Genomic DNA, 144179 nt, shown 5'->3' with positions numbered 1-144179 from the left:
TATGCATGAAAAAGTACACAATAAAAGACTGCAGAGAAGGAACTTTTCACTCTCATAGAAAGAAACATGGTAAATGACACATGGTGACAGTGTTAACCGTTTTGAAAGTGGTTTGCTACCTTCGACACGAATGCTTCAGGAGTGAGCTGGCTTACAATTTCAGAAGGCAACATATTCCACTCACGGATTACATGCGGGAAGTATGAAAATTTGAATGCATCACTGTGGTATCTATATTCAGATAGATGTTTTTCATGTTTTGTTCTTGTGACACGTGTATTAGGCGTAAGCAGGTATCTAGTTTTATCAAGTTTTGTGTCGTTATTCAAGAGGAGGAACAAGAACTTAAGCCGCAACAGTCTAGCTCGTGTGTGAATTGTAGATAGGCCGGCTTTTTGTAAAAGCAGCATACATACATACATACATACATACATACATACATACATACATACATACATACATACATACATACATACATACATACGTACGTACGTACGTACGTACGTACGTACGTACGTACGTACATACATACATACATACATACATACATACATACATACATACATACATACATACATACATACATACATACATACATACATACATACATACATACATACATGCATGCATGCATGCATGCATGCATACATACATACATACATACATACATACACACACACACACACACACACATACATACATACATACATACATACATACATACATACATACATACATACAGCGACCGACAACGGTAGGGAATTGAGGGACATGTTACAATATACATATGGAGGTGTACCTAGCAGTAATCGAAAGCCAGGCAGGCATAGGTGAATGTTTTCTTTATATTTTTTTATTTTTGCCAACAAAATTATTCTCGTATGACTCTTTTGGTTTTAATGACTGCTGGCCATTGCAGTATCACAGTAGGTTCTGCTGCTGCTTGTGCCGCTATAGTATGGTGGCGCTCGTTAACACTTTCAAGGTAAGGCTACAAGAAACGATACGCATTGGACAGCCACTGCCTTAGCTCATTTGCTAAAACACCGTACGGGAGGTGCTGAAATCGTGTTCGGATCTCATCTGCGGCGTGTGGTTGCCTTTTATTATATTTTCTGATCATTTATCTTTCAGGTAAACAGTTATGACACTTCTGACTTCCCACTGATGAACACCACAAGTTGCGAAAAAAATTGAAGGGGACACTTATGACGCGATAGCTTCACAGGTTAATCCATAAATGCCGAGTTGAACAGTTTATACTCAACATTAGTAGATCCCTGGAAGTCCTCATAGCACTGCTGGAGTAGTGGTGCAGAGCGGTTAAGCGATGCGCCACTACCCTGCTATGGCAGGCGCTGCTACAGGTGGGGCTTTTGCTATCCGACGTCTAGCGACGAATCAGTAATTTAATTTCCCCGTGCCACGGTGGGCAGTTTGCTCACAATACGGTGGGCAGGTAGTGATGACGTCACAAAGTCACATGACCTAGGTAGCCCACCTGTCTCCTAGGCTCCTCTAGAGACTTTTCCCGGAGTTTTCGCTCAAGATCAACGGCATCGACGGCGACGCCAGATTTTCTGCGGTATGAGCTCCTTAACGGTACTGTTTTAAAAGGCGGTCGGTTTAGCATTGTTTAGCGCAAAATACTTTGTGAAAGCGCAGTTTTTTGCAGAAGGACGCCATAACCACGTACAGTCTTTGTAAAAAGTTTAGAGCCCAGTGGGTGTACTTCTTAGGCTTGCAGTGGGACTCCAGAAGCATTCTGGGAAGTCCTACCCATTGAAGGAGGCAGAACCAGAAATCTTCTTACCCAGAGGAAATTTGGAGCGCTGGAGATGCATCACGAACCACACAGTGAGGCTCAGAAGCAAACTCCCTGGGCTGCAGAGTTTTGACAAAGGCTGTACCTCAAACCGCGACTGATATGTCCACTCAGAATTTCCTCAAGTCAACGGAGTTCAAATCCTCCGCTGGTTTTGAGAAAACAAAAAGCGCACAACTGCCTAAATTTGTAGGTGGACGCCACCGCCAACTAACAGCGCGATTCAGGTGTCCACTGAACCAGTGAGCCAGCTACAGTTGCTACTGGAAGGCTTCACACACATACGCAGAGCCCACACCGCTGAAGACCGGGGATTGCCGCTATAAAATTGCTTTCGCATTAAAGGTAAGACACTTCGCTATGCCTTATTTGCTTTCAATGACTGTTGGCTACATTCAAGCAAGGCGCACACACAGACTCGAACGTGACGTGGTAGCTTGAGCCGGGCGCATGAATTACCTGAGCTCGCTTGAATAACGCTGTATATCAGGAAGAGAAGCAGTAGTAGTACGATGATGGCCATGGTGATGACTTTCACGCTAGGGCCTTTCCTGCTCGGAAAAAAAGGGCATCGTGTACAGTATCTACAGCACTTGCTTGGAAAAAACAGCGCTAAGACGAAAGACAAAGAAAAGAGGACTACAGGACCGGTTTAGCGGTTTCAGTTGATAGTCAGCGCCGGTCCTGTAGTCCTCTTTTCTTTGTCCTTCGTCCTAGCGCTGTTATTTTTAAGCAACATGTACCAACTAGCTCAACTCTCCGTTTTATCTACAGCACACAGCGAAGAAAAGTCTACAATGCCAAAGAGACTCCAGTGCAATCTTTCCCGAACAGGTTCCCTTGTCTACACTTCTTAAAGGTTGTCGTTAGCGGCTATTTATTATTAATTAAAATAAAAATTGAAGGAAAAGATGTTGCGAGTCGCGGAATCTGCCATCAAAACCTGAAGCACCTGAGCTGCGGCTAGCGGGAATAAAAGGGCAGGGAGAGGGAAAGAAAGGGGGGAGAGATAGCAAGAAAGGATAGGGGTAGGACGCCAATATACACTATGTACAAATACAGGATATTGAAACAGAATTACTTAGCTTATAGTCTTTAAGGATTTAACGTCCCAATGCGACTCAGGCTATGAGGGACACCGTAGTGAAGGGCTCTGGAAATTTCGACAACCTGGGGTTCTTTAACGTGCACTGACATCGAAAAGTAAAACATTTCGCTATGCCTTGTTTGCTCCAACATAGAAACACATGCGGGTTCATGAAGGTGCACTAAAGTGGATTGTAAGCTCGTCTTTTTACCGCGGAAACTTGATCTACACTCTGCAGGCCGGCTTAGAAACTTCAAATTATTGCTCTGTGCGGCCAATTTCCGTAATTTAAATCGGATTAAACGTCCCGGATCGCCTTTTCTTCTTTAAACTCACCTCCGAAAGAACCAATGCGTGGAGTGCCTTTCAGCAAGTAGCGCGGCGCCTTCAATCAATCAATCAATCAATCAATCAATCAATCAATCAATCAATCAATCAATCAATCAAAAGTGATACGTAAAGCAAGGAGTCTAAGCGTATTTTTATTTCCGTGGCCTAACTGGAGGCTAGGTTAGCTGACACGAACTTTTTATTGATGAAAACTAAAAAAACAACAAAAACAAAGCAAAAGCGAATCCGCAACGCGACTGGCCGGAAGGTTCTCCGCGCATTGGTTGACACCTCCTACTTTTGGAGGTGAGTTCAGTAAAACAGAAGGCGGGAGCCGGGGCGTTTAATTCAATTTAATAGGAAAATCGACCACACGGGACCATAAGTCGAAGTTTCTAACAATGCTTGGGGCACGTAGATCGAGTTCCCGTGGTAAAAATACGAGCTCAGAATCCTCTTTAGTTCACCTTTAAGACAGTTCATTTCACCTATCCGTGCCGGGCCTTGTTAGGCTCTTCGTCTACAGGGCTGCAATTTTAACCATAACCTTCCCAGAGATGGATCACTGTAAACTATTCCAGCCACATTCCTTGCCTTAACATGTACCGCGGGGACTCATTATGACGGCCAACAAACACTAGCTACGGCTGCGGTCGCACATCATTGGCTAAAACAGGCTACTCTTAGTCCCGCCAAATCTCCTAATCAATATTGTGGTAGCTGTTATGAGGAGAACGTATAGCTTTGTCTTTGGAGGCGAGCGTTAATAGGAGAAAATTTATGTCCCGTAATTTGTTGTAGAGTGGCTCCGTTTGGTTTGAAGTTAGCTTGTATTCTTAGCACAGTCGGTTGTCTTGGTGCTAGGTCATTATTTTATCTTTTTAGATATGTGCGCTAAATTTGCATTGACAAGGAAAAGAAGAGACTACAGTACAGAAGCGCAACTTTTAGCTTTAGTACGGGGCAAATAAAGCCAGGCGTGCTTATACAGCCGCTAAAAGCCAGATGAGGGGTTCATGAGAGAGTGTAAACCACACCATCATACAGAGAGATGAAGGGTGCATGTCTAAGCAAAACAAAAACATTCAGATTGGGTGATAGTATGAACACGTGCCGAGATTTGATACAACTTACTAAAATGCACATTCACAGTGGCTAAAATATAGGAATACCATAGCTTATTTTGATGCAAAAGGGTTTATAGCGCAAACAAAGACACGGACAAGAGAGACGAAACACACACACAAGCGCTAACTGTCAACTGGCTTTTTTGGTCGAAGGCCACACCTTTCTTGATTTCGTGATTTGATGGTTCTGTCACAACCCTTGTTTTTTATTGCGAAAGCAATACTACTTTCACTTTCAGCTCCTCGCGTGGCGAGGCCGCGGTAGCTACCATTGACCTTTAGCTTTACCTCTGCTATGACGTCATACCATCTGACGCAAAAACCAGGGGCCCAACTTGTGCCGTCGCGAGGCGAGGCCGCGCTTGGTAGCTGCTGCTTAACTCCTGCGCCCGCCGCGCGCGGCGCGCCTTTGAGCGCTCTTCATCACACGCCGGGATAACGGTAATCTACACACGACCACTTCAGCATTGCTTTGGATTGGATTGGATTGGATCGGATCAGATCGGATTGGATCGGATTGCACTGGATTGGATAACATTGGATTGGATTGGATTTCAATGGATTGGATTGGATTGTATAACCGATGCATCACCACAAGTCTAACCACCAGCTACACTACCAGCTGAACCATGGCGTAGCTACTGATATTGCTTTCACAATTACCGGGCTTAACCAAGCTAAGCCACAGCTATTTTTTGATATTTCCGTCCCGACCGTTCGGCCTATAAACGATGTGGCCTTCGACCAATAAAGCCAGTTGAAGTTAGTGTGCTTCGTCTCTCTTATCCGCGTTTTTGTTTGCGCTATAAACCCTTCTATATGAACTACCAACTCGCCCAACAGGAGGTTTTAATGAACCATAACTTATGCTTGAACCTTTGATCTTTTTGTATGTTGGTATGGTTCGCGCGCTCTCATGCAGCCCTCATCATCATCATCAGCCTGACTAGGCCCACTGCAGGGAAAGGGCCTCTCACATGTCTCTCCAATTAACCCTGCCGTTTGCGGGCTGCGCCCACCGTACCCCCGCAAACTTCTTAATCTCACCCGCCTACCTAACTTTCTGCCGCCCCCTGCTACGCTTTCCTTCTCTTGGAATCCACTCCGTTACCCTGAAGAACCAGCTGTTATCTTGCCTTCGCATTACATGTCCTGCCGAGGCCCATTCTTTTCTTTTGATTTCTACTTGATTGTCATTAACCCATGTTTGATTAACGAAACCCGTGCTTTGTTTGTCTCGTATTAAAGTTTAAATTTGCGTTCCTGTCCTGTCGTCTCCCCATTTCCTTGTGAACGTTAATTCAGCGCACAACGTTTCAAAAAGATAATGTACCAACTTGCCCGTCAGACAGTCCTACTATTTCATTATAGGCTGTGATTAAGGAATGTCTCATCTTTTTCCCAAAGTGAAGTTGCGCGAAATATATAAGAATGTATTGGTCCAGGCGTTGACTGTCAACGACGTGTTTCCCCAAATTATCTCTCACTGATCCCCACTTACCCTTAAGAACCCTTACCCTTAAGAAGCAGCTGTTATCTTGCCCTCGCATTACATGTCCTGCCGAGGCCCATTCTTTCCTTTTGATTTCTACTAGAATGTCATTAACCCATGTTTGATTAACGATTGTGATCGCAAAGGACCATCTACCACACCCTCTCTCTACCATGATCCCCACTTACTAAGCCCAAAACGGTAGAGGGACATGTGAAATATCGATGAATAAAAACAGCTGGTACCAGTGTCTGGCGAAAGATTACCTGCCATATAATCGCACTGATGCTTTCTGTTTTGTTTTTCAGCAAGGAAACAGTCCGTTAAAAGTCAGCGCTCTGTCTGGTCACCCTGCTTATCTAAATTTTTGTGCTGTTTAAATCACGTTCTAAAGCAAATATACACTAGCGGAGTAACGACACTACCTGTTCTTTTAATTTGTGCACCACATGCTATGCTTCCTATGTACTTCATGAACACGTTAACCATTTCCGATATACTCAACACAGGTCCTTCTTCATGCGCTTGGATTTATCTCTTCTATGTCATTCGTGTCTTTATTCATTATCTAGGTACGTTGTAAATTGCAAATCTGCGAAGATATTTCAGCATAGCGGATGTTAAAATAAATAGGTCTCGTACACTGCAGCAAAAACTTACTGTTCACCAGCTAGGAAAGGGAAACGAAAGTGTCAGCATTCATTCCATCCTAAAAAAAAACATACGGTGCTGCGAAATCGCGTTACAATAGTTCAGGGTTAAAGAATGCAGCGCGAAAAGACAAGGACAAACGAAGAAGAGGACAGGACTGGGTCAGCGCCAGTCCTGTCCACTTCTTCGTTTGTCCTTGTCTTTTCGCGCTGCATTCTTTAACCATGACCACTGACCAACAAGCCCAAACAGCCACTTTAGTACAATAGTTCATAGTGTAAACTTCCATGCAAAGCAATCAGAGTTCGTACGTGTGGGGTCAGAGTTGCGGCGAATTCCTGAAGGCAGTAATTCCGATTTACTTATTTAGAATATTATGACGCTGCAAAATCCAAACAGAGGACGTGACGTGCCTTTCCGGGCCTCGCACAGACCTCAACGATCACATAAGTTGCACCGACTCCTCTAGAAACCTTCAGGATTATCCCCTTGGGCCACTTTGCGGGGGTTAGTAGAGGCTTTCCAGCCAGGTGCGCCTACACAAACTATCGCTGCTTGTCGTCTACGGAAGCGCCGGAGGGCATTGCTATTTGTCTTTTACCGGGTGTCCCAAAAATGACTGATGGATTTTGAAAATCAATGAAAAAAAGACGGAATGAGATAGAATTGTATTGTTTGCGGTCTTATGCTTAGGAAATCAGGGAATTTTATTCCTTCAAAATTCAAATTTAGTTTACATTTCCAAAAATAGGTGGCGCTGTATTTTCTTTGGAAACTGCCTCGTTTCAACAAAACTGTGTTCCAGGCGGTAGAACTCTAACACAATAAACACCCGCTGTTCAACGGAATAAACCATTTTATACAGCGGAATTGCAATCTCAATAGCACACGCTATCAGCTCGGCGGCGAACTACGGAATGACGAGCTCAAATATGCACCGTTTTAGCTACACCTGTTCCCGATCGCCGGCAGCGCCACCTGTTGGTGGAAATGTAAACTAAATTTGAATTTTGAAGGGATGAAATTCCCTGATTTCCTAAGCGTAAGGCCGCAAACAACACAATTCTATCTCATTCCATCTTTTCTTTATTGATTTTCAAAATCCATCAGGCATTTTTGGGACACCCGGTATCCGAGATTTTTATGCCGTGCTGCCGAGAATCTTTATAGTGCATGTTTGTTCATTCTTCAAAGCTGCCGACACGCCGCTTTATCGCTTTGTTTGTGATGTAAGACGTGACCACAATTATCTCGATTGATCGCACGAAGGCGGAGCTTAATCTAGGCTCTTCCAGACTGTTTTAGCAACTTTGCAAGATGTTGTATTGTATCGCGGCGTCTGCTCGTGGCTTGTCGCGTTTGCCATGCCTTGTGCGCATGCGCCGGCGTCTCACCAAATGTATTTAACCCCGTGCGGACGCCATGCACGGGGGGCGTTGGTTCGAGGCTTCTAGTGACCACCTCGTAATAAAGCGTCCCGTTCCCTGGCCGGCGTCTGGTTACTCGGCGTGTGGTTACAACACACGCCATATCTCCAAAGTTCCCTGTGAGCTTTAAATTCAGTACGGCCGAGAACGGCGGGCATTTTGTTCGACGACCGCCGGGAACGCTTCTTGCTACGACGCGGCTGAATGATTCAGTCCATTGGGGGGGGGGGGGGGGGGGGCAAGTAAGCCCAAATAAAAGAGTTGTGTTTAGAAGCCATTTTCGCTGTCTTCCTGCTCTCCAGACTCCGCCTGCAACTGCTGCCATGCGTATGCTTCGCCGTTGTGACACTGAGCGATTGCGCCCCATATGGTGTCGCGGCTTTGGCACGATAGCAGAAGGAACCATCGGCTAAACGCATTTTGACGCCTAATCTCAGCTATGATGGTGTCAACACCTTAATTCTAAGTTTGAATGACCTGGGGTGGCATGAGTAACAAAATGAAACACCCTACCAGCCTGTTTTATTGCGGGAGATCCCCGTTACGTGGTTTGTTGCAGTGCCCACAGGTGTCGCAACACTCAACTAGCCTCCCGAGTTTTGGCTCAGTCGGACAGCGGGATTTCAATACACGATCCCTACGGAATACCTAGGTCTCCGCTGATCTCAGTTATCAATTTTCTGGCGCTCTCTTTGGGAGCAAAAAGACTGTTTTGTCCACAGTGGCGCACGCAGGTCTGGATTGGCACACTTAAGCATGTGATCAAAATCCCAGTCACCCCGTGAAACACAACCTTTAGCGCTTTGTCCCATCCGCCCCTGTGTGTCTCGTCTGCCAGCATATCTTAAAAAATCGAGAGAAATTAAATATAGAAGAAGCTGTTAGACCTACTGCTACAAGATTTATTTGCCTAAAATCATGAGAGCATCTAGAGTTAGAAAAGAAGTTGGAATTTTTCTAAGGTTACTTCAACTTCATAGCTATAAAACCGAGCTCATAAACGCTCACACACACTGCTTTCACTCAGGCCTGGATGGAGTAGTTAATTGACAGAGTGAACATGCGAGGGCCAGGAGGAGGAACAGTACGTGGGCGGGCAAAGAGTTACGTTGTCAAGAATTTCATAGCGGAAAAGAGGACAAATGCAGGCAGTATAGCAGATCAGAAAGCATACGCGACGATCGCACCCTTGACAAAATTTCTGTAGACAGTTTACAAAGGGCCCATTGACTTCTGTTTATAGTCTATAGACATTCTAAACACATATCCCACAGACTTGTCTCTAGGCAAGACAAATCCTAAAGACACTCTGCAAACAATCTATAGATTTATGCTCATAGACATGTAGTAATTTTTTTCTATTTACGTACTATGGATTATGAATACACAAAAGGCAATATCTGTAGGAAGGCAATACAGTCTATAACAACTCTATAGGAGAGTTTTAACCGCGGCGACGTCCGCACTGTGGTACTCACGTTCTGCGGGCCCCGGCTCTGAGAAGAGAAGACGGAATATCTTATTAGAACTTTTGGAATGATCAACCCTATCAACCCGGTACATCACGTGTCTGCCTAGAATCAAAAGAGCTCACTGCTGAATACCCGCCGCGGTGGCTCAGTGGTAAGGCACTCGTCTACCGAGCCGGAGTACCGGGGTTCGAACCAGACCACGGCGGCCGCGTTTCGATGGAGGCGAAACGCAAGAGGCGCCCGTGTGCTGTGCGATGTCAGTGCACGTTAAAGATCCCCAGGTGGTCGAAATTATTCCGCAGACCTCCACTACGGCACCTCTTTCTCTCTTTCTTCTTTCACTCCCGAACCTCCCTCCCTTCCCTTACGGCGTGGTTCAGGTGTCCGCCGAGATATGTGAGACAGATACTGCGCCATTTCCTTTCCTCAAAAACCAATTTACTAATTTTATCACTGCTGAAACCGGAAGAAAGGAAAATCTTCCATCCTTCGGGCGTTTCTGGTTGTCTCTAGACGGAGTTCTTGCAGACCGGCTAATTTTAGTCGAACGCATAAAGTAAGCAAAGCAAGCATTGCAAGTACAGCAGACAAAGGTTAAAACTATGGGCCAAACCACTGGACATATGACCTCTCGTAACGCCTAAACTACCAAGTACAAATTTATATTTCTGCTCCTTCAGGTTCTTAAACACATAGGAACGAAAAAAAGTCTGTGCAGGCAGGAGCAATGACATTCAGTCTGTGCAAAAAACGAAGTTAGATGTTATTTCTGTATTGAAGTTGAAAACGACTTAGTCATATAGTACAGATGAACACGATTTAGACAAAATAAAAATGCATAATCATCGAGTACACTTGCTCATCGATCGCTCATTATGTGTTTCCTTTTATAACGCTCCTGCCAGTATATACGCGGCGGCTCTCCGGAAAAAAAATAATTAAACTAGTCAGTTTCGCTGCCCAACGTTTTTCCTATATTTCAGAGAGCAAGGGAAACAACAACAGCAGGATTACTAGGCAGAAACAAGCGTGTCGTGGTTAATATCCCGAACAAAAAATCGACCAATAACAGCGAAACAAACAGTTCAGCATAATACAGAGGCACTCAGGATCTCTCAGACAGTTTTAAAACTGCGCAAACATTTCGGTGGCTCCGTGGTTAGCGCGTTCGGCAATGAGCCGGAGCACCCAGGTTGGAACCTGACCATGGTGGCCGCCTTCCGATGGAGGCCAAACGCGTTTGTTGCGCAATGTGAGTGCACGTGAAAGATCCCCAGGTGGTCTAAATATATCGGCCAGACAGGTCAGTGCTTCAATGAAAGAGTGAGGCAGCACAAGATTGCTGTAAAAAATGGCTATGGCAGCCACATGGCCACTCACTGCAAAAGCTGCAAATGCCATCCCGGTTTTGAGAACACCAAATTCATTGCAAGGTCTAAAGACAGATTAGAGCATGAAATAATAGAAGCCTATTACATCAAGCAGAGGGGCCATATCTGCATAAGCAAGCCACCTGTGTCGTTGTCAGATGAAGAGATTAGTTTTCTTAGTGGGTCTTTGTCAGCGTTATGATCATTGCTTTGGTCCGTTTGGCACGTGTGCCTTTGTTAAATCGCCCCTTGTATCTGGTTTGTCTTTATCTTTTTGCATGCCGTGTGTTAATTAAGTGGTTTTTCCGTGAATAAACTCAGTTGGAAGTTGGCGCCAGTCCTGTCTTGTTGTGTATGTTGTCTCCGTTTTTTAGCGACAGTACGCTTTTTGCGTAAACATGTGATCCTTTATCGTCTGCCACCAACTGTGATGTCAGGCTAGCAGTTCAAAGGGGATTAACCACGATGTCATAAGAATAGGTCGCCGCCATTCCCTGGAGGGCCTCCTTTCGAAGGGCATTTATCGCTTCGCCCTTGAGTTGTATTCGACTATAGTTGTAGGAAAAGGTGGCGGAAATATGAAATCTTCCAGTCCGTGACGCCATTACCGAGCTTCTCCGCACAGCTGTGGTGCTGTGGGGCGAAGCCTGAGGTTTATTCGCCGAATACCTCACTATTTTAAGTGCTAGCGCAAAATAAACTTGGCACGCTTTACGTTCAGCTTGTACAGATTTGCATCCTTGAATATAGTGGACTTCTCAAAACGTTGTGCAGCTGCCCTTTAAAAATACCATTCGCAGTTCGTTTGTGCAGCAACGTACAAACAGTACTAAGGCTCACAGCACTCGGAACTTCATGGGCTTTTTTAACACGTCCGATAAAAGTGACACGGGAACGCCGCCGTCGAGAGACGAAGAGGATCAGCATAGGTGAATTAAAAAAATAAGAATTAGTGATGTTCCAGCGCAAATATAGATAGCGACGTGGACGTGGGATGTGCTATGCGGACAGCAAACAGGTGTTTCATGACGTTAATGGGAACGCGGTGAAATGTTATCTAGGGCTGACAGGGAATTAGGTGAGTGGGTCAGATTAGCGAGTCTCTTGAAATAGGGGACCCCAACAAGCGCAGGCCAGGAGTAATTGGAGAGCGTTTGGAAGACGCCCGTGTCTTGCGGTAAAAGTTGGTTTGGTTTGGTTTGTGGGGTTTAACGTCCCAAAGCGACTAAGGCTATGAGAGATGCCGTTGTGGAGGGCTCCGGAAATTTCGGTAAAAGTATTCCGACTGATAATGATCACGGTAATGGTGATCAAATATACTGCCCAGTATATACCAGGTGTCCCAGCTAAATGTAACCAAGCTTTTAAAAAACCCTGGATGCCCTATCTGTCTGAAACCAACTGAGGGTTCTTTAGAGTCGCGTGACCTAGTATGCAGTATTTTTTCGTTTTTCAAGGTTGACTAATTAGTTAAGCTTAATTAGCTAACTTTTTAATTATTGACTTGATGAACAAAGTGCCAAAGGAAAAGTTGTAGATCGCTTTGAAAAACAGCGGACTGAAACATTTGCAGCAACGTACTGTTTACGTAAAGTAGTTTTTTTACCGGCCTTTAACCGTAACTTGGACAACGCGCAGGTCTCCAGGATTTATGTCTCCGCCGTAAAATTGCACGACTGTCACTTTTTCATAAACTTTATCATCATCCATCACTTCATAACGACTTTTTTTCTTTGCCTACTTCGATTTTTGACCGCCGCGATCATCCCTTTAAAGGGCCACGGACCACCCCAGCTCAGCAGACACTCTCTACCACTCTTTCAGCGAGCCTCCTCTCCTTCCATTCCCTCCTCGAAATTCTTCTCTCCCGCTCCTCGTCGAGTAGGCTCGGCAAGGCAAAATCACCCCTTCCTTCTCCGACGTAAGCCGGAGGCGTGCTGTCTGTGGAGTGCGTCACGGGGCTACGTCATGGCCCCGCCTTCAATAGAATTCTTTTCTTGGTTTTTGCTGCTGGGGCTGTTCGAGGGGAGAGGGGGCGCTGCGGGTTTCCTAACACCCTCTCTGTTTCTCCGCACACTGAACGATCGAGAGGCGCGATCGGCTCGACCACCTAGACTTGTTAGCGAGCGCACCCTCTCATACATCTGTTTGTCATTCCCAGTTAGCGAGCCACCTTTTCATTTTTTTTTTAGGCCTCCCCACCGTTTCACGAGCGGATGGGCGGAAGTCGTTTCTGTTCGAAACACACGGCGAAGTGCGGACCCGGCAACCGCCCGTTTGCTTTTCTTCATGTGTGTTTGTGTTCTGTGTGTTTGTGTCTTTTCTCCGCTCCGAAGCCCATGTCGTTCATTGGAGTCAAGGCGTACGCAAGATGCATGGAGGATAAGCGGTGTCTGTGCGGAGCGCTCAAGTGGACGAGCGAGGGAAAGGCTCTGCTGCACTACTAATTAAAACCTTGTTTTGGGGGGCTCGCATAGAAGAAAAGAAACTGAGAAGGGAGCGCGCACGCAGAGCGTCTCGTGACGTGATCACGGCGGGGGGGGAGGGGGGGGCGAACCAACTCCCTCAGTTTTACTATTTTTTACTTTTTATGGCAAGGGTTCAAGGCTGTCGCCGCACGCTCCCTCCGCAGTTTTTTTTTTTTTTTTGTTCCTTCATGCGGGTTTGGAGGCATGAGCCAGAACAGAAGGCGCTGCGGAAAGCCTTGTGCAGACGACGCGACGCCAAGGCTACGCCCAACCTTCTCCCGTCAGTCAGAACGATGCACCAATGGAGTGCCTTTAGCGAAAGTAGCCCCCCCTGACGTCAGCGGGGTGCAGAGTAGTGGGCCGGGCCCGTTTTTGAAGGAAGGAAAGAACGAACGGGCTTTGATTTGAATTTTCGCAGCTTTTCGGGGCGCGCATGGCTCTAATATTTTGCAGAGGTTATCTTCGATGCCTCATCTATGCAGTGGGCTTGTTTTTCAAAAATGTCCGGACCCTGGTCAGTGGCCCTTTAAAGTTAGACGTTTCACGTGCAGAACATTTATCTATGCGCATTCATTCTTACCACGCACAATATCTGACTGGAACACTCTGCCTTCACATATCGCAACCACCACTGATCCTGATAAATATTTTAAACTTATATCTTCAATAACTACTGCTTAACTCTTCGCATACATTGTTATTTTGTTTGTTCATGGCTTCCTTTTTTTGCAGGGTTTGTGACTAAAAAGATTCATTGTATTAGTGTTCTGTTTGTATAATTTTAATACTGCACTAATCTTCGTTCTTTGCCGCGCTGCCATTCTTTTGATTCTTTTGCTTACTTATATGTCATGCAAAGTGTCTTATTTGTGCTTTTGATTGATTCTTTTGCTTACTTATTCCATCCAGTGTGTCTTATTTGTGCTTTTGTTGTTTGTTTTATATTTGTGGTTTTTCTTTTATTCTGTTCAATTGCCTGTGCCCCCCCCCCTATGTAATACCCTCTCGAGGGCCTTTAGGGGTATTCTGTATAAATAAATATAAATAAATAAAAATAAAAAAACGCTTCCACGTGGCAACCGTGCCACTTCAAAGTCCCAAGATGCGCCTTAGAGAATAAAATCCTCTTTTCCCGAAGTCCTCTCCTCGATGAGACTTTGGGTGCACATTGGGGCAGAGAAGTGAGCGAGCAGCTGGTCACGTGACAACTTTCTTTTAAGGCCAATAAATGAAGCTACGTAAATCGTACCGTGATGGAAACAGCACTACTAGCGGTTTTTTGAGGCGATCCAAAACTTTTATATTGACACTTTTTTCCTAAAGTCAATAATTAAAAAGTTAGCTAATTAAGCTTGACTAATTAATTAACTTTGAAGAATAAAAAAAATACTCGAGACTAGGCCATGCGACTCTGAACAACCTTTAGTTGGTTTCACTGGACTAGGACACTTTTTAAATTTTTAAAAGGTTGGTTACATTTAGCTGGGACACCCGGTATATTATGCAGTCGTGTAATCTGCAATACCTTGCCGCCAGGTTTTATTGTGGCGACTGCCAGAAGTCTCACTGTTTAGCTCTACAGAGAGATGTCTGAGTGGGTTTCGGAGATGAACTACGTAAAGCTTTCTACTGACTCCTATAGAGACTCCGAGCAGCCTTTAGAGACGAGCTGCTCGGAAAAAGACAACGGACGCAAGGCCGTATCCAGAATTGGAAAAAACTGCGCAACGGAAGAGGAGACAACAGAAGGACAAACACCAGCGCTTGTATCGTCTTCCGTTGCGCTGTTTTTTACAATTCTTCGAACGTGTACCAACCAGCCCGTATTAGCCCTCTTCTGGACGATTGTATCTACTTACCAACGACGGACATTTCCGACATTTGCGACATTTCTGAAACCAGGAGAAGACGAAGCCTGTTAGTGTTGGCATTCGTTACACGTGACCAGCACTTCCAACTTGCCTCAGATCCTGGTAAATAAAAACACAGCCATTGCTCTCACATCCCCCGATCATTTGGCCACTGATTTCTTCGCGGTGAGTACTTGCGCAGAAAATTGTTCTAACGAAAACCAAATTATTCAGCAGATTAAAACCATTAACTGCCACCTGCCAGGGTGGCTGGGTGGGTGGCGACTTTAATGTACATATAAAGACAAACAGGAATTTCTTACCACTTATGCGGGAGAGCATTCCGTTCCTCTCGCTCTTAACGCCTCCCATCTTTCGCATGGTGTGGGCATGTACTCAGAATCCTCACCTTCCCCCACCCCCACCCGAGAGACATGGGAGACTGCCCCCCTCAAATGCTCCACACTGGAGTCCCAAAGGGCTGTAGTAAAGCGGGCGTGAGACGGGGCCTCGTCGTGTGGTGTCCCGGACTAAGGATACCGACCATGCAGCGGGATTGTCTGACCCTCAAACTCTCTTTGAGTATTATATTTTTCACTACCACCACCCATGGCTGTGGCAACCTCGCGAAATATTTGCGTAGACCTTGTCTTTGACAACCAGGCATTGGTGCAGCAAGTCGAGCATATATCCATTTCACCGACCACAAAGCTTCCTTTATGGGAGTCAAGAACTGTTAGTGGAGTGTTTCTTGAAGAAGGAAAATGTGTGAAAAATCACAAGTTTTCTGTAATTGTGCACGCATGTCTTGCTCGAATTCTTCGCCTCAATCTATAGAAAAGCGGAAACAGTGGATGAGCTGTGCTCAAATTCCGCATTAAGAAGTAACGTAATCACCGGCAACTTTTTTGTCTCTGCAATGGCTCAGTACAAACCCCTTCTGAATTATTTGTCCTCGCTTGCCTATCACTTATCGCGCATGACTTGCGTCGATAGATCACCTCGAGACGGTCAAAACGCACGCTTCGTTCATTCAGGTAGAATACTGTAGCGCGAGAGTGCAATCAGGTTTTATTTTTTCATATTCCATAGGCTTTCTTTAAAAGCTAGAGAAAAGGACCACGTAGAAGACACATTGCTGCAAAAAACACGATCGGTTGTTTCGTAACCCCATCTACAAGTTAACAAAATGCGCGCGACCCGAAAGTAAATATTAAAAATCCTGCATAATTAATGTCAGCTAATTAACATGCGGAATTTTAAAATATTCTGAGGAGCACCACATGACGGAAAACAATGTTAGCCAGCTCCTATGGGCCACATTTTTTTATTCTTACATTCAAGTTACATGAAATACCCGGTATGCCACGCGTTCGTGGACAGCACAAAAAAGCGGGAATTTCGTTTTCAAGTGAACTACGCCGGAAATAAACGAACCGTTCGCGAAAAGTCGGCTTTCTTCTCTTCTCGCGTGTTCAAAATGAAAGAGACTTCAGGTAAAAGCACTGTAGACGCGTGAAAGTTCTGCAAGGCAAGCTCGAAGCAGCGGAGAAACCTAAAAGGGCCCTGAGACATTTGTCTCAGGAAAATAAGTAAAAGCACGAAACACTCTGACCACGAGCGAAAGGAAAATAAGTAAAAGCACGAAACACTCTGACCACGAGCGAAGAAGCCTATCTCCCCAATGAAGCTTCTCTGAACGTGCAGCTGAAGGCCCACAGAGCCTTTCGAGGCTCTTGTAACGCATAGTGATGCTCCTGAAAGCTTCCGGTTAGATACACTTCCTTTTAAGTCCCCCCCCCCCTTTTTTCCGGTCTGTTATCGCTTTAATCCCACAGCAGTGATATCTTGCAGATGTTACAGGGCGGGATTGGTTAAGCCTCGCGAAACTTTAAGGCCCCCATAGAAGAACTGTAACTCCTGCTGCAGCTCTGGAAAGCTACCGGTTACAGACGCCAGCTGCTTCAGAAGGGAAGGCAACGTATGGAAATACTGACCCGCCATCTTCACGGCTTATCGTTGCAGGCCGACGTCGGTGGTAGCGGGACAATGGGCTTCGCCGATCAGGTGACGCTCAGAGCTCGAGCCAATTAATCATTTCTTCTTCTCGGTCCCATGTCTCGCGCTAACCTCTTCTTCGTTTGTAGAATCAATCCCCTTCACTCGGTAATCTCAAGCCAGCTTAAGAGAACGCTGATTGGTAAATTGGTTTTTGAGGAAAGGAGATAGCGCAGTATCTGTCTCACACATATCGGCGGACACCTGAACCGCGCCGTAAGGGAAGGGAGGGAGGTAGGAGTGAAAGAAGAAAGAGAGAAAGAGGTGCCGTAGTGGAGGTCTCCGGTATAATTTCGACCACCTGGGGGTCTTTAACGTGCACTGACATCGCACAGTACACGGGCGCCTTTTGCGTTCGGCCTCCACCGAAACGCGGCCGCCGCGGTCGGGTTCGAACCCGGGTACTCCGGCTCTGTAGACGAGCGCCTTACCACTGAGCCACCGAGGCGGGTTAATGATTCAAGCCTCCGCCCTACAATGAGCCATATATCTTGCGTCAACTTATGCTTCTTCAATTGGCTTTCAGCTTTCAGTGAGCAAAACCGACGTATACGTGTCAGTCGCCAACCCACAGGGAAGCTGTAAACTCGCTGCGGCACCAATTCGTCTGCTTCTACTCAGAACTCCACTTCATAAAACTTCGACTGTAAAAATCTTGGGCTTGACATTACACGAGTGAGGATCAGGGACTGCTTGGCTTTCTCGAGCTAAAAAATGGCTGAGGTTTAGCTAAGGTTAAGCCTAGTCAGATGCGAAGCATATTGATGGCTAGGCTTGGTCGTCGCTCAAATCAGCCCTGCTTCTAGGCGGAAAGGAAATGACGCAGTAATTCTCTGTCATCTCGGTGGACACCCGAACCACACCGTAAAGGAAGGGAGGAACGCCACCACCCGTTCGGCGCGAGCTTTATACCGCTGCTGTAGCGTCACGTGGTCAGCTGCAGCGCCTCTGATGTGGAGCCTCCATCGCCGCGGCCGACCGCACGAGCCGGCAGCCCATCTCTGCTCTGCTGTGACGTCATGTTGTCACGTGGTGTCACGTGGTCATGGTAGCTCCACCGCCGCGCTTGACGGGCTGTGTTGTAGCTCTAGTAATATGCTTCGCATGAAAGCGAGCGATTGAGGCGTTAGGTCTGATTAGACGCATTGCTCCTAAACAGGCGGCGCCCGCTTTAATGTTGCATGGCAGTTGGTGGGGGTGGTTTTGCAGCCGCGCCTCGTTTACCAAGCCCGATTTGAGCATTCGAAGAGAGCTCAATGGGATCGCCTTGAAGCTGTTAATCGACAGGGAATGAGGGTCATCACTAGCATTTGGGACGGAGAGTCTCCTCTCCCTCTCGATTGGAAATCGGCTCTCGTGGCCTTCATCCCGAAGGCCGGCAAACCTATCGATGTGGAGAACCTTCGCCCCATCTCTCTCACGTCTTGTGTCGGCAAGCTGATGGAGATGATGGTGCGCGACAGACTCTCCGATTATCTCGAAACACAGCACATTTTCGCGGACACCATGTTCGGTTTTCGTCCTCAAAAGTCAGCACAGGATATACTTCTGCAGCTCCACCACGACATTTTAGATCCTGTCGAATGTCCCCACAACGACAAGGTGGTCCTGGCCTTGGATCTTAAAGGCGCATTCGACAACGTCAAACACGAAGTAATCCTGGACCACCTCAGTAGCACCAACTGTGGCCACAAAACATTCCATTACATAAGTCAATTCCTTACAGACCGTCAAGCCTATATACGCATACAAGATGCGGAACACGGGCCATACACCATCGGCTCGAGGGGAACACCTCAAGGCGCGGTCCTGTCTCCCATGCTCTTGAATTTGACAATGCTTCGCCTTCCCTCAAAATTGTCTTCTCTGCCCGGGATACATTGCACTCTTTATGCGGATGACATTGCAATCTGGGCCACGCAAGGTAACCTGGGCCACATGGAGTCCTGCCTGCAAGCAGCGGCAACCCTAGTCGACGACTACACATTCCGGGAGCTTCGAGAGGCCCACTTAGTCAACCAATACACGCGTCTTGCACAGACCACGTCCGGTCGCCGCCTCTTGGACCGGCTACACATCAAACACGACTACCACATTGAGGAAAGGGAGAGAGTGCCAGAACCCTGGAGACGCGCCTTCCGGGTCCGACCCCTTCCCCTCAACATGTCCAGAGAAGACCATAGCGGTCGTCGCCAGGCGCGCGCGGAAGCGTTGGCGCGATACTATGGTAACCAAGAACATGTGTATTACGTAGACGTTGCCGGCCCACACCACGGGGGGTGGTACACGGCCGCAGTCGTACACAACACAAACACAGTTAACGGGCACACTTTCAAAGCCTACAGCGCAACACACGTGGAGGAGATTGCCATTGCTCTGGCTCTCACGAATCCCAAGTCAAAACACATCACCACCGACTCGCGAGGGGCCTGTCGGAACTACGAGTTGGGCTGGGCTCCCCCGCTTGCCTGGCGCATACTGGAATATAGCTGTCGATCTAAAGATCCAACTCCACGCAACCTGATTTGGGCCCCTGGTCACCAGGGACTCCAGGGAAACGAACAGGCCGATCAGGCCGCCCGCGCACTCTCTCCCCGGGATATCTCCCTGTCCTTGGAAGGGTACTGCCAATCAGACAATCTGGCCATTACATTCAAACAAATCACCGATTACTACAAGGAGGAGCACCGGCGCTACCCGGCCCCTTGTAAAGGTCTGGATCGCGCTGACGAGCGCCTCCTCATCAAAATTCTCACAAACACTGTCTTGTGCCCGGCGGTGCTTAAACATTTCAATACATCCTTTGATGGCACGTGCCAGTTCTGTGGGGAGGTGTCTGACACCTTCCACATGGTTTGGGCGTGTCAATCTAACCCATCTATCCCCCCCAACCCCAACCACACCAGAGAGGACTGGGAGGCGGCCCTGCTCGGCTGTCAAGACCTAAAGAGCCAAAAGGCCTTGGTTGAACGGACGCGGGCGGCGTTGCTTGCCAATGGAACCCCGGAATAGGGGCTCCACCTAGTACTGTGAGGTGAAAGGGCGAATAGGGTCCTACCCCAATCACCTTTGTGTAAAAAAATTTAATTGCCCATAAATGTTTTTCACCACCACCACCACCTTCCCCGTATCACCTCGATCGTGGCGCTAAAAGAACATACGCAGCTGAATACACATCAAGAGCTGAGGCAGGAACGACGTGATGCTCTCTGGCTTAAGTTCATCTTTACACACACAACTTGTGCACTCAGGGCATATGCTTCATGGCACTCCATTCTACAGCCACCTGCGCCAGCTCTCCCCTCCCTGGCGTTTTGTGCAGCTAATCGACAACAAACCAATTGATCTACGTCGGCCATCATGTACGGCGTCGTCGTTTCGCGAACGAATTACTGAACAAGACGCCCATCCCTCGTATGACTCCATCGTTTTATAAGTTGACCAAAGTATCCAGGGTCCCACCATGAGCAGCGCCGCAGAGCCCGTGCGAAGGCACTCCATCGAGCGTACGGCCCCCAGCCGGACGCCGTATGGGTGGACGCTGCCTGCACGGGTGATGAAGCGACAGCAGCTGCGGTGGACTCCTCTTCATCCACCCTCTTCACACTACCTCTCCCTCCAGATACGTCCCCAGAGGCTGCAGAGGAAGCCGCCATTGCACTTGCTATAACCCGCACGGAAGCCCGGTATATTTTAACTGACTCTAAAACTGCGATTCTAAATTTTGCTCGAGGCCGAGTTCATGTCCCTGCTTTTGGCATACTGGACTCGCCCGATGCACACCCGCCCCGCCAAGTGGAGCTGATATGGGTGCCTGCGCACTCCGGGAATCCCGGAAACGAGGCCGCCAACCTTTTAGCCCGAGGTTCTTTAAACCGGGCTCAGGTGGCCTCGGATCGGGGATTCACGAAGGATCGCATGCACTCATTCAGTGAGCTGACCCAGGCATACAGAGCCTCTCGCCAGCTCTACCCCCCGCCCCACCCCTCCCTAGATAACAGACACGCAACACTCTGGCTCAGATTACAAACACATACTCTCCCCTCGCCCCTTACCCTAACCCACTATCATCCCTCCTTCCCCACTCCTGCTTGCGCCCTATGCCCAGAACCCTTCGCTTCTTCCCTCCACATCCTTTCCCTCTGCCCGGCGGACCCTCCCCCGCGGGACCTAGAGAACCTCAAGACCTGGGAGGACTGGGAGACCCTGCTGCATTCGGAGGACCCGGCCGTGCAGACCATCGCCACCGGCCGTGCTGCCAGTGTTATGGACCTCAGGAACATAAACACTTGAGTGCAGTGGGGTCGTGCGGGGACCCTGGGGCGTGCCCCGAATTCCTTTGTAAATAAAGTTTTCTTGCTGCCCTTGCATGCCAGCTCTGAACAGAACGTCCAGGTTTCGCCTCCCAGAGTCTCCTTCCTCCTTGTGTGCAGTTCAAGAGGCACTTACCGCTGTAATCACCGTTCCCTTGCTACCTACGGCCCGCATTGTAATGTGCACCGGCGCCCTTCACGTCACAGGCCTACAGTGACGTGTCAGTGACGCCGCACAAATTCGCCATGAGTTAAAAAAAATCAGGGGGGCACTTTGTTGGCGTAAAGTGCGGTGAGGCGAAAGCCTTTAGCGCGGTGTTGCTGCTTGTGTCACTGATGCGTTGTTAAGATGTTAAAATTTGCCTCTAAGAGTGAAAGGCGACAGCCCATAGAACGCCATCGCCCGTTCGGTTCTACGCCTTGCTCGTCGGTAAATTGGTTTTTGAGGAAAGGAAATGTCTCCCATATCTCGGTGGGCACCTAAACCTCGCCGTAACGGGAAGGGGCAAGATGGGAGTGAACGAAGACACCGTATTCACTAGACGCGCCTTTGTTCATTCCAGACAATCAAGCTGGCATGGCGTAGTGGTTAGCATGCTCGTCTCGCACTCCGGAGACAGGGGTTCGATTCCCGAACTCGACCAATTTCTTAATCGTTGTGTTTATTTATCTGGCCTGACTTGAAAGGGTAATTAGGCTAATTTAGTGATTAAGCAATTAACTAATCTCGATCCCACTCACTTGGAGCATCACTATACGATGCCTTTAATTGGTTGCATGGTTACTAGCCAAAGTACAATTAGCCCCGTTTGAAATTCGCGCACTGTGACGTCACGACCGTTGCGACCAATTGAAAAGTGTGACATTTCTCTCAGCAACTCCTGCTTACAACGATGAGGCATTAAAGGCTTACACCTTAAAAAATTCAGGGGTACTTTGTTGACCTAAAGTGCGGAGAGGCGAAAGCGGTGTTGTTGCTAGTATCACTGATGTGTGATTACGACGTTAAGTTTCACCTCTAAGAGTGGAACGCGACAGCGTCTTGCAACGCTGCCAGGGATTCCACAGAACGCCATCGCCCGTTCGGCTTTACGTCTTGCTTGTCGGGGAAATTGGTTTTTGAGGAAAGGAAATGTGTCTGTCTCGCATATCTCGGTGAACACCTGAACCTCGCCTTAAGGGAATGGGGGAAGATGGGAGTGAACGAAGACTCCGTGTTCACTAGACGCGCCTTTGTTCATTACAAACCATCGAGCTGGCATGGCGAAGTGGTTACCGTGCTCGTCTGGCACTCCGGAGACCCTGGCTCGATTCCCGAACTCGACCAAATTTCTTCTCGGTTTTATTTAATAATCTGGTCTGACTAGAAAGCTTAATTAGGCTAATTGGGTAATTAAGCAATGAACTAAACTGAGTCCCACTTAGTTGGAGCATCACTATACGATCCCTTTAATTGGTGGCATGGTTACTAGCCAAAGTACAATTGGCCCCATTTGAAATTCGCGCACTGTGACGTCACGACCATGTGGACGAATTGAAAAGCGTGACATCTCTGTCCACAACTCCTGCTTACATCGATGAGGCATTAAAGGCTTCCGCCTTAAAAATCATCTCGCGGCACACATCCCGCCGCCAATCTGTATTGAATGGGTCCCACGAAACCTGCTGAGCGCGCAAAGCCGTGCAAAGCCGTGCATCCGCGCAGCCGTGCAAAGCCCTGCGGCCCACCTTACGACCCCAACCTCGTCTTTGCGTCAAGTCCTCACTCTGGATGACACCACCCTCCTTTTAACAAGAAAGGAACACTTCCGGCGCCGCACACGAGCTCTGATCGCTTCATGTGCAGTAACCCTCCCCTGCGGTCTTACCCGTGCAGAGGAGGTTGCGCTTCGGAGGATCCGAGTAGGGTTGGCCCTAGTGAGTGAGTGAAAAACCTTTATTGTCCAACAGAATGAGACTACCTCATCCAGACCTCCCCTGTCCTACACCCTCAGTTGAGGGAGGAGGATCAGGAGAGATCCGGCCGAATGGGGTAGTCGCGTCAGATGCTGGCCGGGATCTCTTGTATCCCGGCGGCCTCTTCAGCCAGTCGGACGGCGGTGAGCTGGAGCTCAGGGTCCGACCTCCGGAGCAAGGTCTCCCAGGCGTCTTTACTATTAACGTCGTTTGCCCTGCCTGGGGATTGGCTACACTCCCATATTATGTGGTCGAGGGACCCTCTCGCCCCGCACTTCTTGCACTTATCGTCCTCTATTTCTGGAATGACGTGTTTTCTCAGCATTTATGCGCTGTGTTACTGTATCAACCCCCCCACTGTAATGCCAAATGGCGCTGTGGGTAAAAGATAAATAAATAATAAAAAAATAAAATAAAATTGGGTGTGGGTAGCGGTGGCCCGTCTTGTGCAGCTCGGTGGTAGAGATCTCGAGCCACCTCGTGGGACGCCTCGTTGCCACGGACAGGTTCATGTGCGGGGGTCGAGATTATATTGATTGTTCTATTCAATTTCGCTTGTCTTAAAATTTTGGCGGCGAGGGCAGAGACTCTCCCTCTACTAAAATTTTTGGACTGCAGCTTTGCTGTCGCTTATGACGTATTTAGCTTTGGAACCGACGCAAGCTAGTGCTATTGCGACCTCCTCTGCCGTCTCAGTGTTTGTCCCTAGGCCCTAACTCCCGCTGTGACACGAAAGTGCCCGCAATTCGAAGGTTTATAACCGCGCCCCGGGTGTCCAGTCTAGCAGAACCGAAATCTTGAATCCGAGATCCACCATCTGCAGTGGGTCTGCGCGGCGCCGAAGCCGGCAAGAATTCGGCACCTGGCGGCGGCTGGTCTGTCGCCGAATAATAGTGCTTCTTACACCGCTTGGACACAGGGACCTCATCATCGTTCAGTCCTCGATTTCATTAGATGAAGGAAACTTTTCTCATTTATTTAAGCATCCTCGTCATCCTTCAGTTATAACGTTTTATGCCCTGACTCAATAAACTTCGTTAAAAAACACCCTCTAAGCTACCATTCCAGAAACAGTACTTGGCAAGCGCAGTCGAGACAATGCGATCAAGGATGGTTAAGGGCGGATGAGGAAAATAAGTTGGCGAGTTTGGTCAAAATTTTCACTGTGGATCTGATATGAGCAAGGGGGGCTGGGGCAAACGCTCTAATATATACGTAGGCCCCTTCTGGGGCATATATCGGCCAACTCAAATTTGGCTTGCCAGTGCTGATCCCACATTGCTCCTTATCGCATCTGCAAGGACTAACTGAGCTCATGTTAATACAAGTAACAAGTGAAGGCGGGCTAGTTGGTGGTTGACAATGGAGTACAGTCCGCGTCTTGTCCTGTGCTTTTTTCTCTTCGTCCTGCGTCGTTTTGCGCGGTTGCAATATGCACTCCATTCTCATGTTAATACATCGACTCAAGAGGCACTTTCCATCCAGCACACATGGATCTTTTGTGGGTCTGGATGTAACTTCAGTAATTCACATGAGTACGCGGCGAAGGCGCAGTAAATCGGAAGGAAAAACTTTTGGAAAAAAAAAAAACAAAAATGTAACCCAGATATCATAGACATGTTTCCTGTTTGAGTCCACGGAGAATATTCTCCATCACTCTCTCGAATATGGCTGAGGCATTACACAGGCCGAATGGCAACACATTTAATGAATAAGACGGTTTTCGGCCGGTCAGCGGCAGCCATAGGGACTTGCCAGTAACCGGAGCGTGTCTAAGGACGAAAAATACTCCGCTCCCTGCAAGCACTCTAATGCGTCGTCGATTCAGGCTACAGGATAAAAAAAAAATTGGCAGTGGTTTAGCTCCGGTTAAACCGGGTAATTAAATTGCGTAAGCAATGGTGTGCGCGTTCTTCTGGCAATTTTCGGCGCGTTGCCTTCGCCTGGTAGCATTGCGGTGTTCCTGAGCAGTCAGGTGTTGAGATTCATCGGTGACCGATGACGTGGAACCACTCTGCGAGGTAGAACGTCACCGAGCTGCATCCTTAGCACGACGCTTTGCAAGACGTTATTCACGCTGTTCTGGCGTCTCTTGTGCACGTTGTCGCTTTCTCGCTTCTTCCTGTCGATGTCACTTGTCCTTAGAGGACTGCATAGCATTCACGCCAAGGCAAGCGCGCATTTATAGACGCTTAACAGCGCGGGAGCATGACCACCGCCATATTTGGCCACGTGACCATTCCGCCACGCTGCTCTACGCCTTGCTCGTCGGTAATATTGTTTTTGAGGAAAGAAAATGTATATGTGTCGCATATCTCGGCGGACACCTAAACCTCGCGATAACGGGAAGGGAGGTCGATGGGAGTGAACGAAGACACTGTATTCACTAGACGCGCCTTTGATCATTCCAAACTTTCCAGCTGGCGTGGAGGAGAAAGGAGACGTTGTTCGAAGCGGACGCGTTCCTCGATGTTCTCCGCACAAAAGGGGTTCAATCGGCGTCTGGCCGAGGTACTGTTCAGGCTTTTGCCGGCAGTAATGACTACCGTATCGTTCTGCCCCGACTACCAACCGGTAAACTGCATGGTGACCGACTCCGTTTTCCTGCATGCAGACCTTGCCGGGCGCCCGTACAGGATTTCAGAGACTCGCTGAGAAACGTCGTGGACCTCAAAGAAATTAGCTCTATCGGACAATTCCAGATGTCTCACGTCTGAATGGTTACTTGCGAATCGGCGCAATCAAAAGAAAAGCTCGTGTCCTGCGGCGACCTCTTGGTGAAGAGCCGCCGCTGTTGTTGATCCGGAACCGAAGGAGGTGAAGCTGAAGCTTTTGTGGCTTTCCGAGCTCTTGGAAGAGTGCTTCATCCGTGAGGAACTCCAGGCGTACGGGAAGGTGACATCTATCTCGGCGGAAAATTGGAAAGTTTCAGACGTGGAACAGATGAGAACTCTAAGCCGTGATGTCGTCCTTTCCCTTGCTGAAGGAGTCGGCGTTAGTGACGTTCCACATCAGCTGACTGTGTGCGGCATTCAGAGCCATTCCGGGCAGTTCACCTCTGTGTCTACGTCGCATCCGCGTTGGACACATTCGTCGGCACTGTCGTACGCCGCGGTTTGACGACTGCCGGCGTTTCGGCCACACAACGGAGGCCTAGGGCGTCGTGACGTATGCCGACAAGCTGCGGCATCGCGTGCGGCCCCCTGACGACGCTCTACAGGAACATCATGGAGGCTACAGAAGTACTTGACGCTACTGGAAACTTGCCAGTCACCGCTGTAGCATGAGCCTTCGAACGTCAGTGGGCAGGTTGTTCCCCAAAGTGCTGACGCGGAGTGAAGAACCGGCGGATGACCATGCAGCGCCGCCTCGGTGTGAGGCACCGAGTTCTGCTGCTGGCGGCGAACCAGTCGCCGTCCTTGAAGCCCCTACGGATGCCACGGCGGACACTTCGCCTCCTGCTGTCATTGCTGGCCAGCAGCCTCCGGATCAGGGCCTTCTTCCAGCGGATGATAAACCTGGTTCCGCAGACGAGCCGCTTCAGAAGCTCCGTGCGTCCTGCGTTTCCGAAACGAGTGACGATGAGGACCCGGTGCGCAGCACGCATCGCCGTCGGCGTCGAGCGTCGAGGCACAAGGGGGAGTGCCGACGTTCGCGCGGTCCAGGAGGCCTGGCGGTGGTTCTAAGGCGGCTTCGCCGTCTACCGACAGGCACATATGCAACTGTAGGCATAGTTGTTACAGTCATCATGGCTGCTTCCGAATAATTAGTGTTCGCAACACAATTTACGGGGCCTTCTGTCTCGCCAGAGGCAGGTGCCACTCCGCCGACTCTTCTGCAGCAGGCACCTTGATGTTATCTCCGTCCAGGAGACGAAAATTGAAAGTGAGGAGGATACCGAGGTGGCCCTGCAGCCCTTTTTATCAGAATATAATGTCCTCGTGACGCATGCTGTGTTGCTGTTTGTTTCTGCGCAAGACACTTCCTTGTTCGGGCTTGACCTACACTATTGAGGGCCGGTTGATAGCTGCGATTTTCTGCTCTATGGAAAGCCATGGCGACTAATTAATGTCTATGCATTTAATACTGTGCCACAGCGCATTAGTCTTTTTGAAGGCATAGCTGCAGCTTACTGGACTGTGACCGGCACGTTATGCTAATGGGTGACCTTAATTGTTTATGCGACTGTGTTGATCGTGCCGCTCCTGATGGACCTAGGGATAGGAGCGGTGCATTTTTGTCACTTGTTATATACAGAAGATATGCAGGGCGCATTGATACCGGAAGTTCATGTCCTGGTTCCAGCTTATTCATGCATTCAGGGCCATTCTCACGCTCACCTAGATCGAATTTATGCGTCTTTCGCGCTTGTCTCCCGAGGATTGGTCTGTGATACTCTACCAGTTTCGTTCTCTGATCACTGTATGGTGGTTGCTCTCCTCGGAGGCAGTGATTGTTCAAAATTTAGGCCGAAATGGGCGCTCTTGAAGCTGGACTCCTCCGTAATTAATGATGAAGAATTCGTCATTCGCGTCCGCTCACAACTGGAATCCTGTTTCTTGAGCAAGATGCCGTTGTTCGCCGCTTGGGAAATGTTTAAGCAGGACGTGCGTGCTACAGCTATAGAAATTGGTTCCGTGAGTTCCTTTTACAGGAAACATCAGGAGCAGACACTCAGGAAAAATTTGTACAACCTGTATGAAATAGAATGCGAAGCACCTGCAGGGCTTATATACGGATGAATTTGCTAGTCGCAAAAGTGAGTTAAAGATTTGATGCAAAACGCTACACGGGTGCCCGTGTTCGATCTCGTACCAAGCGTGATCTGCAATGTGAGCACCCGACACGACAGGCTTTGCTTCATGAGCGCCGTCATGCGACAGTAAAGTTGATTTCGGGGATAATGTCCAATGGAAACAAACTAGTGTCCAGTACAAATGAGGTTGAAGTTCAGAATGGCGCAAAAGACACACACACAGGAAAAATAGGGGATGACACAAAGAGCGCCTTTGTGTCATCCCCTATTTTTCCTGCGCCTTTGTGTCATCCCCTATTTTTCCTGTGTGTGTGTCTTTTGCGCCATTCTGAACTTCAATCATGAACCAACTAGCCCCAAAGCAAGTTCTTCTACAAATGAGGTGATGACCGTATATTTGTGGATTATTGCATAGACTTGTTTAGTGCTTCACCTGATGCGCGTAATTCGGAAATTTTTGCGAATTTCAGCACCTTAGTGAGCCCTTTATCAGAAGACGATTGTTCAGTTATTAGCGGCTCTTTCACGCCGGAAGAGGTGCAACATGCAATTGATCAGTCTGGCCCTGACGGAATTTCAGGCGAATTTTACAAGGCTTTAAAATCTGTTCTCACTACTCTCCTGCTGCGGGTCTTCAGGGTGGGGCTGGATATAGGAGCCCTTCCGCAGTCTTTTAAGGCGAAAGCCTTTAATGCCTCATACTGCCGTTAGCAGACGCGTCGGCAGCTGTGTCGACAGACGCGTCGGCAGAAGTGTCGACAGACGCGTCGGCAGATTCGTCCGCCTTTCGGCGTCACTGCTTAAAAGGCTCAAGGTTCCAGCATGAATAAAGGCGCATTAATGCATGGGCTTCATAAATAAAATAAAAGGAGTAAAGTCAAGAAAATGAAAATATAAAATAAAAGTTAATAAAAATAAAACAAAAATAAGATGTGAAAATAAAAATAAAATTGAGAAAAGGAGCAAAAAATAAATAAAAAAGAAAATATGAAAAATAAAAAAGTAAATAAAAACAAACAGTGGCCAGGAAACGCTTTCGCCTTGCAGCACTTTAGAGAGCCAAAGTGCCCCCTGAATTTTTACAAAAAGCCGCACAGTGCTAATTCCGAAAACTACTGATAACGGAAAACTGCGCTCCGTAGAAGGTTACGCAAATGTGGCAAATGTGGCACCTTGGCAAATGTGGATTACAAAATTTTTGCTAAGATATGAAGACGTATGCAGTTGATTGGCTACGCTATGCCTCATCACGGATTAAGCAAAGGTAAGGAACTTTTTCTGCAAAAGTCATTCACCGCAGTGCTTTGTCAAACGCCGCTGCGGTGGCTTAGTGGTTATGGCACTCGGCTCCCGGCCCGAAGAACGCAGGTTCGATCCCGGCTGTGATGGTCGCATTTCGATGGAGGCGAGATTCTAGAGGCGCATGTACTGTGCGATGTCAGTGCACGTTAAAGAACCTCAGGAGATCCAAATTTCTGGAGCCCTCTGCTGCGGCGTCCCTCATAGCCTGATTCGCTTTGGGACACTAACCCCTCTCCATACACCAACCTTTGTCAAACCTATAGATAGCTGCTGCAAGTGCAAGATGCCATTTTGGTACGTTGTGCTTGGTGGGCGCAGCACATACTGGGACACATTCAGCTTGGCCATCAGCAGGCCGTCGTCGCGACACTACCAATGCAACAGTTTTAGTATGGTGAACTAGCATTGCTGTAATTAACCTATCCGTAGCCACATTTTTCTCCTTTTATGTTGAGTACAATTTGCAGATGTTCGCCTGGGAAGAGCAAAATGTTGAAAAAAACGTGAATGACATGTGATCATGCCGGCGATTTTCAGCGCTGAATAAACTTTGCTGTTTTTTTCGCAAACACATACTCTGGCATCATCTCCTGTGGTCATAGCTTTGCATCGATAAGTACAAATTTCATTGAAATCCCATCTGTCATGTCCATATATTTCTGGCAAAACATGGGTATGGTATCAATGATTGCTTACAAAAGCAGGTACAACATGTTTGTTTTTGCAAATATTGTTTTCCTTGAGATTTCCTATTTCTTTTTTTTTTTTACTTTTCAGCACTTGGGATACACCTTAGTAGGGACCCATGCAAGATACTAGCATTACTGAGTATAGCCTGGAAGTGTCTTCTCTTTGTCCGGGGTCATTTTAAAGAGCACTAAAATAGGTCTTGCTACTAACTTTGCAGGTTTATTTCTCTATTTAAGTGCTATCGTTCTTGCCAGTCCTTGTCCGATGACTGGCCAAACTACTGAAAAACAGGGGGCACAATCTTCATGTGCTTTGTGCATGCATCTATGGATGGCACCATCGTGGAGGATCCACTGAGGCATGCGGAGGCATCAGTCATGGGTCTCGCCAGGTTCCTTCCAGTAAAATAGGTACGAGTGAATCCCCGGCCTGGTGCCAGGCTGATCTAGTAGGGCTTCAACGCCTGGAACCTTCTCAAGCCATACCACAGGAAGCCCACAAGTTTCAGTGTTCAGCTTGGTCTGTGCGAGGGCACGAAGTGCCCTCGCCCCATCCAACTATGGTTGGCCTTGTGGTTTAGCATCCTCCAAAACGGTGGGAGGCACTCCGGTGTCACCGGGCACCTACCAGTCCAATAGGTATGAGGGTGCTCCCAGCCTGGTACTAGGCCCTGATGGAACCTCAAACCTCGGAAAGATAACCCAGCTCGTTCTGGGAAATTGCCGTGTTGGTAGGGGCGGCCATCTTTCACCAAAGATGTGGCCATGTGCTTGACCAGCCGCCTCATTTGAAAGGTTCGGGTTTCGATCGCCAGTGCCACCAGGCTTTCGAATGGGTAGAAATTTCCCCTTGCCTCGTGCTCGGCTCTTCTGTGATAAAATGCTTGGAAAAGGTCCTTTGGTTTCGTCACCTTCCCTCAGTGCATATCTATCTGCGAGGGACCAAAAGCCACCTTGTGGGGTAAAGCCCACAGTGGTCCTTTTTCTACTCAAAGTGGGGTCGAAGACCTATCTCCCAAGCATTTAGCCCTAAAGAAGCCGAACACCAGACCAAGACAAAGCTTGCATCCATTGTACCCCGGTGGCACCAGGGATCGAACCTCGCACCCCCCGCACGCAATCCATGCATATGTGTTATGATTCTTGGATTATTGATTTGTTTCCAGCAACATTTCAAATCACTACTGAAACTGTTCAGCAATGATGCAGCAACACTGTTCAAACATGGCAGTAATGTTGCTGCAATTTTCTAGCTGAATGTGATTTCAAGGGGACAGTATTCACATTATGCCAACATTGCGATTAGATATCACTGCAATGTTCGTGCAACGCTTCGTGCTATCGCGGTCACCACCTGTACCAGAACGTATGACGACACAGCCATTTCTGGTTTCAGCTGCTAAGCTGGACTGAACCCTCATTGGCTGGCATACGAATTATCTTTCCTCCTCATATTGAAGAAGAAACGAAAAAAAATTGAAGCATATCAAAAAACAACTATTTATTAACACAATATATTATTTCCTTATTTACACCATGTATTCATTAACACTGATTTGCAAGAATTTCGCAGCAGCGTGGATAATTTTTTTGGTGTCATCCTACGTAAATGCTTTGAAGCAAACAACGTGTATCTAAGGGCCAGCATTTTTGCTGTGCTAGCCACAGCATTTTGCTCTAGAATTGTGAGTTGAGGTAGAAGCACGCAGAACATAACACATATGAGCGGACACTTCGAGCAGTGCGCCACAATTACTGAACGTGGTGTCACGCAGGTAGCTACAGGAGATTCACGCTTTAGAATCAACAGCGCTTTGCTTTAAAAATCAACCCCTTGAACACTGCTGAAGGCCCAATGCAAAGGGGTAGCTTTGCTCACACTAAGTACTAGTTAAGTTCAAACACATCAATAAAACACGTAAGAAGTAGCAGAAAGTAAAGCAACATAAAACTTGAAAACTTCTAAATAAGGCAAACAAGCATTCAAGAATAGCAGTCCTTTCGTAAAAAACAGCCTTGGCACTTTTGTCCGTGATCACACTGGTGTTGGGTTCATGTGCGCATTTTGCGACACGTCTCTGAGACAAGCACAACGCGCTCAAGGTCAAGCACATTCGTTGTCTTTGTAGTGCATTCCACAACACGCACAGTCAGGGTCGTTTAGTACCCAACCAAGGCATAAGCAGCGATGATGAAGACGGCAGTGGTTGGTGTCAGTGGCCCGTCGGTGCACGAGTAGGTGAAAACGAGCGCAGGTGTTGACATGTTGAGCCAATCTTGCTTGATCCGCCAACAACGAGAAGGACTCCTTGTGGTTTCTAGAGGACAGTTAAACATCGGTGGAGCACACACAAGAATTTGGCGATGTTGCTTGCATGCTGAGGTGATCTTCTCGTCTTATTTGCACTCTGTCATCATGTTCGAAGACATATCACGGTGCCGTGCTGAACCAAATGGTCGAAACCAACGCCGCTACGACGAGTATGGCCACAACTAGGTAGATACCGAGAATGAAGCGTCTGAAGCCTCCTCCCTAGAACAAATGAAAGAGATGGCATACACCTTTCAAAAGTAGTCCAAATAAGCAATGAGAACTGCTGTACTGCATTCCAGAGCATGGATTATCTTGGATACAGATGCGCCGAGAACATACGACCCAGTCATGCATTAAATGCAACATCGGTCCGTTCACTTCTTGGTTTGTATTTTTCATGTCCTCATTTTATAAGAACCTAACAGACAATACCCACTTACAGCAAGTAACTCATGATTAGTGAACTACGTGGCTTCCACAATAGCTACTGACTAGCTTGTACTGAATACAGATAAACAAAGGAATTAATTTTAGTTGTAAAGTGACCTTCGTCAAGTGTCCTCATTTCTTGCTATCGGGACTAAGGGCTTATGCAAGCTCATGGCACATATCCACTGAACTGTCATAAATGCCGCTGGTTGCAACAGGCAAAGCTATAATATAGGTCAGCTTGTGTGCAAAAGTGCTTGTAATGATCAACTTTTCCCCTGAGCAGCACCACCAATTACAGTCTCAAGTTTCAACGAGAGCAGCAATTGAGAGTCTGTCGACAGACCGCAAATGCGAAAAGCTTTACCGTGGATGCAACGAATGGATATGCTCAGAAGATCACTACCATACGATGCAAGGAGGAATAAATTGCATACCGGGGCATCTGTTGGTGGTTGTAAATCCCGGCCAGGTTCGACAGCGTGAACACCGTTGCCTGCTGTCATGTCTTGCATCTTTATGTCATTGGAAGCAGCTGTGAAGAAAAAAGACTGGATTCATAAGCTTCTTTTAAACGATACTTTTAAAATATATTAGCAATTGCATGGCTTTCTTTAGCAGCCTGATAGACAAGCGGTGTTGGAAGTAAAGAGCACGCATTTCTGCGAATGAAGGGCACCGATAGGTGAACCTTGTAGAGCAGATGAAGCAAAATGTTTCTATGTGTCACAATTAGAGCCACAGCTGCAGACCAGCATTCCCGCTATTTTTTATTATCCTGGAAGCCGCTGAAGTTATGAAGTTGTTTGATTCTCATTCGGCGTGACTTACTCTATTAAGTTATCGTAACGATGCAACAATACGTTAAGATGTAGATGACGCAGGAGGCATTAACTTTTAATTGTAAATTGTAGTGTTTGACTTCCAAAAGCGACACATGTACTCTATAAGTGCGTTCTTGCTTATGTGCATATATATAACCAATCTTGAACAGTTGTATTCCCCCCCTATGTAATGCCCGAAAGGGCCCTTAGGGTAAATAAATGAAATGTTTCTCTTTTTTCCTTTCCTTTTACAAAGTAATTTAGACAACATGGTGTTCTTTAACGTGCACCGACATCTCACAGTACACGACCGGCTTCGTATTAACTCGATAGCGTTAAGGATCATGGTCTGCCGAAAATTGCCATCGTCAGCAGTCGGAGCAAGAAAGCAGGTTGCAACCACAGAGGTAAATCAAAACAGAGCCTTACGGGAGTTCAGGCACTCAACAAACCAAAGGTGAACTTATGTGTTCCGCCAAGGTTTCTCACCTCCATCAAAATACTGCTGCCGCGGCCGGAATCAAACCCATGACCTTGGCATCAGTAGCCAAGCACCAAAGCCACTGAAGCGCCCTATCGGGTTTTTCAACCTTTAATGCTTTTATGCGTGGCAAAAAGCAAAAAGCAGAGTTTCATGTGAAAAGTAACCCCTAAAAGTTTAAGTTCCTCTTTAATAAGAGTCTCGCTTTATTGAGGTATGGAGTTGGATGCAGCTGTATTCCTTGTTTTAAATAGAATAGAACCCTCATTGATTTTCCTAAATATAATCAGAACCAACTTTATTTTATTATTTTTATTCAAAATACCTTACAGGGCCCAGAAGGGCATTGAGTAAGGGGGGCAAAAACAATAGATTAAGCAAATAGGAACAATGAGTTAAAAACAACGCGTGATACAAGGCAAAAAGTAAACACAATTATAAATATACAGGGCAAAACGTAACTACAAGACATACATCACCGCGAGCAACAAAAATTAAAATATAGTAGCAAGAATGCATCGCATGTGCCCAATACACACCGAAAGAAAAAGCAGTTACTAGTCTCAGTTTGTTTATTATTGGTTGTAGATGTCTGTTATATAAATTTATATTTTATATAATTTTTATATTATATATAATTCTGCACAAATATATATTTATATGTTTTTAATTTTATTTTTGGAGAGTAATTACACTGTATGCTGCCATAACTTCGAATCTGTCTTTTAGGTAAACTTTCGTAGCTTGAAATTTAATCCCCTAACATAAAGAACTAGAGACTGTGTGTAAAAAATTGGCAGTGGTTTAGCTCTGGTTAAACCTGGAGGATTGCGAAAGCAACGAGGAAAGAAAAAGAGGGGCGATGGAGACCGCGCAGCAGCGTGGCGGCCCCGGCATGGTAGCGCGGCGGCGGCACCTCAGGGTCACCCGCGCAGCGGCGGCGGCGGCGCCCCAGCTGTGCGCTGTGTGACGTCACCGCTCGTCGTGCATGCGCAGTATGGCCTTTGATAAGCGCCGCAAAATGGCTCGGCGACTCGCGTAGTGTCGCTTTCGCAACAAAATGCTCACCCAATATGTCTCCTTGTTTCTCTGTGCTTGTATGTGCATCGGGAGGTGAGAGAAGAGGAACTGTGAATAGGGAGAAGTTCCCACTCAACTTACGAGCCTGCTCATGTAATTTCCTTCATGCGGGTGAACTGTTTCTAGATTACATTCAGGCAGTTTTTTTCCGCAAATATTTCCAGCATTTAGGCGGATATATCTGCTTTAGTTCATTCGAAGTCTATAGGACTTTGATGTGCTGAATACGTTCGAAAACATCACATTTTGCTTTTTTGTTACTTGTCTACATTCGTGTTTTTTGTTTCATGCCTCAGCCTGATAAGTCTTGAATACTGAGATATTGGTAGTTTTGCTGCATGAGGTATACATGCTGCAAGTTTTTCATTTACTTCATCTAGGCTAAGATTTTCTAAGAACTCTTGATCTAGGACAGCGCTTTAATTAACCCTTTCATGGCCGTTGTCACGAAATTCAGACATATTGTCTGCACACCCTGTATTCGCTGCTAATAGAGCTTGAATACAAATTTTGGTCTCAACATATTTTCAGTGGCCAGCGCTTTCAAGTCAATATGTACAGCACGGCTATGAGCAAGTTGTGTGGATAAAAACTGTGTGAATGAGTGACTTGAAGCCAGCACTCAAAAATTCATCTCATTTTCAGACAACTTTCGTGGCAGAAATAGATAAACACTCGTTGCAAAAACTTCGCTACTGGCCATAGACCTTAAAGTTTAAGGCTTTTGGTTTAGTCAATCCCACAAGTATAAATAGCTCCTCAAATTGGACCAAATGTTAATTGTTGCTAATTGGCAACATGTCAGGTTCTCGCATTTTGACAGCATTATCAAAATTGTTATATTACATTTGGAACGTAGGTAGATTTGTTAGCAAATTCTGGAAGTACTGATTTTTCGCTGACTGTCATAACTTGGGCACTAAAAGAATAACCAGTGACCAGTCTTGTAAGTGTTTGTATTTTTTCCAGTGCCTAGGCTTTAAAGTGATCATTGGCGTTAATTATGATAGGCTGATAGCAACAGCCCTTCCATGAGGGTTTAAAGCATTTTTTTTAAAATTGGTAAAAACATCAGGTAAAGCAAAAAATTTGGGCAGCTCATTTGCTTGAGCACAGGGAGCAGTATATGACTAACCATGTTTAGCAAGCAGATGATTGTAGGTTAAATCTACCATTTGTCCTGTACTATTTGTTTTTGGGTTGCCCATATACACAAGTGTGTAGTAAAGTCCTCAAAAATCAGATATACCTCTGGTAGTTGATCTAAAAGATCTGGCTCACGAAGAGTTACTGTTAGGTGTGGTGCCACTATGACGATTATCTTTCTAACAGTTATAGTGGCAGCTTCTGTTCCATTTTAATTCGATTTCAAGAACAGCGATGTCCCTTCGCACAATAAAATTTACCAGCCTCGACAGCCTGCCACCCTTCTCTCGGTTGGTTGCAATGAAGCATTCCGAACTTCATAAAGCCCATTCGTGTGCCGAGGACGTGTTTCTTGCAAGCACAATTACGACACTGCAGTTTTAAGCACAGCCTGAAATTCGAGCAATTTAGGAATGCCATGTTACCACTTACTGGGTGCACATCATCATCATCAGCCTGACTACGCCCACTGCAAGATCAAGGCCGCTCCCATCATCTCTCTAATCCACCACGTTCCGTGCCAGCCACGACCCTCTTATCCCCGCAGACTAGTTGTACAACCTAAAACTTCTCTGCCTCATGATCCAGGGCAGATCTCTTCTCTCGGCCAGCCTAAGGAGCTCCACCACCCCCGAGGCGCCCATGATGCAGGAGTAGCTGATGTGGTGTCCATCGCCTCATCTGAGACACTAAGGCCTTTGAGCGTGCGTGGGTGAATGTGCAGCCTCTTCTCACAAAACAGACATTCGCCGCTGCGCAATAAAGCTGACCTTGCAACACCCAGCGTATCACTTGTGATACCCCGTAAAACTGTAGGTGATTTTCACATCTCCTCAAACGACTATGTGAACTTTTAACAGTTCCAGAAACAGCCTTTTCGGACATATTTATCATAATGATGTTATAGTATCAGCTGCCAGAACTGCAGGGGGCAGGCTGGAAGAGAATAATGTAAAAGGTAACACTAAAGGCAAAACAGTGAAATTTCTGCATTCGTATATCTGGGTTTATCAAGCGGTAGAGTAATTTTCAATTTTGCTCCTGTTTTACCTCTATGTACCTCTGTATTTGTCAAAAATTTTATTGCATGAAAACATTCTGAAATTGTCTAAATAACCAAAATGTACCTATACTGTAATCATCTCTCTCTCTCAAACAGTCATGCATTTTCAATTATGCAATGGACGGTCCATTATTGAAGAAATCCTAGAACTTATAACCTTGATTTCACGTTTTCAATGTTTTGACACAACAGGATTAATAAGTGACGGAAGGGAATGTTTAAGTCGGGCTAGAAAGATAGAATAACTTGCCTTTCTTGGACATGAGACTCGAGTGGAGCTGCATGATGATGTGCACGAGGACGTGGAAACCAACGAAGGCAGCCAGGATGTACACGAACCAGTCGGCACCCTTGAGCTGCGCCTTTTCGAGACCCGTTGCGAAGAAAATGGCGGCCACTGCACAGCACACGCGACAAAATAACAAGAAAAACTTCATGAAAGGCCGCCAAAATATTATGTTCAACAGACGTGACACATCATAAAGGTAACTGGGCACTCTGATATTAGTTTCACTAGCATATCCTCATACCTAGAAGATATCATTTGTCCAATAAATTTCATAGTTTTGCAATACGTTATCTTTAATGAGTGATATGATTTAGAATGCACACGTTCCTGCATTAGCTGCATACAGCTAGGCTAAATACAGTCTAGGGATTGTAGTGTACAGCCCCCAAGTATATATTTGTGTTCAGATCCGTGGCATCGCAGTACGTCTGAAGACTATGCCCCTGCAAGGACACAAGCGCAGCTGCCCATAACAAGGAACTGCCCACTTGCTTTATTCATATCTAACAGCAAAAGCTTCTACTTTGCTTCAGAAAAGCCTCAATAAAACCCGCACGAAAGTCGTTAGGTATGCTTATGCCCATTTAATTCATACTGGGGACACCACATGAGAAAGCAAGAAACAAACAAACAGTGCACTTATACGAAAAAAGGGGCTGTACAACGAAACAAACTCGAGCTGTACGTCTTGTGAAGCAGAGTCACACAGACGAAGATGCTTACCACCAATAATCTGCGCAGCATTTCCGTTAAACCAGTGGCCCCAGTTGAAGATGTACCTGTTATCTTCATGAGGATGACAGCGAAAGAGGGCCATGATGGGCTGAAATTATATAAATTTGAATCAATCACCTAGCTTTCGTGTATTTGGGCCATCACCTTACATACATAACAACCCATTACTTCTGAAATTATGAGTTAACGATAAAACTACAAACTCTTTACCAACTCTTCATTAAGCTAGCTGATGTAGCAGCTTTGAAAAGCCGATATCAAAATTCTGTTAGCGACGCTGAAGTTTGAGAAACAGATATGCCACCAATTAAGAACAATTACCACTTTGTTCATTTCATTACAATAGCCCAGAGTTGCGTGATAAACCAAATCGAAGGCCTCAAACTCGAATGCCCAGAGACAGTAGGCAATATTTTAACATCCTCCAAATGCTATCAGAAAATGAGATATCAGGATAGGGACCGTTGGAAATTATACGTTCGCTATCCTTTTTTCTTCACACAGAGGCCTCGAAGTTACGTCAAACAGTTCTACTGGAAATCAATGGCTACTGACAGCAAGTTTACAAAAAGTTTTCGTTCTAACCCTACGGAGTAAGAAGAACACTGTGTACAAACAATGTATCAGTAATTAAAAACACTGGACATTAAGGGATTAAACTGCTGTTAGAAATAAAAAGTGCGTGCTATTGGCCAGCAATTGTGGATGGTAGTGAATAATAAAAAGAGTTAAAAATTTTCTCGTGCAAACCACAAAAAATAAGATTAGATATAATGGGCACATGTGCATTGACCTCCTGGAAACATAATTTACACTTGAACCCTAATAAACCAAAGCTAAACCAAAGCAAATTCTGGAATATGACCACCTGTTCTTTACTGCATTAATACTTTTTCGCATTTGCAGAGGAAATAAAGACAGCTGTGTCAAGAGCAGTGGCAGCAAAAGTCAAGCGGTTTACCTGTAAGAATCCCAAAACCGAGCAGACAATACCCAGAATAGGGTGCGGATTTTCAGTCTGGAAAAAAAAATTGCGATAAATATGAAAACGCTACTAAGCTTAGCAGTCATTTGTTCTCTTATCTGAAGATGCACACTGACGAAATACAGGCACCAGTCTTTGGACTGGCAGCTATAAGAGTGAATTGATCCTGTAGGTAAGGAGTTCTCAGTCTTTTTGCTTTGGGGAACCCCAACGGCTTTCAAAGGTAAGAACCGCTTGTGTCTTGGCTTCCATCCTTACTTGCATGCACAGTTTTACATTGTACTTGCAGCATGCAAGCAAATCCAACGAAGCGGTAGCAGCAGCACTGCTACCTCTATGCTCAGTAGTGGAATTATAGCAATGATATGGAACGACACAACGCCCATCTCCGCTAGAGGGACGCAACTACTGAGCTTCACGCAACACTAATGTATGCCACACATGTGAGGAAAATAACTTTTGCTATGAATAAACTTGCAGCACCACATCTTGGCAGACAAGAGGCTTGTGAACTATGACATGGTTATCAGCAGTGTCCTCTGGGATTTGAAACTAGTCGCCCAATCTTTAAGGATAGCATTGTGAGTATCCACACAAATAGAGCATGTCCCGACAAGTCCCAGCGCTGAGGCTTGTAAATTCCCTACTTCTTGCGCAAGCTGATCATGGCTGTAAGTTGTGCAATATTGGAGTTGGCGCTGGCTCCAGGAGAGTTGATTGAGATAACGAAAACATTTCTTCAAGCCAAATACTCAGAAAGTTTACGGGAATTATTCAGATACCTGCGAACATATTTCAACAGATTCGAATAGTTTTCAATCTCCATTATTTGATTCGTTTAACGAATTGAATACGAGAACGTTCGATTCAATATTTAAAAATTTTGAATATTTGCACATCGCTATTTTCTGCCGAATACTGAACGCGAGCGAATCAATTTACATCAGAGATGGTTAAATTAGACCTGTACAGTAAGGCCCCGGTGTGTTAGTCAATAACTGGTACCACAACTTACAACACTCCATTGGCCGATCCTGTAAAAGATCAGCACAAGACCTGCGATGGTCATGGCCACTGCAAGCATCATGAGCACCCTGTGGAACTGAAATGAAAAAGAAAAACATGAACCAACTTTGAGGCAAATTCGTGTCTTGTACTACAGAAACTCACTTTTCAAGTGCTCAGTGCTGCTGAACACCTAAACCTTATTATTCCAACACTGCCACAAACTGCGAAGGCATGAAGAAAATGAAATCACAGGAAAGAAAAGTGCCGTATTATAACGAGAAAGCTCAGCTAGACGAAAGGGCAACATAAGTAAATGACCTGTCCCACAGCTTATTGAAACGTCACTCAATGCTTATATATGTATTACACAAAAAACCAAGAACTTGTTCAAAGCACAAGGAAAAGCAATGAGATCTTTAAACTGGTGCACTTTGGTGCACTTCGCACACTAAAAAACAAATTGATCCCAAAATATGCATTAAGCTGGAAAGTTGCACGAGCTGAATCGGCTTCATGATTAAAGTAGCGCGAAGGATTGGTCCTTCTTGGGCCTACTTCCATCATGAACTCAAAGTACAGATCAGAATGAATGATAACATGAGAGAATAAAAGGAAAGAATTAAGGTATAATTACCAAAGCCTCCATCAGTGCAGAAATTCCCTGCCTTTTCAAAGAACTCACTAGTTGCTCGCATTGTGAAAGACTGTACCGGACACAGAAAGCAAAACATAGAACCTCTAACAGATTCAGTTCGGAGGCACTGCACAGCAAGTGGGACAGCAAGTCCCATGCCCATAAATACAGCACCACCTACGCCACCATGCATGTTGCCAGCTGATTACCCGAGTGATTCCATACTGACAGATAAGCTTGCAGCTTTTTACTTCAGCTGCAAGTATCTTCAGGCACAGTAGCGCAGTACATCGACTAGAATGCGATGGGCAGCTTATAGAAACATGCTGCATGAGAGAGTGCCATGACTTTCCAATTAACGCAGCGTCCACCGGGCTTAAAAGTGCTGTGATGTCTGTGGGAATCAGAAACGATCAGTAGTGGTTATATCTAAGTGCGAAGCAGTAAATATTGGTACAGTGTAAAGCCCACCTTATTGCTGTCTACATCTTTCTGGGAGAATGCTTATGTTGCTCTGTTATGCTGATTGATGAAAAAGATACAAACAGAACTTGCAGCTATTCATAACAATGGGTTATAACGCGTGGCTATCGATGCATTCAACATAGTCTTATGGTAAAACACCACTGTTATCAGAAAATAGTTACAAGCGCACAGCAGAAGTCAGCCCTGCCTACCTAGAGGTTCTCACTCCTGTTCAGAGTAACACGATGCTCAAAACAGACCCGGCGGCAGCCAGCAGCACTCAGTTCTCAATTATGTTGATAATGCCAGTGGTCCAAAAAACGGTGCTGACTTTAATTAAGCCACGCTTCCACCTGCTGCAGCTAAAAGTTGGGAGTTGATTGCAAACAACCATGCCAGTGTTCCTATATCCTTGGGGTAAATCTTTCAAGCATAGGAATTATCTGTCCGTTGTTTCGGTGCACACTGAAAACTAGGGGTGCTCTTACAGCAAACCAGGGCTTTACTCCGCAGATGGTTGTAGCCTCCCAGACGTTCTTGTAGTGTCGCGCCAGAAGGATGCCCACGCTCACAAGCAGCACCCAAGCGACAACCATCAGGGAACCTGCAGAAACATTAGCCTGCATAGGTGACTGAGGCGAGGAGAGGGGTTCTCAGAGATTTCATCCCTATATTTTCAGTCATAGCCATACTATTCAATGGAAGCTAATGACAGCATACCACCATGAACACTCACCGTGAAGCTTGATGAAGATGTCGGAGCCAGCACCGCCAAGTGCGACCTGCATCGCTTTCAAGTTCACTGGAGCCTTGGTGTAGTCCCGTTCGTAGTGTTCTTTTTTAACTGGAAGCAAAACCACAAAAGTATATAAAATGAATGACCTTTCCTATCATGCAGCCACATGACAGAGAGGCTGAATATAAATTTTAATGCGTACACATGGGCTACATGGGTCACTGCTGAAAAAAAATACAGCATAGAAATTAGATAATTCCCAGATCAATAATGCAGACGTGGTGAAGAGATCCGCAAAACACATGCTCAAAAGCAGCACAACACGTGTCCCGAATTCCAATGGCAAGTGGCATAACAGGAGGTCAAAGCAAATCTGTGTAATCACTAGTAATAGAGGGAATAAGCATCAGTGCACCTTCAGTGTTGTGGCAATGCAAACAAATGTTCTATCCTTTGAACAATGGCATCAGTTAGTTTTAGTTATCATTGCATAATCCAGGAGCAACGCAATCCTGCGATCGTTGCAACTCAGCCCTGCTCACAAACTCAGTAGAACAAGTTCAATCAGCGTTTATACATCATGGATTCGCTGGTGGGCAGAAAGCTATTCCCAATGAGCGCGAATTCTACCCTGCATCACTCCACTATAATTCTCTGCCAAGAACTTCTAAGAAACAATGGCAGTGGCTTGTCCAAAAAAAGAGAAAAAAGAACTACAGAGGTTTCACGCATGTGGTGAAGCAGTTTGCATCATGTATTGCGCATTAAGCCCTTTCTCTACTGTCTCCTTCTGCATTCTGAATTGAAATAATTTTCCTGCAGGCTTGGATGTCTACATTTAGGATAAAAAAAAAATGCATGCTACAATACGCCTACACACTACCCCACTGTCCTTTGGGAAGAAAAAAAATATACGCAAATACGCTACCGCAAATACGCTACCGCACCTACAAGCTTTTCCAGCCAGCCTTCATGGCTGTCTCAGAACGAGTGCTGCAAGGTTTCCTGCTTTCTATTTATCTCATTTTGCACAGTTCAGTTACAGCCTGACGGATACTTAAAATAAAACTGTCAACACAAAAGGCTATCTCAATTGTTAGTGAAAAAATGAAGAGGATGCTTCAATCGGCTGGGTTGCCAAAAATTTGGGAATGATGGGGTTATGACAAATTAAACTTCGAGAAGAAACGGAGCAGTGTTACCCTATAGTCGGATACAACTTAAGTCTGCAGTGAAGCTCCGCCCACATTCAGCCTCCGCGAGCAGAATTCCTCCACGACGAAAAAGTAGTCTGTGGCTGAAACGTTTCTTGTTACATAAACAAGAAGCTTAGCACAAGAAAAAAGTTACGAGCTCTACAGTTTTGATACGTGGATTGTTTGATATAGTCAAGCATTAACAAATTGATTTCGTTTACAGTTGCGATTCGCCAGCGGAGTAATACAAGACGCCGCGGACCGCGGCCCAGTGTTAGCAACTGCTGTTTTTATAAGTTGTATCCTACTATAGCAATTGTGAAAGCATCGGAGTGCTGCGTTGCATCTCAGAATAGGTGTGAAAAAACAGACGAACAGGCCTTTCTGAAAGTGCCATTGCAGAATTTCTTTCTTGACTGAAGAACTAGAACGGTTAAAGAATACCTACCGTCAGAGTTTCCATCGAACTGTCCGGCTGCCAGAAGCAGGTGGTAACTGTTTGTTGCGGTGTTGAAGGTGGTCTTCTGGACGCTCGTGACATGCGCTCGGTGCCATGAACAGCGCAGCATGCCGTCGCTGTAGTCGCGTCTGGTGAACGTCAAGCCGGGAGTTTGCTGAGACAAGGAGGCAAAAGCAGCCACCTCAATTGAAGGTCCAAATCCGAAAAGTCACATGAAAAGTGTGAATAAACTCATCCATGCAAATTATCTAGCAGACTATGGCCATAGAATTCGCATCAGCAGTATGGGATCCTCATCAATCTAACCTTTCTATAATCCTTGAAAAAGTTTAAAACCGCGCTATCCGTTTTATTTATTGCGACTACTCTTACTATACTAGCGTGTCCTCTTTAAAATGCAGAGCATCCTTGCCTAACCTTGAAACTAGAAGAAAAATCTCGACTATGCCTATTCCACAAGTTCTATCATTCACCTTTAGGATCATCTATCATATCAACAGCTCATCGTCCTTCTAGCCGCAACAACCACATCAAGACCGTATACCCACCCGCTGCAAGAACTACATCTCATTTCCATTCTTTTTTTGTCATATCATCTCGGGACTGGAACGATCTGCCGCCGGAAGCCGTACTCATCGTCAACTGCATCGACTTCAAGAAAAAGATTGAGGCCATCCTTATGTAATCAGTCATCTTTATGTATCCTGTAATCTTTATGTATCCTGTAATCTTTATGTACCCTGATCTTTATGTACTCTGTAATCTTTATATAAACTGCATGTAATCCGCCCATCCCTCATGTAATGCCCCACAACCGGGGCCTTTGAGGTAATAAATAAATAAATAAATAAATAAACTACAAGGATTCAAGTAGTATTTTAGCATTCGCTGATGACATTGCCTTGCTAACTCACTCAGGACATGAACTGCAAAGCATGATCAGTGAGTTAGACAGGCCGAGCTGAATGGTGGGGTTAAAAATTAACATGCAGAAAACCAAAGTAATGTTCAGCAGTTCGCAACTGGTAGTCAGGTGCTGGAAGTAGTAAGGGAGTGTACTGCTTAGTGCAGGTAGTGACCGCTGATCCGGATTATGAGAGGGAAATAACTAGAAGAATGGGGTGGAGCACATATGGCAGGTTCTCTCAGATCATGAATGGCAGTTTACCAGTATTCCTCAAGAGAAAGTATACAACAGCTGTATCTTGCCGGTACTAGCCTAGGGGAAGAAACATGGAGGCTAAAGAAAAGGGTTCAGCTTGAGTTAAAGGTGTAATGCTAAGAGATCGGAAGCGGGCGGAGTGGGTGAGGGAACAAACACTGGTTGATGACATCCTAGTCGAAATCAAAAGGAAGAAATGGGCTTGGGCAGGGCATGTAATGTGAATTCAAGATAACCGCTGGTCCTCAAGGGTAACGGAGTAGATTCCTAGAGAAGACAAGCGTGGCAGGTGGAGGCAGAAAGTTAGGTGGGCGGATAAGATTAATAAGTTTGCGGGGATACGGTGACCGCAACTGGCAAAGGACACGGTTAATTGGAGAGACGTGGGAGAGGCCTTTGCCCTGCAGTGGGCGTAGTCAGGCTGACGATGATGATGATGAAGCAGCAGGATCAAGAAACAGCCAATGTGTTTTTCTAATCAGCGATGTTAAAGTACTGCTATGCAATAGTGCAAACACAAAAGTATAAGAGCTACACAAAAGCTTTTAAAAGAAAAACCTAGTTCCTTTCTCACATTTCTCTGTATACGCGGGCACTTCAACACAAATGTTATTTGTCAGACATAAAAATGCGTACCAAGCTTCTGGAAAAAAAATTCAATTACTTGCAACTTGCCCAAAATCTTGAGCTTTGCAGGTGCAACAACAAAACTGATTTTTCTTCGTACTAATGCGTTATAAAAAATTTAGAATTGCGTGGTTCCACGTCACGAAGCGATACACGGGCTATATTGGAAGCCATAGGGGAGGGCTCCGGTTTAATTTATAGAGTCTTTCATTCTTTTCAATCCTCTGATGTTGTGCAGGACACGAGAATTTTCATATTTTGATCCTACAGAAAATACGGCCATCAAGGCTGAGATCGAACACACGACCTTGGGATAAGCAGCCAAACGTCAAAGCACTGAGCCACCGCGGCGGGGGCAAATACACTGCAGTAGCTGATACTGCAACTAGTAGTATAATCTTGCACTTGGTAGACGATAGCTTTAGTTGCCTATGTGCCATAAAATTCAATCTAAAGCACCATAGCCTAATGCTGGCTCCTAAGGCTTGACGCCACATGTGGAGGGCGGTGAAGCACTGAAGACTTACATTGGCGATTGGGATGTTCCGCTTGTTATCTGCATTCCAGGATTCACGCATTGACATCAACCCGTTGTGGCGCAGGCACTCCACGACGCTGGCCATGTCCTGAAACATACGCAAGAAAATGTCATCCAAGCATAAAACAAGCATGGCAGAAACTCTAAGCCCATGTTTCGCCTGGTGCTGATATGGATTCAAAAATAAGAATTAACTGCTATGCGCATGCTGAATGACTAAACCAGGCAGTGTGACTTGTGATCCCAGTTATGAGATGTATAGAGCCTGAAAACGTTTGTCATATTTTCTTCCTCAGCATTTTCGAAGTGACTATTGATGGGTGGGTGAGGCCACTGACGTCCCATTTCCAAGGCTCCCCACAAAAATCACTAGGATGACGAACAAGAAATGGAAAATTGCACAATGAATTTTCGATCCAACAACGCATCATCATTGGTGACATGACTTCAATGAGTAGGAGAAGAAGAGAGTACCCACAAAAAAACATTAAGGAAAACTTTATACCAATTATACGGTCACCTGCATTGGAGCAATGCGGGTGACCGCAGGGATCTGGAAACAAAACTTACAAAAAGGAAAAAAATTTAATTGGAGAAAAAATAACAAAAAGGAAACGGAAACAAAAACCGAGGGAGAAAAAAAGACAGGGAAAGGCTCTCGCATTTCCTCTCTTAAGCAGACTTCAATGCAATCCTGTAACTTTTTAATCTGTCCTCTAGTGGACTTAAATGGGATATGATTATGAGGTAGGTGAGGAAGTAGAGATGAAGATGTCCTCTAGTGAACTGAAATGGGATATGATTATGAGGTAGGTAAAGAAAGTAGGGATGAAGAAAAACAAACAAGATGAAAGAACGCATTTCTCCCTTGAGCAACAAAACAGCTCCTTGAGCAACAAACAGCAACAAAAAGAAGCGCACCATGCTGGGCGTCTCGGAGATGCCGGCGGCGATCCACATCTCCTCGTGGCGGGCGGGCGCGCTGAGCTCGAAGTCGACACCGTCACCCCGGGCCACGTACGTGAGCAGCATGGAGCAGGAGCCCCGGGCGAGGCAGCCCTTGGGAGTGCCGAAGCAGCCCATGGTCTGGCCGCAGCCCGCGTATGCGCTGCTAGTGGCCGGGGTCGTAGCAGTGTCCTGCAGCATGTTAAAACGGGGCTCAAGCAGATGTGGTAGGCGAGATGCAGTACACAAGCCTCTAAACAGAAGCACCAATATTCTCTCATTAAATGACTTCAGACAGCCATCCCAGGTGGAAATTTCGCAAGTGGGACCACTTGAAAGGGGTTACTGGACAGGGACCACTTGCAAGTGGTACCCTTTGGCAAGTGGTACCCTTTGGCAAGTGGGACCCTTTGGCAAGTGGGACCCTTTGGCAAGTGGGACCCTTTGGCAAGTGGGACCCTTTGGCAAGTGGGACCCTTTGGCAAGTGGGACCATTTGCAAAGTGGGACCATTTGGCAAGTGGGACCATTTGGCAAGTGGTCCCACTTGCCAAATGGTCCCTGTCCAATAATCCACTTGGAAAGTGGGACCACTTGAATTCCCACTTCATATATTTTCACCTGGGATGACATACATGTCTTCCTAAAGGGTTGGGGCCGCAGCACTGCATCCTGTATAAATCTCCAGTTTCACCCTCTAGGGCCATGGCAACTATGCCATTTTGTTTCACAGGCAATTTTGTAGCGTCGCAATATTGTTGTGGAAAACTTCTAGTTTTTGTAAGCACAGGAGGAGCCCGATTTTACTTCCCACAAGTGGTACCACTGCGAGACTGCGAGTGCGGTAGGTGCGATACACTCGAAAGTAAGTTTTAATATGTCTCTTTTCTTCGATCTCTTTCCTTTCTTGCTCTGCAGCCCTCATTAACAAGTAAGCATTTTTAATATGTTTATTCACTACAGTTCTAACTTGCACGTACAACCTGCTAGGCTTCATTGCGCCATGTGTAACTGTGTACTGGTCGATTGAATATGTGGCCTGAGTGAGGGTATTTGTGAAAATTTAATGAAATTGCGTGTGCATGGTTGGTTGGTTCATGGTGGTTTAACGTCCCAAAGCGACTCAGGCTATGAGAGATGCCGTAGTGAAGGGCTCCGGAAATTTCAACCACGTGGGGTTCTTTAACACGGGCCTCTAGAATTTCGCCTCCATCAAAATTCGACCACCGCGGCCGGGATCGAACCCACATGTTTCGGGTCAGCAGCCGAACACCATAACCACTGAGCCACCGCGACGGCTTGTGCGTGCATGGTGTACCGCATCTCTCTCTATATAATCTGATTATACAACCGAGCGTAGGTCTGCGCGGTATGCAACTGCGGCTCCTTTTCGCCCATGCACAGATTATCCTCCCCAACAACTTCCAGTCTGTTGAAATAGTCGACAGGTTTATTTAACTCCGACAAAGAAGAGAAAGTTACCGGCAGCGGCAACCCTACCTCGTTCCTCAGATGAGGGGACTTTTCAATCGAGACAGGCGCCGACAGGATGCGCTCCACGTAATGACTGTAGTCCTGCACAGCAGTGACGCTGAAATGCAAAGAAAGAAAGGTCAGTGCTACACCTTGAAACGCAGTATGGTGAGCCGTGGAATCAGCTGTTTGGATAGCACCTGCATCCAAGTGAATGAATATAGCTGGATTAATGATTTAAGATTTTAGTTACAGCTTTACGAAAGGGTAGCAGCAATTGAATTACACCGAGTACATTCTTTTCTCTTATCTTGATGCAATGCAGCAAGAGACGGCACATAAGAAAATAATGGGCTACGCATTAACAAGCAACTTGAAGGCCCCTGCAGTCGAGACTAAGAGGTGAACGAGTCGCTTTCATCCGGGATGGAAAGTAATGGGCAAACTGTGCGTAGGAATGAGAGGAACAGTAGGACACTTCGTTCTCTCAATTGATTTTTTTTTTACGGCGCTAAACTACGTTCCGACAGATGCAGTTCATTTTACAATGAATAAATTGTGAACATGCCGCGATATCTCAGTTACGACGGCACGATTCTGGACGAAAGCAGCAACAAAGTGGCACGTGACAGCCAGAAAGGTGGGGACTTCCTTTTCACAGCACTGAGATGTTGCTCACCGAAATTTCGTTTTGGGCTAGTTGGTTTATACTACCTTTTTGAAGGGAGGTTTGGTAAACAAAAGACGCAAACTGCAGAGGACAGGAATGGCACGTAAGCTTGCGAAAGACTTCCTTTGAACTAACGATACTGTAGATACACGCAGAAGATCAAGGACGCCCGTTGTGTCTCCCGAAGAACAGAGTTGGAAAGAAGCGTGTGTGGATCTGATACGAAAGCTATGCACAAAGTCTATTTCTGAATTGCACATTATATCCGTCACTCACACATGCAGCGCCCCCGTAAGCTGGTCAGGCTAAACAGGAGCGCTATTGACTGCTCATTTTAGTGTGTAAAAGTTCAAACCATTGGTCAAATGTTTTAGGGGAACCCCCAAGGTGGAGTAAATTTGTAATAAGGGAGTAATTACTCATTGGCATCCACCCAAGCGTAGCCATACGGCTACAAAGGAAAGCTATACAGCTTTCTCAGAAACTTCGTAGTTAAAGAAAAATTCGTCCTGGTCCGGGGTTCGAACCCGGGACCACCGCTACACCGGAGCAGTCGCTCTACCAACCGCTCTACTCTACTACTCCCTTATTACAAATTTACTCCACCTTGGGGGTTCCCCTAAAATATTTGACCAACACTGTTCCCACTTCGAGTTATTGATCAATTCGCTCTCGCCCTACCATAAGCTTGCCGTCCTGGTTAGCTCAGTTGGTAGAGCGACTGCTCCGGTGTAGCGGTGGTCCCGGGTTCGAACCCCGGATCAGGACGAATTTTTCTTTAACTACGAAGTTTGTGAGAAAGCTGTATAGCTTTCCTTTGTAGCCGTATGGCAGCGCTCGGGTGGATGCCAATGAGTAATTACTCCCTTATTACAAGTTCAAACCATAACTGTACAGTATCACGATTCTGGGCAAAAAGCAGTGACAAAGTGGCACATGAAACAGGGGAGAGATGCTGCAAAAGGAATAATAATTATGGAAAGGGGGTGGGGGTAGGGCAGAAGGATGGTGGGCGTTGCTTGTGAGAGTGACACATTGCTTTCTCTCTTCGGCTCACATAATCAAATTCTTGCAGCGCTTCGACTGAGAGATGCACATGCCTGTCATGTATTCCTTCTTCGAAGACTTGATGCTTTGATGTTTTCTATTTAAGCGCGAATAAATTCAGCTGAATATTTCCTCCATTTCAATACTGGTAGTCTTTAGTTTAATACTAATATGGTTGTGCAGTTAGCATTTATAAAGATGCACAGGTGTTCTACGGATTACCACCTAGGTGATGCATGCATGCTCACCAAATGGGTAAAGAAAAAAAATCTCTAAATACTTTCCCATGTGACTTCAAACAAGTCACATCCACACAAATGAACACTCTGGAGTACCGGCCTGGTTTCCTAAACAGCACAAGTTTTACTCTGGTCAGGGATTAAGCACAATAAGTCGCTCATGGAGTTTGGTTGTTTGAAACCTTAATTTGTCACTTCATCAAGGGTGACCGGTGGAGTGCAGAAGTATATCAAGGAGTTCACCTCAGATTACCCTCGGTAACAGTAGGCAAAAGTTAGGCAGATCCGCAAAGGAACAGAAAGCATTACTGCAGGCGCATTACGTCAGAACATCACAGAGGTGGACATATATAGAGCAGGAAAGAAATAGCCTCGCGCTCGCCAGTCTCAAACTATTTAATTTCCCCTGCCATCACCCAGGTAACCCAAAGTGAAAAAAAAGGAAAAATTAGTGGGAACTGAAACGACACCTGAAACGACCTGAAATGACCTATTTCACACATCGTCACTACCGTCACTAATGATGTGTCATATACCCTTCCATTATTACTCCCCCACTACTCCTCGACTAACCAATTTTTGTAGCCATAGCTACACTACGCCAGCCGCTTCGCGAAGTCAGCGTGGCTGCGTGCTGAGCCCTGGCATCACCTCTCCGCCAGCTGTGCGCATGCGTGGAGTGACGTCATAGCCCGCAGCTCGTGTGCGCGCCGCGCGCCTACATTACGCTAGCATTTGGAGCCTGCAGCGTGGCGGCGCCGTGGCTGGTCACGCGGTTGGTCACGTGGTGCGGAGCAGCTGCTGGCGGCGCGGCGCGCCGGCGAAACCGAGTGGGGGAGGAGTGGAGAGGGGGAGAGAGACTGGATCCACGCCCAGGGACGAAGATGAAGGAACGCCCAGCGAAACGGAGCGGCGAAAGACTGACTTTGCAATTCGACTTAGCGAGTTCCACTGGGCCAGCTGTATCTATCGCGTCACTCCAGGTTTAACCAGAGCTAAACCACAGCCATTTTTTTTTCACGCACGACTACAGTACGCGCTGAGGTTTGTTAGGAAAAGCTATTCGCTAGAGAGCTAAATATCGTCTATTATTAGACAGGCAGTGAGCAAAGAGCCCATCTGTAAATTCTCAAAGTGTCCAGAGTGTCAAGCGGTTCATAAAAAAAGAAAGAGCAAAAAGGAAAAAAATCCCACAATTCTCAAAGCTAAATGCTCCGTTGGAATCAAGTTAATCTTTCTTCGCTTTTGCTCTGTCTCTCTCTCAAGGTTTGAAAGAAACAAAGCATTCAATGACAACGCGAGCACGACAGAAACACCAGCGTGGGCGTGTCTCTTGAGTCCGCGACTACCTTGCGTTGCTTTTTCTTTAAGCTTAAAGCATGGATTAAAAAGTAGACCGTGCATGAAGCTGTAAAAAAGTCAGCCGAAGCAGGTTTGGTCGAACCTCCATGAAAATTTTTAATTGCTGCAAGATATAGGTATACAAAAACAAAATAAATAAAGTTATCAAAGCATCAACTTTAGCTCGCAAGTGTCGCATGTACGTCCAACGAGTCTCCAAGGTACCGGTACCACGACTGCCGCCAAATGCCGCCACAACACCACCACGAGGAAAAATCTATTAACTCCACTCTAAGCATGACTTTAAGCATAATTAACTAAAGAACTGACGATGCAGAATGTAGTACGATCTCGCTATCGTGATGAAACGTACGTAGTGCGAAGTAGCAACAAACGAATACCGAAATTCTAGGGACGTTCGCAAGACGTCAGCAAACGGCGGCCGTGGCGTAATAAGTGTAAGCACTAAGAAAGGGAGCACAAGTCTACAATAAACAGTCAAGCTCATTCTCGTTTGCGCGCGGACACATTAAAGTGTGAAGATACTTATACCAGAACAGCACAGAAAAAATTGCAGCAACGACCACTTAAAGGGGTACTGCATTAAATTGCCACTTTCTGTAAAATCGTCGAAATTGGATGCAGAAGGTGTGATTACGTAAAGCTGCAGTCTTTACTTCATGTATTTTTACGCGGATGGCGTTATTTTGAAGGTTTTGTGCGCGCGCGCGCGCGCCAGTGCGGTAGGTGAGCGTGACGTCACAGGTCTCGCGGAGGCCTGCTCCCGTCGCACCGTGCTGGCATCGGTTCAGCTGTCGCGTCTGGAAGCTCAGAGTTGGCAGTATGGAAACGTGAAAGAGATCGACGCTCAGCCTCGAAAGTGGCAGATGAAACCTGTGACTTTAAAGTAACAGGTTTCAGCGTCAGATGATGCTACTGCATATGGTAGTGTATAATTTTGCATACTAACACCAATAAAATTTGTGGGATTAAGTGAACGTTGCTGGAAATTTAATTTTGCTGCTTTGTATGCAAACACAGGCACATGCTTGATAATGACAAACCGCAGCACCCTAGTAACGCGAAGGTCTTCACTAGCACTATCAAATGCCGTTTTGGTGCGCACAGGCCGCGGCCTGCTTGTAGCGTTCACGCAGACGGGCTTCTCGGTAGCATCGTTGGCAAATTCACGCTTCCAGGACCATTCAAGCTCGTCTTCTCTGCATCTATTCCAACAGGTCCTTGAGCAGGAAAATTTTTATTTTTTATTTATCAAATACTGCCGGCTGCCCTTCGGTGGCCAAGGCAGGTGGGGTACGAACAAAAGAAAAAATAAACTCTTGACGTTCACATGAAGTTACAAAAAGAACACTTCATAATCAAAAGAACAACATCAAAAGAAGTTAAGCAGTACATGGTAGATATGCTGTGGGGAGAGCAGATATGAGAAGCAAGAACTGTGATGACGCATGAAGAAAACACATGCACAAAAAAAGACAAAAGGTACAGGCATCACTTTGCCAGCTATCGGAAGGAGCACTTTTTGAAATGCTTATGTGCGCGAAAAATATGGCGCGTTACCTGACATGATCTTTTAAAGCAGTTAAAAATGAGTCCATTGATGGCATGTTCACTATTTCAGGTGGCAGTGCATTCCATTCTGCTATGGTTCGCGGAAAGAAGGAGAAGCGGTGCCCGTTAGTTCTAGTTAGTGGCATAACAATTGTTTTCTCATGTTTCCATCTGGTTAATCTGGTTCTGATGATTTTCGGATGAAAGAAATTGATAAGAGAGTTATGAACGCATTTGCACTGCTGATTAAGTATTCATCCTGAGCATTTGTTGTTTACTTTTCGCCTACACACGCAAGGCGTTGCTGTTGGAGGGTCATTGCTGAGGAACTATAAATAAAGCTGGCCGACCATCCTACGATATGTACAACATTACGAGGGGTACACTGGAGGCGACGCAAACTGCAGGCAAAATTCTCATAAGTGCTAGCTTTTCAAAACAAGGTGAACACTTCCGATTCTTCCTTTGGGGACGATCGCTGTTTGCATGCTGACAAGGCGTTCCTCTCCCTACCGGTTCCACCAATACAACAGTGCTATATTTAAATCTTGGCTGGAAAGCTGCATCATTGGTGTAGGCTTAATAAGGTAAGTTTCTCTTTCGCTGAAAGTGAGCCCAAATGAAAGCAAATGTTAAGGCAAAACTTCGGCTAAACGCACTTTGCAAGACGCCCTTTTACCCTTTTATTGGTCCTCTCAGAAAAGGTAAAAAAAACGTAAAAGAAGGAGTATGCCTGGACCAGCGAAGTTTTGCCAGGTTTAACGCCAATTCAAGATAAATGAAAAAGAACTAAATGTTCCAAAGATGAAAAAAAAAATTAAGCGAAAAACAGAGCAGTAAAAAAAAAATTTGCTGTGGCTTAGCTTGGTTAAGCCCGGTAATTGCGAAAGCAATATCCGTACCTACGCCATGGTTCAGCTGGTAGTGTAGCTGGTGGTGGTGCTTGTGGTTAGACTTGTGGCGATGCATCTGTTATACAATCCAATCCAATGTAATCTAATGTAATCTAATCTAATCTAATCCAATACAACCCAGTCCAGTCAGGCCGCCGTGCATGTGCACCGCCGTCGCACACGGACGGCGCGAGATCGCGAAGCAATGTTAAGCCGCTGGTGGTTGGCACAGCTACTGCTTTCTATACTCCGTTTCATACATCAGGTGCAACGCTGTCAAAGCTAGCGCTCTTTTTTGCGCAGCCTGCATCCGTGACAGAAAATAGTGCGTTGCTTGTGGTGAGCGAAAAATAACGAATGCATTGCCGACAGGCTTCGTGGGTAATACATTTGTCATCAGCGTGACAAAAAGCGATGATATTGCGAGCGAATCGGTCGAGATCTGTGATTTTGCATAGAGTTTCTTACTATTACCTAAAGGGAAAGCTGGCAAGCCGTCTATGGGAGTTTGCATGGAGACCCCACGTGACCACCTCAGCCACCATGGGCGCTCAAAACATCATGGGGCGGTGAGCTACTTGTTGCGGAACTGCAACTTTTGGCCAAAAAATAATAAAAAAAATAAAGCTGTTTGGTAACTACAAACGTCCTAACATTCAATATCTTGTCTAATGATTGCAACAAACGAGCAAAAAAGCATTTAAGTGCAAAGTTTGCCTAAAATAAGAGATGACTAGCTTTCCTATTGGCCAAGTGATCAACACTAAAAAAACTAATATTTCGTAATTAACAGGCGCACTTTTAAAAGTAATTATGTTTTCAAAAAAAATGTTGTTGTTTAGATACTTTAAGAGGTTTTTTAATGACATTTCGGAAGAGTAAAACCTTTAATTGGCGTCGTGTGTCGTCGAGTTTTCACTACTATGGCTTTTGCACACTGCGTTCGCGCGAAAGTCGTCTGCGCACACACAAACAGCGTTTTCGGAATGAAACATCTTAGTAAAGCCACTCCGTGTTCCCAAAAAAATACAACTGTTCCGCAACAAGTAGCTCACCGCCCCATGATGCTTTGGGCGTCCATGGTGGCTGAAGTGCAGCGCCGCCAGCTTTCCCTCTAGGTAATAGTAAGAAACTCTATGGTGATTTTGTATTTTGCGTGTGTCGTCTTTTTCCATTTCATGTTTTCGCTGTCCCCGCTGGACGCCGTGTTTACTCTTTCTGTCCGCCTCCCTTTTACTTTTGAGAAAATGGCGTCCAGCTCAGCGGCGTGACGACAATTTGGACCAATCTGAAACGCGGACAAATACGCCTTGCTCGTCGGTAAATTGGTTTTTGAGGAAAGGAAATGTATCTGTCATATCTCGGTGAACACCTAAACCTCGCCGTAACGGGAAGGGAGGAAGATGGAGCGACGCGTTAGACCGCACGGCCACAAAACAGCGCGGAGGGATACACCTCTCTTTATTTTTTTCTGCGGACTACTTCCGTAGCCTTCACCGCGTTGCACATGATGTATGAAACGGAGTATAGCGACGTGAGTCGAGCCTAATCTCTTCAGCGTAACGCCACAATCGCGCTCCTAGCGGAGAGCGCAGGAGTTAGGCACCGGTGGTGGCACCGCCGCGGCTTGCGACGGCGCGAGTCGGTCGCCCTTCTCTTCGGCGTGACGTCACAACACCTGTTACGCTCCTAGCGGAGAGCGCAGGAGTTAGGCGCCGGTGGTGGCACCGCCGCGGCTTGCGACGGCGCGAGTCGGTCGCCCTTCTCTTCGGCGTGATGTCACACATGACGTCACACAGAGGTCAACTAAAGGTCAATGGTGGCACCGCCGCACCACGGCAAAGGCTGAAAGTGCAAGTAGTAAAGCTTTCGCTTTAAAACTCAAAAGAAGATAAAACAAAAGGCTCATCCCAGTAAAATTAGTTGCAGGCAGACAGCCAAAGCACGACGTGCAGTCCGCGGAATTATTAATAATAATAAAAAAAGAGAAGACGCCCCTATGGCGTTGCGACTACCTTTCAGAACGGCGGCTAAATTTAGAACAACATTGCCTAGTGTTGACCATTGCGCTAAACGCCGTCATTTTCTGCAACCTCTCCGGTGCTTAATGCTCCGCGAAGAGAGAAGAAGCATTACAGTGAACAAGCACCAATTACCACCGTCGCGGACTTGGAGAAAGCGAGCCTCCTCACCGGAAAACCACCTCGCCTGCCCAGTTTGCCGGCGGTGTCCATGTGGCCTTCACCTGGCTCTTGACATCGCCGTCGGTGTGAGTCAGCGCCGCCTGTAGTGAGAAACGCCAAATATAGCGCGAAAAGGTATGTGACCGCGAGCGATGCGCTAGCGCCTCAGGAATAGTTGGTCGATTACATCACCGAGGCAGATGAAATCATCCACGGGGGCGTCCAATACCGTACCGTACGTACTTCTTGCACCCCCTATATTTAGCCTGCGTCCTATATTGTATTTAGCCTGCGTCGTAACCCTTTCCATGCCTCCCTCTCTCAAAAGTCGCGTACACGTGGAGCTTAGGGTGAATTTGTACAGTCCCGAGCAAAAAATATTACCACAGATCACTGGCGATCAGAACTGGGATATCTCACCACGCGGCGCTGCGGTTCGCAGACCTGCCTATCGGGCCGTTTCTGTTTGAAGCCTGGGGGGGGGGGCACGGCACGAAGTAAGCTTTATCAAGCGTGCACCGCCCGAGCGTTGAAGTGCCGACCCTACGTGACTGTGCATGTGGCATTTATTTTGGCTCGGTTATCATGAGCAAAGATCTATTACTGTTTTTTTTTATGTCCGTTATGGTTTGTCAGAAGGAACTCGCGGGACCAATAGATGGTAGCGCTGCTTTTAGCCAGTAATTTTGACAGTCCGCTGAACCCCCCTAATACTGTAGAATGGGAACGGCCCGGCACTCTCGTTACCAGCCTCTTCGGCACACGCAGCGCCACATGTTGTCATTCCGGCACTCCGGTGTTCCGCAATGTGTGCGAATCTTTTTTACTCGCGACTGTACTCACTGCAAAAGAGGTTCACGCACCACGAAGACGATGGTGGAACAGGTGGCAGGTCTTGTATGAGACGCATACCATGCTACTTACGCAAAGCAGAGGAAAGAATAAGGTTAATCACTGCGACTATAGGCTTTGCAGTGCACTGTTATTACCGCGATGGCGTTAAAGGCCCCGCTGCGCAGAAAATCCGGTGTCGGCGTTGTGAGCGATAAATAGGGTGGCTCACGCAGCCACCCCCGGAGAAGCAGCCTAGGTGGGCAAGCTAGGTCACGTGACCTTGAGGGGGCTATCACAACCTAGCCCCCGGAATACGAGTGAACGAACCAGCCTGGGAGGTGGCAGTTAAGGCTTATCGCGAGTCGTTGCTCGGGAAGAGCAACTGAGGTCGCACAAGGCCCTCTGACTCTCGCCTCTCCCTCAACGAGGTTTTAACGCTAATTTGTATGTTACACCGGCACCTGTAGCAAAATGTGATTATCCGATGCGCATGACATGCCCACAGAAGTAATACACTTCGCGTGGCATTCATGCCTAGTGGACATCAGTGCTGCGTATTTCAGTAGCTGCGCTTTAATTCCATGAACTAATGACAGTGCCCCACTGGCGTTTCGCTGCTTCGCATGAATATTCAGTTTGTGCGAATATCCGCACAAGGACCAAATAATCCAAGAAATATTCGATTAGTATCGGATTCCGCTTTTAACTTTTAACTCCACTATTTGTAGTCGATTTGGTAACATAGCTAGCCTATTAGTATTCTATTCGGTTTCGAAAAAGCACTATTAGCCCACCACCAAGTAATTGGCATCGTCTATGTAAAACTTGCCCAGTGAGAAAATCATTCTACGATTATGGAAGCCAGCAGAGAGGATCTTATTCACTTCTTCGATGCCGAGGAAACAGGAATATCAACGCAGCTTTTTCAATGGGTATCGAAAATTCCTCACGTACACGGCAAACCTAGCGCACAGAGCAAAACGAACTCATGTGAAGACCCAGAACTAAGTCACCACGTGATCGCTGCGAAACTGGTTATAAGCTGCAAAATATTTGCATCCTGTTGAACTTCATTTTTCTGTACCTTGACAATAACGACGACTGTACCTCTGAACAAGACTCCTATAAAGAGCAGGCAGCTAAAACATGTACCATTTCCCCGCATGCAATAAAGAAAAATGGTGCTTTTTCTGTTTGCATTCGTTAATCTGTGCTTTCATCCTGCTTCTTTTCTGCATGAGTGTGGTTGAATTGACTTAGTCGCTTTATATATGGCTTCACACTCGGGTTGTGCATTAGCTTCTGTACTTAGGTTTCTTTTTTTTTATTGCTTTCCTGTAAGTTGGTATAGTACAGAGTGCTGTGCCAAATAGGGAGAGCTGACACAATGGACTGAGTTTGTTGACACTTGTAAGGAATCATGCCGTTTTGCCAGCCCCCTAGGGAACTGTACCAAGTTTCTCTATATTGAAAGATTGAGATTTTATTTGAACGTTGTCCGCAAATAAATTCATTCTAAGATAAAAAAACTTCTCCCAAATCGCTTGTAGCCCTCACTTATGATTTGCACGCATCCAACCCATGCATGGTCTTTGTCCCCATTTTACAGCGATAGCTCTAAAGAGGGCTTTTTCCGATTCCGCGCCGTCGGCGTAACACGCCACGTCAGTATGGTGTGGCGTCACGCTTAACGTCACGCATAACTTCGCTAACAACGTCACGCGTAATGCCACTGTAACTTGCCATGATCAGTGGTCTGAACACATCATCATCATCATCAGCCTGACTACGTTCACTGCCGGGAAAAGGCCTCTCCCATGTCTCTCCAATTAACCGCGTCCTTCGCCAGTTGCGGCCACCATATCCCCGCAAATTTCTTAACCTCATCCGCCTAACTTTCTGCCGCCCCTGCTACGCTTGCCTTCTCTTGGAATGCACTCCGTTACCCGTAAGGACCAGCGGTTATCTTGCCTTCGCATTACATGCCCTGCTCAAGCCCACTTCTTGATTTCGACTAGGATGTCGTTAACCCGCGTTTGTTCCCTCACCCACTCCGCCCGCTTCTTTCCATCGCTCGCTGCGCTGTCCTTATTTTAAGCTGAACCCTCTTTGTTAGCCTCCACTTTTCTGCCCCATAGGTGAGTACCGGTAAGATACAGCTGTTGTATACTTTTCTCTTGAGGGATATTGAACACAGGCGCCATTTTATTGTGCAAATTTGAAAAAAAAAACACTGTAAACAAACTTCCCACGACACGTGCCATCAGGTCATCTGGTGCTAAAGTAAAAAGGTACAAATTGCTTTTGTGCTAAGCATTAGTCCTCCACACTCACCGCTTCGTCACCCAGGCAGTTTAAGGTGGCCGCGGTAGCGTTGTCGTCAGGGACAAACTTCCCGGGCACCAGACTGTCGATGTCGTCCGCTTTCCTGGCCTGGATCAAGAAGCCCTTGAAGGTGCCGGTGAGCGTGACTGCGATGCCGCAAATGGAGAGGAGAGAGAAAGAAAGAAAAAGAAACAAGCGCGAAGACACGAAGAGGTAAGTTTGAGAAGCGAAACAAGAAACGCAAGCTGCCGTCAGCTCCGCGCCAGCATCACGGCGTTTTAAAGAAACCCATGTCTCGATCGTGGAGCCTCTGCCGTACCGTTACGCTGCCGCCTGCGAGGGACGCTGAACGACGCAGCCTCACGTTACGCCATTGTCGTCACGTGACTGCACGCCGTAGCTCGTCAAGTTTCGTGCGGGGTTTCGCGTAGGTCCCCCACGAGGGCGACTTTGGAGACATGTCTGGAACTAGACCGCCAGGGTGCGCACTGACTACATGCTGAAGCAAGAATGGTTACAATGTTGGAATGACTGAGTCATTCAGTTCCAGGACGACCGGTTAATCATTGGAGATACCAAATAAGGATGATATTTTTTCGCAGTTAGTCTCTGAGGGAGTCACGGCTGCGGTGTAATTGCGCTAAGGAAAGAGCCCGATGGTTGTTCCTAACAAGTTGGTCACTAAAGGATTATTTTCCGAAACATTTAACCGCTACTTCCTTAAACAGCATATGCCAGAAGTCGACATTTAGAGTCCACTTAAAGGGCTACAGTCGTGGGACATCCTTTTGAGATCCACAGTATAAATAAGCGCCACCGATTTCCTTTAAACGTTTAGGATATGATAATTTCGGTCCACAAACGATGACTGAAATATCTTGCAGTGTTTGTAAGGTTTGGATGTGTTCTTACAAACTCACGGAAATTTTCAACTTTCCTCAGCTCAGAGGATACTTGCAGCTTTAATGGCTCAAATATGTGCATACGAGCTTGGGCTAATAAACCCTGACCAGGGGTAATAAACATTTAAAAGTGATTTACCGCAAGCTCACGATTCTGCTTGCTTTCTTGGCAATTCAGGAAAGCATGCTGCCATAGGCTAGTTGGTGCTGCATGACGTGAGAACGTCAATGCCGAAAATCAGACGAGGAAAAGAAGAAAAGAAAAGTACACTTTAAACAGAAAGAAGTAAAAATACAGTAAGCTCTCCTTCATCGCATACCTTTTATAAAATAGAGTGCGCTAGAGGACAGGTTACTACTCCCTTTTTACTCCCGTATAGGTGTATTAATGTTTATAGTGTAATACACAGCGCTGGTGAGCGTCTTAAGTGTCTTATGCGTCTTTCCCTCTGTCCCTTGTCCGATTTCCACGTCGACTTTTTCACAACTTGCTTTCATTCGCCAACGGAAAACGAACTCCCATTGGCTCCCACTTCAACGTTCTTAACACGAGAGAACCGATAAAACTTTGGTTTGGTTTATGGTGGTTTAACGTCCCAAAGCGGCTCAGGCTGTGCGGGACGCCGTAGTGAAGGGCTCCGGTATAATTTCGACGACCTGGGGATCTTTAACGTGCACTGACATATCGCACAGTACACGGGACTCTAGAATTTCCCTCCGTCGAAATTCGACCGCCACTGCCGGGATAGAATCCGCGTCTTTCGGGTCAGCAGAATACTCATTATGAGTGCTGGTTGTAAAAGTAGCTTAAAAAGCTTTTTACAGCCCTGAACCTTGTTCCATGGCTACGTCGCCTCCTGCGATTCCGCCGTCTAATATAGTGCACAAATTTTCCTTGCCGGGTATCAGAAGAATAAACGTCGTTCGAGAACTGTCACAAGCCCTGCCGTCACAATTGACGCTGTCGAGAATACAGCTTGTTTTGAGTGCGTTCAGCTGCACTTCATTGCAATAAGTTTCGGTGGGGTATACAAACAGTAATTTTTGAAAAATGCGCCCTCAGAATTGAAAATGATGAGTCTTATCGCCAAAAATTATTAAAGGATTTTTGTGGTTACACTACGCATGTGCAATCCACACCGAAACCGCTCCAACTAACGTACTAGTTGAGAAATTTTGCGCGGCGATATCTGAGCAACACTTGTTGGGCTAGTTAGTCTGTCATGCTTTCAAGGACCAGCGCACAAGAAAAAGGACGAAACGGACAGATTCGCGCTGTTTCAGCGTTCGTCTGTTTCGCCCGTCTTGTTCTTGACCGTGTTTTCTGTGCTTATCTTTGAAAGCAAGGGTGTATATGCGATGAGTCGTAACATGACTTGTGCGTTGGATTATTGCTTTTTCAATGTACAGGATGTTTTCTTTAAGAAGGTCCACAATTCTTAAACAGAGTGTTTTTATATGTAAAGAGAAACATTTTGCGGCATAGTAATACCAGTGTTAAAAACAGGATTACCCTCGCTCCGTTCAGAAGCAGCGCGCTTCTGGAAGGGCACAGAGCGACGTCAATCAAACCGCGACACTATGAGGCGCACATTCAGCGTAGGATTCACAAGTCACATTCACATTCAGCGCACATTCAAAAGTCTATGGACAGTCTATAGACTGTCTAACAATTTTTTTACACGGTAAGGGCAACACTCACCGCGGACAGTCTGTTCAGGCTGCTTCTCCGCCGTGACCTGGTAGCTGTCGGCGCCGGACTCCGAGGGAGCACCGTGTCCCGGCACCATGGCGTTGCAGGCACCCTGAGGCGCCCCCGTGTGGTACGGGACGGCGGTGCCCAGGAGGACCAGGAGGACAGCCAAGAAGAAGGGAAACCGGGTGGCCATGCTGGCGGTTGCTGATGTCCAAAACCTTGAGAAGAAAAAGGGTGGAAATATTATGTCAGCCTCTTCACATCGCATACGGAACATCCCGTACCCGCAATCCCGAACCCGCAATCGCGTACCCGCAATCGCATACCCGCAATCGCATACCCGCAATCGCATACCCGCAATCGCATACCCGCAATCGCGTACCCGCAATCGCGTACCCGCAATCCCGTACCCGCAATCCCGTACCCGCGTTCTCGACAGTGGCAGCCACGTTTCGATGGAGGCGAAACTCAAAAGACGCCCTTGTGCTGAACCATGTCCGTGCACGGTAAATATCCGCAGTGTGGTTCATTTTTTTTTGTTACAGTCCACGAACTTTTCTTCAAGTACGATGCCATGAAAAACATCGCGATGGTGGTGGTGGGAAAAAAAAACATTTATGGACAGATACGTACAGGAGGTTACGCATGAGCTCACCCACAACACGCGGAGATGCATGCCGCCGACGTAAGTCTGGCTTTCGGTTTGCCTTATGCATGAGCTGACCCAGATGGGGCGAGCCCTTACAAGTACTAGAGTTCGGGACCCCAGCGGCGTCGGCCGCCGCCCGGGCTCGCACGACCAAGGCCCGTTGGGCCTGGGCAGCCGAGCAGGGTCGCCTCCCAGTCCTCCCGGGTTGGGTTGGGGTGAGGGGGGATGGCAGGGTTGGAGGAGCAGGCCCACACCATGTGGTAGACGTCCGCAGACTTCTCCGCACAGTGCGGGCAGCTGCGAAACGCACCGGAGGCTACTGTTGGAAGCGATCCCTCTCGAGAAAGTCGTCTCCCTCGACCCCCGCCCCTCTCCTGCCCGCCGTGGTGGCTCAGTCATCTGATCACTATCCTTTTATCCCATTCCCCCAAACGCGGCGCAACGGCGGTGATTCCCTCTCAGAGGAAACAGCTGAACGTGTCGCGACCCCCCCCCCCCCCCCCTTTTCCAATACACAATCATTAAGGATCTCTCACAACAACAACAAGTCTTTAAGCGCTCGGCTGCTGAGCGGAAGCACCCGGGTTCGAACCCGCAGCAGCCTCGTTTCGATGGAGACGAAACACAAAAGACGCCCGTGTTGTGTGCAATGGCCGTGCACGTTGAAGATTCCCAGGTGGTCGAAAGTAATCCGTGTTCCTCCGCTACGGCACCCCTTTCTCTCTTCTTTCACTCCACCTTCCTCTTTACCCCCGTGATGCAGTTTAGGTGTCCACCGAAATGTGAGACAGTTACTTCGCCATTTCCTTTGCTCCAAAACCAATTTTTTTGGTACTTTACTTCTGGTACTTGGTACTTTACATGGCGAGCTTCTCAATTTAGTGCAGGGCAGAGCACACAGCGTCCCTCGCTGATTGAAGCGCCGTAGTGGCAGCCCCGTCTCCTTCGGATATTGCGGCGTATCAGGCAGCTGACGCTGCTTTCTCACCTTCGGGTTACATAAAAAGGCTTCGGAAAAGCCATAACCAGTACGAGCATTATGAAGCGTGTAGACGTCGTCTGACGCTCCTGCCGATAAGGGCCATGGACAGAAACAGACGTGTTGTGTTATGCGGACCATTATACAGAATCCGTAAGGTCTTACTCCAAGAAGGGAGCCTGAAGTCACCCGTTCGAATTCACTATACATAAGCAGTGCGCAGTGACTGCACCATAGCTTGAACTTGAGCGTGCAGAGGTAAACCTATAACGCATCCCGACGCATTATTCTAAGGTTACCGTCCTGAATACATTAAAGGGTGTCGTGAACTGGCAGTTCCTGAACGAACGGCATTAATCATTCTCGCGCAGACTTATATCCTACCCGCTAATGAACACACACAGAAACCATGCAAAGCAACTCTGCATAAAGTGATATCGACGCGAATGCGTAGTAAGGGATCGCAACGATCGTCTAGTGGTTTGAGCATTTGCCTCACACTCCAGAGGTGCGGGGTTCGATCCCCAGTGCCGGCGGGAACCCACCGGTGGTGTAATGGATATAATAAGTTTTCCTTTGGGCTGGTGCTCGGAATCTTTGCTGTGAAATGCTTAAGAAGTAAGTCTTTCATCCCACCTTGAGTAAACGAAAAAAACATGTCACAAGGCCTCTAGGGTCACAGGTATTGTGGCTTCCAGCCACCATGTCACAGGCGCCCTGGAGCCATAAAAATTCGTCATCATAGTGTCGGCGGTACGTAACTGTCTCCTGCTTCCGTTCCCAGTTTACTCAAAGGACCGAATTCACTGCCACATTGAAATTCCTCAAGAAATTCCATCCCCACAAAAAGAACGTCAAACGAGGCAAATCTGTTCTTTCAGTTCATAGCACGCGTCAGAATAGCAGTTGGCTTGGTTTTCAGGCTACGCCGTAGTGAAGGGCTCCGGAAATTTCGATCACCTGGGGTTCTTTAACATCCACTGACATCGCACAGTACACGGGCCTCGAATTTCGCCTTCATCGAAATTTGACCGCCGCGGCCGGGATCGAACCCGCGTCTTTCGAGTCAGCAGCCGAGCGCCATAACCCCTGAGCCACCGCGGCGGCGGATAGCAGTTGGCAGATGCGTAAGCCACACGACTGCATTCAAGCTACCTTATGTCGTAATTCTTCAGCCGAACGCATGTTTCTCTTAAGCCGTACTCGGAAACTAAATGCCGCGAATATTTAGGCATGTGCTCCTGCAAAAGCAATGAATACACGCAGAGTCACGCATGTCACGCATGCCGACCGAAGCCGCAAACGGCATAAACGGAACGAGGTGCGCTAATCCTCTCGAGACCGTGTCCAGCAGCTTTCCAGGTCACCGCCAGCTAGGCGTGACTTGGAAGTTAAAAGGCAGACGGTGCGACCGCGCGTATCGCGGTTACTTAGCGCGTCGAGGTTTATGCACGCAAGACCACGAGCATCGCTACCCACGCAACCAGTTCCCGGGCTACAGACTTTGCCCGGCATCGAAATTCACGTTTATTCCTCGACGCGCGTGATTGGCGTGCTTAAGCTTCGTGCGTGTCGCCGCCTATTGTCTTGCTCTTGGCACGACGCTTTTTCGGTCGCCCCTGAATGCTTCTCTTTTTCTCAAAGTGTTTCTAGACCATGACCGCAAAGGCGGGCACTATTCGACGTTTGCAGCCAATAAAAATGCGAACTGTCGCCAATTTGCTGCACACTTAGTCGTTAAAGGAAAACTGGGAACAAATCAATGTTCCCCTATACCAACTGATTGCCGCGCTTTAATGACAAACATGTTACTCCAATTTATAATCTCGAAATCACCAGAAAAAAAGTGAAGTACTAGTGTCGCCGCCACCGGCCGTTTTCATGAGCAAATTGCGTTGAAGCGAGTATTTTGACACGAATCTCTGAGGCTAAGACAGACACGAATCTCTGAGGCTAAGACACACTGCCAACGGCGTCTTTGTAGGCGTCCATAATCTCGCAATTCACCACCGACATCACGAGCATGAACCTCACCACGGAAAAAAGGTATCCAATTCTCAACTTCTTTAATGAATACACCTTTTTCTGCTAAAAGAAGTGAAAACAAGAGAACAAAACTGCAAGCGAGTGCAAGAGCTACACCAAGTTGTCCTCACCTGTCTCTTTAAAGGTGTTGCGCGCTGATTTCATTCCAAATAAGAGTATTTACTCATTAGCATCCACCCAAGCGCAGTCATACGACTACAAAGGAAAGCTACATAGCTTACACAGTTGCAGAAAAATGCGTCTTGGTCCTTTGTTCGAACCCGGCACCACCGCCTCACCGGTACAGCCGCTCTACCAACTGAGCTAACCGGAAGTGCTAGCATACAGCATGGCGAGAGCGAATTGATCAACAAATTTTGTTTCAGAAGAGAGACAAATGTGACGTGTGCGTCACATTAAGCTGAGTCCTAGCTTTCAACTACCGGGGAAATTAAGTGGAGGGATAGATCACAAATGCTATTCGACAACCTAATTCTATACGAATTGAACAGTAGCGTTCTCGCAGAAAAAGTACCGTGCACGTAAAGAACGCAAATGTGTAAGGAGAGAACCTGCTGGCTACTTATTAGTTTGCACGAAGCACAGCACTAGTTCCCGATATAGTGTGCACACTCAATTAAGGGAACGGAGAAAAGTGGCGCACAGCACGCCGCAGAGCGCTACCGAGTGAAATGGTGCTGTACAGGAACCAGTGTTCCGAAATACGAGTACATGGTTACAGAACAAAAGTTGAACACGAAGTGTATGCGCAACGGAACATTACCGATTACCGCATCAGAAACACATTTACTGTCCCTTCGTAAACTGTACAAACACGCATGCTTAGTTGCCTAAAAGCAGCACGGTATTTGCATCGAAGGAGGCTCGACTAGTGTTTACATACTACATCAAGACGACATGGTTTCAGAGAACAATAAAACAAGCAAACAAACACAGGAGGAACAAACAAGAAATTTCGAAATTCTCGAAATGAATTCCCGAAACAAATAAGAAAAAAAAGTAGAAGCCCATCAACACTGCCTCGCACGGATATAAGGGCAAAGACACTGCCTTTGCTTTCGTCATATTGTGCGGACAAACCGCGCGACCGCTAAAGATCACCGCTGACAGTTCTTCACCATGCTCTGTGCAGTGGACAGCCCTAGTGATTCCTACCCTGAGCAAATGATTTGAGATAGGTTGTCTCCGAGCGTTCATGGGCGCGGTGGTGGACCTCGTTTCTATACATCAATCCGACAGATCCATCTCATACGACCCGCCTCAATAGCCGCACACCACGCAGAACGTTCCAGCAGGTGATATGAGCAGTGAAACTAAGTGCTACATGTATTCTTCCCTTGGCGATTATTTCCTGCTGCACGGCAGAGGGTCAGGAGCTATCTGGAGTATACTTGATATGTTCTGCAGGGGCGTACGTATTGTCTGCTATGTTCGTTATCCACGAGAAAGTTTGAAGGGCGACGCCAATATATAAGCACATACTAATAAAAAGTACTAGTAAAAAATAATCGCATACATTCAGTAATAGAGCGGGAATCAAGCCCAATCTGCGCGATGCGCTGCGGTTACAACTTAATGCGAAAAATCTCTGCCTCTCCCGTAAACGAGAGTAGAGTAAGCATGAAATGTTTACGGGCCTAATGTCATCTCGGTGGACAGCCGAACCGCACCGTACAGGAAGGGAGGAACGCCACCACCCGTTCAGCGCGATGCCTTGCCATTTGAACGCAAGGTTTTTTGAGGAAAGGAAATGGCGCAGTAATTCTCTGCCATCTCGGTGGACACCCGAACCGCACCGTAAAGGAAGGGAGGAACGCCACCACCCGTTCGGCGCGATGCCTTGCCCTTTGAACGCAGCGCTTCTCCCCCGGATCACGTATGACAACGAAGTGTAACATGGCATTTATGTGCTTTTTGCACGCCTTATTAGAAATCGGAAATTATAATTCCGTGCATTATCAAACCCACAGCTCCACTGATATCTTGATAAACATTGAGAAGGCACTGGCAGCAGTTATTTTTTGTCTCGTTTGGAGACCAACCGGTGCTTGCATGCCGGTCGCGTAGGAGGGCTTAGAGAGTCTCGTTAAATCTCGTTAAGTCTCGTACGGTGCCCGGATGTTCTCGTTTCAGAGCCCGGATGACTGGAATTCAGTGCCCGAATGAGTGGATTTCAGTGCCCGAATGAGTGGATTTCAGTGCCCGAATGAGTGGATTTCAGTGCCCGGATGAGTGGATTTCAGTGCCCGGATTAGTGGATTTCAGTGCCCGGATTAGTGGATTTCAGTGCCCGGATGACGGGAATTCAGTGCCCGGATGAGTGGATTTCAGTGCCCGGATGAGTGGATTTCAGTGCCCGGATGATGGCTCTAGGTCTCGGCGTGACGTCACCACACTGCCGACAACGGGGGCTAAAACCATTTCATGCTTAAAAAAAATGACTCGCATTAGACAATACTAGAGTGCACACGAATCCCAAGCAACACAGGGAATTGGCCCAATATTGCAAACGGATGATTTCACTCCGGCCCTTTGTATAACCGGCCTTTGCCTTTTTCGAAATAGTAATTTTAGCAACGCATCCAAACAACATATTTTAGGTTAAGTTGTCTCATTTTGTATTTTTTAATGCTGTTCTTTCTTCCCTTTGTTATCACCGAATGATGCTCTGTGTTGTTTTTCGTTTCTTTATGGGTGATTGTTATGTTGTTTGCCCCTCTTGCTTGGGCCACATAGGCCTGCAGTATTTTCAAATAAATAAATGCGTTTCGAATACTGGGCCGATCACTGATGCTGCTTGAGCAACAAGGCAGCAACGATGAAACCAAAGCGCTTCTTTACATTCGACTCGCTAGTTCTCCACATACGCAATGTTTATCTGAGCAGCACATACACGCGAAGATTCCGCCGGCGTAAGGCCATGGCTTCCGGTTTGCCTTGAAGGTCTTCCTTGCGCCCCAATCCAGCGCTCCCCTCGCACGCTTAGTAGTATTTCGCGTGCTTTTTTCTTTTTTTTTTTGCTTTTCGTACAACTAGAGACTCCTCGTCAGCGAGCATCATCAGCCTGGCCAGGCCATCCTCTCCCGTTGGTTCCCAAAGACGCTGAAGGTTACCTCATCTGCGAGCATAATGTTCCGACGAAACCCGCACGCTTCCGCTTCTTCCGAGGGAAAAAAAGTAAATAAAACAGGAAAACAGAAAACTAAGCAGGCTGGCATCCGTGACCAGAACAGGTAGAAAACGTAAAGAAAAAGTGATGCGGCGTTGGAAAGCGAGCCAAGGTTATAGGAATAAAGAGGCAGCAAAATACACGCACGCGCGATGATCGTGCAAGAGGATGAGGAGAGGTCCGAGGAAGGCTGAGGGGGGGCCAAGAACCGCCGGTTCAGTGACTCCCACGTAATAGCCGACGCAGAGGAAAAACGACGTCCGTGTAGTACAAGCGAGGCCGGAAACAAAGGCACGGGCAACGGAGGCCACCGGCTTGCCAGGGCGCGCACGCAATTTTGGATGCACGAGTACGGGATGCTCTTGAAGCACGCCTGACGCGGGGCTAGGTCGGCCTTGATACGGGCGCCCATAGCAACGTATACGGGTGCGTTAGGTTAAGTTAGGATGGCGTCCAGAGACGAGGACAATGGACGGCAAGACGGGAAAAAGGAAACGAAGGGTGTAATGTACACCATATAATGTACACCAATATGCTTGCATAATTTTGGACCCGTATGCAAAGTCTATCATAAGAAAGTCCGAGAGCATTCAAAGGAAAGCAATTAGTGGCTACAAATTTTGAATATAAGGAAAATTACGAAATTTGTCCTTGGTGAGTAGGTTGAAGGCGGTTTGTCGCCTGACGAGGCTATCCCATACTTAACAGCACTGGCAACTACTAGCAGGATTTGACTGAGAACAGTACTTGTCATACAATACACCCATACTTCTAATACAACTGTGCGATGTCCGTGCACGTTAAAGAACCCCAGGTGGTCGAAATTTCCGGAGCCCTCCACTACGGCGTCTCTCATAGCCTGAGTCGCTTTGGGACGTTAAACCCCAATAAAACCAAACCAAGCTATAATCGCCTAGCGTGTGCTTCATTAAGCATCGACGATTTTTAAACTAGCTGCTAACCGTTCTTATATGCATAAGCTTATGCATGTGCAGGTAGCACATGCTTACATCCAGACCATTTTTAACTAAGTGTGATCTATTGACATCGCGTGTTCAACCCAAAACGCGCCCAGAACGTGTTAGACAAGCGTTTTGTCCTCTGTGCATGAGCTCCTTGCATTTCGCCTAAATAAAAACGCGGCCGCCGCAGCAGGGATCGAACTCACGTCCTCGAGCTCAGCAGCCGAGAACCGTAACCATTGAACCACCGTGGCGGGAGGTACTGCGTCGTTGCAAGCAGTCTCTCATTGGAATGTGGTAATCTATCATTACAGGCCACCTTCAGTTTGTCCTCCGTACGCCTTTAATACAAGCAACCTCCAGCTTTATGCTTAAACGGTTCACGTGCCGTTGCTTACGGACGCCGAAAAATAGAAAAAAAAGACGCGTCCACCCCTCGCATATCCAACGATTTCCATCTACTTGTTGCTATGCCGGACGTTGAGTGCATGTAGATGCGAAAGCAACATAAAAAAAAAGGGACATAGCCAGGAAGGTTGACTTTCTATGCCGAGCTAGGGGTGGAGCTGAACATGACCGATTCGCATCATACCTGTGTCAAGAAAAAAAAACAAGAAAGAAATAAACTCTCGGCTCCGAGATTACCAACGTGTGGGCCGCAGGTGGGCTGTGCACGCGTGTGGCAGCCACGGAACCCTCTTCTTGATGAGTCCGCGACAGAGGAAATTGCTGCATACCTCAGGAGAGCGCATACTCTAGATAATCGCATCACAGCTTTTTTTTTTCCGCATGACAGGGCAGCTGTGCCCGTCGCACATAAGTGGCTTACACAAACCAACCGTCGTGATTTACACTTCAGTGGCGGGGCTCGAAATGATGACGCTGTCCGAGATATAAAGATCATTATTGGGCACGTGGCGCTATGCGGGATAGAAAAGCAATCTCGTCATGTCCATCCGAATCACGCCGAGTACCTGCGCACTATTTCGAACGCCGCCCTGTTTCGCGCTCGACTCCAGCGACACGGGAATCCAGTCAGACAGCAGCAGCTGTAGACCTTGGCAGGAAAGCCAAACCCCTGCAGGGTAAGCATTAGTTTCCGGGGAAACAAATAGCTTGCAGTTAGGCCTAGACACCGCATTAAGAAAAACAAACAAGAAAGGAAAACTAAACGAGTTGTTCTCGCACCTGTTATACCGTCCGTTTTCAAAGTCGCTTCTCTGAGCCACAAAAATAAAAAAAAAAATCTTGCTGAACAACTGAGCTCGAGACATCCTAATGACCGAAAATGACCCCTTCCGCGACACGATCGAAGTACAGGAAAAGAAAAGAAAAACGTCTGTTTCCGGATGTACACCTATGTCCGTTAGGGCAAACTGAGCCGCGCCTAAACACTTGCTACTGCCCTTTCCCCGTCCATCCTTCTCTCCAAGCAGGCGTGCCAAACGTCCATCGCAATCGACAAGTAAACGCGCTCTTGCATGCACACCAGCCCGCCCAAGGTCCAGCTAAATCGACGACGTCTTCGGCCTTCCTGCGTCCGTGCCTGTCGCACGGTGCATTGCCGAAGGTCGTTCAGGATGGCAGCTGAGTGACAGCGGGTCACGCGCTCTAAAGCGGCACCCCGACCAAGGCGACGGCGAACAACGCAGTTGGTTAAAACGAGGAAACAGGGTCTTTAGAAAGTGAACTGACCTCGCTTGGCGAAGAAAGCAGTACGCTAAACGAAGCAGCGAAGGTGCTTCGTTTTCGTCGGTTTTGAAGATACGCTAACGTGGGCGCAAAGTGAGCGTTAAGAGAGCCATCTTGTTCAATGCATGCTGCTCCCTCACCCTTACCCCCTTCTCTACCCACTCCAACCCTTACCCCCTTCTTTAACGGCGCCGAACTCGTTAAGCGAACACTAAAACTGTCAAGGCTTCGACCTACAGAGGGTCACTGAGGATGACGCACTCATTCGTATCATCATCATCATCATCATCAGCCTGACGAAGCCTACCGCAAAGCACACTTCTCCCGTGTCTCTCTAACCCTGGCCTTTGCCAGCTGCGGCCACCGTATCCCCGCGAGCTTTTTAATCTCATCCTCCCACCTGACTTTCTGCCACCCCCTGCTACGCTTGCCTTCTCTTGGAATCCACTCCGTTACACTTAAGGACCATCGGTTATCTTGCATTGGCATTACACGCCCTGCCCATGCCCACTTCTCCCTCTTGATTTCGACTAGGATGTCATTAACCCTCGTTTGTTCCCTCACCCAGTGTGCCCAGTTCCTCTCTCTTAACGTAAAACATATATTCTTTTCCATAGCTCGCTGCGTTGTCCTTAACTAAAACTGAATCCTTTGCGTTAGCCTCACGTTTCTGCCCCATAGGCGAGTCCCGGTAAGATACAAGTGTTGTAACTTTTCAGGAGGACACAGGGGCGCAACAAAAAGACACGGACATAGAAGTAGACAGGGACGAGCGCTTACTATCAACAGGCTTTATTTGACGTAGACCGTTAATATACCTCCGCTTACCCAAGCGCTCGTCCCTGTCTACTTCTATGTCCGTGTCTTTTTGTTGCGCCCCTGTGTCCTCCTGAAAAGTTATGAACCAACACACCCAAATACAAGTACTTCTGACAAGTGTTGTATACTTTTCTCTTTAGGGATATTGGTAAACTGCCATCCATGGTCTTAGAGAACCTGTGTAGTTATGGGGAATATCTTTTTTTTCGAAAGCGTGGAATACACAGCCTAACTACATGCAGTTGAGCACACTTACAACGACCGCAGATATAACGAACGCTCTCTTATTACGAACGTTTGCGGTGCCACTATCAAAATATGCATTAGGGCAATGGTAATTTATCTCAGATACAACGAACACCTGTGGCCGCACAACTCGGTTATAGCGAACCAGGAGGCATCATGAACTAGGCCTCGAAGTTGGGAAACTCCCGCTGCCAGCAAGTATGGAGACTGAGCAGCGTCTCTCAGACCCCGCGAGATCTCTCGGAAAGAAAATAAAAGGGTGGCAATGCAGCTGTCGGTAACCGCCGGCCAAGCACTCGCCGATCGTCTACAGAATCAGTGATTGCCTGCATGTGCACAGGCTGGTCAAAGCATCCGAAGTGGAAGCAGAAGTTACTCCGCACAGTCGTGGATCAAGTATAATGGCAGCGATTTGGTAAGTCTGAATGCCCTGCTGGTTACGCTGTGGTATGCGCTGCCTGCCTGGTCGGGCTCGCCTTTTGTCCGGATACCTTGTGCAGGCAGCGCCAGATAGCAGACAGCGCAGCTCATCTATTCTGTGCACATGTGTGCTGTGCTGCCTTTGTCGCTGCATATACCCAGGAACGATAGATGACGCTGCCGAAAACAGGCGCGATCGGACTCATGCATATCTGTTGCAGCGCGACGCTGATGCATAGCTGGCCGGATGTTGACTCGGTGGAGACACAACTGAGTTTTGCCCTTGCGGAGCCGTGTTGCGCGAGGTGCGAGCATTCCGCAAACACTGGGAATTTGATTCATGTGGCCGACCTGCCACTAGCTGCCGTGAATGCTTGAACCACGCGAGAGGTTGCTCGGGCAGAACTACCAGGATCCCACAAGCCCCACCGCGGTGGCTGTGTTTGAAACAGCCACGTGTGCATCGGTGGCGCATCGTTTAACCACTGCACCGCTGCGCCAGGGGTGGTATGAGGACTCGCCGCGATATATGAATGCAAATTAGAACTACTTGTTGAGTGAGCTGGTAGCTGTTCATTGTAAATATTTAAAGGCGCAAAAAAACGCACACCCACACAAGGGGCTAGCTCCGTCTCTTTGTTTTCTCCTGTGTGTGAGAGCATTTTGAGGACTTTAAACATTTACTATAAATATAAAGCAGAATTACCAATTCACGACTTATGGGCATGTATGCAGAACCTAAGCGACAGAAAAGGAGTACTTGCACGGGAGGCATCTGTGATGCCATCGCATTGTACACTTCAGGGTAGGTTAAGCGTTATGGGATGGTGAAAGAAAACTGTATCCGGGTCTGCGAAGTGAATGACAAGCAAAGAGGACTTCATGCCGCTAAAGGGACATAACACCATCGGGCCATGCCATTAAGACGCAGCGTAGGTGTGTTCTCCTGTCTTTTTTTTTTTAATGGAAGGGAATACGGTATGAGGATTCAAGCAATGATTATCTAATAAGTATAAATTACAATTTACCTTTTTCTTGTTCTCTAAGTAGTAACTTTCTGAACGCTTCCAAGATAAGCACAATACACTTTCACCTCTAATGTAGAGATAACAGAATACATGCTCGTGCGCGACTGTGTTTCCTTTGACATTGATGCCACCTATAGACCACCGCGTGGAGCCGACGTCAATTCAGTGACAGAGCTTAAACACTGCAGTGCTCTGCACACAAAGGGATATCTATAGCCATCGATGATAAGTTCTACGGACAGCTAACGCACGTGTGTAGTCATAAATAGTTGTATGTCTACGTGCACAGAAACCAGCAGGAATTTCCGGTTTTTGTCTACAGTCCGCGATGCGTTCATCTGCAGTCTACAATGCGTCTCATGCCCATACGCAGATATAAAATGAAGCCAAGACCATCTACCCTTTAGCAAACATGCCTGTTAACGCAGGCGAGCATTCAACCGGACACTTACAGAATCAACAGGGCACCAAACAGATATGGCAAATGGGGCCCTCGACGAAGGGCGCCACCCTTTGGGGGCATTCCTCCAACCTTTTCTCACAATAAAAGTTTTTTTCTCTCTCTCAACAGGTAATAAAGTCGAGCTAGTTGGCATGCGTTCATATTGAAAAAATACAGCTAACTTTGGGACACAAACAGAACGAAAAGAAAATTACAGAAAAAAGCACATTGTCCAGTGTTTTTCTTTTGTTCGTGTCTCAAAATTAGCGTCCACATTTCTTCAAGAGGAGCTTACAGAACTGGGCACTTATTCTCCAGAAGTATCGCACTTCTCGTAGCATCGCTGGTCATGAGTTTGTAAAGTAGCTAATAAACCACTACAAGCCATGAATCGCGGGATAACTTAACACTGAAGTGCGCAGGTCGCCTAAGTGAGCTCACACAGGCAATGTCCCGAGAACACGCGCAAAGTGGTCGCCATTTCTAATGGGCGACAAGGAAAACCAGCACGACGTGAACCTGAGCAATCGCTATCCTCCTCTGGAAATAGTCACCCGAGAGAATGCAAAGCGGTCAAGGGAAGCCTGGTCGCTTCTGGCAAAGACGGTACCTGCACCTGTTTATAACCCTGCCCACTTATTCGTCTTCGCCACTTCCGTCACGGCGCGGTTCAGGCGTTAATACAAACTAAGCCTAACCGAACAAAGCCGGCACGTGTTCGGAACGAGGTAATGCGGCTTACGAAATGCGCGCTATTATTTGGGCTGACAATAAAATGCACGCATATTGCAGCAGGAAAAGGGGACGTCGATGGTGGTGACGAGCACGGAAAGGATGAGCACAAATGTGCATTCGCACGCTATTGTTACGGCAGAACACGCGCCAAGGTTAGCTTCTTTCCTCTCTGGCGCTTAACGAACTCGGGAACCCGCTGCTTCGATGCACGTGGGCTGGCCACGTGACAAGGAGCTGTAGCAAATGCGACTGTTCCTATTTCCACTCGCGTCAGCATAGGAACAGTGCGCTATTCCCCAACCGCTCAAGAAGAGTTTCCTCTCGATAGCGCTTTTTCTAGAAGTTCACTATGTCTGCCAATGCACACGGCGTCCCCTTCCAAAATACATATACATTTGTGCACTTCCGAATATTTCTATTGCACATTTAATTTTGTCCTATTTCTGAGACCTATCATTACTACTTCCAGTTCAGTTCGGTCAAGTCCACTACTCGGCTAGATAGCCTGGTTCACTTAGGTGGTACAGTGACTGCGCACGTGAGGCGTTGGTCCGTGGTTCGAACCTCGAACAACAAGAAATTTCTCATCATCTAACAGTTTCAGAGAGCTCCACAGCATTCCTCGGTAGCCATAAGGCTCAGCTTAGAAGAGATTTATGGCTAAGTATTTCTTGCTGCCTATCATCAACTGAAAAGCAGTAATCGCGATCGCCTTCCGTTTCACGTTCAGCAGGCATTTCAAGACCCACGGAGTTAAATGACCTGACATGGCCTTTTCTATCCGCAACATGGCAAAGTTTAGGTACTGAAGTCAGTCATCAACATTGAGTTCGCTGAGCGTAAAACTGCAGATTAATTTCTGAGGACACAGAGAATGAATCGCAAGTGTGACGTCGAAGCGCTTTTACATTCGTTACCATCGATACAAGGAGGAAACTCATACTATATCCTAGCCCACGACATCGACTCCGTCCTTTCCTGTCCCCTTCGCCGTCCATAGAATGCGTCAGGCCCTGCGTATACACAGCTCGAGACTTCGTTACCATTCCGGCCAAGCCCCGCATTAGGCAAACGGCGCATCGAAATCGCGCGTGCGCCTCTCGGGTTTATCCCGCATTACCATTGCTCCGTGCAACGCCGCCGCTCAAGGTCAGGAAAGCCAGGAGAGCGTGACTGAGCATGCAGCGAGAAGAGGCAAGCAGAGCGGCCCGGAAGAAGCAACCAACCGACGCGGTCCGCAGCCGCCAATACCATATGCACCGCAGAGCCAGATTTACCACTCCGCGGTGGGCGTAGTACGCCTGCTCGCGCGGGCGTGCGCGCGGTTTTCTTTTCGGCATAACCGCGCACACACCCGGCGCGCAAGATCGCGCATGCGCAGAAGGCGCCCGCAGCCGCGTGCGAGACTTTTCAGGGCTCCAATGTCTGCCAGCGTATACATGAACAGTATACACAGTATACACGAACAGTATGCATGAACAGTATACACAGTATACACGAACAGTATACACAGTATACACGAACAGTATACACAGTATACACGAACAGTATGCATGAACAGTATACACAGTATACACGAACAGTATGCATGAACAGTATACACAGTATACACGAACAGTATGCATGAACAGTATACACAGTATACACGAACAGTATGCATGAACAGATATTAGTGTGGGCTTAAAAATAAATAAGAAAAAAGTGCCCTGCCCGCGTATGCATGAACAGTATGAACAGTATACACAGTATACACAGTATGCGCAGTCTACACAGTATGCGCAGTCTACACAGTATGCGCAGGCTACAGTATGCGCAGGCTACAGTATGCGCAGGCTACAGTATGCGCAGTCTACAGTATATCGCCCCGCCGCGGTGGCTCAGTGGCTATGGTGCTCGGCTGCTGGCCCGAAAGACGTGGGTTCGATCCCGGTCGCGGCGGCTGAATTTCTTTGGAGGAGAAATTCGAGGCCCGTGTACTGTGCGATGTCAGTGCACATTAAAGAACCCCAGGTGGTCGAAATTTCCGGAGCCCTCCATTACGGCGTCTCTCATAGCCTTAGTCGCTTTGGGACGTTAAACCCCATATAACGAAACCAGTCTACAGTATACACAGTATGCAGTATACGCGAACTAGGTGGTCCCTGGCAGGGCTGCTGTCGTAACACGCAATCTTGCCACAGCATGTGCGGTTAGGCAACAAACAAAAAATAATGGGACGGGATGAAGGTTATTCGATGCAGCGCGCTCAAGGTCGGGATGAATAATAGCGACAGTGAAGGACGAATGCGCTTCCACGTAGCGCGCGTGTGCACGGATGTAGCTGCGCCGGATGCAGGAGAAAATGCTGCGGAGAGCAGAGTCTACACTCTGTTTAAGACTAATGCATTGAGCATGATTTGATAATCGCCTTGCCCAGGTTTTCACTCCAGGAGAGGTTGCCTTGTAGATGGGACACTTATCTTTAGGACTCTTCGTTATTTCTGACGATAAAAGCTGACAACAGGCGTGAAAAAATCTTGCATAAAAATTGTTTAGGAGGTCTATATATTGTCCGTAGACTTTTCTAATAAGTCTAAACTTTCTATAGCCATAGACTAGTCAACAGCCACTATACAATGTGTAGATTTACAACCATACCATTTTAGTGTAATTTTGCCTATACACAGTCTGTAAACAACGGATAGACAAAAGGAAATATCTATAGGAAGGCAGTGAGCCTGGAGTTTGCTTATATCAGTTGTTTACAGCACTTTCATGACAAATTGGTTCCTTTAACTCAAGACGAAAATTATGTAGCCTATATTAAAGTTAGGATGGTTCTTTTCCATGCTTCAGAAGTGCCCCGTCAGAGCTGATTTATAATCTTGAAGGTCTGCTGCACTTGCGGTGGCCCATCGGGTACGGGATAATTACGACTTGCAACGACAGGAAGAAAGGAGAAAGTAAACTCAAGTTTATATACAGGAGATTTAAAAAACGTGCAGCATGTTAAACAGAGCGACAAACAAGACGGAACTGGCTAACGAAGAAATCTTCCCTTCTCGGCATAGGCGACACTGCAGAGCACCTAATTAGACCTCGCCCAGAACTACGGACTATGCTACCGGCCTCGGTTTTAAACCCTCGGGAGTCAGTCTCACATTAAAGAAGCATTCCATAGCAGCAAGCCTTAACACCATGGTTCCTTGCTGAGCACAACCCCATTCAACCTTAAATATACTAATAAATCTCCCCCAAAACACACACATACCAAAAAAAATCAACAAATTAGTCACAAAACGCAACGCACAGAGATATCCGCCAAAGCGACTAGCCAGCTGAATCGCGTGCCCCGCCCTGCAACTTTGACAGTGCGCACGAAATCTTGTCTCAAAGTTAAAAAACAAAAACAAAAATTAGACGGACCCAGGAGTCCCTTTCTTCATGTGTCAATCCAGCGTCTGTTTAGAGAACACTATGACCCCTTACGGTTGCCACGCTCGGGCAATTTCAGCAAACCGGGTGGGTCACTTCCGTGCAATTTCCCATGGGTTGGGGGCGTACGACGGGATGACGGAAATGTGCGGCTGCGCGAAATCTGCCCGCGGAAGCTCTCAGCAGTCCAGCCGCTGGAGTGCTGCCTGCAGCTCTTAGATTCGATGTAAGGGTCAGCAGACTGTCAGCGAGAAGGGGAAACAATTTATTCCCAACGCCCATCCGGTGTGCTAGATGACGATTCAACCAATTTTCCCCCAGTGCTTCCCGGACGTGCTGAATAAGGGGCGGCATTATTAGAAGTGTTGAATCATCATCATCATCAGCCGGACTACGCCAACTGTAGGGTAAAGGCCTGGCCCATGTCTCTCCAATTAACCCTGTCCTTTGCCAGCTGCGGCCACCGCATCCCCGCAAATTTAATCGCATCCGCCAACCTAACTTTCTGCCGCCCCCTGCTACGCTTGCCTTCACTTGGAATCCACTCCGTTACCCTCAAGGACCAGCGGTTATCTTGCCTTCGCATTACATGCCCTGCCCAGGCTTTTCGTTTTTGGAGCGACCTGGTATTCCCGACAGGTGTACGGCGGTGTAGGCTTCGGGAACCGCGGTGAAAGGTGTAGTTGTCTTGAACGGGCGAAACCCTACCTCATAGAATACAACATCGCTATGGTCATCGCAGGCTGAGTTCACATTGCGTTGCCGGAGAGAAAACAACCCGCCTCTGATTGTTTGCTTGAATTCTGCAGTGAGGAACACGATGGCAGCAAGAACAACATTATTAGAAGTTGGAATTAAAGAATACCTATACATGTCGCTTACGGAAAATACTAAGAGCCGAAGCCTGCCCAAATTAGGGCAATAGAATAACCTCCACGACTTTCTGTGGCATACCGGGAGAACACATTTAGGTTTGGTTTATGGTTTGGTTTATGGGGTTTAACGTCCCAAAGCGACTAAGGCTATGAGAGACGCCGTAGTGGAGGGCTCCGGAAATTTCGACCACCTGGGTTTCTTTAACGTGCACTGACATCGCACAGTACACGGGCCTCTAGAATTTCTCCTCCAAAGAAATTCTAGCCGCCGCGGCCGGAATCGAACCCGCGTCTTTCGGGCCAGCAGCCGAGCACCATAGCCACTGAGCCACCGCGGCGGCAGAACACATTTAAGCCATATGACAAGTGCTCGAAATAAAAAAAAAAAATCAAGTTATTGTAAAAACACAACTTCACGCGCTTCTGACCTCAGCCTCGTTCGTAAATAATAAGCTGTACCAATTTATTTGCGAACTCCTGGACGCCTTTCATATAAAGGAAAGAGCAAATTGCTGTATTAGTGATGCTTCGGTTTTTATGTACACTTCGGAGTTCAACCTTTGCGCGGCAATATTTTCTGGTGTTACCTTGGCACGTGGTTGTTGTGGTTTTTATTCTCTGTGTAGTGAGCAGACGAGTGAGGCTTTTTTATGCCCGAAATTTTTCTCAATAAACCAGTTGTGAGTGCAGCGTTCATCCGTGTTTTTGCATGTTCCTTCTCTGTGTGTTTGTGCTCCTTCGCTGCCGGTATGAATCAAGAATGTTGCCAACTTGTCCAAAAACGTGTTTTACTGAAGCTAACATCGTCAAGTGGCCGGGCAAGTCGGTCAATTTGTATTTTTTTAGGGTTTAACGTGACGTTAAGGGATAGGAAGCGGGCGGAGTGGGTGAGAAACAGCGCGGGTTAATGACATCCTTATCGAAATCAAGATGAAGTAGTGAGCTTCGGTAGGGCACGTAATGCGAAGGCAAGATAACCGCTGGTCCTTAAGGGTAACGGAATGGATTCGATGAGAAGGCAAGCGTAGCAGGGGGCGGCAGAAAGTTAGGTGGGCGGTTGAGATTAAGAAGTTTGCGGGGATACGGTGGCCGCAACTGGGGAAGGACAGGGTTAATTGGAGAGACGTGGGAGAGGCCTTTGCCCTGCAGTGGGCGTAGTCAGGCTGATGATGATGATGATGATGATGAACGTCCCAAAAGGACTCGCACTATGGGTGAGTCGTGCACGGGTTATTGAACGCGCACGGACGTCTCAGTGCACACGGGTTTCTAGCATTTCGCCTGCATGAAACCGCCGCGGCCGGTAAAGGTGACCAAGAAGCTTCGACCAGAGTAGCGAACTGCCAGGTTAGGGGGCGCAGTTAGGGTCGCAAGCTCGGGAGCGAAGCTCCAGAAATCGTAGCTCCGTTCGAACCATCATATTATGAGGAGAGATTAATATATTTCGCAAGCAGGGTGTTAGAGAGCGGCATGAAAGGCAAAGAAACGCGGGGAAGACAAGAGTAGCGAGATAGTATTAGCGACGGGTAGTTCTTCGGGGCAAGTTATCAGGGAATACAGCTGAGGTAAGGGATAAGTGGACGACACGCATAAGAAACAGCGGGGTGAACTGAAGGAAAAAGTGTTGGAAAAGCTAACAGTGTCTTCCTCGAATCTGTGCGTTTCCTGCTCTTACGTAAGGGAAAGAAAGCCCCTCCCAGGTCATGCGTTCGTATCAGAGGCCGCGAAGACTCGATGTACAAAGCGGAGCAGGAGGAAGGGGGAACGCCGCGAGTAACCGGAGCAGATAAGGTGAAGTGCCTCGCCGCGGCCACGCCGATCATATCGCGAAGGCAGCAGCCAAGCACTCGTATATACGCGCACAAGTTACTCAACAGGCGAAAGAAAAAAGAATAACAAACAGGGCGCTAGCAAGAATGAAACTCAGCGCGGAGAGACCGAGCGTGTATAGAGAACACCCAGAGGCAAACGTTTAACCGAGCGCTGTTCTCGCTCCGCGCCTTTCACCGTTATTTGCACATGCACGCGTCGTCACGTAACGGCTGCGCGCCGGTGGGAAGCTTGTCAGCCTCGAGGCTCAGTCGAGTTTTGCCCAACGCTTCGTGAAAGCCCCCGCCAACGTTTGGCGAAAGGTACTTGGCCAACTCGCGGGTGGGGCAGGCCAGGGAAAACGCCCATAGGATTTAGTATGCGCGTGCAGACGCGCAAACGAGATGTGGGACCCTCGTTGGCACAGGGCGCTAGAAGGAATGTGCGTGCAGGTTTCACGCCTCGAAGGCGCTCGCGCGTTGCTGCTGAGCATGGAGGAATCTCTCCGACCCGCCGCGCTCCGAGGAGTTATTAGGATGCGTCGGTGGAAGCATGAAGTCAGCGAAACGCGCTGTTTTAGGCATGGAGAACTGGTCGTGTATACGCAGCAGTGGAACACGTGGAAACAAACATGCTGTGGCGTGCTTGCCTACTACACCTTTCTTGCGTGTTCAGTCGTGCGCAGTCGTGTTCAGTCGTACGCATAGATATATGTTATGATGTATGCATGCACGAGTGCTTCTGTGTGTGCATGCATGCGCATGTGTACATGAAGCAAGAGTTAGTCCATGTGCGACAGTTAGTCCATGTGCGACAGTTAGTCCATGTGCGACAGTTAGTCCATGTGCGACAGTTAGTCCATGTGCGACAGTTAGTCCATGTGCGACAGTTAGTCCATGTGCGACAGTTAGTCCATGTGCGACAGTTAGTCCATGTGCGACAGTTAGTCCATGTGCGACAGTTAGTCCATGTGCGACAGTTAGTCCATGTGCGACAGTTTGTCCATGTGCGAGAGTGCATTTGCATTATCAGTGGGCATGTGCGAAAATAGTGCGCACCTGAGAAATTAATGCATGCTTTTTAAGAAGAGACTGACTTAATGTGGACTTTCGTCCCTCTAATCTGAAGATAGATTGCCCACCAGTTTAACAAATCATTGCACCATTGTACAGCATTCATTATAGGCTGATAGGAGGGGCTTTTGCGTTGCAGTTGCAAGGCTGCTGATGTTGCATTTCATGAAACTTACAGTTTACATGACTGCTTTAGAAAGGCAGTCATATAAACCTGCTTCCACGAGTGCGCTCAATCAATTAGAAGACAGACAGCTCTCGTCTTGCACTTTCCGAGTACATACGGGAAAGGAGCACGCATGGAGCGCTGAAACTAAGCTCAAATCGATTGTTTAGCTAGATGCCAGTGCAAATTATTCAACAGATTTCTGGCAGAAACAAAAACTTGAGACATGCCCCACTTCAGCGCTCACCACTGAGCCCCGCCACGTCAATAACGGCCTACATTCACAAACACCCGATGAAATTAGCCTGAAATAAAATTGTAAATTAAGTACGGAACAGCTTAATGGAAAGACGAGGACTTTCCTGCTCACAAAAGCGCGATGTTGCCAGATCAGGGAGCCATAGCTTGGCTAAACCTAGTCGCGCACGCCAAGGTTTTACAGAGCCACGGAGCAAATTCAGCGTGGCTACTTCAGTACTCAAAACAAAAAAAATGCGACCGAACCCATTTTACACGAGTCGGTGAGGAGAAGAATGACCAATTGAATCCGGTTACAAGACTGAAAGGCAAATGGCATCAAGTCCTTTAATGCGGCACGTACGCACTAAACTTTCGCTTACAAGGATTGCTTCAGACTTGAGTGTTTTTTTTTAGTTATTATTCCGTCAAAGGGCACGCAAGGAGAAACCGAAGAACCGCACAGGGCTGACAGCGTAATGGGTCTCCTCGTCAGGAATTCCGAAGGCGGAGGGAAACCACGCCAAACGCGAAAACAAAAATAAAGCAGCGGCGGAGTTTGCATAGTACCGGAACTCTTTCAAGCCATCCGCTGAAGAGCGGCGTCGCTAAGGATGTCAAGGTAGCGTCGGCAGGAGCAGCAGCTCACTTGCCTTGAGAGAGCCGACGGCGGCGGTTCAATGCACGGCACCGAACACTGTTCTCTTTGTGTCCCTATCATTCTGGGTCAAGCGGACGCACTCTCACTCTCAGCGCAAACTCTCCCAGTCTGCCTGTAGCACACAGAACGCTCCCCAGTCGCCTCTTCCTCCTCGACCAATCGGAAACCCTCGATGATGCTTGCATCACAGGTCGGCACGCATGAGACAGCGCTGCCGCTTTTGCTCCTCATGCATACGCGTGCTTCGCAGGCTACGCCCGAGCGACCATTGCTATTCTCTTTGTATTTTCACTTCGTCCACGTGTGTTCACTGTCCTTAGCTTTACTGCATGCAGCTGTCCCCCAAAAAATCATTATTAATGTGAGAGAATTAAAGGGCTGTCGCGACCGCAAAAAGTGTCCGCAAAACGTGTCCGCAAAACGTGTCCGCAAAACGCGTCCGCAAAACGCGCCCGCAAAACGCGCCCGCAAAACGCGCCCGCAAAACGCGTCCACAAAACGCGTCCACAAAACGCGTCCACAAAACGCGTCCACAAAACGCGTCCACAAAACGCGTCCACAAAACGCGTCCACAAAACGCGTCCACAAATTTTGTACGCACGATTACGCGCACTCTGAAGATAACTGTGAGTGTGATTGTCGTAGACTGTGTGTGACAAAATGTTGCTGTGAGAAAAATTTTGTTGCTGAGGTGTAATGAGTTAATTAAGCTAGAAAAAATACACTTAGACGTCAAAATAGTCATGGACATCGATCCCGGCCGCGGCGGACGAATTGCGATGAAGGTCAAATTCTAGAGGTCCGTGTGCTGTGCGATGTCAGTGCACGTTAAAGAACCACGGGTGGTCGAAATTTTTCGGAGCCCTTCACTACGGCGTCCCTCATAGCCTGAGTTGCTTTGGGACGTTAAAACACAATAAACCAAACCAGAACAGTCACGGACGTCGATATAGTATGTGGACGTTTTGCTTTCGCACTGCTCCAGTGCGGGTCGCCGCATTGAGCTCAAAGTTTTTGTTAGACTTGATCGAAGAACGCTTTAGGAGCACATTAAAGCGAAGAGCTACGATATGTCACGTAATTTACCGGTACAGTTAAAGCCAGGCACAGTCTTTGTCAAAAGTTTAGAACCCAGGGGGTTCACTTCTACGCTTTATATTGGGACTCCAGGAGCATTCGTGGAAGTCATACCTATTGCAGGAGGCAGTACCAGAAATCTTCACGTTCAAAACATTTGGAGCGCTAGAGATCCATCAAGAACGACACAGTGTGGCTGAAAAGAAAACCCCCTGGGCTCCAAACTTCTCACAAAGGCTGTACCTGCGAGCACCACGACTCAACCTCAAACTCGAGACTCTCCAGAAAGCATACGTCGCGACTTATGCCGCTGGCATAGAAAGAAGCATCTTTTCAGACATTTCAAGACATTAGCTTCACCAGCTGCTAGAGTTAGTCGGACAGTTTGAACCCGACCGGATGCAACATCAGAAAGCTCGTCAAGCTCCTGCTCACGGTCAATCTTGAACGAAAATCAGTGAGCAATGTCACTCCAGTGACTCAGCCACAGGTCGCACTCGGCGAAACGTGGCGTATGCCGTCATTTCAACTCCTTTCTACTGCTATAATTTTGCATTGCACAAATGGCATGCCCTCTTCACATTCATTTTTTTTTTCTCTCGGCTTACGCAGAGAGCTCAAGTTCTCGTTCTAATACGCGCTATTCTCTATGCCCCTTATCTTAGCTGTACTATATCTTTTTTGTTTTTGAGGTATACTCTTTGTACAAAATATACAGCTCAAGGGGTTTGCTTCAAGCAGCTCACCGGGGCTCCTAAGCACATTTGAGTCCTAAGCAGGGGAGGGTTGAGGGCTTAAGTTGCTCCCGGCTTCGTGAGACTAAGGCCCCTGAGTATGCAAGAAGAGCCGCGCTGCAGAGCTCAGAAGCACACCCCTTGGGCTGTATACTTTTGACGAAAACTGTACACGATGCAAAACAGCCTTGGACAGTATGGCAGTAACTAAGTAAAATGCTTACAGCGAGTTTCAGTTGGCTATTGGGTCCAAAACAGCATCTTAGAGCAAGGAAACGAAACCCAAAAGCAGACAGGAATGCATCGATACGCACCGATGAAGCTAACAGAAATGCGTCGACTCAGATGTAGGGCCCTGCGATGAAGTAAAGAAAACAAAACTAAAAGAATGGCAACACCGGAACACACGTAAGCGGACCTGCGCTACGCCGACCACATCATCAGATGACTGACGCGAACGAAAGCAATTTCAATCAGACGGATCTCGGCTCGCTTTCCGAATGCCCCATATTTCGAATTCCTTTGATGCATGACTGCTGAGCGTCGGATCGGAAAACGGCAAAGCACGCACGACAACTACCAGCTGTGACTTCCAATATAGCGCTCGTTTACCAAAGTAAAGCTAAGGCGAGGATGGAAAGATTAATTTTTGGGCTCAATTTGACGACGCGTCGGTACATTCACGTCTGAAGTCGGGTTAATATTTTCATAGCTCATAGTTTAAGCCGGGTCTATAGTTCATAGGAATATTTAATTCCCGACTGGCAAGCATCAGGGCTCTGAGTAGTGATTTAGACTTCAAGACTGAAGCCATCTAAGCTACATGCTCTCAGATCATGAATGGCAGTTTACCAATACCCCTCAACAGAAGAGTATGCCTACAACAGCTGTATCTTACCGGTACTCACCTATGGGGCAGAAACGTGGAGGCTAACAAAGAGGGTTCAGCTTAAGTTGAGGACAATGCAGCGAGATACGGAAAGAAAAATGATAGGTATAACGTTAAGAGATCGGAAGAGGGCGGAGTGGGTCAGGGATCAAACATGGGCTAATGACATCTAGTTGAAATCAAGAGGGAGAAATGGGGATTGGGCAGGGCATGTAATGCGAAGGCAAGATAACCGCTGGTCCTTAAGGGTAGCGGAGTGGATTCCAAGAGAAGGCAAGCGTAGCAGGGGGCGGCAGAAAGTTAGGTGGGCGGATGAGTTTAAGAAATTTGCGGGGATACGGTGGCCGCAACTGGCGAAGGACAGTATTAATTTGAAAGATAGGGGAGTGGCATTTGCCCTGCAGTGGAAGTAGTCGGGCTGATGATGATTATGACTAAAGCGACCCCCTCCCGCCAATCATATGCAAAGCTGTGTTAATGGAAAAGGCAAAAGCGGTGTGTCACTTGAAGATATCTCTTATCTGTACTGCCAATTCAACAGAAAGATAAAAGAGCACCACGAAACAGTGGTTTCGATTTCAGACACGAGCCGGTCACTAACCACAGGAGTACCATGAATGACACGTCCACTAAAACGGAGTAAGCCGGCGCCCGCAGGCTTGTTTTCCCAACCTGCGTGACCGGCGCCAGGACCGTCCGACGTAATGGCCGCAATACGCCGTCGCCCGCTGTCGCAGTGTGCCAGGCGCAACTATGCGTTCGCAATCTCCGGTCAGTTTGATCTCTAGGGCAGGTTAATAAGAGTGGTTTTCTTTCGACGCGGGACCCCGTCGTTTTCCGCTGTATGTGTTCACGCACTGGTAGTCAAGCCAGATGTGTAGATAAAACGGGGGAAAAGCAATCGCAGCCCCTGCGATTAAAACGCTTGCAGGCAGTCGGTGCTGGCTTGCGCACTACACTTCCGCCTTTGTTCTTTTTTGTCCTGTATGCACTAAATATTTCAGCGTTGCGACATGCTCTTGCCGGCCTGAGATAATAAAAAGGTTAGGTTTGGTTTGGTTTATGGGGTTAACGTCCCAAAGCGACTAAGGCTGAGAGACGCCGTAGTGAAGGGCTCCGGAAATTTCGACCACCTGGGGTTCTTTAACGTGCACTGACATCGCACAGTACACGGGCCTCTAGAATTTCTCCTCCAAAGAAATTCAACCGCCGCGGCCGGAATCAAACCCGCGTCTTTCGAGTCAGCAGCTGAACGCCATAACCACTGAGCCACCGCGGCGGCTAATAAAAAAAGGTTAGGTTTCGTTTATATGGGTTTAACGTCCCAAAGCGACTCAAGCTATGAGGAACGCCGTAGGGACGGGCTCCGGAAACTTCGGCCACCTGGGGTTCTTTAACGTGCGCTGACATCGCACAGTACACGGACCTCTAGAAATTCGCCTCCATCGAAATTCTACCGCCATAGCCGGAATGGAACCCGCGTCTTTCGGGTAAGCAGCCGAGCGCCACATCCACTGAGCCACCGCGGCGGTTAAAAAAAGTCAAGCAACGCAGAGAGTGTTGCGATTGCGTAGAGTTCGGGCCATTTTCAGTTAGGAGAGCTGATGATGTCTGAATTCAGCCTTTACCACTGCGTTTTGGTATTTTCCATTGCTCAACTGTCCTATGATGCGGCAGATCGTCCCGTGGTAAGGCTGTCATAGTGGCAAAGCCCACTGTAGGAGAAATCAGAGCTACGTTACTGCAGGCGTTAGGCAGTTCATGTTGACTAGATAACGACACGACAAGCCCTACTCAGAACTGTTTGTCAGACACTTAACGCTGGTATAGCCAAAAGGAGAGAGGATGTATTCCTTTTGCTGAAATAGTACCAGCCAGACAACTTGTCCCTGTATACGAGGCGCTCTGTGAGCACTAAACTCAGTGAAAATATGGCACCGTTAAGAAAATCCTTTCATTCTCAAAGTTCCCGTTTCTTAGAATAGGCGGCGACACTTCCGTCTAAGGCAGGATGGGGCGTCGACGTAGCGCACAACAAGTTGACCTCAGCCGAGCATCCGGCCATAGAAGGATACGAGTCTCCCTGCGTCGTCGGTCCGGGGCCTGCCCCTCCCGCCATGCGACAACAAGAAACCCAGCGTCCTTCCGGTTAAAGCGAAAAACAAGAGTACGCGATACAAGTCGACGGCGCATCCGCTCGCCAAGGTTGAAACAGGAACCGAACACGATTGACGGTCACAGGCTGTGGTCGGGCACAGTGCCGAGATGACTGCGCGGTGGTGCGGGTTGCTTCTTCTGAATTGCGGGTCCTCCATCGAGGAAGAGTACGAAAGGCTTTGCGAGACTCATCCACCGCCCGAAGACTGTTGTTATTCGAGAACCGGGGAAGAAGAGCGGCGTGACTGATGGCTGAATTGCGCAACTGCATCCGCACAATGGCGGCTGTACAATTGCAGAGTAGAGTAGCTCCTCAGACTCGAGACTGATTGTCCAACCTAGACGAGCCGCTTCCTCGTAGTCGTAGAAATAGATGCTTCCATTTCAGAAACCTACGATCGCTTCTATATATATAAAAAAGAAAGCTAAGTAACGTAATCTTGCTTTCATTGTTCTGGAGGGGTGAGGGTTGCAAAGAGGGCGGCAAATGAGGGAGCGTGGTTAAGACACGATGCATGTATGCCACCGATACGATAAGACTCGCGATCTCTGTACAGGAAAGAAAAGCACCGAAAGCGTGAATTATCTCGAAGCTACGCGTTGCTGCAAGAGCTCAGAGGCACTTTACGAGTACCTGTCAACGCCAAGGAACGGATAAAGGAAGTCGTGCTTGTTGGATAGCTAGCCCGGATAGGTTTATGATGTGGGTGTTGCAAACCGGAATTACACTGAGATTTCCCTTTTTTTCTTTCTGGTGTCGAGTGCTATATTTCTCTCACACTATGGAGCTGGAGAGTGAGAGGGCAGAAAGGGATTGCGCGGTGCAAGTTATAAAAAAAGGGAAGAAGTGGTCACAATAGAAAGCGCAACTCACATGATCCTGTGAGGAAAGAGAGGTGAGGAAAGCTATTCCATGACGCCGGCCGATGCTTCCTTCGAAAGCCGCCATTATATACCTTCCTTCGTAAACAACCTCGAGGCCGTTTTTGATGTTTACAGTCGCCAATATGAAGCAGTTTACGGTGCTTTTTAAACGGAAAAAAGTTGGCCGATAATGCACAGACAGGACAAAACCTCGTCCGCCTTGTTCCTATTTGTTGTTTTCATTCATTTCAATGATGTCAACCAACCGATGCAAATGAGCATTGTTTTTTTTTTATTCACGTACCCTAAGACCCTTCACGGGCATTGCATAGGAGGGCTGAAAAACCCATAAAGTCACTGTAGTACATAAAGTGAAATTTGAAATCTGAAAACCTGAAAAGCATAAACAAACGCGCTCCAATAAACTGGGAACATAACTGGGTAAAAGAAAGGCTTGAGAACACACGCACACATGGACCATAATGCAGGAGACAAAATGCAATTCTAGCAGCAGTGTATTAAGAATCAGTAGGCATGGAGTAAGCACTTCAGTTTTGAAACAAATGCATCGTAATTTTTTTTCGGAAGCGATTTCTGCAGGCAGTTTATTCCAATGGTAAATGGCAAGGACCAATGGCGAACAGCGCATAAGTTTGGTGTGAGCGATCTTGGGTTGCACTTTAGAGCAGTGGTCTAATCGGGGAAAATTTCACAGTACGGACTGGCTGGAGCAGTACAGAAATCAAGAAGCGGTTACCAATTAAGAACCCGGTTCATTTTTTTTTTTGTTTCAGCAGTGTACTTAAAATTTCACTTAAGCGTCCATGCAACTAGACCAAATTATTCAGGAAAGAGGAAAAAACATGCTTCGCTCATGCTGTAGAAGCAACCGTTGCATCCCGCTAATATGTTCCCCTATATATTGCTTTCACACTACACTACGAGGCAACTGACAGATGCTGTTTAACGCTCAAGACTAAAACCTCTACTTACAGGCTGCTCACTCGGAAACATAACCCATGTGATTTGAATTAGATGGCGGGAATCAAGGCAAGCGCAGGAAGTATACATGAATACAAGCTGTCGGGTTGTCCGTGTTGCATCATACTGGTGAACAGCGCTCAGGCATGGACGGAGCACAAAACACGACGACGTATGCGCTTAACTTCAACTACATTCCAGAAGGACACCGAACCACTGCTATATACAAGCCCAAGACCCTCATATATGCCGGAAATATAACGGAAACCGCACATCGGCCGCGTTTCTGCCTCCTCCAGAAGACTGCGGTCGACATACATGTCCCAATTGCGCACAACGAATTGCATGACGGGAGGCTAAATCGCTAAGACAATGGCTTAGAGCAAGCAGGCGCCAATCTCCAGATAGCGCATAAATTGCGACAAAGCATCCGAATTGCGGACGTCCGCCTATCAAGGGAGCTGAAAGCGAATAACACAGCGGTTACGCCAGCATGTTTTGTGTGATATCACATATCTCGAGTTCCAGCACTAACGGACGTGGTACCGGACATGGCCGTCTGACGTCACGGGCCGGAAGCGCTGACAAGTCATACTTATATGACCCACATACCTGGCGGGTGAGGCGCTAGTTATAATTTTTGCAGCCCAGCGTGCGATCACGTTGAAGCTAGTAACAGGAATTTCATAACCTTGGCTTTACGAGCGTTCTTTGATCAGTCAAAAAAAAAAAAGCCCACGATATCCGCAGCGGCTAATTTTTGGAAGTTATCAGATGATCCCAAAGATGCCATGGGGGCTCAACTAGCAGCAACGGCGCGCAACCTATTTTTATGTTTTCAGCAGGGGCGCGACAATGCGCTGACCATGCATTTTGGCTCAAACCAGTGTGCAAGACGCGTATCATGTACTAAAAATTAAAAACAAAATTACACTAAACGTAAACAATTGGGAATAACTTTTGTCATAGAATTAAGCTATTTGTTTGGCCGCTTATTGGCACCCACCCTGCTTCTGAGCCCGAATTTGTTTCATGATCTCGCACGTAATTCCCATTTCCTATTCGAGTCTGGATTTCAGAAGCGGTTCCTACCTATTCGTGTCATGAGTGTTTTGTACATTCGCCCTGTACGCCTTTGTAAACACGGGCTTGTGTCAGGATATTCAGTTTTTACTTCTTTCAAGGCTTCCGCACGATTTACAAACTACAGTCCTTTAAGAGTAACCTTTCATGAATTTTAAATAAACACTCGCAATTTAGCAATCCCACACACAACCACATTCTATAAACTTTTTGTAGTTTTCTTTTGCACTGTCTTCTACCTCGTGTTGGACTCATGTTACTTATTTTGATTTTAAATGTGTTTAAAATCATCCATATGCATGTTCATTTTCAGTTTTACATTACCAGAAAATTGTATACACGTTCTACTTTTAACCACATTTTACGCGTGTATCTGTGCTGTGTGTTTAAGTATTTATGTCATTATTTTCCTTCATTTTTCTGTTTTCAATATTTGTATGAATTGCCCTGCATTGTAATACGCTGGGCCATGGGCCTCGTCAAGCTGACAAAAGCGGCTTTTAGCTAAGGTGCCCCACCAGAATTTTTTCTGGAAATAAGTGGAATGAAATGAAATACTTCCCGGTGTGCTCAAATAATGTATTGCACCTTTACAGGCTTCTATAGCTAATGCTATCTTTTAATACGTACGCTACGCTGCACAGGACAGGAACAGAGGCTGCGTTGGTTGCCGCAGCCTTCAACTGCAGCCTCTGCTGAGATTCATGTATGTTTGCTCAAACAACTAAATTAAATTAAATGAACACGCGCACTATATGGACAGTTGCACGCCTCGTGTAAGGTAACGAATGTACTCAAGAGTGTCCGGACCTGAGCCGGTAGTGGCCTGCCAATCAGCAAAGTTATGTCAATTATTATTAATATTTCTTTTATGTGTAATAGAAGTAATCAAGTTCACATGCGACGTTCTTTTAGTTGAAGATCTTGATTCATTCATAAACAACATAAATAAAGCACTAATTAAGCGCCCTTTTTTATGAGCGCCCATACGAATCCTCCGAAGTAAGTATGCCTGAAAGAGCATATTGCACTACTAGCACTTTTCTACGCAAGAAAACGACTGAGCGGTTCACGAGAGTTCTAACGGGTGCTGCATGCGTTCTTAATGAGTGTAATGTCATAAGGCTCATTTTACACGATGCATGTCGAACTGATTTCATTTAGGTTCAGAAACGGCTGCCTTGAGACGATTCAACTTAAATTGAACAGAATTTGCGCAACAATTAATGTGTTGACAACGCTCAACAAAACTTTTGTTCAGTAGGTGTTGAGCAGGCTCAACACACGTTGAGTTCATGTTGTTGGTCTCCAGTCGATTCAACAAGAGCTCAACAAGGCGTCAACTGAAGCTAAACTGCTAAATTGGTCTTTTGAGGAAAGGAAATGGCGCAGTATCTGTCTCAGAAATCTCGGCGGACACCTGAACTGCGCCTTAAAGGAAGAGATAAGGGAGAGAATGAAAGAAGAAAGGGAGAAAGAGGTGCCGTAGTGGAGGTCTCCGGAATAATTTCGACCACCTGGGGATCTTTAACGTGCACCGACATCGAACAGCACACGGGCGCCTCTTGCGTTGAAGCACAAAAGTCATTTTTGTAAGGGAATGGCCTGGAGGAGCTCCTTTCAGCGACACAGGCTGTTTCGTTCCTGAGTTGTATTCGACTATAGTGATCTCGTTTTCCCCTTCCCCTCTCTCTCTATCATTGAAGAATGGGAGACGGGCGACATGCGTTGTTCGGAACGGAGCAAATATCGCAGCCATGATCGCTCGAGGCGCGGCTGGGCGGAAACACCTGCGAGCGAATGCACATGTGTGTGCGCTCCAGAGCGAGCAGCTGTATATGATTGCTTTCTTTATTTAGCCTTTGGTGACCTTTTTACTTCTCTCAAGGCCAGCCTTTTTGGTTCCATCTGCGAGCCCCGTGTAAAGAGAAGTGGGCCGCCTGATGTCTGAAATAGGAGACAAAATAAAATACGTCACTGAGCAAAACAGGAGACCGGGCTGACGTTGCCTTGTGCTCTAAAACAGAAGCGCCCGGAACGCGGCCCCGTTAGCTACATCGAAGAGAACAGGTGCCCGCGCAAACGGGTAATGTAAATTAGAGGCACGCAAAGATTCGCGCGACGCGATCAGATTAATTCTTAGGCCAAAAACTACAGGATAAGTCGGCTTTAGAGCGGAAATGTGAAAGCGTTTCCCTATCCTCTCTTTCTCCTTCCTTTCATTTTTCATTAGTGTTGCTTTGTATTTTTATTATTTTCACTTTTGTTTCCAGTTAGTTTTGTTTTATTTATTTTTAATATTTGCATGAAAACAATAAAAAAATTGGTTTGGTTTGGTATACGGGGTTTAACGTCCCAAAGCGACTCAGGCTATGAGAGACTCCGTAGTGGAGGGCTCCGGAAATTTCGACAAACACCAATAAACCAAACCAAACCAATTTTTGTACTGTTTTCAGTTTTTATTTTTCAATGTTTAAAACGAATGTATGGATTGTTATGTGGTTAGTGTTGGATTGGCTGTGGATCTGTCTTTTCGGACGAATGCCACTGATTAGTCAAGAGATGGCTTTCGCATTAATATATGCCACGAACCAGAAGCCGATGAAGGTTACAAGACGACCCGAAATCAAACCCACGAACCTGGTCCACTGATCAGCGATTATGTCGGATGCTTTGAAACCGACTCCATACATGACCACATGGAAAACATTTCCTCAGGTTCCTCGAAGCCTATGAAACTGACGTCTACTCTAATATGCCGAGCCGGATTACTTAACCGCCTAAGGCGCTTTGCACACACGTGTCAGCATTTCGAACTCGCCGCTCTTTTGTCAGATCGTGTTCTAGTTAGCACTAATATCTTCGCTCCACGCGAATTCAGCGTTCTTGAGCTCCTAAATAAGGGATTTTTGCAACCTAGTCAATGCAGCATAAAATAGACTTCATTAAACCAATTTAATGGCGAGATTAGTAGTACGTATTCAGGTATACGCTTGGTGTAAGATTTTGCCACCAGTAATAACGAATTGTTTTTCTTGGATTTCCGTCATGAATGCAAATACCAAACAAAATAATTCTTTAATTAAATGCTTTATTTTTCTTTCATGGAAAAAAGGAGCTGACCAAAAAAAATCATTCAGAAATGTTATTTGTACATTCCAGCTGAAATAAAATAAAAGTTAGGAATAAAGACATATATGCAGTCTAACACAATGGTGCACCGAAACAATTTGCCACACACTTTTCTACCATCCTCAATTCCACCATTCTTCGTAATTTGATTTCATAATTCCTGGTGTTTTGACTGCAGTGTCTATTTTGGCAGTTTGTACAAAATTTTATACGTGCTTATGCAAAATTTGCCGGTCTTATTTTCAGTTGGAAAACTGACTAACTGGCTTTCTCGAGGCCTGCCTGGACACTGTTTGGGCAAACAAAATTTTTCAATCGAAATGAAAAAAATTGCGAGGACACTTTGGCGGCTAAAGCTTTGAGAGGCGAAAGCCGAGGACACTATTCTCCGCCGACCTCCTCTAAGCCAGCGCAACCGGTCCTTGGACTGGTCCCCTGCTTTTGGGAGTAATAAAAGAGATCACCACCACCACCGAGGACACTATGCCGTAACGACTTCCCTTGGATGTGACGTCACACTGTTCCCGTGGCTATACCGATACCCAAATTATACATCTTTCGGGGATCTTAAGTGTTAACTACGCTTCATTACGCACTTTTTCATCTAATTTGACACAAATCCGGCGTTTTTCCGACCATTCTGTGATAATTTTCACTATGCCGTGACGACTTCCGGTGGATGTGACGTCACACCATTCCCGTGGCTATATCGGCGTCCGCGCTATTTCGACGCAATTTTAACATTTTTGACTAATTAACTAATTCCTCTACAGTCATCAAACGTGACCTCTAGGTTCATTTTTTTCCTCCTCTATCTGAAGCAACCATTCGTTTTCGCCTATCTATTCTACTTCCCGAGTTAACTCGCTGCCAAAGGTGTGACACCCTCTGCTAACGGGCGACGGTATAAGCCATTAAAGGCTTTCGGCTTAAAAATGGTACCTAAATGTACCAACGACGGTCGCTACACAACCAAAATTCCAGCTAGCGCCAGTGTTGTTCGTACCACACGTTCGCTTTACTGACGCGGCTTCGAAAGGGAAGTGCTGAGCAGCGGCTTTAAACGTATACATTTCCTGCAGCGAAATGCATGCATAGACAGACGGCGATCCGGATGCGTCCATCGTATCACTTGTTTAGTTATAATTTAACTTGTTACTTGTCGATTCGGGAAAGAGGAAAGGACAAATTTCCGCGATGAGTAACACGTGCTTTTTACCTTGCTTTTCATACCGCGACTACGGCTTCCTAGTTTCATTAAAAATGGGGGTACATGATTTTTCAGAACAATCAGGTTGGTTATTTCTAGGATGAAACTAGGATCCTGTACAAGCACGAAGATAAACTAACAAGGGAAATCAGTGAAGCGTTTCATATCCACAAAAACAGTGACTCGTACGTGGGCATGCCCTCTGTAACAGTTCATGACTGAACTAAAGTATCTTGATCCATGTGATTGATGTATCACTATGGCTTTTGGTGCTGCCATGCGCTCTTGGTTGTCGATGGAGTATATACCTGGTGTCCCAGCTAAATGAAACCAGGCGTTTAAAAAACACCGGGTGTCCTAGCCGTCTGAAACCAAATGAGGGTTGTTTAGAGTCGCGTCTCCTGTCTGCAGTATTTTTTCGTTCATCAGGGTTGACTAATTAGTTAAGCTTAATCAACTAACTTTTTAATTATTGATTTGAGGAACAAAGTGTCAATGGAGAAGTTGTAGATCGCTTTGAGAAACAGCTTACTGAGACATTTGCAGCAAAGTATTATTTACGTAAAGTAGTTTTTTTACCGGCCTTTAACCACAACTCGCACAATAAGAAAAAGCTTCCACATGACAGCTGTGCCACTTCAACGTTCCATGACGCGCCTTAAAGAATAAAATCAGTTTTTTCTGAAGTCCTCTCTTGGATGAGACTTTGGGTGCACATTGGGGCAGAGAAGTGAGCGAGCAGCTGGTCACGTGCCAACTTTCTTTTAAGGCCAATAAATGAAGCTACGTAAATCGTAACTTGACGGAAACAGCACTACTAGCGGTTTTTCGAGGCGATCTACAACTTTTTCATTGACACTTTCTTCCTGAAGCCAATAATTAAAAAGTTAGCTAATGAAACTTAGCTAATAAATGTTGAAGAGCGAAAAAAATACTCATGACTAGGCCACGCGACTCTGAACAACCCCCAGTTGGTTTCAGTGGACTAGGGCACTTCGCCTTTTTTAAAAGTTTGGTTACATTTAGCTGGGACACCCGGTATATATTGAGTGTTGTTTCCAATAAGCATTCAGTTGATGGTCAGCGCCAGTCCTGTTGTCTTTTTTCTTTGTCCCTCGTCTTAGCGCTGTTTCTTTCCCAGCAGCTAGCTCAGCTCTCCGTTTTATTGAAGAGTTATACTTGCGGTGCAGCCCCGTCGTCCCGCCATAACTATTTTCTAACGACTACTGGGAGGAAACTACAGCTTAGTATATAGGCATTGGGGACAAAGCTCTTGTGGCTCGTATCGACCAATACAAAAAAAAAATGCACGTGTCAGCATCATGCGACCTGTCAGCATCGATTTCCCCCCACGTGTCGACGACCTCTCCGCTACGCATACGCGCACGTTTCCGGGAACAGATGGAGAAATCAAGCGAGGACGGCGTACACAGCAGTGCTAGTCGATACGGGGCCAATGCGCGCCAGAAAAAAACGAGGTCGGATCGGTAAGCGAGCGAAAAGCAGGGATGGAAGTATGGAAGTCAGAGCAAAAAGTGGAGAAAGCGGCTACAGTTAGAGACCTGCGCACACTGCCCCTGTCGAAAAATGCTCCCCGAAGGAAACAGATAACAAGTTCAAGCCAGAAGCGTGCTCAAGCAATTGTCCCAGTCGGTTCCGCAGCACTAGAAGCGATTCTGGTGACTGCCAAAGGCGGTGAAATAAACTGAGGACGAAAACTCGTAGCTAAAGCCAGTACGGTTTCGCAGAAAGAGCATCCTTACCTATATGTTCCGCTTATAGTAAAGCTATCCAGAACACAGTGCACAGTAACGGGCGATGCCCTCAGCGCTTGGAAAATATGCAGTTATTCAGGATTCAAGAGCGTTTGGGTGTGAAATAGCTTTTCGCACGCCGGGTTGTTTTATACGACTACTGCCAATGTTACAAATTTATAAAAGCTTTATAACGCAAAAGATCTTGCGATTTTCATCCGCTACAACCAGAGACAGTAATATTAAACTTTAAGTTTACACCGTGAATTCGCACGTCGGGTCAGAACAGATACGTTTTTTTACGAGATAAGTCTGTTTCTACCCCGTACAGCACAGTGGAACAACCGAAAACATTGCGAGGGGACAAACTGCCCAGGGTTCTGCAGTGCAAGTCAACGGTTAACAGGGCGAGAGAATTCAGAACGAAGGTCCGCGGAGGAAGGGGTACCCGGACCTGCGACGGAAGGTGCCTTTCCTCGGTCGAGCGCACCCGTGAAAGTGAATGCGGAACAAGTTTCGGCGAGATAGTTAAGGCTTTAGTTAACACGTCCGAAACTCCATTTGGCACGCGAAAAGAATTCGCCCTCCCCATCGTTGTTGCGGCGCGGCTCGAAGAAACGACCAGTTAGTTCCTCGACAAACGCACTGCAGCTAGAAAAATAACGGCTCGCGTTAGGAGAACCGTCACAATAGCACACGAAGCGGTGCGGCGATAATTTAAAACTGAAAGGATTCATTTCGCCGTTAGGACTTCCGCAAAAACCGTTATCTGCTTTTATCAAGCTAAATAATAGAAAGGCTCACCGGAGCATCGGCAGTTTAAGTTGCCTGCGATTGCATTGTTCGCCCGATTCTAGAAATCTGGATAGGCGTATATATTCACTGCTTAGAAGCCGGTGAGGTGCGTCTAACTACTAATGTGTACAACAAGAGGAACAGTGGCAGATAAGAGCTCTTGGTAAATCCGCGTCTGATTGGCATCCGTCGAATACGATCTCGTGAAACAACGGAAGAACCAAATGGAAACTTCAAAGTTACGGCATGTTCCAATCAGCTCTCCTAAAAGTATATTAATATATACACCTACACGTGAGACATATAGACACTTAAAATTATAGAAAGAGGTGTGGTTTGAAACAGGTGCGTTTGCTGTAGAACACTGACGACGCAGTCGATACATAATATCAAAAGTGTAGTGAAACTAAACCGTGCGTAAAACGAGTCCCCCCCGCACACACACACACACACACACACAAAAAAAAAAAAAAAGAATGCGCTAGTCTAGCAAGTTGCTGCTGTACATATACAAACCATGTAAGAAAAAAAGGAGAAATCATATGCAGTACTTTAATTGGTTTTAAAATAGTGCGATTTCCAGACACGTTTTCAGAGTAAAAAACCTTTCATGCGAGTGAAAACAAAAGGCGCTGCACTGCACTACGGAAAAAAAAATAGACGGAACAAAAAACGCCTTCTAGAGAATAAGATTTCAGAAAAAAAGACAATGAAATGTTCGCCGCGAGAGTATAAGAATCGGCACTTTTCGTCCCATTTTTTATCAAACTTAGTAGTTTTCTCCTAAAGCTGCTATTCAATAGATTCATGAATGAACCTTTCTATTCGAACGTAAAAAAGCATGCGCGCTTGCCTCCACTTAGTGCAGTCCGCGTCGAGGCCGGTGAAGAAAAATGGCTACTTTTACACACAGGAGGCGGTATGAGTGCTTTTATATGCTTTCAATCTCTCAGCGGACGTGGTGCAACCGAATCTCCAAGGTATACGACCGATACCGCCGGTGTAACCCACTGCACGCATCCGCGCTACGTACGCAGAGAAACCACGATGTGTTGTAATCATTTGCAACACCGTGGCTCGTCTCAATCACCGAACCGCAAACACTGTGGCAATGTCAAACACTGGCCCATGTCGAAAGTTAAGGAAATCACTGGAAACAACGAGAACAGACTGTTCTATAAAAGGCTGCCTGAACAGGCGCGGTGGAAGAGTTTAGTTTCTTTTCAGAGTGTAACACATCATTGTTCGCTGCAGGGCAAAGGCATCTCCCATATCTTTGCAATTAAGCCTGTGCTGTGCTAGCTATGGCCAGCTTACCGTCGCAGATGTGGTAATCTCACCCGCCCAGCTGGCATTCTGACGCCCCCTGCTACATTGCAATGCTCACGAAATCCACTCCGCCGCATTTCACAACCGTCGCTTATATTACCTTGCTCCTACTCTGTTATCGCGAAAGCACTTATACGCTCACCAACCCCGACCATGAATCTCGTTAACCGGTCTTACGGTCTTGACCCGTTCAGTTCAGTTTGGCCCCCTTGTATTGGGGGTATTACATAAGGGGTGGGATTTTAATGAAATGAGCAAACATAACAGCGAATATTATTTTTTTTATTCGAGCTGTTTGTCATTAGGCATAATGAAAAAGGGAAAGAAAGTCATAAAAAGGAGTGCAAACAAGCCTCGCTTAAAAAGCGGCAAAAGTTCTCGATAAAGCGATTATCTTGAGTCCACTTGCGATAGTCGTCTGCAACGTCCCATCGCAGGCCAACCGTTCTTAGGAAGCACTGAAGGTGATCGGTTACATGCTCTTCAAAAGTAGAGGATGAAGCGATGTTGCCGATGTCACGGGGTAGGCCGTTCCAGTCCGTTGCTGCTCGAGAGAAAGATGAAGCAGAAAAGGTGGCAGTATGCTATGGCGGCCGTGCCATTAAGCCTGAGGACATCATCGTCATCATCATCGGCCGGGCAACTTATAGGGGATGACTGGTGCGGTGAGATATGCGTGCTGCAGCGATGATACACGGTGACCGATTGAGTGAAGAATGAAATAATTTGTGTCAAAGAGTGAGACTTGCAATGCGACGACGGAACGAAATAGGGCGGTAGTCGTGATAATGCTTTCAATGAAGAAATGCTGACGTCATATGAGTATGAAGAGTGGATGAATCGAGTGGCACGATTTTGGACAGCTTCTAATGCATTAATTAAGTAAGTTTGGTGCGGGCTCCATATGGCAGAGGCATATTCTAATTTTTGGTCTGATAAGCGATTTATATGCGAGTAATTTTACGTGTAGAGGGGCAAGGCGGAGATGGCGCTTGAGAAAGCCAAGTGTTTTATTCGATGCTGAAATGATGTTGCCAATATGGATGCGCCAAGATAAATCACAACACAAGGTGACTCCCAGATACTTAGAAGATGATACTGATTCAATCGAGGTGTTAGAAATGAAATATTGGAAGCGATGCGGGCTATGGCGACGAGAAAAGGATAAGAGTTTGCGTTTATTAGGATTTAGGGACATGAGCCAGTTGTTACACCAATTAAGTACGCTGTTAAGATCGGTCTGAAGACTAAGTTGATGACGAGAGTTATTAATAGTGCAGTGTGCAGTAAATAACACAGTCGTCAGCGCACATTCGAATACTGAAGGAAACGTGGTCAGGTAAGTCATTAATATATATTAAGAAGAGTAATGGACCGAGTACAGATTCTTGCGGAACGCCTGATGTAACCGGGAGGCTGTTAGACAGGTGGCCGTTAGCAAAGACTGATTGAGAACGATTAGTGAGAAACTGCTCAATCCACTGTAGTATGTTAGGATGTAAGTTCAGCTGTGCAAGTTTTGGTTTGGTTTAGTTTGGTTTATGGGGTTTAACGTCCCAAAGCGACTAAGGCTATGAGAGACGCCGTAGTGAAGGGCTCCGGAAATTTCGACCACCTGGGGTTCTTTAACGTGCACTGACATCGCACAGTACACGGGCCTCTAGAATTTCTCCTCCAAAGAAATTCTAGCCGCCGCGACCGGGATCGAACCCGCGTCTTTTGGGTCAGCAGCCGAGCACCATAACCGCTGAGCCACCGCGGCGGCGCAGCTGTGCAAGTTTTACTAATAAACGACGGTCAGGAATTTTATCAAAAGCTTTCGCAAAATATAGAAAGATGGCATCAGTCTGTATGTTACGGTCAAGATTAGTGTGCAAGTCGTGAAGGAACAACAATAATTGGGTTTCACAAGACAGGCCCTTACGAAACCCATAATGTGAAGAATGTAAGAAATCGTTTGAGTGTAAGAAATTTAGATGAGAGTAGATGACATGTTTCCATGTTTTTGCAGGGTACGCTAGTTAATGAAATGGGGCGATAATTCATGGGGGAGTCTCTGTTACCCGATTTGTAGACTGGAACGACCTTCCCCGTTTACCAGTCATCTGGAATGATCCTTGAAGAAAGCGACTGCGAAAAAATCAAAGATAAGTAGGCTGCACGTGTTGATTTTACATTTTTCAGCAGTTTCGTATTAATCATATCCATACCAGCTGATGATTAAAGTTTCATGTTATCAATTATGGACGCGATGCCATTCATGCCACCTATCACATTATTTGCAGATGGCTTGGTTTATAATAAGGGAGTAATTACTCAGGGAGTAATTCTGAGAAAGCTGTAGAGCTTTCCTTTGTACGTTAGGACTGATGCTTGGGCGAGTTGGTATGCCATGTTTCCTTTGTAGCCGTGTGGCTGCGCTCGGGGGGATGCCAATGAGTAATTACTCTCTTATTACAAATTTACTCCACCTTGGGAGATTCCCCTAAAACATTTGACCATGGCTTGGTTTAGTTTGGTTTGGTTTAATGGGGTTTAACGTCCCAAAGCGACTCAGGCTATGAGGGAAGCCGTAGTGAAGGGCTCCGGAAATTTCGACCACCTGGGCTTCTTTAACGTGTCAGTGCATGTTACAGAACCCCAGGTGACCGAAATTTCCAGAGCCGTTCACTACGGCGTCTTCATAGCCCGAGTCGTTTTGGGATTAAACCAAACCGAACTAAACCAAGCCATCTGCGAATAATGTGATAGCTGGCATGATGGCTTCTGTGTTGAGCGATGTTAACTGTGAATGCGTGTCAAATTCACTAGTGAAAACCGATGCAAATGCGTTATTAAATATTTCTGCGCATTCATAGTCAGTAACCGCTTCGTGCAGGTCGTTAGTGTAATATCATGACTGTGCTTAGGATTTAAAACCTGCCAGAATTGTCTAGGATTGCTGATTAGTAGCTTCGGGAAGTCAGTGTGATAAAATGAGTGCCTGGCGCTACGGACTCCAAGTAAGTATGATTTCTCACATGAAAGGTATTTTTCCCAAGCGGCTTGATTATCAGTGTGTTTGGCTATACGAAAAACGTGTTTCTTCTTGTTTTCTAGACGTTTTAGATGCTTGGTAAAGTATGGCTTACTGCGGTTATTTTGGAAGGTAACCCTGGGGATAAACATATTAGAGAGCATATTTAACTTATTTTTGAGTATCAACCGGTTTTCGTGAACAGAGTGAGTGTCGAATGTGGATTGATACTCTGAAAAAAAAAACATGTTAAGGTCTCCAGTTATTGCATCGTAATTCCCTTTATCGTAAAGATTTATTGTTCTTCTGGATGGGTGCTTCTGACCTGGGGTAAATGAAAATAGAGCATGTAAGATTTTATGGACGCTGATTTCTTGTCTAGCAACGGCGACGCCATGTTAAGTTTATTGTGCGTGACATAAAATAAACGTTGCCGCGACTGGGATTCGAACCCACGGCGGCTCGAACAGATCGGCTTTGCTGGCCAGCGCCCCAGAGCACTGGTGTTAAATTGGTGTTAAAATGGTGTTAAATTGGTGTTAAATTGGTGTTAAATTGGTGTTAAATTGGTGTTAAAATGGTGTTAAAATGGTGTCACGCCTGGTGTTAAATTGCAACACACTCTCGAACTGTGCATTGCATATCGTCGTCTTTATCAACTTCTATCGGCTTTATCAACTTCTATGAGAGCTTAACCTGGGTCTAATAGCGTCGCCAGACGTGCCGACGACCCAGCAAAGCAAAACCGTGAGGCAATCAGACTAAACGCATACTTTTGCACGTTTACTGCGTTTGGCTAGACGTGGAGGCTAACAAAGAGGGTTCAGCTTAAGTTAAGGACAACGCAGCGAGCTATGGAACAAAAAAAATGATAGGTGCATCGTTAAGAGACCGAAAGCGGGCTGAGTGGGTGAGGAAACAAACGCGGGTTAATGACATCCTAGTCGACATTAAGAGGAAGAAGTGGGCTTGGGCAGAGCATGTAATGCGAAGGGAAGATAACCGCTGGTCCTTAAGGGCAACGGAGTGGATTCCAAGAGAAGGCAAGCGTAGCAGGGGATGGCAGAAAGTTAGGTGGGCGGATGAGACTAAGAAGGTTTGCCGGAAAAGGGGGCCGCAAATGGCGAGAGACAGGGTTAATTGGAGAGACATGGGAGAGGCCTTTGCCCTGCAGTGGGCGTAGTCAAGCTGATGATGATGAAAACGTTACCATTACTGATCCTTGACTTCGACAAGAATATCCCTAACTCGCGTTTACTCCCTGCCCCATGCTGCCTCTTCCCGACTCTAAACGTTACAGCTATCATTTTCCCTTCCATAGCACGCTGCGCTGTCTCCATATTGAGTTCGACCCCTTTCGTTAGCCTCCAAGTTTCTCCCCGTGCTTAAGTATCTCTAACATGTAACTGCTGTTTACCAGTATCCCTGAAGAAAAAAGTAAACTACCACCTGCAACCTGAGAGTACCACCAGCCAAGTTTATTGCGCCTAATGAAATATACTGTGATCACCCGCTACAGTGATTTTGTTTTAACCAGTACAAGCCCATTCCAAGTCCAAAGCTATACTAAAAAGGTTGGGTTTATAGTGTATTGAGGTTAACGTCCCAAAGCGACTCAGGTTATGAGGGGCGCCATAGTGGAGGGCTCCGGAAGTTCCGAACACCCGGGGTTCTTTAAAGTGCACTGACATCGCACAGTACACGGGCCTGTAGAATTTCGTCTCCATTGATATACGACCACAGCGGCTGGGATCGAACCCCTGCGTTTTTCGGGTCAGCAGCCGAGCGCCGTAACCACTGAGCCACCGCGGCATAAGCAGGCTGGAACGACGTTCAACAATTTGCAGGCGAAAGACGCAAAATATTCCAACAAGCGAAGCGGAAAACAACGAGCCATAGGCGTCACTCTGGACATCCAGCCGACGTCGAAAACAAGGGTGTTAATCATCTGTACTGACTTTTTTTTCTGTGGCAAGCTGAAGCAATCTGATAAACTGGCATACGCCGCGGTATGCACATTCGTCAGAACAACCGCAAGGGAAGCGGTAACTGAAACTATTGCAACAGGAGGAGCCCAGGAAAAATTCCGACGCTCTTGGTCAACAAGGTTTCCTTTCCATTCGCCGCCAGCAAATCAACAGCTCAGAGTACGCGTATAAGTTATACTAACCCCACGCACCCTTGCACTTTAATTACCCACTAATCCACCATACGTGACACCCACTAATCCACCATACGTGACACCCACTAATCCACCATACGTGACACCCACTAATCCACCATACGTGACACCAACTAATCCACCATACATGACACCAACTAATCCACCATATGTGACACCCACTAATCCACCATATGTGACACCCACTAATCCACTATATATGACACCCACAAATCCACCACATGACAACCACAAATCCACTTTAATCAATGTTCTGAGGAGAGCCTACTTCCAAAATTTGAGGGTCTTTTAGAACAACTCATGTTGGGACAACTTCCAAGTGCTATCGCAATTTCTTTAAGAATGTGGTTAAGACCCCAAGATTTTTTTTCTCTTTCTAGCCCTCGTCAATACATAAGCTTGCTTCCTAGTGCAGCGCCATCACTTGCGATGAGTTAGCTTAACAGTAGCTTAGCAGTAGCTTAGCAGTAGCCGAACAGTAGCCGAACAGTAGCCAAACAGTAGCCAAACAGTAGCCAAACAGTAGCCAAACAGTAGCTTAAAAGCAGCTTAAAAGCAGCTAAACAGTAGCTTAAAAGCAGCTAAACAGTAGCTTAAAAGCAGCTAAACAGTAGCTTAAAAGCAGCTAAACAGTAGCTTAAAAGCAGCTTAAAAGCAGCTTAAAAGCAGCTTAAAAGCAGCTTAAAAGCAGCTTAAAAGCAGCTTAAAAGCAGCTTAACAGTTGCACAGAGACAGTGTCGCATCCCATGAAGTCGTAACAGTAGATGTGCACGACGGCTCACGTGCCGACATTGCTGCCATTCAATGTCACAACTCAGGGACAGCGATCATATACCAATTCTGGCAGTAATTTTAGTGAATCGGAACTCGCACGGTTTTCACTTTAGTTTGCACCAATTCTTTTTGAACGTTGTATTTCTTCCACTCTTTAATGCACTTGGAGAGTTCAATGCTCAGATTTGTTACACCTTGACGCCAACGTATTTCACGAAATGTATATATTGTTGCAAATGTTGCCCTAGGCATCACATTAAGCTCTCATCATCACAGGCGCAGCGGTGTCTTAGACCGATATCTTAAAATAGGTTTGCGCAACTTTTTTCTTTTTGGTTCCAAGCGAACAGGCGTATCCTTCGAACAATTTCTAATACATTAGGTGCATAAAAAAAAATAGGCCAGACTTTTTCACGGGTTCGTATGAGGAGAATGCTATTTGGGGCAGAAACGCGGATGTTAACGAAAGGTTTCAGCCTAGGTTAAGGACAGTGCAGCGAGTTATGGAAAGAAAAATGGTAGGTGTAACGTAAAGAGATCGGAAGCGGGCGGAGTGGGTGAGGGAACAAAGGCGGGTTAATGACATCCTAGTCGAAATCAAGACCATGAAATGGGCTTGGGCAAGGCATGTAATACGAAGGCAGGATAACCGCTGGTCCTTAAGGGTAACGGAGGGGATTCCAAGAGGGCAAGCATAGCAGGGGACGGCAGAAAGTTAGGCGGACGGATGAGAGAAGTTTGCGGGGATACGGTGGCCGCAACTGGCACACTGGCACCGGGTTAATTGGAGAGGCAAGGGTGCAGACTCGGTCCTGCAGTGGGCGTAGTCATGTCGATTATGGTGATGAGCCTCGCTTATCGTTTGCTTTTTATCACATCGCATATTGTTCCGAACTCCGCACTGAAACACGTCGACCAGAAGATATACAAACGCAAACGCAGCAGTGGCTGTAGATGTCTGTAACCCACCTTCACCTTATTTGGATTGCGACGTTAAACACTGGCCGCAGATAAAAGTGAGTTGCTATGCTGAATAGTTACCGCAGTAAATATTAGCATGAGGATCGAGCTTTAGGCCCATCTACGGGGCATTTTCGAACAAATATTCTTTAGTAACGCCTGCACGCATATCAGCAATATAGTTCGGTTAATTTTGCAGAAATAAATGCTCACCATTTAGCGGTAAAATTTAATATCCCAAAAAACCTTTAAATTAGAATCGAAATATCACGTCCTCGTAATAACACCTATGCAATCAATGCTTTCTATACGAAATTATTGTTTCAAGTAAGTTTTCTTTCCCCGGGAAAGATTATCAGATAGAACAGCTCACATGACTACAGCGTATCATTGCAATGACTTCAACAATTTTTGGATAAAGTTTAAAGTGCTTGTATTCCGATTTCACTTCACTATTGTATTTTACTTATGTGGTAAATGTGTTGCCCACCTTTCTGTGTCCGTATCGATATTTCTTTTTGACCGCGTGTCTCTCTAATACTTTCTGATCACACACACCAACGACAGCCCTCCATCATAATTGGCACAATGAATAAATGAATACCTTGTCATCGCAAAACGAGCTTGCGCTGATATCTACTTACTTAATGTCGAGCAATACCCCTACGGGTTTCTAATAATGCCTCATAACAATGATAATAGAAACCTGTTGGGTTTGTAATACAAGCTTAAGCATATCAAATGCGTATCATCGCCACTGACAGGCAGCCACTATGTACTAATTCCCGATGCCGCAAAAAATGTTCTTACTCAGTCGAACTGACCGCCGTAGCCACTGCGTTCTTTGGTATCTTCAAACGTATAGCATGCGCAGGTCGTGACGTCAAGGCAATCACTACATTATTTACTGCATAGCTTGCACAATGCACGGCCGAGGAGACTAAGATAAGTAGATTAGATACACGAAAAGACTGTTGCCGCGCCCGGTATCTCCAACATGGCAGTTAGTGCCAGCCGTGCATCCTTTATCTCAACCTAACCTACCGCTGAAAACATATCTCCCGCCGCCCCGAACCGCCACGCGCCGTATTAGCTTAGCCAATCATGTAGAAGCTCCAATCAATAAAGGTATCATTTCGCAGGAAACCCGACCAAGCCACTCATTGTAAAGAATTTTTTATTGCCATTTTCGGACAGAGCGTCGGGCACTTTAATGGACAAGAAATATATAATGACAAAACATTAAATGCAAAAAAAAACTCCCCCCATATTCTAGTCGAAAAAATACTTTTTTTTTTGTATTCCCACACTGGAAGAACGCCTACCATTATGCAAGTCAAGCTAAACAAAGAAACGTCCTGTTCTTGTCATTTCCAGAGTACGATCGAGGTCATTGACCCTTTGTATTGCTTGTAAACGAGCGCTTGTGCATCTGCCTAGGGATCTTAACATGCAAACCTGAACGAACACTCCGGAGCCAATGAGCGACGCTATCGACATCAAGGCCGCATTTGAGTCGCATCCAGTGGATACACGTTGACGCCGTGTAATGAGCGGGAGTAAATGAAAGCTCAGACCTCCTTGAGGCCTCTAACCATCGGTTATTATTTGTATCCGCCTACTGCTGTGCCTTTTACACGAGCTGCATTCGTAAATTAAATTTCTTTTTAACATCTTAAATGCCACACTAGGAAGCAATATTTTCAAGACAATACTGATTCACAGTTCACATTGCATGCACAGAAAATAATGACATGTAATGTGAACTGTACAGAAAACAAACACATTACAGAAAAAAATGGAGAAAAATGCTACCACAATTACGATGACTAAGCATGTCTTTTTCCATGTTTCAATTTTGGAACATCGGCAGTTCCAATATGCAGAATGCTTATCTCGTGTGAAAGAGCTTTTATGGTTCCTGCAGTGTGAATTTCATATTCTCGCTGTCTGAACGCAACCTCATAGCGGCCTGCAATGTCTCCGAAAATTAGAGAGCAAACTATTACAGATAATCGCTATGCTTCAAAATTCTCAAACAGCACAGATAATTGGCCCATTATTGAAAATCGATGGTTTCACCCTGTCCCTTTGTAAGACCGGCCTTTGCAGTACGTTTGGCTTATTGGGGTTTAACGTCCCAAAGCAACTCAGGCTGTGAGGGAACCCGTAGTGAAGGGCTCCGGAAATTTCGACCACCGGGGGTTCCTTAACGTGCACTGATATCGCACAGTACGCAGGCCTTTAGAATTTCGCCTCCATCGAAATTCGGCCGCCGCAGCCGGGATCAAACCCGCATCTTTCGGGCCAGCAGCCGAGCGCCATATCCACTGAGCCACCGCGGCGGGTTCTTTGCCAGTACGATACCAATACTGGGCCAATTACCTACGCTGCCTGCGTTTTCTTTCGCCGTGCGAGCTGCATTGCATTCAGCGCTTCAGAAACCATAGTGGGAAGGAAACACAATCTTGATTACTGCCTTTTACCGATTCGTACGTCTACGTCGACCAATGCGCGGCTCTGTTCCGTGACCACGTGACCACTCAGCACGTGCTTTGCGCTGCCATCGTCGTCTTCAGTTCGGGTGCATGCCCTTACAAAAATTTTTTACAGTCTATAGACTTCTGTTTCTGAAGTCTATAGACTCTCTATAGACGCATCCTAGAGAGCAGTCTATAGGCAATACAAATGCTGTAGATAGTCTGTAGGCAATCTATACATTTATGGCTATACACTTTTAGTAGACTTGTCTATAGGCAGCCTATAGACTATGAATAGACGAAAAGGAGTGTCTACAGAAAGCCAATAGAGCCTACAAGAAGTCTATAGACTATCTATAGACCATTTTTGTGAAGGCAGGCTGGAGAGGAGGAGACTGGGATGAATGACCACATCCTGGATGTGAACCGCCTTTCACTTCATGCAACTAGTGCTGTCATCACGTTGTCGTGGGTCGCCCCAAACGCTTCGGAACTCCTGTCTGGCGCCGTACATAGCCGGCATGTGAAAGCCTGCGACGGGTCCAACATACGTAGCAAGTGCTTAGGACGCTGCCTACGAATAGGCTGGACGATAAGATCCAGACATATGTGCCCACATACTTGATAGGACAGGGCAGCGTTTCCGCCAGCCAGCGTAACGCGGGAGACTAAGATAGGAATATGGTCTTCCTTTGAATTTCGCTACTAATACGCCAATGTTCCCAGAAAGGAATATTTGCCACTGCCAATGAAATACACACAGGCCGAAGTCCTTTATTTCTCTTTTCCGAACTCACCAGCACATTGCCATTACATCTGTTCTGTTTCGGTTTGTTGGGGTTTAACGTCCCGAAGCAACTCAGGCTATGAGGGACGCCGTAGTGAAGGGCTCCGGATAATTTAGACCACCTGGGGTTCCTTAACGTGCACTGACATCGCACAGTACACGGGCCTCTAGAATTTCACCTTCATCGAAATTCAGCCGCCGCGGCCGGGATCGAACCCGCGTCTTTCGGGTCAGCAGCCGAGCGCCGTAACCACTGAGCCACGGCGGCGGGGCATTACATCTGTTCTGTTTTGTTAATTTCAAGATTGTTTTTTCCTGTGAAGGGTCCAAAAAATGTTCGTTTACTAGTAACAGTTCGAAGTCTTTAAATACGTCGATAGCGAATATTATAGTTGCAGTACCTTCCACATTCCCTAAACAAACAAAAAATGATGGCGGGTTAGCATCGCTAACTGCAATATATTGTGCGAAAGCATGTTTTTGCAGGTGCACACAAACGCATCGTACCTGAAAGCGCGATTGAAAGTGCGTTTCCCGAGAGACGCGGGTTCGATCCCGGCCGCGGCGGTTGAATTTCTTTGGAGGAGAAATTCTAGTGGCCCGTGTGCTGTGCGATGTCAGGGCACGTTAAGGAACCCCAGGTGGTCGAAATTTCCGGAGCCCTTCACTACGGCGTCTCTCATAGCCTGAGTCGCTTTGGGACTTTAAACCCACATAAACCAAACCAAACCTTTCTTTTCGCGACTTGCGCACACATAAGTTGGTGAAGACGACGACGTGCAATGCACAACACGAGAGTGTGCTGCATTTTAACACGAGGCGTGATCGGCTGTGGCGATGGCTGCCTGTCAAGACATTTCTTAATGACAAGGAGATGTTTGTACCCTGGAATGTGAATTGCCGTCTGTGCAACGTGCCTGAGACAATTGATCATTGCTTCATCCTGTGCCGTGATGCCATGTGCTTTTGGGACATACTACAACGAACTCTTAAGAAGGACATTGAAATTACACCATACACTATTAGCTTTCTGCCTGTTGGCAAAAACTCTGTTGTGCCTTATGATCTGTTTGTGTTGATGGGACTCTTTGGAAAAGCCGTATGATGGACAGACATGCCGAGCCACCAAGATCGTCCAAATCTGTGTTTCGTGAACAGTGTGCTTTGGTGAGGAGTGTATATGCTGCACGCGAAGAACCTCCAAGCTGGCTGCCGTGCCTAGATGCATGTGTGTGCCTCCCTGAATTTTGATGTTTTGATGGGGATGCAGTGTTGAGTTAGGGCTATGGCGGGCTCGTATTAAGCAGCCCGGTAACTTGAGACGCGAACCAGTTTGAAGTTTTTCCCCTTTTTACGGAAGTTCTTCCATGCAATAAAGAAAAAACTGCGGCGATGGCATAGTGCTCTCGTGCTCTGGCCATCTAAGCTGATCGGATCACGCCGCCGCGGGTTCGAATCCCAGTTGCGGCAATATTTATTTCATTTCTCCAGGTTGGTCAAGGGCGCTCTCATTCAAAGTCTCGTTTATTTCCCGCTTCACCACAAAGTGGCATTTTCCAGGTTATCAGGCCAATTGTGCTTTCGCACTAAAAAATATCAGTTTTAGTCTCAGTTTGCAAACACTGACAAGTGAAAGGTTAATACGCGACATTCAAAACATTTCACAGACGACGTGACGTTGACGAAGGCGACAATCCCGGTTAATGCCTTATGAACGCCGAAGGCACAAGGTTACTACGTCTATTTCTGCACTGTTGGAGACCTTCGGGTAATACCAGCTGAACAGAACCGTCAATGAACTGACCATTCACGTTTGCTTATTTATTTATTTTTGATTAGAGATACTATCAGTCCGGTCTGGACCAAAATAGGAGCGACACAAGAGTGGTACAGATTACAAAGGCGGAACACAACAAACAAAACACAAGCACCATCCAGTCGGTGCCAAGTTTTAACATTTCAAAAAATGGAATTGACCTGTACACAACAAACAAACATGCGCGAAAATCTCGCTGCAACGAAACAGAAAACGATGTCAAAAGACCATGCCCAACAAATGCAAACCGCATTATATCAGGCACTAAACTAAGAATTCACGAACTCCAGCTGAGAACACATCCACACCCTTGTGCGAGCACCTTATTCTCTGGCAGTCTGTTCCATTCTCTGGCTGTGGACAGGAAGGAATGATGGTGCAGTGCTTAGAAAACTTTTGTTCTTTTACATGTCTGCAAAATTGTTCTTTTACATGTCTGCAATGTTTACCCCGAGTGATACGTGAAGTAGTTTCGCGTATGTATTGCTGCTTATCGATATGTACCATGCTGTTCATGATCTTATAGAAAAGAATGAGTTTCTTTTTGTTTCCGGCGACGTTGAAGAGGGCGCAAGTTCGCTAAAGTGTAAAGCGAATCGCGTGTGACTCCAATTCTACAAAGCATCCTCGTGGCCCGCATGCCTATGCTCGCGGCAAACAGCGACCGGGATGGAGTCGGCTGCGTAGGCTACAAGTAAACCCTGAAAATCTCCCACCGCGAAAAACGTTCCACAAACGCCTCTTCCTCCCGAAGCTACAACAGAGGCGGGAGTTGAATGAGACAGATCTAGGTCGGAGGATGAAATAAATTTGCAGAGGAAAAATGTTGCGCGCAGCTGGTGCGCAACGGCATTGAAATTCCGTATACGTTATACGTGCGCGCGATAGAAACCCAGCAGACGTGCGCGAAATAACGGTATAGGTGGCGAGCGCGAATTCCTGTATGGAGGAATCATTGGGATCACAGTCCTGCAAGCGTTCTCAGCCGGCAGCGAAGCTATACCGTTCATTGAAATGACGCGTATATGTGTCCTTGCACAAAACACCTCGAAGCCTGTTGGGATGCAGCGACGTGGCTATCGGGTACCAAGAACGGAATCCAGCGAACCTAAAGGTAACAAAGTACATCCTTTTTTTTTTTTATTAGGGGTTTAACGTCCCAAAGCGACTTAGGCTATGGGGAACGCCGTAGTGAAGGGCTCCGGAAATTTCGACCACCTGAGATTCTTTAACTTCACTGACACTAGTAAAACAGAGGATGACAAAGGTTGGCTGGTTTATGGGGGTTTAAGCACGTCCCAAAGAGACTCAGGCTATGCGGGACGCCGTAGTGAAGGGCTACGGAAATTTCGACCACCTGGGGTTCTTTAACGTGCACTGACACTAGAGAAAACAGAGGATGATAAAGGTTGGTTGGTTTATTGATTTATGGAGGTTTAACGTCCCAAAGCGACTCAGGCTATGACGGACGCCGTAGTGAAGGGCTCCGGAAATGTCGACCACCTGGGGTTCAGTAACGTGCACTGACATCGCACAGTACACGGGCCTCTAGAATTTCGGCTCCATCGAAACTCGACCGCCGTGGCCGGTATCAAACCCACAGCTTTCGGGTCAGCAGTCGAGTGCCATAACCACTGAGATACCGCAGCGGCCCTCACACAGTGCTTTCTATCCAGTAGTCTCGCGACGGGTACACGAGTAGTTTCAACAACCCGTGCTTTAGGAGTAGCCAGACGAAGCCGCTCGGATCAGCTGTGATGGTGCGATCACGAGGTAGTAGAGGCGCCTATGCCGGGTCACCAAACCATCAGAAAGATTCATGAAATTGATGTCGATAGAAAAAGTGACACTGACGATATCGGGTACCGACGCGGTAACGATGCTCACGTGCGCAGTAACCAAGCCCGAAATAAAGAACAGCATCGTTGTTTACAGAGCTTGTGAGCTTACTATACGTGTTCAGTACCGATGTTAACTAGTGACGTTTCGGCAAAACTGTCGACAGAAAAAAAAATCGCATCGTTCGCTGCTTCATCGAAACATGAAGCAACAAAAAATAATAGCATGCGGGACAACTAGATGAATGCACGCAAGCTACAACGCTTGCAGCAGATGCTGATTCAAGTGTTTGCATTCCTGACGACGTAACGCTCCCTGCAGCATTTCCCCGCGCAAGTTTGGAACGCAGGCGTCTACCCACATCGCGATAACACTGAGAAACGTGATGTACCGCTTAACAAGCCTTAAAGAGCTACGTCAAATTTCTAACACCTCTTCCTTCATGATGAGGGGATTAGCCCGACTAATGGGTCCTGGAGTAAGATTTCGCCTGTACATACAGCATTGTTCTACTAAAAAAAAGTTCATTATCGCCAGTGTTGTTTTCTACTTTTTTTTTCTTTCTCTTGTCAGAAAGTTTCCCTTTAAACCGCGTCACAAACGGAGCGTGTAGCTTGTCGGCGCTATCTGCATGCTTTGCTCTTCTTGCGCACTCTCGCCGACTTTTAATCAGTTTAATTCAGGACATCTACGTGATACCTCAATAGCGCTTCCTCTTCAGGCAAATCAGCTTACGCCGGGAATGCACCGTCGTCAGTAAAGGGTGAGAATTCACTGCTCTCCGCCACCTAACGCGCGCGCCGCAGTCCGAAGCGTTCCAAGGCCAACCCTCGTGCGATAAGAAACCAAACGAAAGCGAGCGTCCGGCGCTTATCAATATGCTGCTGCGGCGCTCGCAGCGAGCACCCTCCGACTCGGCCGCAGCCTCTGCCACAGCTGCAGGCGGAGCATGTATAAATAGACAACCAATCGCCAAGGTTAGGGCTGAGTGTTCTCGAAGCCGGAAGCGCAATTAAGCGACGCCCCATTGAGGCGTGAAAACGGCGAACGAACAAGCCGGTAACGGCGACGAGATTGGTTCAACGCAGCTGCAAAATGAACGGTGCCTTTTGGCGCGTAAATAAAGACCTCACGACATATCCTAAAGCGTGATCTCGGATTTCGCCCTGCCACTTTCTCTATCGCGATGCGACGGCTCGTGTAATTCTCTACACCGGCCACCAATACGTAACATTTGCATTCATCACTTGATGAATGCGTTTTAGGTTACGCCATATTACGAAGACGTTCACCGTTATGAAAGTCCTTTATGTATGTGTAAAAAAGAATTGCCAGTGGTTTAGCCCTGGTTAAACCTGAAGGATTGCGAAACCAACGAGGAGAGAGAGAGAGGCGGTGGAGAGCGCGCGGAAGCGGCGGCGGCCCCGGCACGCCAGCTATGCGTCGCTACTGCGCATGCGCAACTCGCGAGCGCGGCGGCGGCACCTCTGGGTCACCCGCGCAGCGACGGCGGCGGCGCGCCAGCTGTGCGCCGTGTGACGTCACTGCTCCTCGCGCATGCGCAGCATGGCCTTTCGTCAGCTCCGCGAACTTGCTAGGCGACTCGCGTAGTGCTGCTTTCGCAGCAATACTTTCTTAGCGCGAACTTTTATTGCGAAAGCACCAATCCTGAGGGTCGGAGCATAGCGAAATCGTCACTTGCCGATTGTATGCTCGAGAAATGCTAGAGCTCCGTCCCGCGGAACTGCCCGCTCATAGCAGTCTTCTGCGTGGTATTAATCCGTGCTTTCCCTCTGATTCCAATGTATTAAACATTACATTTTTTTTTTAACGGCACGACCAGAGCGTTCAAGGTGCATTTTGACCTAATCTGATTTGTACAGGTTATATTGTCACGCAGTTCGCCTCATTTCAGAAAGCAAAAAAAGAACCTTGTCCATCAGACGCGAAACGCTGGCTGCAACTACAGGCAGTATAAATGCACTGCCACCGCTTGCGTGTAGTGTGTCGAGACTATATACTCTGTCAACTCTTCCTCTTAGAAGCTCACACACCGCCGCGGTGGCTCAGTGGTTATGGTGCTAGGCTGTTGACCCGCAACACGCGGGTTCGATCCCGGCCGCGGCGGTGGAATTTCTATGAAGGAGAAATTCTAGAGGCCCGGGTACTGTGCGATGTCAGTGCACGTGAAAGAACCCCAGTGGTGGAAATTTCCGGACCCTCCACTACGGCGTCTCTCATAGCCTGAGTCGCTTTGGGACATTAGACCCCACAAACAACATCTTAGAAGCTCACGTGGATTACATTCATAGCCTAAGTTACTACTTGGGCAGACAAATAGGCAGTGTACACTCTAAACAGAAATTAAGAAAGGAGTGAACTGTAATCTAGCGCAGAACTTCTCGAAAAGGTTTGGTTTATGGGGTTTAACGTCCCAAAGCGACTAAGGCTATGAGAGACGCCGTAGTGGAGGGCTCCGGAAATTTAGACCAGCTGGGGTTCTTTAACGTGCACTGACATCGCACAGTACACGGGCCTCTAGAATTTCTCCTCCAAAGAAATCCTAGCCGCCGCGGCCGGGATCGAACCCGCGTCTTTTGGGTCAGCAGCCGAGCACCATAACTACTGAGCCACAGCGGCGGCACTTCTCGAAAAGAAAAGGGTGTGCTCCACTGGACAGTTTATACTCCCTTATTACTCCGATACAGCATGTTCATGTTTACAGTGTATACTCTCTCCGTTAAAGTTTATGCAACGCAGCTGTGACGAGAAAAAAAAAATTCCTTGCTTCTGCAGCGCTTTGAGTGGTACTTGATGGCGCACTATGTAATCTGAATGCACAAAATTGGGCTCACCATCCGCGAGGGCGCCGCGTTTCAATGGAGTTTAAATAGAAGATGCCAGGGTATTGTGCACTTTAAACAACAAAAAGGAGTAAAAAGGGAGTGAACTTGCTCCCTTTTCACTCCCTTATACGTGTATTCGTGTTTAGAGCATGGTACGTCAGTGCGCGATAGGACCACAGCTGACCCACATTAATCCGGGGCCCTTCACTACGGCATCCCTCATAGCACATGCCCTGCCACGGTGGCTCACTGGTTATGGTGCTCGGCTGCTGTCCCAAAAGACGCGGGTTCGATCCCGGCCACGGCGGCTGAATTTCGATGAAGGCGAAATTATAGAGGCCCGTGTACTGTGCGATGTGAGTGCACGTTAAAGAACCCCAGGTGGTCGAAAATTTCCGGCGCCCTCCACTACAGCGTCCCTCATAGCCCGAGTCGCTTTGGGACGTTAAACCCACATAAACTAAACCAATCATAGCACATGCGTTACTTTGCGACGTTAAAACAGATACCAGAATTCGGTTCTATGTTTATTCCAAGTTACCTGCAAAAAGAGCACTGAAGTTATTTTTTCCCGTTAATTCTGAGTGTCAGGTATTTTCGACATCGGCTCATTACGCTTATGAAGACAGGAGTGGTCTTCTTGGTTATCGACGTGATGTGTACCGTGTGACCACGAAAGGAGGTGAACGTCTGGAGCGCAAGCTCCGGAATTCACTTCTGCACTGAAACATGCTCTCGCTAGTTGTGTCGGAAAATTTCAATGGACATACGCCCTCCCCACGACCCATAGCTCGCCCTTGCCCGGCTGAATCACGTGACCCAAAACGGGGGCACTTTTTTTGTACTGCGCCCGCATGCATGCAATTCCCATTGACCAGAAGAACGCGTCTTACCCTACGGCATATTACGACACCGTTCACAGATCAAATGGTCTCTCTCCTATGTCTCAATATAATTTTTGCTCAGTGAGAACTTCTTAACAGCGCGACAAGCGAGCTTAGGCTAGGTGGGCCCGCTTATATTTCTACAATTTATACTAACAATATAGCGAAGTTGCACAGTTTGTAATTCGTATTGAAACAAAAACCGGCAAAAAAAAGATGAGATGCAATACGAAAACGGTACCGCCTTCTTCAGCGCGTCTATAGACATTTGTGCTGTTTGGATGTTGAAATTCTTTTCCGCTGTGCGCTTGCACGACTGAAGCCTTAAAGGATACCAGCCGGGCGAACCTTCGGTGGCAGAGGTCGAATACTACCACACATGCGTCATCTCTCATGACGTGAAGGATAAAAATTCTCTTCCTCATTTAATTGACGGGTGCAAACATGAAACCACCCGAGCTTTGCACCACATGTTCTATTCCACAGTGAACATACATTTATACGTATAACGGATCTTTTCAGCGCAAAAAAAAAAAAAAAACACGGGACGAAGAAAGGCGATGCACGCAGGACGAACGCTGTTAGTGTTCGTCCTGTCTCTTATACGTGTATTCGTGTTTAGAACCATGTATTCGTGTTTAGAACATAAACTAGCGCGCGAGAAAGCGCCCGAGGGAACACCGCCTACGCAGTTTCCGACAGATCGGCTCCGAGGGCCCATCCGAACAGAGGTGGCCTGGTTTGATTCACACGGAAGACGAAAGCGCCTCGGCGCCGTGCTGCGCTTGAAATGCAAACAAAAAAAAAGAAAATGGGCGAGACTCGTTGAAATGCGCCCGCGCTGACCTCCCAGCTCTTTTTCACTCGCGAGTCTCTGCCCGAGATGCCAGCGCCCGAACCAAGTTATCCCAAAGGCGAAGGTTCAACGTCACTCGCCCGAAATTGGCCGTCGAAGAAGACAACCTGTTCCGTTCGGCGTTAACAGGACCGGACGGGTTCCGAAAACCGAACGCACTGCTGCTACGAGGGAGGCGGAACCCTGTGCCTTCGACCGCCGTACACATATTGCTCGGAAGAAAACAACCGGTTGTAAAGGCGGCGAGGGAAGAACGAGTGGGGATGGCTCACCTGTCGTTGCCTCGTGCTCGACGAAGATGGTGTGCTCGGTAGCCGGGCTGCAAAATAACTTCCCGGTTCGAAGTTCGCTACCTTCGGCTCATTCAAACGGGGAACCACCTCGCTTCTTTTCTCCAGGAGCGAAAATGGCGCGCACAGTGGCCTGTCGAGAAGAGCAGACGACGAAGAGCAGACGATCCCGGTGGCGTTGACAGCGGCGGGGCGGTGTTGTTCGAAGCTCCCCGACGAAGACTCTCACTACTATTGCGAAGAGGGCCGAGTATTCCGCGGTTGCCGTCCAGCACAACGGTTCACACGGCTGAAGAGACGGAAATCCATTTCGCCACGCGCACCTGTCACTCGAGCCGCCCGCACATCCACGGTCGTCCGCAGGACAATCTCGGAGAACGGGGTGCCTCTCCTGGAATCAGCGTCGGCAACAGAAGCTGACAACGGACGGGCCGGGTTGACGACGCCACGAAAAGAAGAAGAAGAAACGGAAACGGGGCCGGAACGTAGCGAAGGCGACGTTTCGAGCGCCCACCACCGTCACAGCGCCGCGCTTGGTCAGCAAGCAGCAAGCAGCAACGTCGCGGGAAGCCGAGTTCGCGCCGGGCCTCGCCTGCTGCAGAGTAGGAATGCTGCCGAGCAGGTAGGCAGCTTTGAGCTGTGCGCGCCTCCGACGTGAGCGCGCCTGAACGCGCACTACTGAGAGGAGGATCGTTCTGTGCACTCTCTCGCCCTCTTTCTTTCGTTCCTCTCTCCCTCGCCCCAAACCTTCGGGCATCCAAAGCGCGCGAATCGTACTACTGCCGACGTCGCGTTCGAAGCGGGTCTAGCCTGGTAGGAGCGAAGACGGGGAAGCCGGTTTTCCCGCCACCCTCGCCACGTGCCGTTCGGTTTCCTCGGGGCGTTGCTGCTCTTGCTCATGGCTACGTCACGGTTCTGCGACTGCGCGCATTTCCTTGGCGTTCTTTGTATATTTTGCTTTTTCCGCGTGGCTTTTTCAGTCCCTCTCCTTTCACTCGCTTTCGTCACCGGTCGCCGCTACGCAGGCACGCAGGCGTTCGAGCGTGAAGGTAGGGATACCGAGACCGTTGCCAACGGAGCCGATCTCGGAGCTCACTTTGTACCGTCTCGCCCACGGCTTTCCTTTCTGAAAGGTGGCACCCGAGACGGCAGGCGTTTGCTTTCAAGCGCGGCAGTTTTGAAGGCATACGAGCCACATACTGATACTCTGTCACTCACTATAAAATACTATTAATTAACAAGATTAATGTGTTTCACTTATGCTCCCCGCGCTGCCAGGATGACACAGTATGCAGCACTTTCCATCGGTGAGAGAGATGTCTATCCTCTGCCGCTTCTGTCTTACTTTAGTGTCAGGCGCACGTTACAGTCCTGTGAACAGAATGGCAATGTTCCGAAGAAACTATTGGAAAGGTCTACAGAGAGTGGATTCACATTCTACGTCTCTCGATGTTCAGTTGTTGTGAGGCTAAATATTCTTTGTAGAATGAAGACGTGCTTTTTGGGGACGAAATTTCTAAGGAGTTCGTAATCAAAGCAACGCAGCCAGTTACTGGAAATAAACAGATTATTATTGCCACAACAGCGAATGCTGGGATTTCTTCAGGGAAACAAGTGGAAAGTCATTCTGTCGGGCAATAACGGTAGCAGAAGATAAAAGCGTTAATTGCAGTTCCGTAATCCAAGCCATGTACGCAAGACGTGTGGTGCACATGCACAGAACACGTAGCTGTAATTACGCTGTTTTCGGGTAGGAGACATGTCCCCTCGAGACTGCATGCCACTGCGTCGTGTAATGGGTGAACCTGAAATCCACTGCGAGCGGCTTGTCCGCACCGATGTCTTTGCTATCGTGGCGTATTGCTCAACATCGACGGATAGAACTTTCAAAGTAGTCGCCAATAAATTCGTTAAACTATGAACTTCATGTCCAGAAGTAACTTGTATACACAGTGTCACTGAAGAGAACTCCATTGCCTGAAATGGAAAATTTTGAGGAATATTTACCTCGTGCTTTGAAAATGAACTTCTAAATGAAAAAGGGAAAATATGTGCAGGGTCCGTGAGATTATGCAGTCGATGGTTTGGCGGCATACCGTCTGGTCAGGAATCATGGTTGATGAAATTCACTGGTCGCTGAACATTTTGGAAAAAAGAATGACGTTATGCTAGGGAGAGAGCGAATTGATCACTAACAATCAATTCGCTCTCGCCCTACCATAAGCTTGCCGTTCCGGTTAGCTCAATTGGTAGAGCGACTGCTCCGGTGAAGCGGTGGTCCCGGGTTCGAACCCCGGACCAGGACGATATTTTTCTTTAACTACGAAGTTTCTGAGAAAGCTGTATATCTTTCCTCTGTAGTCGTATGGCTGCGTTCGCGTGGATGTCAATGAGTAAATTACTCCCTTATTACTGTCTATGAAGTCTATGAACTCTCTATAGGGAAATCCTAGAGAACAGTCTATAGGCAATAGAATTGCTATAGACAATATATAGATTTATGGTCACGCTTTTAGTAGACTCCTCTCTATAGACAGTCTATGAATAGACAAAAATAAATATTCATATTTATATAAATATTTATATTCTCTATGAACAGACAAAAATAAATATCTATAGGAAGGCAATAGAGTCTAAGAGAAGTCTACAGACCATTTTTATAAGGGGACTGGCCTCTTCTCTATCGGTTCGTCCTTTCCTACATAGATCGTCACGCATACCCTTGCAAGCTGTTGTCCCTGAATGCAGTCCGTTCGCAAGACGTGTGAACAGCGACCTCTGACAGAGACACAAACCCCTATTGGCCACTCTTTATGCGTGGAGCACCTGTATATAAGGCGTAGACTTCCACTACACGGACAGCTACGCCGTTTTGAGGGCTTAGACGCAGTGTTACGTTGCGAAACATAACTGTTGGTAACCTCCCTCTTGGCGTGCGGGTTCAAAAGCCACCATTAACTGCATTCTGCCCTGTCTCAACGGCGAGTTAGTAAAGAACTATGCAAAAATCGCGCCAGAACAACAGTTAAGCGCAGTTTAAGCATCCTAAGATAGGGTCGCCCTAAGTGGACATGCTCGACAATTCTGGACAAAAGCATTTTTGCACGGGAAAGAGGTTGTGAGCGCTATGCTTTCATATATTGCAAGACTTCACTATAACAATCAATATATGTTCAAGGTTGATCCATCAAAGTATGTTTCACTGTCACAGAAACGAGCATTAAGAAACCAGCACGCGAATACGCTTACTGAATATATACATCACAGTTAAACCTTTAAAAACTTTCTTCCCGCTAGTAACAAGAGAATGGAATAGCCTAGAAGCGTCCATTACTAACGCGGATTCACTTTCAGTTTTTTAGCTCTGAACTAGATACTGTGTTTTAAAAACACTGACGATTTGGATCAGTTTTGTCGATATCTTGCAGTACGCGGTCTGTTGTGCCAATGTTTTCTTTTGAACTTGCCTTTCGTGAAAGTGATCGTATAAATTTGTTAACTTCGTTTTTGTTTTCTACACTGTATGACTTGTTCCTTATTCCTTGTTGTTTTGAATTTCAAAAAGCTGTTTTGAGTAATCAGATTCACTTTGTTAAATCTGATACATGAAATGCCCACCTGCAATGGTCTCAACTAGAGACTGAGACAATTCGAAATAAATAAATAAATAAATAAATAAATATCCGCAGATCTCCTGTTGGCAGGCTAGAAAATTTCTGCTATTAACGTTTTTTGCTATCGTCAAAACCATTCCCCATCGGTTTTCGATGGCAGTCTTAGCTGGTCGATGCGAGCGATTGAAACACTTTACAAAAAAGATTTTGCAACGTATCGGAAGAATTGACCGTTACCTTCAATATTTCTATGCCAATACCTTACAGTATCACAATATTAATAATTCATGTCCTAGAATATTGGACATGTTGAACCACGGCGCTCGCATCGCGACGCCATAAGCCGATTTAGCAACGGAACTTGGCGCTCACTGTGAGCGTTTCCTCTTCTTTTAGTTTCTCAACGCAAGTGGCAGTTGACTGATTTGGTAACGTAGCAAGTGGATGTGGAAGCAAGTGCAAACCAGAAGAGGTCTTCATTTCGTTCCGACTAAACCTGGACATCCAGCTGCCAAGATTGAGGCTGCTGTATCTAGATTTGCAGCACCCGAACTATATGCTACCAAGCCCAAACCTGACTGCTGGTTTTGGAATGAACGAGACCTTGACCTCTGCTGGACTCCAAGTCTTCCTCAACTGCGCCCACCTTTTCGCACTGCCATTTTGGCTCGCACGCCGTTGGCACTCGGTGCACGGATGTCGCGACATCGCGAGACAGTGTACGAATCATTGGCATCCCGAGTCCGCTAATTAACGTAAGTATCGCTGTGTCGATCTTCTAAACATTCAAAAAATAACCCATCGGAGTTGCTGCTGACCTGCGAACTATCAATTTCCAAGGCGGAATTCTTTTAAGTGCAACAAATAAAGCGGTATCTGTTACAGTCGGGATTGCTGCTTCGGCGGGCGTGGTTGTCGCGACGCACGTCTTTTCTTTCAGTCTTTTCTCTCACAACTTTCAACTCTCTTCTGTCTGCACGTGGCAGCGAGTGTGGCTCAGCCCGAGCCAGTGGGCAGGCCCGTGCGCTTTCCCTTTCATGCTTCCTACAGTCGCAACAACGACAAAGCAACTGATAGGAGCAGCAGTGTGTCAAGTTTGTTCGGCCATTTGCTTGCATCGCTTTTTTTGCCTCCCACTATGCTTCTAAACTTGCAGAGGCACCCGGCGAACGCGGCATTTCCGTACCGACGAAAGCCTACATGACAAGTTTTGTATACCACAGGACGTCCGGGTAGTCAATACATTAGATCAGTTAAAGCCTTGTAGACTAATACAAGCCACGACCCGAAATATTTATTTATTAATGCTTATGAGATTTTCCTCTCACGGCCAACGCCGCCGACGACGACACCGGCTTTTATGCTACACGGGGCCCTTAACGTTGTCGCGTTAACGTGAACCAGCTAGCCTCTAAGCAAACGCTGCTGGACTATCGATTAGCGTGGTCCACCGTGGCGGTATACATCCTCCTCAGACTTAGCTTGATATTTAAGTATGGCTGTTAGCCTGAACGAAGAAAAATATTGGCATCCGTAAGCCGAACAGCTCCATCTTCATGACATTTCATCATGCGCTGAGCACACGGTCCTCGCTGCAACACGCTGAAACGTTTTAGGGCGCCTACATACCCAACAATTCTGGACAAAAGCATTTTTTAAAGAGGAGCCGTTTACAAACATAATACTTTTCATATAAGGTAAGCTTTCTCTATAACAATCAATATATCTGCAGATCGCCCGACAGCAGTCCTGCATTTTATTTTTATATTAAAGTTCTTGCTATCGTCAAAAGCGTTCCCCATTGTTTTCTATGGCAATGTTCACTGTTCGATGCGATCGATGGAAACATGTTAAAAGAATGATTTTGCTACATATCAGAAGAATGAACCGTTAGCTTCAGTATTTATATAAAAGTATCTGACAATTTTTCAATTTTCAAAATTTTTTCCCGACAATGCTGGTCGTGTTTAGTTAAATGCATATTCCACATGATGAGTATTTCGATCACTATTGGAAGTGATTTTGCAGTCAAGCATGAGAAACAGGGCACTTAACTGGCCACCAGAACCAGAACGATTTACTCTGAGCATCGACTCAATGACGGCTCAGAACACTTCATCTTCTCCACAACCCCTTACTGTAGGGGACTTTCTGGTAGCATGGTGCGATTCCTAAAGGCATTTAGGATGCAGAATTGCCATGTTCAGATTCTCAACAATCTGCAGAAGAGAGCCATGCATAACGAAGAACGCGGTGTCTCGGGAAGGTACAAAAGTTGCTTACCGGCGCGGGGGCGCTTCCGAAGCCTGTCGACGGCGGAAAGCAGCAGGCTTGCCGACCCGGGACTTCTGGCGAGACAACCCGGTTGCCTGCCTGCGTTAAAATGTAGGCACCGACAGGGCGACAGTTGCAACGGCTTTTTGCGAAGGTTACGGCAGTCGTGTCGTGCACGGATTGAGCAACGCCTAATGAGAGCCGGCGAGACAAGACGGCGGCCTGGTCTTGCCCTGGGCCTACATACCGCAACGCACTAGCTCCGGTCACGCTCCGACGCAGCATTGCGCATGCATGCTTGGGGGGTGACGAATGCCAAAACTGAGCTTTTGATGGTTTGTGCGCTGAAAAGATTACAGGATTGCACTTAAGTCTGCTTAAGAGCGGACATGCGACATCCTTTCCTTGACGTCCCGCCTGTTCTCCGCCAGGTAGTTACGTCCAGTGACCGAACGCCCCGCGTGTGCTACCTTGGACGATGAACAGCTGGACGCCCCCACTCCAGCTGTTTTGTGCTTTGTGTCGTGCGCGTGTGTCTGTACTGTGTCCTTCCAGACCTTTACGCGCGTGCTACCTGTATATATTTATACTTATCATGTACATATGTAAATAGATTTATTGTCAGTGTACTCCTCCCCTGTCCTTTTCTACTATCCCCTCCCCTCTTTCTTTTCACTTCTACACACTGCCTGCTATCCTTTACTTCCGCTGCCCCACCTCAGATGCTTCCAGCCGCGATAGCAGATGCCGGGCTAGCAAAAATTCTTTTACCTTCCATATTCAATGCAAAACAAAAACCACCACTACTACTACTGGTTGGTTTAGGTTGGTTTAGGGGGTTTAACGTCCCAAAGCGACTAAGGCTATGAGAGACGCTGTAGTGGAGGGCTCCGGAAATTTCGACCACCTGGGGTTCTTTAACGTGCACTGACATCGCACAGTACACGGGCCTCTAGAATTTCTCCTCCAAAGAAATTCAACCGCCGCGGCCGGGATCAAACCCGCGTCTTTCGGGTCAACAGCCGAGCACCGTAACCACTGAGCAAAACAAAAACCACTACTACTACTACTAGTTGGTTTAGGTTGGTTTAGGGGGTTTAACGTCCCAAAGCGACTAAGGCTATGAGAGACGCCGTAGTGGAGGGCTCCGGAAATTTCGACCACCTGGGGTTCTTTAACGTGCACTGACATCGCACAGTACACGGGCCTCTAGAATTTCTCCTCCAAAGAAATTCAACCGCCGCGGCCGGGATCAAACACGCGTCTTTCGGGTCAGCAGCCGAGCACCGTAACCACTGAGCCACCGCGGCGGCACTACTACTACTACTACTACATCCTTTCCGTGTCCTCTTTTCTCCCTAGATTTGTTTTGTTTTTGTTCTTATCTTTTTGGTTTTGTTTTTATTTTGTTTTCAGATCATTGCGGTGGCCCGCACTGGAGCATTGTGAAAGCAAAACGTTTCCAGGTTACAATGAAGAACCTGAATCATTTGAAGACAGACAGATGAAGAATTTATTAAGGCGGAATCCTTTAATGCCTCATCGTTGTAAGCAGGAGTTGTCGACAGATATGTCACGCTGTTCAATTGGTCGAAATGGTCGTGACGTCACAGTGCGCGAATTTCAAACGGGACCAATTGTATTTTTGGCTAGTAACCATGCAACTAATTAAAGTGATGATATAGTAATGCTTGAAGTAAGCGGGTCTGAGTTTAGTTAATTAACGAATTAGCCCAATTAATCTTTCCCTTCAGATCAGAAAGATAAATAAAACCGAGTAGGAAATTCGTCGAGTTGGGGAATCGAACGAGGGTCTCCGGAGTGCAAGAAGAGCACGCTAACCACTCCGCCATGCCAGCTCGATGGTCTGGAATGAGCAAAGGCGCGTCTAGAGGATATGGTGTCTTCGTTCACTACCTTCCTCCCTTCCCTTACGGCGAGGTTCGAAGCTCCTCCCACTGCTCGGATGACGGGCTTCTAATTTTGGGCTCTATCGGGCTCGCCCGACAGCCCTGTGTGGAGTGGTAGAGGGTGGCTATCTCTCCGCACCACACGCATTCTAGAGTGTATTGCGTAGGCCAAGTCTAACTGTATATGTAGCGACTTGGGTATGAGTTTGTTTGTAGCCGTCTCCATGTATTGCCTGATGTCTTGTATCTTGTGGGGAAGCGGGCATTTACGGCGTCCTAACGTCCTTGAGAAATTGGAAAGTAGTGCACGCGACTTGCAGCGTGAAACACAAAAGCTGGCTTATCAAACATCATTTCCAAGTCAGGGCCGTCTCAAAAGCAGGCTGACGACGCAACGAACGCAGTTACGCACTACACTTTCAGAAGTTTCTCTTTCGAGTGAAACGGCGATAACCGAGCCCCCCAGCCGCTGCCCGCGCCCCGAAGCTCGGTGGCTCGGTGGAGAAGGCAGAAAGCGAGGAGAGAGAAACGATGGAGGAGGAGAGGCGAACTAACTTCCCGTTGCGAGGCGGCTTCGCAAAAAGTGACGTCAGGGCCTCTCCTTAGTTTTTTCCTTCCTCCATGGCGACGCGTCTCCAGGTGCGTGCAAGACCTTAGCGGGCAGCAGTGATAACTTCTTCCTACGTTCTGAAGGAAGGTAGAGGATATGGTGTCTTCGTTCACTACCTTCCTCCCTTCCCTTACGGCGAGGTTCAGATACATTTCCTTTCCTCAAAAACCAATTTACCGACGAGCAAGGCACAACGACGAGCACAACGGGCGGTGGCGTTCTGTGGATTCTCTGGGAGGTTCTGAAGGAAGGTCTCAGCGCTACCCTGGAAAAGTGCGCGCTAGTGGCATTTTCACGCAAATGCATGACTCCATATCCGGTACTCATCGACGTTCACATCATTTCTTACTGCAAATCTCATCGTTTCTTTGGGATCCTGATAGACCTCAACCTATCATGGAGCCGACATTGCACCCTACTGAAAAAAAAAAGCTAACATCTATCGGTCACTTATCACGATTTCTAGGCGGACAATCATGGGTCTCGTCAGTCCAGTGAATTCTGGAGTTGTGCCGAACACTATTTCTGGGATTCTTGCGGTCCCCTTACAAAAAAAGTTTTAGACAGTCTATAGAGTGCCTATAGACTTCTGTTTATAAAGTCTATAGACTGTCTATAGAAAAAATCTATAGGCAATACAAATGTCACAGACCGACTATAGACAATCTATAGATTTATGGCCATACACCTATAGTAGACTTTTGTCTATAGATACTCTATAGACTATGAATAGACAAAAAGCAATATTTATAGGAAGTCAACAGAGTCAATAAGAAGTCTATAGACTGTCTATAGGCCGCTTTTATAAGGGTCAGTACACCCGTACTTCCAAACACGTGCAAGACTAATATGCGTGCCCTCCAGACAGTGCACGGTCAGGCACTTCGCACCTGCCTGGGTCTCCCTCGGTGTGCGTCAACACTGTCAAGCATTGCACTCGCCAAAGACCACCTGATTTCGGCGTATATTAACCTAGACTCCTTGCGAGTGCATGTACGTCATATTTCAAGGATTCCACATCATTACCTTGCGCCTGCGCCTCTGCAGAGACCCCATTCTGCATTTCCGAAGGTAATACCAATGCAACAGTCGTCCATCCCAAAACAGTTCACCCCGGCAGCACGGCCTCCCTCTCCACTGTGGTGTATGCGGCTCCTATGTGTGCGCCTTGCTATTCTGTGGATAGCGAGGAAATTATCATCGCCAGCCCTTAAGCAACTAACCTTGTCCATGCTACACTTTGAATATCGGGACCGTACTCACGCCTATACAGATGGAGCGTAACCTCTACTAGTTCTGCTTGCGCCGTGGTCGTTCCTGCGAGACTGACCAAAATTCACCAACAAATTTCGCATAGGACTGACTACCTCTACTGGAGCAGAATTGGCCGCACTTCTTGAGGAGGTAAAGTACACCTCTCAACAATCACCTGAAAAATTGGCTGCTTTCTATGATTCTTAAACTGCCCTACAATGTCTTCAATCTGCCTTGAGCCATAGCGACCATGAAGAACTTGTAGCTCATAGCTTGTGGTGCACATGTACGACATCTGCACTACCAGGCAATAGAACACGGTCACGAAACCATCTTCCAGTGGGTACCAGGTCATAGTGGCATTGTTGGCAACGCTTTAGCTGACAATGCTGCTCGATCGGCTCACGATACAACCAAGGTTGTCCGCACACCACTAACAAGAGCAGACGCAGCAAGGCACCTTCAACTGCTCGCCCGAAACATGGCTGTACACTCGTGGTCTACCTCTGAAGGTTGGACACCCCACTCGCACCACTTCGGCCCTTAGCTTCAACTTCAAATGCCACTCGGCCTCCCCCCTGTGATTATAAACTGTTGTGTAGCCTGTGGCTGGGAGTGGCTTTCAAAAACGCCTCTTGAAATCTCACCACAGTGGCAGACTCTCCAGCGTGTGAGCAGTGCGGTTGCAATGCAACGATCGGGCACCTAATCTGTGACTGCACTCGTTATGAGCGAGAGTGCGCCTTCCTGGCTGCTACTGTCCGCCGCTTGGACTCTCGTCCTCTAACAAGATACAAGATTCTGGAGCCTTGGACAAAACCTTCCTCACGAAGGAAAGCGGTGAAAGTGCTCCTGAGGTTCTTAAAGGACTCGGGGTTGTGTTCCCGTCTATGAACTTCAAGCTTTAAGTCTGCGCCCTCTGTCCCCTTGTCGTAGTGGTCGATGAACACTTGAAAAACTCATTTCTTTTCACTCTTTTTCCTTTTTTCCCCTTTAGTCTGCTCCCCACGTGTAGGGTAGCCCGCTGGGCGTCGCCTGGTTAACCTCCCTGCCTATCCCTCCTTCAGTTTCTCGCTCTGAAGAAATCTATTGGTCCATATTGTGGGAACCGAAAACCTTTTATGGTAGCAGCAAAGCGTTGGAAGTAGGTATAAGAATTAGTCTCGTTACGGAGTCATTGACGGCAGTCCCGGACTATGAGAGTGAAATAGTTGGGAGAATGAGAATGGAGTGGAGTACGTATTTGGGGCTACCTTCAGATTATGAAAGACAGTTTACTGGTATCCCTCAAGAGGCAAATATGTAACAGTTGCATCTCTCCGGTACTCACCTATCGGCCAGAAGCATGGAGGCTGGCGAAAACATTGGCAGTGGTTTAGCTCTGGTTAAACCTGGAGGACTGCGAAAGCAACGAGAAGAGGGAGAGAGGCGATGGAGAGCGCGCGGCTGCTGCGGCGGCCCCGGCACACTAGCTACGCGCCGCTACTGCGCATGCGCAACTGTCGAGCGTGGCGGCGGCACCTCTGAGTCACCCGCGCAGCGACGGCGGCGGCGCGCCAGCTATGCGCCGTGTGACGTCACTGCTCCTCGCGCATGCGTAGTATGGCGTAGTATGCCTCAGCTCCGCGAAATGACTCGGCGACTCGCGTAGTGTTGCTTTCGCAACAAACGGTAAGGTTGGTCGTAAATCGACGATAGAGCAGCGAGCTATGGTAAACAAAGTGATATGTTTAACGTTAAGCGACGGTAAGAGAGCAGCGTGGGTGAGGGAACAAATGCGAGTTAATGATACCTTAGGGGAAATCAGGACGAAGAGATAGGCATGGTTTGGTTTGGCTTATGTGGGTTTAACGTCCCAAAGCGACTCAGGCTATGAGAGACGCCACAGTGAAGGGCTCCGGAAATTTCAACCACCTGGGGTTCTTAAGCGTGCACTGACATCGCACAGTACACGGGCCTCTTGAATTTCGCCTCCATAGAAATTCGACCGCCGCGGCCGGGATCGAACCCGCGTCTTTCGGGTCAGCAGCCGAGCACCATAACCACTAGGCCACCGCGGTGGATGAGATAGGCATGGTCAAGGCGTGTAATGAGAAGGCAAGATAAACAATGGTCCTTGAGTGCGGCGGGTTGGATTCCAAGATAAAGCAAGCTCAGCAAGTGCCGGCAGACAGGCAGGCAGCTGTATGTGCATCCGACCGTGCACGAGGGCATACGCAAAACTGCGGGGGGAAGCCTACCTGCTCAAAAGCACACCACATGTCTGCCAAAAATAGCAACACCAATTATCATTATCTGACAGTGCGATAGCGTAAGGACCTCGTTGTGAGCATCACACGCGTCAACCAATCTGTGCGTGACAGTGTCACCACCTGTCATGACGTCATACAATGAGTTATGACGTCCCATATGTCAGTATGACGTCACAATGACATTAACATGCAATACCATCAGTTGAGTTTGCGGGCCGCCGGGCAGCGGGCCATCTCCGTATCCCCCCCGGGCGCCGCCGACTTGATCCTTATCTTAAGATGTTTTAAGCGGCGTAGCTCTTAAGCAGACAGAGGAAACGCTGGGGTCAAAGGGGCTGCCGCCCCAAAAAGTAAAAGCAGCAATGGCAGCGAGGGGTGCCGGAAGGGGATCCGTTCCGCGGACAGTGCGTACGAGTCGCGCACCCCGGCTATTGTCGGGGTTAAGTTCAATGACCCTTCGACCGCGGCGTCGAACAGTGCGAAAGAAAACTTCAGGGACACTTGAGGGGGAAGCTTGCGTGGGAGGCAGCTGAGTGTAATTACGAATGGTCGTGAGGCTGATGGAAGTGGTCATTCGGGTAACGAGTTGTGATTACTCTGCCTCTGGCCAGAGGGCTCAGATGCACCCTGTAGTGTTTGGAGCCACAGATGATGGAAGTGGTGCTTGCGTGCTTTTGTGGTATTGTCAAAGTGTTTCACTGTGTGTGGAAAAGCGCAAAAGCGCTATCGGCTGCTTCAAAGGCATGCGGCCCTCGCGAGCAAACAAGCTCGTGGGAACCGGCGTGTCTATTGAGTCGCAGAGAAAACGCTCTGATTGGTTGTAAGAAGCCCATCTCTCATTGGTCACTAAGTTGGTCCCCAGAATGCTGGGGAAACTTATTTAAGGAGGCGTTTTGGCGCCAAAGAGGGGGACTTGGGCAGGGACTCTTGGTGGAGAGTCGGAATCGCGAGACGGACAGGGTCTAGCTTTGCGCTGGCCACGTTGCGAAGGACGAGGAGCCGCTACGTGTAGCGCCAGTTCAGTCGGCCAGGCAGGACAGGGTTTCGTAGGGGCGAGCTCTGGCCTGGCGCTCCCGATCGTCCTGAATGCTAGCGACCACCCGGGTCGATGTGTATATGTGTAAATAGTTGTAAATAAACCCAGCTTGTACATTTCCGCAAAGAAGTTCGTCTACGTCTCATCTCCCTCCTGCAACGTGTCGCGCCCAAACGGACCCCCATCTCCACCACCACAAAAGAGGAAGACCTGAACCCGAGTTCAACTCCATCTTCATTCATTAATTATTTATTTAATCATTTATGACACACTAATCGCACATGTGACATCAGCAGTCATCTATGGTCACATGATTCATGTGCACACAGTTGCCACACATCACGGCATCCCATGTACGAAACGTCACCCATTAATTAACGAGTAGTTATTAGTCATGTTATGTCATGCCTGTTATGAGACTTGTATCATATGTCATGAGTGGTCCTGAAAACCTTAAAGTAGCAACATATACACTGAGGCTCCCTGATGAAGCTGTGAGCGCTGCTGTGCACGGAATATTCCAATATGAGCTCGTCCTGCGCCGTAAAGAACGTGGCACCGTTGTCCTCGGCGAAGGAGAAAGCTAAAAAAAATGAATGAGGCCCGCTGCAGTTTAACAAAACTCTGACATTTACTATAGCAAAGCGCTGACTATCCAAAATAATCCAGGCAGAGCAGTTTCTCTGAAACTTATTTTAGGAATTCCTTTTCTTTGAGAATTGTGTTCGTCCTCAAGGGACCAAAGCAAATTTCCGACGTGTATTTGCAATCGGCAACAGAGGACACTATGCCGTGACGACTTCCGGTGGATGTGACGTCACACCGTTCCCGTGGCTATATCGACGTCCGCGCTATTTCGACGCAATCTGGACACTTTTGCCTGTAATTAATTAACTAACTAACCTACAGTCATCAAACTTGGCTTCTAGGTTCACGTTTTCCTCCTATATCCGAAGCAAGCATTGGTTTTCTTCTATCTTTTACAGTTTACGAGTTAAACGCGTGTGACACGCTTTGTTAATGGATGCGAGTGTGAGCCGTTAAAGGCTTTCGCCTTTAAAAAATTAGCTTTGGTTCAACCCGGCTGAACATAGTAAGACCAGCGAAAGCTCCGTTAAGCGTGGTTAGACATGGTTTAGCTTTGATAAAACTTTACTGCATATGAATGGTTTTGTTTCGACGGCGACGATACATCGTCGGAGCACTAGTTCCGGCACGTTGCTCATCAATGGCTTTGTGTGAAGGTAAGCACACGCTTTTATATAGCGAACGGCGAGTCACGTAATTTCCGGCAGTTGCGAGAGTGCCATCGGCTCCGCACACGCAGCTGTGGCGAGACGCAGCGAGTCACGTGACTCGATAGCTATGAGGCGAGCCAGCGCCGTCGGCTCAACGCGCGCAGCTGTGGCGAGGCGTGGCCAGTCACGTGGCTTGACGTCAGAGCCAAGCTTCCGCTCCTCCGCGTTTGAAGGTCAAATTTCATAGCCACATGTCCTTCAGCTTTGAACGGGAGGAGTAGAGCTTTCGGTGTAAAAAAAAAAAAATACATAGTGATACAAGCATTCATACAGCATTTAGCAATCCAAAATTCATAACTAAATAAAATGAAACCTACTTATACAGAAATTAAAGACTAATAGGCACCAAAATATTTTATTGACGTGTATTTTCTGCAAAAAGAAACCCATCAATACCATTATGATACAGCTTATTTAATAATGTTGGCAATATGTATGAGAGCTTTCGTTTCGCATCGACGTCGAACTAAAGTCGGTATTCATATTCACGCGATTGGGAAGTAGGGTCTCACCGCAGGGGGCAGTGCCGTCTCCTTTTCTCTTCAAAATTGCCCTATTAGGACTACCGAGTAGGCTGGGCAGCATAGTAGGTGTGAAGCCTGCGCTGTATGCTGACGACATTATGATTTGGACCTCCGGAGGATCAACTAGGGAGCATGCAGAAGAGACTACAATGTGCGACTGATACCGTGCAACAATACGCTATAGCTGTGAATTACCAAGCGCACCCAACAAGTCGGAGTTACTAATATTTAGGATGAAAGGGGCTGTGACCCTGTTATAGCATTTGTTCGGGGAGCGCAAATTCAAGTGGTGACACTTGCGAAAATCTTAGGTGTGTTAATAGACGCCAAGGGCAACAACGAAGAAGTGATTATTTGACTGCAGTCAACGACTGAGCAAGTGGAGAGAATGATTAGTAGGATGTCAAACCACAAACATGGACTTAAAGAAAAATAAACCGTGAAATTAATGCAGGCTTTTACTGTGAGCAAGATCGCTTACACAGCACCATGCAGTAAATGGAATAAAAGGGAGAAGAACAACTCGGACGTCATAATGCGCAAAGTGCAACACGATATCCTTCTTATGAAGCTTGCTGCGTACGGTGTTCGAGGTGCAGCGAAGAATTTAATTACATCAGATATATCGAATCGGAGTATGTATGCGTCGGAAATCTGGTATCACAAAAATTGAAAGTCGAATAAGGCATCCCTCAAGGATCAGTCTTAGTTCCCCTCATATTTATTATATACATAAATGATATAACGTCAATACCAAACTCGCCTGAAATAATAATGTATGCTGACGACACTAATATCTTCACTGGCACCACAAAAGAGGTGATAGAATCATCAGCTAACAGTTAACTCTTACACCTCTCCAGATGGCTTAAAAGCAACCGGCTTAGTTTAAACACATGCAGAACCAAATATATAATTTTTAAGCCAGTAAGTAAAAGAGACCCCTCCTGTGTTCATCTCAAACTTGAGGACACGCTACTGGAAGAAGTTACAGAGCAAAAGTTCTTGGACGTAGGGTTTACAGAGGACCTTACATGAAATACTCACGTTAACAAATGAAAAAGTGAGCTATCTCGAGTTACTGGCTGCATGTATAAAATACAAATATGCTACGTACCTGCTTGAAACAAGCATTATACTACTCACTTTTCTATTAAAAACTCAGTTACGGCATTGTAGTATGGGGAACTACGACAGCTTCAAACTACAACAAACTAATCATTGTTTAAAAGAAAATATTGAGAATGTGTGAAAACTATGTGGGTGGCAACGAGGACTCCGAGCAAAACCGCTCTTCATTAAATACAGCATGCTTAAAGCAGATCAAGTTTATTATTTCAAACTACTCCAGTGGATTTATAAAAATAGGCTGCACATAATACCTGTAGACAGTTGCACTTCATACCCAGTACGTAGACCACACCGCCGCAAGCCCGCCACAAGAACTAATTGCGGAATGCAAACATCGAATTATCAAACAATTACTATATTAAACAGTGATCACTTTAACGGACGATAAACACAATCCTTCCACTACTTCAAAAAGGACTGTAAAAAGCTATTAGTGGGCCGTGACATTGCATTCTCATTTTATTAACTTGCGCTCATTCTTGATAACACATGTAACCTTAGCTCTGTTGAAATATGTTGTTATTTCTATGTTATTTTTTATGTTATATGTTATTTTTCAGAAGTCCCTGTTCTTGGCGGTCGGTTTGCGCGGGCACAACAGAACAGCTCGATAGAGAACAGCTTAGAACGGACAAGTCTTAATTGAAGAAAGGCGGAAGCAAATATCCCTAAATCCACATCCGTGGGATGGACGAAATTGCAATCAAGCTGATTAATGAGCTTGGTCCAAGAAGCAAGAAAAGATTGTTAAAAGCATTAGAATCAGTCATAAAAAATAAGCACATACGGACAGCTGGGGACAGAGTAAAATGAATTTGATTTATAAAGGTAAATGAGATAAGATGAACATAAATTACTTCAGATAGATTACAATACCATCGTTGTATGCACGCATGCAATGCAGGCGGTGGAATGAAAAATGCAGTAATGTGTAGAAAGTACTAGGATACAGGGAGAACTTCAGAACGGGTTCAGAAGGGGTAGTTGTTTAGACGATAGCCTGCTCGTGATTACCCAATCCATAGAAATACCAAAACTGAAAACAAAGTTCTGTATTTATCCTTCCTGGACTTAAGCGGTGAATACTACTACGTGAGGGGGGAACTCCTGTGGAAATACACCGAGATAATAAAGTTGAAAATATATGGGAAAGAATAAGAAGTATGACAACTGTCGAGGTACGCAAAGGATTTCGGCAAGGTTGTCCGCTATCGATGCGGCTGTTCACACTTTATATGATAAATAGGGAAAGAAGGTTACAGGAAAGTAATCTAGGTTACAATCTGTCATACACACTAGGTGGAAAGGTCGTTGAGCGATGGCTCCCCGGTTTATTGTATGTGGACGACATTGCACTAGCTGCTAGCAGATAGCCAGGCAAAATTTCAAACTCTGGTTAATTTTTGTGGAGTCGAAAGAGACGCCCTAAGTTTCAGGTTTGGTTGGTTTGTTTGGTTTATGGGGTTTAACGTCCCAAAGAGACTCAGTCTATGAGAGACGCCGTGGTGAAGGGCTCAGGAAATTTCGACCAACTGAGGTTCATTAATGTGCACTGACATCGCACAGTACATGGACCTGTTGAATTTCGCCTCCATCGAAATTCGACCACCGCGCCCGGGATCGAACCCGCTTATTTCGGATCTACAGCCGAGCACCATAACCACTGAGCTATCGCGGCAGCTAAGTTTCAAGTTTAGCGGAACAAAGTCAATTCTGATGATTTTTCAACGATACAACTGACCAGGCGGTTACAGCACAAGGCCATACTCAGAGAAGCTCAGTACAAATATCTTGAGGTATGAGTAAACGAAGGACACATCTGCACGGAAAAGCACGAACAGTCTTTTAGGGCAAAAGGATGAAGATATACCGGGATAATGAAACATAGGACATTATGGAGGTACAAGAAATATGAAGCCCTGGGAAGTATTTGGAAAGGAATAATGGTGCCAGTGCTTAATTTCGGGAATGCGATTGTGTGCCTAAGGACATAAGGTAAGTTGAGGTTAGAAGTAAATCAGAGATCGGCTGGAAAATTAGCACTAGGTGCCCACGGTAGAACCACAAACGAGGCAGTACAGTGGGATATTGGCTGGACATCGTTCGAAGCAAGGGAAGCTCAGATTAACATATTATATGAAGAACGCCTTAAGAAATTGGACGCTAACAGGTGGGCAACTAAGGCATTTAAACACTTATACAGAAACAGCGTTGATTCGCAATGGCGGAAAATGTCTAGGAAACTAAATATTTAGTATGCGGGACACGAGGATGAAGATGTAAACAGCTTTCAATGACTAACAAAAGCGTACGAAGTTAAACTGGATTCGATGGAAAAGAAGCAGAGTGTAGAACTATAACAAAATTTGAAAAGGCAGATCAGGAAGGAATCGTTCTATGATAACTCAAGAGGCAGTGCCCCACTCTTTGAAGCTAGGTAAGGGTGTCTTAGAACGCGCGGCTACAAAAAGAAATTTGACCACGAGGATGACACATGTGCAGTCTGTGGTAAATATATAGAAACAATAAGCATCTTTTTCTCGAATGTGGTGGTATCCATCTGAGTGTCAATGCAGGATGATTCACTCTCTCTGTGGCCCTAGGGTTTAGAGATAACAATGGTCATGTGAATGAATCTACGTCGGAAGTTAGCAAAAAGGGACTGAAAGATTGGTGGCTGAAAAGCACAGCGGTGACATAAGGCTAGAAGTGTAGGATTACAAATGTACTTAAAGAAAATGGTGAATATCAAGGCTTATTATAAGACTGTTAAAGAAATATAAAGTAGAAATTTTATATTCCATTCCATTCGCTCCCAATCAATAAACTCGGGTTGGCGTACATCATAAAGCGATATGAATACTATAACTTCAGTCTTAAGTTACTCAGACTAACCTCCTGTAGCGCGGTTCATTTTCACAAGAACCTTTCAATGAATAAACGTATCAGCTTACCAGCAAAAGGATTCCTCTAACCTGCACGGTCGTTTTGTTCCGGCCTAGAGACCATCGCATCAAGAAGAATTCTTGGTGGGTTTTAGCTGGAACGAACGTGATTATCTTCTTATCGCGTTAGACTGTAATGCCAATCTTTTATGCATCGCTTATTTGCCATTCATTGGGATTTAAGTTTGCAAGCGTTAGCTCGGTCGTGTTCCTAGCTCCCGCTGTAGTTACACAGTATGGATTCTTCGTGGTAGCGAACCGTCAAGGTGCCAGTAATGTAATGCCCCATAAGTAAATAAGCATGTAAATAAGTACGTAAATATGTCCTAAATAAATAAGGATGACCTAACCAAAATGGAAATGAGCGCGAATTATTTTTCAGTGAACTGGCGCCGCTGTCGCGGGTGACAGGTCATTAGTCGCATGCCGCGACGTGCATTAAGGACCAATTTAAAAGAATGCGAGGTTTTATTAAAAGAGGCACCAACATTATGAGTATGTGGTCTCTCTATGTAATGGCTCAGTGGTTCTGGCGCTCGGCTTCTGACCCGAAAGACACGGGTTCGATCCCGGCCATGGTGGTCGAATTTCGATGGAGGCGAAATTCTAGAGGCCCATGTACTGTGCGGTGTAAGTGCACGTTAAAGAACCCCAGGTGGTCGAAATTTCCGGATCCCTTCACTACGGCGTCCCTCTTAGCCTGAGTCCCTTCGGGACGTTGAACCCTAAAATCAATGAAACCAAATGAGTGGCCATATTTGAGTATGCGTCTAGAACTCGGCAGTGTCTCTGCGTGCACGTGCCTGAGAACGAAAGAGAAGAGTGCTTTTGACACTTTTTTTTCTGTTCTTCTCAATCAGCTTTTAACCCTAATTGTCCAGACCTTTGTTGCAGACTGATGTCTTGATGTTTGTGTACAGGCAAAGGCCAGAAAATGTCACTGTACTCAGTTAGTCAGTACGGGGAGAATAAAATGAATAAGAGGCATGAAGTGTAACAAGAACACATCACGAGCTAGTTGGTTTTCCATCACACGAAAACAGCGCAAACTTCACGAGGACGCAGAAAGGGGAGGGCCGGTGTCTCGTCTCCCCTTTCAGCGTCCTCGTGAAGTTTGCGCTGTTTTCGTGTGAAGTGTCACAAAGCGAGAAAAACACCCAACTGACCCGACATAACAGCATGACAAACGAATTTAAATAAGCGCCCGCTGACATCGTATATAGGGTGCGTAAGGAAGTGAAGGAAGGGGAACATTATTCTTGCCCTATTGTTACACACCGTATATTTTTACTGCATACTTCTGGTTGAAAGATTAAGTTTACTTTACTTTGAGCACCGCCTTGGTATCGAGTATATTGCAGGTCCAGACAAGAGGTAAAGCAGTACTGCTTCAATATGTTTGATACTTTATCAATTTGTTGCTGAAGTAATGGCAACCACTCCAATTGGATCCGAAACAGACAAATTTAATATGCCTTAATTCCTATTTTTGGCCACTATGGATTGTCATTTACAGGCTTTGCTTACTGGAGCTGCTGCTAAGCACCTGCTAGGTGGTACTTGTATGCACTCTTTTTCTCTGGCTGTACTGATCATTGCATCGCACAGAGAAAATAATAATAAAAAAAACTTCCATCGGCATAACCACTTGCTTTTTCGGGCTCTAATTTCACGCAAAGGTGACATTTCGTGGTCAGTTTGATTTTAAACAGCATTTGGGTGGGTACTTACCTGATTACGTCAGATTTATTCGAAAATATCCACTGTTAGCGGCGACGGCGAAACAAGGCAGCAAGCTTGTGCGTATGTTGTGCATGAGTGTTACTGGTGGCACCATCTCGCACCCGTTGGAGGAAACAACGTTGAGCGTTGAGGCTGCGGGAAAACGCTAGGTGGGGTAAGGTTCTGCGCGGTTGGTTTGAAGGCGATTTCTCGACTACTTTACCACTACCAAGAAGCTTAGTACCTATGTCGCCCAGGTCATAGGTGACTTTAGGCGGATCTCCCTCAGAAACGAAGGCCTGCGAGAGAACTGTCTCCTGAGTTTAGTACAAGCATTCTAAGTGAGTACGACTGCATACGCGACTCCATTTCTGAATCTTAGTCAGCAAGATGAGGAAACAGACAAGTTTATACGGAATGAATACAAAAGAGCACCGCCATTGAGGCTCAGTGGTTACGGCACTCGGCTGCTGACCCGAAAGACGCGGGTTCGGTCCCGGCCGCGGCAGCCGAATTTCGATGGTTAAATTCTAGAGCCCCTGTGCTGTGCGATGTCAGCGCACGTTAAAGAACGCCAGGTGGTGGAAATTTCCGGCGCCCTTCACTACGGCGTCCCTCATAGCCTGAGATGCTTTGGGACGTTAAACCCCAATAAACCAACGAGTATACAAAAGAGCTCTCTCGGCAACCCACCGAACTCCTTAACGGAGAATCTGCTTTGCATTGGAGTCCACAATACATGTGCCGAGATCACCAGGACAGTAAGAGAAGCGCCAGTTTGGAGGCTTATCTCCGCAATAGCAGGCAGGCAGATCCTAAATGACCTAGGGGAGAGAGAGAGAAAATTTCCGTATACTGCAGAGCCCTTAGACATACGGAAGCGTCAAAAATTGCCAGTATACCTAAGAACATGCACCCATGCACCCAGAGCATGTTAAAGAAAGAATACATAGAGCTCGAAGAATAATGAATAATATTGCCCGGGTCCCGCCGGGGAACATAGCCTTCTGCGACGCAGCTTGTGGGTCCGATTGCGCCTCTGTCATTGCCGTCGTTGATGAATATGGGGAGAAAGTGACTGCAGCATCGATTAACTGATGCTACAGAATCTGTTCAGAATCGGTCAGCTCACTTCATCCTTACCAATTACTCTCGCACGGCTAGTGTTTCTTTAATGAAAACTGAACTTGGTCTGACTAATCTCGCAGTTCGCAGAAATATTTCGCGCCTCAGTCTTTTCCACAGCATTTTCTTTCATAACGAGACAGTAAATCAGGAATTTTTTTTCGTCTATACCATCATACGTGTCATCACGTGTTGGTCATCCGCATAAAGTTTCCATGCCAACTTGTAAAACGAATGTGCTTTTTAATTCTCTCTTACCGAAGACTAGCACTGAGTGGAACCACCTTCCACCCCATATCGCCGGCATTGAAGACGCATCATCTTTCAAGCCACTTATCACCAAGCATATCATCGAACAAGCATCTGCATCATGATTTTTTGCCTTTTGCCTGTACTTTTTTACTATGTATCTTTTTTTCTTTTTTCACCCACCCCCTCTATAACGCCCTGCGCGTCCTGAGGGTATTGCAATAAATAAATAAATACTAGGAATGCGTTAGTGGCAGAGGAGGCGGCTTTTGCCCTAGCGTGCGTCAGTGCCAAAGCAAAGATAATCTTGTCTGACAATAAGGCAGATGTTCAGAACTTTTGTAAGAGGGCGGTCTCCAGTCAAGCCGCCAAATTACTAAGCAGATACTCCTCAATCAGAGAGGTCTCCGTCATATGGGTTCCTGCTCATGAGGAGTAGCGAGGCTACTCACATCCTCCCTCGAGAATGATACATCCGAGAAGCCCTCGAAGTGCCCCTGAGTGGGAATAAAGACTCTCTCATAACGTCTAAAGAAATAACTGAAGCATTGAGAGTGAATAGGAGAAGGCTGTCATTTCCGGATAGGTCACTCACTCCAAAGTAGTGTAGGGCTGGAAGGAGGCTTCAGGTCAACATGTTCTTTCCATACTCTATACTACACGATGAAGACACTGGGGAGCCTGAGCTCTGCAGTAGCTGCCACAGAATGACTTCGCAAAATCATGAAATTTAGGAGTGTCAGGATTCTCCTGGGGCTAAATCACATAGCATCCCAGACCTTGTTACCTGGGAAAAGCTGATCCTGAGCCACGACCCGGATCAGCAAAGACTCATCATCCGTCAGGCGTAGAATGCTTAATACAAGACTTTCTCCGTAGTCTCCGGTGCTGAGGACCGGCTTAGAGGCAATCCCTCCTAATTGCTGCGCCCAGACCATGACGCCCCACGATGGCGGGAATAAAGGTCATTCATTCATTCATTCATTCATTCATTCATTCATTCATTCATTCATTCATTCATTCATTCATTCATTCATTCATTCATTCATTCAAAATGACGAAATCAAATCAAGCTTATGAAATGGGGATCTATTAAAAAACAAATGGAAAGAATAATGACACAGCTACTAAGCTAAAATGCACGCTAGAAGCGACGGCGCGATTAATCCGCCGCATTGCTAATCGAAGACAAGGGGTAAAGGGGAAAGATTTATGCCGACTAGAGGAGACTTTTGCACCAAGCAGGATGCTCTACAATACCTTCAATTACGTTAAACAATTTCTCACGGACAGACTATCCTACATCAGAATACAGGACGAAGAGCACGGACCTTTCCTGCTCGGCACGAGGGGGACTCCACAAGGCGCGGTGCTGTCCCCTCTGCTATTCAACATTGCCATGATGCGCTTACCCGCCCTACTGGGTGCGGTCGAAGGGATCCAGCACGCGCTGTACGCCGACGACATCACAATCTGGGCTACGCAAGGGCGCCTGGGGGATATGGAGACCAGCCTGCAAACGGCCGCCAGCATAGTGGACCGCTATGCTCGAGACTGTGGTCTGCAATACTCCCCGCAGAAATCGGAATTCGTGCATTTGCGTCCTTCGCGCACATGCTCGACCCAAACCAATCTCTCGTTGCAAAGCGGTCCCATTCGCGAATCCAAGGAAATCAGAGTCCTCGGACTTTTCATACACAACCAGCGACGCTGCGACACAACACTCGCCAAGTTCCGGCAGGTGGGGGACCAGGTGGGCCGCATGGTCCGCCGGGTTTCCAACAAGCGCGGTGGGTTACGATGCAAAGACGCCTTGCGGCTGGCGAACGCATTCGTGACCAGTCGAATCTTGCATTCGACTCCCTATCTCCACCTGCGGAAACAGGAGGAGGATGCCCTCGAGGTCATCCTCCGCAAAATCATGAAACGAGCGCTGGACCTCCCGGTCTCTACCTCTACCAGCCGCCTTTTGGCACTGGGGATGGTTAACACTTTTAGGGAGCTTCGGGAGGCCCACCTCAACAACCAATACACTCGTATCACAAAGACAGGGTCGGGTCGCCGCCTTTTAGCCCGACTTCACATCCAGCACACTCAGTTCACAGAGGAGAGATGCCGCCTTCCCGTACACTGGAGACGCGCCCTCCACGTGCGGCCTCTCCCCACCAATATGTCCAAAGAGGATCATAATGGCAGGCGCCTGGCGCGGGCGGAAGCCTTGGACCGCCATTTTCGGAGCAAACCAGGAGTCTTCTACGTGGACGCGTCCGGCCCGGACCCCAGGGGATGGTACACGGCCGCGGTTGTCCACGAGGGTAAAACAGTAGACGCCCTTACTTTCAAGGCCCAGTCAGCAATTCACGCAGAAGAGGTTGCCATCGCTTTGGCAGCCTCTCACACCTCCTCCAAATACATCATCACCGACTCGCGAGGGGCTTTCCGTAACGTCACGCAAGGGTGGGTTACTCCCCTAGCTAATCGCATTTACCAAAATTGTAGCCGAGACTCGGATCCTGCGCACCGATCTCTCGTTTGGGCTCCAGGTCACCAAGGCGTCCACGGAAATGAGGCAGCCGACGCCGCCGCCCGCGCACTCTCTCTCCGGGCATTTCCCACGGGACCCAACGCCGACCAGGACACTGATTTCAATCCGATTTATACTTTTAAAGAAATATGCGAGTATTACAAATCCACGCACCAAACTCTTCCCACCCCGTGCAAAGGGCTGGGGAAGGTCAACGAGCGGGTACTCCTGCGCCTGCTCACCAACACGATGTTGTGCCCGGCAACTCTGCAACATTTCGATCCTCAATTCGACGGGCGGTGCTCACACTGTGGGGAGGTGTCTGACACTTACCACATGGTGTGGGCCTGCCAGCAGAACCCATCCCTACCCCCTATCCCAAACCCCACCCGAGAGGACTGCGAGACGACCCTGTCCGGTTGCTGCACCCTCGACGCCCAAAGGGCCTTAACGCAGCGCGCCCGGGCTGCGGCAAACGCCAATGGGGTACCTGACTAGGCATCCCACCAAGTGGTTGTAAGGGCATGACCCTTCAAGTCACGACCCCCAACACCTCTCCCTATGATTTAATAAATGTTTTCACCACCACCACCACCCACCTACGATTCATTCATTCATTCATTCATTCATTCATTCATTCATTCATTCATTCATTCATTCATTCATTCATTCATTTAAAATGACCAAATCAAATCAAACTTATGAAATGGGGTTCTATTAACAAACAAATGGAAAGAATAATGACACAACTACTAAGCTAAAATGCACGCTAGAAGCGACGGCGCGATTAATCCGCCGCATTGCTAATTGAAGACAAGGGGTAAAGGGGAAAGATTTATGCCGACTAGAGGAGACTTTTGCACCAAGCAGGATGCTCTACGCCATCCCTTATCTCAAATTATTAAAATCAGTGGCTCTGTGGTTAAGGCGCTCGTCTACCAAGCCGGAATACCCGGGTTCGAACCCCACCGCGGCGGCCGCGTTTCGATGGAGGCGAAAAGCAACAGGTGCCCGTATGCTGTGCGATGTCAGTGCACGTTAAAGATCACCAGGTGGTCTTTGAAGGTATAGAACGGATTCGGGTTCCTGA

At 47.0% G+C, this 144179-nt stretch overlaps 1 protein-coding gene across 3 annotated transcripts; it reads right to left on the bottom strand.

The window, feature by feature from the left end:
* Positions 1-31659: 31659 nt before the first annotated feature.
* On the bottom strand, positions 31660-119424 carry LOC149367130 (ferric reductase 1-like). Of its 3 annotated transcripts, none has more exons than XM_089554329.1 (17): positions 118604-119424; positions 62471-62682; positions 59876-60012; positions 56717-56808; positions 48790-48880; positions 47267-47482; positions 46335-46433; positions 44007-44172; positions 42363-42470; positions 42115-42230; positions 40535-40621; positions 39496-39552; positions 38523-38622; positions 37761-37907; positions 35290-35349; positions 33354-33451; positions 31660-32706 (listed from the first exon to the last, which is right to left on the bottom strand). In XM_089554329.1, exons 2-17 carry the CDS (start codon positions 62655-62657, stop codon positions 32605-32607), a joined length of 1863 nt encoding a protein of 620 aa, XP_089410455.1. In that variant the 5' UTR covers positions 62658-62682; positions 118604-119424; the 3' UTR covers positions 31660-32604. The 3 variants fall into 3 exon arrangements, with proteins under 3 accessions (XP_089410455.1, XP_089410461.1, XP_089410465.1); XM_089554335.1 differs by lacking the exon at positions 118604-119424 and adding an exon at positions 85922-85985; XM_089554339.1 differs by lacking the exon at positions 35290-35349 and having other exon boundaries at positions 118604-119423.
* Between the last annotated feature and the right edge of the window lie 24755 nt (positions 119425-144179).

This window comes from Amblyomma mixtum, chromosome 1, assembly GCF_055824585.1.
Source record: "Amblyomma mixtum isolate Tamu chromosome 1, ASM5582458v1, whole genome shotgun sequence".
Lineage (NCBI taxonomy): Eukaryota > Metazoa > Arthropoda > Arachnida > Ixodida > Ixodidae > Amblyomma > Amblyomma mixtum.
The sequence above is the reverse complement of the archived record's forward strand: the minus strand, read 5'-3'. Positions and strand labels throughout refer to the sequence as shown.

Excerpts from the sequence above, each read along its gene's own strand:
- LOC149367130 (XM_089554329.1), bottom strand. The coding sequence starts at position 62,657 with ATGGCCACCCGGTTTCCCTTCTTCTTGGCTGTCCTCCTGGTCCTCCTG. Across the intron at positions 39,553-40,534 it reads GGATCGGCCAATGGAGTGTT|ACTGAAAATCCGCACCCTAT; the intron begins GTAAGTTGTGGT and ends TTTTTTTTCCAG. Across the intron at positions 33,452-35,289 it reads GAAACAAGGAGACATATTGG|CTGCTTCCAATGACATAAAG; the intron begins GTGAGCATTTTG and ends TTTTCTTCACAG.